The following is a 141,197-nucleotide window of genomic DNA, read 5'->3' as shown; positions in this document are numbered from 1 at the left end:
TCCTGGAGATGGGGTTCCCACTCCTCTGACCCAGGAGCGGTCTTGGCGTGCCCAGAGTCCAGAGTTTACAGAAGTCGTGAGTCTTCCATCTGAGCTTTTTTTGTTTGTTTGTTTGTTTGTTTTCAGTTTTTGGGTCACACCAGCAGTGCCCAGGGGTTACTCCTTGCTCTACGCTCAGAAATTGCTCCTGACAGGCTCAGGGGACCACATGGGATGCAAGGTTTCGAACCATCGTCCTTCTGCATGCAAAGCAAATGCCCTACCTCCATGCTATCTTTCCAGACTCTGAGCTCTTTTTGTTTTTGTTTTGTTTTTGGACCACACCCGGTGATGCTCAGGAGTTACTCCTGGCTATGCACTCAGAAATCGCTCCTGGCTTGAGGGACCATATGGGATGCTGGGAATTGAATCGAGGTCCTTCCTGGATCAGCTGTGTACAAGGCAAATGCCCTACCACCGTGCTATCGCTCCTGTGCTTGATTTTTGGTGTTTGGGTTACATCCGGTGGCACTCAAAAATCGCCCTTGGCAGGCTCAAGGGACCTTATGGGATGCTGGGAATCGAACCACTGTCAGTCCTGGGACGGCTGCATGCAAGGCAAATGCCCTACCGCTGTACTCTCTGGCCCAGCCCCTCCATCTGAGCTCTTCTCAGGACCTGGAATAGGGTCAGACAAGGGGTCATAGAGTCAGACAGTCTGGGGGTGCTACCGGTCACTCAGGCATAGCCTGCTGCCTGTCTGGGTCTGTGGCCTCCATTCCCCCAAACTAAGTGGGAAGTGTCTGGGGCCAGAGTCTGAGCCACTTCTATTTTCATGGTGTAGGGTGGGAGGGCAGCACATCCAGTGGTGCCTGGGAAATCTTGTGGTGCTGGGGATCAAACTGGGGACAACCATATGCAAGGCAGGCACCACTCCCTCATCCCCCTGCACTCTCCTCTGATCCTTGCATCTCCATTTCCCAAATGCAGCTCTCACACACGCACGTGGAGAGGCCCTACCCAGGGATTTCATCCTGGAGCACCAAGGATGGGCATGGATTGAGGCCTCCCCACTCTCCCCAAAGGAACATATTCTTTAGGGTCCTGAAGAACTAACAATGAAGAGCCAGCAGCAGGGGGAGGAGTGACGGGAGACACTCACCCTTCTGGCCATCTGCATAGAAACCCGTCATCCCATCATTGCTGCCAGCTTGTGCTCAAGAAAGGCCATTTACGGAGTTGCTTGATCCTAGCTCCAGGCACAGTGTTCCCTACCCCAGAGTCACGCAGGCCCTCAGCTTTCAGCAGTGGCTTGGGTGGGACCATAATAGGAAAAAGCTGAGTTGGGAAGGGAGTGGCAGGGGCCACAGAGATAGCACAGTGGTAAGGCGTTTGCCTTAGATGCAGGTTGGTGATTCGAATCCCAGCATCCTATATGGTCCCCCGTGCCTGCCAGGAGCGATTTCTGAGCGTAGAGCCAGAAGTAACCTCTGAGCGCTGCTGGGTGTGACCCAAAAACCAAAAACCAAAAAAAAAAAAAAAAAAAAAAAAGACAAATAAAAAGGGAAGGGAGTGGCACAGATCTCGGGGGCAGCCATTGCCGTCATGGTCAAAGACTTGACTGGGGGATGTGGAGGGGACTGCCTGCCACGAAGGCTCATCACAATCACTTCAGGACAGGCTGTAAAGCCAGCAGTGTTACTTGGTCCGTGCCCTGGGGAGTGGGCTGTCTGTTCTGCCTGCCCAGAAGGGAACTCTGGCAGGTCCACTCTCACCCCTCCAGCAGGGTTTGGGGCGGATTGTCATGTCAGGCTCAGGATGGGAATGTGGGAGGGAGGTGCTGGACTGGGTTGGGGGAGTCCCATCAGCTCTGCTCTGCCCACAGAGATCCGAGAGGCCTTCAAAGTCTTTGACCGTGACGGCAATGGCTTCATCTCTAAGCAGGAGCTGGGCACGGCCATGCGCTCCCTCGGCTACATGCCCAATGAGGTGGAGCTCGAGGTGATCATCCAGAGGCTGGACATGGACGGTGAGAGGCACCCCTCCCTCCATTTCCTCACCCCTTGCCTGGGGCTGAGCACCCCCCTCCCTGGGGTGGCCTGCAGCCAGGTCTGGGCCGTCGGGACTAAGGTCAGAAAGAGATGACCCTGGGCCCGGAGAGATAGCACAGCGGCGTTTGCCTTGCAAGCAGCCGATCCAGGACCAAAGGTGGTTGGTTCGAATCCCCGGTGTCCCATATGGTCCCTCGTGCCTGCCAGGAGGTATTTCTGAGCAGACAGCCAGGAGTAACCCCTGAGCACCGCCGGGTGTGGCCCAAAAAAAAAAAAAAAAAAAAAAAAAGAGATGACCTGTCACGTCAGAGCTGGGACACTGTCCCCTCTCGCTTTGAATTCCGAGAATTTTTTAATGTACAGGAAAGTATCTAGGCTAGACTGAACATCCCAACGCACATCATTCAATGAAAACCCATCAATTTAGTTGGCTTTGCCAGCTGGCATTTTATTAATGTAAAATTCATGGGCAGGACAGTAACACCAAGCATCCTCTCCCCACCCCCAGATATTTTCTTCTCTCCACTTAAGAGGGCTATGGGTCCCCCTCCTGAGTTTTGTTTGGGGTGCCCAAACTTGGCAGAGCTCAGGGGATCATACGGGATCAAACCCAGATCAGCTGTGTGCAAAATAAACACCCCACCAGCTATAGCTCCAGACCCACCCACCCTGAACTTTTGTTTTTCGGTTCATGCAGTGTGGGAGGGTGCTGAGAAGCCATGGGAGGTTCTGGATGCAATAAGCCCCCTGCTAACCAGTCTGTCGGTTCTAGGTGATGGCCAAGTGGATTTTGAGGAGTTTGTCACCCTCCTGGGACCTAAGCTGTCCACATCAGGGATCCCAGAGAAGTTCCATGGTACAGACTTCGACACCGTCTTTTGGAAGGTATGCCCGGGTCGGCTGGCACATGGCCTGCATGCTGTGGAGAGCTGTGCTGGGCTCACTTTCTGGCCATCTGGTCTTCCAAGGGTGGCCAGCCAGGGTTGGAATTCTAGAAGTCAGGACCAAAGGCTCCTAGCCTGTATTGCTGGGCTTCCGTGGCTGCAGTGTGGGGCCCTTGGTAGCGTCAGTAGTCATAGCATTGTGCTCCCCGCCCCCAAGTGTGACATGCAGAAGCTGACCGTGGATGAGCTGAAGCGTCTGCTCTATGACACCTTCTGTGAGCACCTGTCCATGAAGGACATCGAGAACATCATCATGACGGAGGAGGAGAGTCACCTGGGCACGGCAGAGGAGTGCCCCGTGGATGTGGAGAGTGAGTGCTCATCCTGTCCCAGGTTCCCTGTGGGCAAACCCCATGAGCTGGGGGAAGAACCTGAGTCTCAAAATAAAAAAAAAAAAAGCTTTTTGTCCCCTGGCACCCCCTGTGGGACAGCAGGGTTGGGTTCAGGTGTCGGAGGGTACCTGCCTCATTTCACCCCTTTGCGGGCCCCAGCCTGCTCCAACCAGCAGATCCGCCAGACATGCGTGCGAAAGAGCCTGATCTGCGCCTTCGCCATCGCCTTCATCATCAGCGTCATGCTCATCGCGGCCAACCAGGTGCTGCGCAGCGGCATGAAGTAGGCGCCGCCTGAATGCCGTCCGCACGGGGTGCATGGGAGCCTGCACACCCACCGCCTGCTGTCCTCCATCCTCGGCTCCCGGGCCCCTGCCCCATGTACTTTGGGGCCTGGATGTCCGGACACCCGCCCCCCAAATCCCCCCCAGGCCTTGCATGGAGCTGGGGCCGCCTGTGGGGGACCAGGGGGTGGCTCTGAGGATGGCCCCAGCCCTGCCTGCACCCTATCTGCCCTGTTCACCCCCCAGGCCTGTATGTAGCACTAACTTCCCACTGTCAGGGGCTCCTGGGAAATGGAGGAGAGTGAGCAGGAAGACCTGGGGTGCAGCCAGTCTTACTCTGGCCCGATATCCTCCCGAGCAGAGGCTGGGGTAGAGGAGGGAGCAGAAAGCTCCTGGACTGAGGGAGACTTGAGGCTGACATTACTAGGCCCCACCCTGGCATGGCCTGAGAAGGTCCCAGCCCTTATCTTCCATTCCCTAAGGGCCCAGCAACCCATCTTCTTGAGTTCAAGGTTCAGTGGACCCCCAGGTTTGGCCTCAGTTTCTCCCATCTCTGGGAGGTGTGTTTCAAGGACAGAAGCTCAGCCTCCAGTTCCCCTCACTGAGGCCCTATGGCTGGAAGGCCCCTACCCTCCCTGACCGCAGCAACTCAGACTCTAGTATGGAGGTGGTTGGGGAGGGGAATTGAACCTGGATGGGAGGCTCTGGACAAATCGCCTGACCAGCCTGTGGGCCTGCCTCCTGGGCAAGGAGCTTCTATGCCACCCTTGTTGGGCACTGTGAATGCCAGGAGGCTCAGCCAGGCTATTGTTCCAAGCCTTAGGCCAGTCCTGTGGGCCCCTCACTTTTCTCTATCCTCTAGGCCAGAAAGCCAATGGGGTCCCTGCCTAGCTGGGCCAAATCATACCTGGCATCAGCTCACAGGGGTCAGGGCAGGCAGAGGCCTTGAGGTCCTCCCCCGGGGTTGGAGCCTTCTCTCACCAGGGTGATGGCTCCAGACACATTGGTCCCCCCCTCTGCTTAGCTGTGCTGGGCCACCACAGGCCCCTCTGGGAGAAAGGATGGGGTGCTAGTCACCCCAGAGGACCTCATCCTATCCTGCCCCCCAAGACCTCTGAGGGAGGAGCCGAGCATAGGTCTAAGGGCGCTGGGCTGGACAAGACAGCCAGACCACTCTGGAAACAGACTTTCTTTATAGGTTTTCCCAAAGAAGTGCTCCCCAATCTTTTCAGGCTGTCCCAAGAGTAAAGCTACCAGGAGCAAGATGGCGGCTTCCTGAGCCTTTGATGAGGTGATGGGGCACAAAAGGAGGCTGGCTCCTCACGTAGAGCCCTGAGCTGTAGTGACTCAACAGTGGGTGCCAGGTGGGATCCAGGGCCTTAGCCCCACTGGACGTTGGGCTGTGGGAGCCACCCTCCTGGTGGGGGTGCCCGCAGGGATGGTGGCAGCTCCTGGACAGGTGGCCAGCCCACAGGGTACTGGAAAACAGTGGCTCTGATGGGTTCCACCCTATGGAGAAAGAGAGAGGCAGGGGATCAGAGAGGCCCCACCCTCAGCCTGGTCTACCCTCCCCAACACCCTGGCTAGAGACAGGGCTACTCCTGAAAGATTGTTCTAGAACGCCGCACCTCCAACGCCCACAGACCCTTTGAGCCAGCAAACTCACTGATAGGAACTGACACCGGAGAAATAGTGGGGTGGGGGACAGGGACTGTGCTACAGGAAGTGATGAGGCGGGGTATCCCTCGATGGGCCTGACTCAGAACTCTGGCACATCCCTGGGAGATAGAGTTCTGCAGCATGCAGAAGGGGTGGGGACTGACGGATGATGCTGACAAGGGGAGTTGACATGATGTTCACTGTGCGGAGGGAGGAAAAGCAGCTTATAAAATAATGTATATAGCATGATACTATTTTTGTTTAAAGATATATAACATATATAAATGCATACAAAACCGAAAGACAGCCCGTCAAAACTGCTTCTGTGTTTCAGTGGTGTTACTAGGGATGATCTCCGACTTTTCGAGGCTTCCTATACATTTGGGGGGAGGGGGTTTAGCCACACAAAACAATGTTTTACTTCCAACTCTCCTCTGGGGTTGCTCCCAGTGGGGTTCTGGGAGACCATGTGGTGCTGAGAATAAAACTTGGGTCAGCTCAGCAAGGCAAGCTCCTTACACCCTGATTCTCAATCTGATTCCACTTTTGGTCAAGTTTTATAAGCACACAAGTCTCTGAAGTTTATAAGCATGCAAGTCTCTGAAATTAGAAGAAAAGCTCTTTTTTTTTTTGGTTTTTGGGCCACACCCGGTAACGCTCAGGGGTTACTCCTGGCTATGTGCTCAGAAGTTGCTCCTGGCTTGGGGGACCATATGGGACACCGGGGGATCGAACCTCGGTCCGTCCAAGGCTAGCGCAGGCAAGGCAGGCACCTTACCTTTAGCGCCACCGCCCGGCCCCGAAGAAAAGCTCTTAAGAAAATTTTTTTCTTGTTTTGCTCAGGGCTTACTTCTAGCTCTATTATACTCAGGGATTGCTCCTGGCAGGGTTTAGGGGACCCTCTGGGGTGCTGGGGATTGAATTTGAGTCATCTGTATGCAAGGCAATACCCAGTGCATAAGCCCCAGCCCCAAGGCAAGTACCTTGGTCTGTTCCTCTCTCCTGTTCATTGCATACCATCCCCTCAATTTTTTTTGGCTTTTGGCCACACCTAGCAGTATTCAGAGGTTACTCTTGGTTCTGCACTCAGGGCTTATTCCTGATGGTACTATGGGATGCCAGAGATTGAACTCAGGTCAGCTGTGTGCAAGGCAAAGACCCTACTTTACCCTACTGTGCTCAGGCCTATTTTTGTTTGTTTGTGGGTCACACCTGGTAGCACTCAGGGCTTATTCCTGGCTCTACACTCAGAAATCCCTCCCGGCAGGCTCGGAGGACCACATGGGATGCTGGGATTCAAATCACCATCCGTTCTGGGTTGGTTGCGTGCAAGGCAAATGCCTTATCACTGTGCTCTCTCTCTGGCTCCATGGACCCAAATTGTTTTTTTTTGGTTTTTGGGCCACACCCGTTTGACGCTCAGGGGTTACTCCTGGCTAAGCACTCAGAAATCGCCCCTGGCTTGGGGGGACCATATGGGACGCCGGGGGATCGAACCGCGGTCCTGATCCTTGGCTAGCGCTTGCAAGGCAGACACCTTACCTCTAGCGCCACCTCGCCGGCCCCAAATAAAGCTTTTTTTTTTTTTTTTTTTCTTTTTTGGTTTTTGGGCCACACCTGGTAATGCTCAGGGGTTACTCCTGGCTATGCGCTCAGAAGTCGCTCCTGGCTTGGGGGACCAGATGGGACGCCGGGGGATCGAACTGTGGTTCGTCCTAGGCTAGCGCTGGCAAGGCAGACACTTTACCTCTAGCGCCACCATGCCAGCCCCCGGACCCAAATTGTTAAGGCTTCATTTCTCATACCACTCATGCTCCAGCCCCTATAGGCCTTTTCTCAAAAGGTCCACTAAGACCAGCTTCCCCCACATCGCTACAGCCTCAACTCTTAACCCTCCTGGACAAGGCCACTGCTTACACTGGCTGCTGCTCTGGGCGGTGTGTGCCTTTCAGGCTGCAGAGCCTGGGAGTTCTTTGAAGTTTATTTCTCCTCCATTACAGGAACTCTCAAGAGGGTTCACTCCAAGGGTGAGGGTGGGTCACATATCACCCCCCCCCCAGTGTTCACAACTGTCCCCCAACATTTGTGAAATTTCAAGCAGCCATGCTGAGCAATTCCTCAGAGGATGCAGGGGATGTGGGGACCGAGGGCCTGGCTTTACCACACCTGCCTCTTTGGGGGCCTGGCCCATTGTCCAGAGTGGAGATCTTAGAGCAACCCTGGGCACAACTTCTGGGCTGCTGGTTGCAGGAAGATGGGTATGGAAACCTACTCATTTCAGGAGCCTGCCGCAGGTGCAGAGGTACTCAGCCTGACTCAGTCCCATGAAGCTTTTTTTGGTTGGTTTGTTTGGTTTGTTTTTGTTTTTGATGTTTGGGTCACCTCGGCAGTGCTCAGGGGTTACTCATGGCTCTGTGCTCAGAAATCACTCCTAGGCCGGGCGGTGGCGCTAAAGGTAAGGTGCCTGCCTTGCCTGTGCTAGCCTTGGATGGACCTCGGTTCGATCCCCCGGTGTCCCATATGGTCCCCCAAGCCAGGAGCAACTTCTGAGCACATAGCCAGGAGTAACCCCTGAGCGTTACCGGGTGTGGGCCCCCCCCCCCAAAAAAAAAAAAAAAAAAAAGAAATCACTCCTGGCAGGCTTGGGAGACCATATGGGATGCTGGGATTCCAACCAGGGTCTGTCCTGTGTTGGCCGTGTGCAAGGCAAAAGCCTTACCACTGTGCTATTGCTCCGGCCTCATCCTTTATTTTTGTTTTTTTGGGCCACACTCAGCAGTGTTCAGGGGTTACACCTGGCTCTGTGCTCAGAAATCGTTCCTGGCAGGCTCAGGTAACTGTATGGGATGCCCAGGTCTGTTTCGGGTTGGCTGCGTGCAAGGCAAAAGCCCTATGTCTGTACTATGTCTCTGGCCCATCCCCAGGGAGCTTTCTTTCATCAGGGCTGCCTGCTGCACGGAGGCTGGAAGGAAGAGTCCTGGCTTCTGGTCAAGCAGGGTTAGTGTGACCCAGCTTTTTCCTGGGAGCCTCAGCTTCATTCTAGGGCCAGCTCCATCAGTTCCAGCCCCCCTGCCAGGAGGACTCCATAAACACCAACACACCAGGATGACTCCAGGAACAGGGGTGGCTGAGTGTGGAGAGCAGACTGGGGACAAACCCTGCTCAAATCTTCTGATTATCTGCCCAGGGCCCAAGGACAGAGGAGCTTTTGCCAGTGCCCTGGAAAGAAAGAGTTTCCGGGCATGCTCGGCGGGAAAGACGGCTGGCTCAGAGACGGGTGAGGAGGGATTAAGGGGATCAAGTGACAAGCTGAAGAGCCAACAATAGAAGATTGGGACAGGCACTGGCTCCCAATGAGCCTATGCTCCCCCCTTCTGTTCCTGGCAGTCAGTTACTAAGGGGAATGGCACAGAGTATCAGGCTGGAGTGTTGTGGGGGTTTCTAGACTCTCTTATAAGCAGGGAAAGCAGAAGGGAAGGAGGGTGGGGCTGTGTTCAGCGCTCAGCTGTCTGTGACCCCAAGTGAGTCAGTAGCCACATGTACTGGGAAGGAAACATGCACCCAGAAACAAGAGCGGATACCCCACGTGTGCAGATGGGGCCCAAGACCCTAATTCCCAGGAAAACGTTCTAGCAGGGCCCTGTTCCCAGACGACAGAGAGTTGGGGGCTGCGGGGAAGGTACCTGCTGCTTGGAGCTGAGCTCAGCTGCTTAGTTCTCTTCTCCAGCCAGTCCTCAAGACTGCCGTTGAGGGGCTCAGCAACATCCAGAGGCCACTCCCTGGCCCGCCTTTCCTCTGTGAGGACAGGACAGAGGCCAGTGAGAGGCAGGTTCCCCAGCCTGAACCCATTCTTCCCACAAAGCAGCAGGAATCTGGGGTGCAGTTTGTCCTCACCACACGGCCACTCTCCCAGGACCTTTCTCTACTTCTTCTGGAAGTAGTCCTATAATCCTGGCTGACCACCCCAAAACTTTTTTGGTTTGTTTGGGGGTCTATATCTGGCAGTGCTCAGGGCTTACTTCTGGTCCAGTGCTCAGGGACCATTTCCAGTAGGGCTATGAGGACCATGTTGGGTGCGGGGGATAGAATCTAGATTGACTGCATGCAAGGCAAGTGCCCTCACCACTGTCTGATTTCTCTGACCCACGCTCCACGTGGTTCTGGGAATCAGTCAGTGTGGGCTGCACAGAACAGAACAGGTGGAGCAGTGTTTCAATCTCGCCTCTGCCACAAGCCAGCTCCCTGCTTCAGACCAAGTAAGGAGCTGAGCCTCCCTACTTTGTCCCCACCTGAGCAAATACATCTTTGCTCAGAACCTGGAAACTGGAGTTCCAGGGGTTTGAAAGTGAGAGGTTCAGTCTTGGATCAGAGCCTGAGGCCAGAGGCAGTTAGACCAAGGCTTCCCAGACCTATGGATGATTGATCACCAGACCCAGCTTCCGCTTTCCCAGTGGGCATGGCTGGCAGGTCGAAATGCTGCCTCCATAAGGCTAAGCCATGTGCCAAGGTCAAAGGGGATGTGGCAGAACCAGGACTGTCTCAACACCTCTGGAGGTCCAGCCCTGCTCTCTCCTGCCCCATCTCAGTCTCAGTCTCCAGCTCCAGGCCCCTGCCCACCAGAGAGCAAGAAGGAATCCTGCTGTTGGCTTGGCCCAGGGTTGCACTGCTGCCCAGGGAGCTCCAAGATAGAAACTCTGGGCTGAGCCAGGGTGGAGGGCTGGCACCACCTGCTCCCAGATGGCATGTGGCCCATGGGGTCTGACTGCTCAGAGGGACACGAGGTCAATCTGCCCCAGACAAGGGCAAAGGCCAGGTTTCCCCAGACACTCACTGGCTGCCTGGAGACCATGGAGGGAAGGGGAAGGACTGGCTCCCCATTAATCCAGTCAGCTTCTAACTCTTGGGTAAGCATGGTCAGGGCCTTCTGAAAAATGCTAGCCTCAGTTTCTCCATGTCTGAATGAGTGAGATTGCAAAGGTCATCTAAGTGAAAGTGTTTCCCAAAGGTCAGGGAGCTGGCTGTGTCCTCCCTGCAATCCTGACAGGATCCTGAGTTTGGGGGTGGGGGAAGGCCTCCTTCTTCCCTTGACGTGAGAGTGGAGAAGCCCAGGATGGCTTGACAAGACAGTGCTGGTGGAGAGAGAGGTGCCAGGCTAAAAGCAGGGCCAGGCAGGGCAGAGGTGCACTCCCCATGTTCAGGCAGGAACCCACATGACATTAATTTCTACGCTTTTTTTTAATAGATATATATCAGAACTTTCTTTTTTCCTTTTGTTTTGTTTTTGGTCCACATCCAGTGGCCACATTTCTTGGCTCTGTGCTTAGAAATTACTCCTAGAGGGGCCAGAGAGATGGTGCAGCGGTAGGGTGTTTGCCTTGCACGCAGCTGACCCAGGACAGACTGAGGTTCTATCCTCTGGGGTCCCATATGGTTCCCCCAAGCCAGGAATGATTTCTGAGTGCATAGCCAGGAATAAAGGCTTGGTGTCACTGGGTATGGCCCCAAAACAAAACCAAAACCAATTTTCTAGAAAGCATGAAGGACCACATGGGATACTGGAGATCGAATCCAGGTCGGGCCACATACAAAGCAAATGCCCTATCGCTGATCTGCTGTGCTATCGCCCCAGCTTCTATTTCTTTTTTTTTTTTTTTTTGATTTTTGGGTCACACCCGGCAGCGCTCAGGGGTTCCTCCTGGCTTTATGCTCAGAAGTGGCTCCTGACAGGCTCGGGGGACCATATGGGATGCAGGGATTTGAACCACTGTCCTTCTGCATGAAAGGCAAACACCCTACCTCCATGCTATCTCTCCAGCCCCTCCATCCCTATTTCTATGCTTATCTGCTGTGCTGGGGAGGAATCCCAGGGCCTCCACATCTCCAGCCGGAGAGATAGCACTGCAGTAAGATAGCACATGTCACTTTTTGTGGACACAGGTGGGAAGAGCTTCCCCTTTCCACTGCACACACACCAGGGGCAGTTTGAGGGACAGGTCCTGCCATGTGCCCTTCTCCCCATCACTGTGGGTGTCTGAGTGTCTACAAAAGGGTCTGTGTATACATATAGATGTATATGTGTGTATACAAGTATATGTGTTTTGTGTACAGAAAACTTATGCATGTGCATGTACATGTGTGAAGCCCAGAGCTCTCCACCTCAGATCCCACTGTTTCCCAGGTACTCTGAAGACCACGCCCACTTTCTGGAAGCCCCTCCAGGCCCTACCTCCTTCCCAGCAGCACTCCCCCTTTGCCCACAGGTTCAGGCCTCACCCTCCACCTGCATGCTTAGCTCCTGCAGGTCCCACTCAGACAGGTGTGAAAATCTACAGTTGGAGCCAAAGTCGCACTGGCCTGGAAGAGAACATAGGGTTAAGGGCTGAAGTGTTTTGGCCGCAGTCTGAGGGGCCTGATGAGGTTTCTCAGGAGTTTTAGGGGCACATCTTTTTTTTCTTTTTTGGTTTTTCGGGCCACACCTGTTTGATGCTCAGGGGTTACTCTCCTGGCTAAGCGCTCAGAAATTGCCCCTGGCTTGGGGGGACCATATGGGATGCTGGGGGATCAAACGTGGTCCTTCCTTGGCTAGTGCTTGCAAGGCAGACACCTTACCTCTAGCGCCACCTCGCCAGCCCCCTAAGGGGCACATCTTTTATCTCCTGCAGAATGGCAATCCCTGGAGCTGGAGCAATAATACTGCAGACAGGGCATTTGCCTTGCAGGTGGCCTTCCTGGGTTCCATCCCCAATATCCCAAGCACTACTTGGAGTGATTACTGAGTGCAGAGCCAGAAGTAAGGGCTAAGCATTGCTGGGTGTGACCCAAAACAAAATCCCAGCTCTGGGAAAAAGTAACTTATGTTCTGGCTTTGACCACACAGGTAGCCAGAGCAACCTGGGGAGTGGGCCGCTACAGCCCTCACCCTCACAGCTGCTTCCATCTTTCCCGTGCTGGGGGGTTGAAGCCCACTGATGCCGGTCGGGACAGGGTTGCTCAGGTCTCTATAGGATGAAGTCTCTAACTGGAATTTTTGTTTGGGTCACACCCAGCGGGAGCTCAGAGGTGCTAGAAGCTATTTCTGAGCATTAGAGCCAGGAGTAACCCCTGAGCACTGCACGGTGTGATCCAAAAACAAACAAACAAAAAAATCATGCCCTAGGTGCAAACAGATGAGGACCAGGTCCTGGGAGTTCCCAAACTACAGCTCCTTGAGTCAATGGACTGGTTGACTCATAGTTTTTCTTTTTTTTTATTTTATTGTGTGGGAAGTGGAGGCCCAGTGGGAAGGAGGAGGAAAGGAGAATGATGGAATCTGAGAGACTGAGGAAAATGCTTCAAGAGGCGCGAGACTCGAGAGGAAGGATGGAAGAAAGGATGGAGGAAAAGAAAGGAAAGGAAAGGAAAGGAAAGGAAAGGAAAGGAAAGGAAAGGAAAGGAAAGGAAAGGAAAGGAAAGGAAAGGAAAGGAAAGGAAAGGAAAGGAAAGGAAAGGAGAAAGGAGAAAGGAGAAAGGAGAAAGGGAGAAAGGAGGAGATGAGAAAGGAGAAAGGAGAAAGGAAAGGAAAGGAAAGGAAAGGAAAGGAAAGGAAAGGAAAGGAAAGGAAAGGAAAGGAAAGGAAAAAGGAAAGGAAAGGAAAGGAGAAAGGAAAGGAAAGGAAAGGAAAGGAGAAAGGAAATGAAAGGAAAAAGGAAAGGAGAAAGAAAAGGAAAGGAAAGGAAAAAGGAAAGGAAAGGAAAGGATAGGAAAAAGGAAAGGAGAAAGGAAAGGAAAGGAAAGGAAAGGAAAGGAAAAAGGAAAGGAAAGGAAAGGAAAAAGGAAAGGAAAGGAGAAAGGAAAGCAAAGGAAAGGAGAAAGAAAATGAAAGGAAAAAGGAAAGGAAAGGAAAAAGGAAAGGAAAAAGAGAAGGGAAGGGAAGGGGTAGTTTTTCAACCTTTATTCCAATCGTGACCAACTTCCAACCTTGTCTTCTCTTTGTGGCTCCTGTAGTTGGTCCCCTATTTTCAGGCTGTGACACCTCCACTCAGGTGATTTTCCCTGTGGCTCCCTTGGAATATCCTGGGGGCCCTCTGGTCCTCAATGAGGATGCTCGACTAATGCATATAGGCTACAAAGCAGGCTTGGGTGGGTGAAGCCAAGTGTGCCAGGGAGAGACCCTGCTGAGATCTGAGCTGTCTGTTCCCGGGACACAGGAGTGAAGGGAAGTGTCTTACCCATCTGCAAAAACTTCCTGCAGGGCCGCTTGTTCTGCTCGTCCAGCAAGATGGCAGCAGTGTCTGCAAGAGACAGAGATAGGAAGAGGCTTCAGACATGAGCTTTGTGCAGGCACCTCCTACCATGAGATCTGGAAGGAGAGAAAAGTGCTCCCCTCCAAGAACTAAGTCAAAGGTTTGCAATGATGGGGCCTGATAACATGGGTCACAGCTGCTACCTTGCATTCTGCCAACCCTGCGCAAATCCCCAGCACTGCATATAGTCTCCTGAGCACCAAGTGAGGAACAGACTCTGAGCACTGCTAGGTGTGACCCAAAACTACTCCCATGGGGGCCGGCGAGGTGGCGCTAGAGGTAAAGTGTCTGCCTTGCAAGCGCTAGCCAAGGAAAGACCATGGTTCGATCCCCCAGCGTCCCATATGGTCCCCCCAAGCCAGGGGCAATTTCTGAGCGCTTAGCCAGGAGTAACCCCTGAGCGTCAAACGGGTGTGGCCTGGAAAAAACAAAACAAAAAACAAAACAACAAAAAAAAAACACTCCCATAAAGAGTTCTCAGGAACTTTTATTTTGGGGTGCCACACTCAGTGGTGTTAAGTTGAAGCACATGGGACCAAATGGTATCAGGGTAATTCAGGGCTGTAGAAGGCACAGCTGTGCCCCAGCATTCTGACTTATCTCTCTCACCCACCCCTCCTGACTGCACAAGGAATCATCTGATTGGTGCTCAGAGGCCTCGGGACCACATCTTGGGGTAAGGGTGGGGAGATAATGCAGCTCCAGGGATCCAACCCAGAGGCTGATGCTCTACCACTTGTACCAATTTCCAGATCCTGAAGAAATTTATTTTTGTTTTTGTTTGTTTTGGGGCCATACCAGTTGGTGCTCCTGGTTTTGCTCTCAGAAATTACTCCTGGCAGGCTGGGGGACTAGATGGGATGCCACGGTTTGAACCCAGGTTGGCTGTATGTAACACAAATGTCCTACCCGCTGTGCTATCTCTCTGAAGAATTTTAAACAAAACGAACTCCTGATACCAACAGGCTTCCCTACACTGTCTTATTAACTTCCTGTGGATCACTAATTGTTTCAAAATAAAAAGCTAAGGAAAAGAAAAAAGTGAATGCATGGAGGTAAGGTGTTTGCCTTGCATGCAGAAGGTCAGTGATTCAAATCCCGGCATCCCATATGGCCCCCTGAACCTGCCAGGAACGATTTCTGAGCATAGAGCCAGGAGTAACACCTGAGCGCTGCTGGGTGTGACCCGAAAACCAAAAATAAATAAATAAATAAACTAAACCCGCCCTGGGGCCCGGAGATGCCGCACAATGGTAAAGCACAAGCACAATATGTGCAAGGCCTTGAGTTTGATCCCTAGCACTTGCACAGCCCCTTGAGCGCTACTGGCTCAGCTCTGGTGGCCTCTGAGCATTACCGGATGTAGCCCCCAGCCCATCCGAAGTTAGTTAAAAACAGAAACAACGGGGGCTGGGAAGATGGCGCTAGAGGTAAGGTGTCTGCCTTGCAAGCGCTAGCGTAGGACAGACCTCGGTTCGATCCCCCGGCGTCCCATATGGTCCCCCCAAGCCAGGAGCGACTTCTGAGCACATAGCCAGGAGTAACCCCTGAGCATCAAACGGGTGTGGCCCAAAAACCAAAAAAAAAAAAAAATAGAAACAATGACAGGTCTTTGGAGCGATAATGCAGTCAGTGGGCACTTGCCTTGCACATGGCCAACCTGGGTTTAATCCCCAGAACCCCATCTGGTCTCCTCAGCACAAAGCCAAAAAAAGAAGAAAGGTAACTGTCAAAATGCATTTATTTGTTTGGGGCTGCAGAGATAGCTCAAAGATTTAGAGACACAATAGGCATTATAGACGCCAGCACTGCATGGAAGCCCTCAAATACAAAGTGCCAAACAGAGAACTGAGTATAAGCATCACACAGTCCCCCAGCACTGCCCAGACAACACCTGAGCAATACAGCGATGGCTCAAAAACAAAGAGATCACCTGAACACTTGACCCAGGTGGCCTGGATGAATGTGGGTGGAATGGGCAGGTGAGGAGGAATCTTTGCCAGCCCACTAGGGTGGTGCCAGAGGGGCAGACAGCAGAAGTTGGCAAGAGTCCTAGATCAGGGTCTCTAGTGGGGTACGGGAGACTTTCAAGCTCCTCGGCATCTGGTCAGTCAGTGGTGCGTGAGCCTAGGCACATGTCAACAGGACCCAGCAGATTTTTGTTGTTGCTTTGCTTTGCTTTGTAGACCACACCTGATGAAGCTCAGAAATTACTCTTGGTCTATGCTCCTGCAGACCTCAGGGGACCATGAGGAATGTTGGGGGATCTAACCTGAGTGCGCTGCGTGCAAGCCGCGTGCAAGGCAAGAGCCTTACTCACTGACCTATCTCGCCAGCCAGTAGATTTACTTTATTCTATTTTTTCTAGTGCCCGAGCTTATCCTTTACAGATCTGTTTCAGTTCAGCTGAGCAGGAAGGCAGGAGAGCTCTACAAAACTCCACAAAGCCCCCCAAAGCCTACCAGACGCCCTAGGACTTGGAGGCCTCAGCCTGGGACCCTGCTCCCGCTGCCTATACTCCTCTAACCGGCTATCATGGCTCCTTGTGAGGTGACCCTCGGGTCCTTTCCACATCATCTCCCTCATCATCAGCTGCCCTGGTCTGTTTGCTCATTCATTTGGACAATCACCCAACAAACATTTACCGAACACGTCCTGGGTGCCAGGCACCTCGCCAGGATGAGGATTTAGTGGAGTACAAGTGAGACCTGGTCCTGCCTTTCGGTCCAACAGTCATACTAATCCATGTGGAGCTAAGTGGGGTAAACAGTCCTCATGCGGCCAAAGGACCTGGCCCAGTCCAGGGGTCAGGGAGGACATCCAGGATTTGCTGTGGAGTTGAGTTTGACAGAGAAGGACAGGGCAGCAGTGAGGGGGAGATGGAAAGGGCACAGTCACTGAGGGTGCCAGTACCTACAGCCTCAGAGGCAGAGACAGGCAGGGCCTGAGGCCTGCGCAAGACAAGGGTCCTTCCTCTTTAAGGCTTCAGAGCCTGCCTGGGAGCTGAGTGTTAGTGCAAGCTTATTTTTTTTTTGGTGGGGGGGGGCACACCCAGCGGTGCTCAGGGGTTACTCCTGGCTGTCTGCTCAGAAATAGCTCCTGGCAGGCACGGGGGACCATATGGGACACCAGGATTTGAACCAACTACCTTTGGTCCTGGATTGACTGCTTACAAGGCAAACACTGCTGTGCTATCTCTCTGGCCCTCCCCCCCTTTTTTTGGTTTTTGGATCACACCCGGTAGCGCTCAGGGGTTATTCCTGGTCCTATGCTCAGAAATTGCTCCTGGCAGGCTCAGGGGACCATATGGGATGCTGGGATTCGAACCAACGTCCTTCTGCATGCAAGGCAAATGCCCTACCTCCATGCTATCTCTCTGGCCCCATCAATGCTAGCTTTGTATGGGCTAAAATGAACAAGCTTGAGTTTGAGAGCCCAAGGCCAACCTTTTCATGGATGGACATGTAGGCATTTTCCTTTGCTATAGAGTCATTTAAAAATGACTCGAGCCCCCATCCCATCCCTGGGGACTGGGTACTGTGGCTATGGCTAGTAGCACAATAAAACTGGGTCACTACTATTCTCATGCCCAGGACCCAATGGCCAGATAGCCTCGCTTCCTGCTTGTCCTGATCAAGGCAGAGAGATTAGCCACCTTCTGAGGGCCATGGCCTCACCCCAGGTCACAGAGCTGGAAGCAGAATGGGTGCAGCAGCCTAACCCAGGTGGGGGTGCCCTGTGCTTGTTCCAAGTCAAGGCTGAGTAGAGAAAGTGGGAGGTCTGGAGCAGACTTTGAAGGAAGCAGAAAGAGCCCATAGGGACTGTAGGCAAGGCAAGCCACTGCTCTGGTTCCCTTTAAGCGAGGACCCCTGCCCACTCTGTCCCACTGCCTTGCTTATTGAGCTATATTTGTGAGGGAGGTCACACCTGGCGGTGCTCAGGGCTCTGCGCTCAGAAATCGCTCCTGGCTGGCATGGGGGACCATATGGGACGCTGGGATTCGAACCACCGTCTATCCTGGATGGGCTGTGTGCAAAGCAAATGCCCCACCGCTGTGTTATCTCTCCAGCCCCTTGTTGGGTTATATTTTTTGTTTGCTTGGTCTGGTTTTGTGCCACACCAAGTGATGATGCTAAGAGCATCAAGGTGCCCAAGGCCAGATAGGAAGCTGGTCCTCAGCACGGCCCACTCTTTTTCCCAGTGGGACTATCTCATACCTGGGAATTCTTTCCCTACTCCTCCCTTCTTGGCTGCTGACAGATCTCTCCCTCCATCTTTTTTTTTTTTTTTTTTTTTTTTTTTTTGCGGGGGTGGGAGAGACACATGGCTCTGTACTCTGGAGTCATGCCTGGTAGTGCTGGGGATCTGTGTGTGTGTGAACACGACTATGTCATGCTGAGGACGAAAGCTGGGCCTCTTGCTTGCAAAGTCTGAGCTCCAGCCTTCCCTGCCTGCCTCTTTCCTTCCTTTCCTTCCCTTTCTTCCCCTAGGATTCCGGGCATTATCACCAAGTCCAGATCTTCATGGAGCAATGGGCCTGCTGGATGCTCTCCCCAGTGCATCCCTGTCTGTGCAGCTCCGCATGTATCTAATGAAACCATCAGGTCCCCTCTACTGGTTGCCTCAGGGTGCCAGGTGACCTCAGCTCCTTCGCTCAGAGCAGCTTTTCCTGGAAATATCCTCCCTGGAGCAGCACAGTTATTCAGAGTCTGTCAGTCATTCACAGCCATTTACAGTGCCCCCAGGCTCACAGGGCAGTCAGTCATTACTGTCACACTCTGCTGCTGCTGCTGTCACTGCTGCCACTGAAACCTCTTCCTTGGCTCCTGGGCCCGTGGGATAACTGATCCCCAAACTATCCCCAACAGGCTGCTGTACGACCTGCCCCACCCCACCTGGGAGCGGCCTCACCCTCTTCCATTCTCTTCTCCTGCCAGGCCCACCCGAGCCTCCCCATCTGCTCCTGTGTGGCTGGCATCTGTGTGCCCACTGCCCAGGGTGGTGGCTGGCTTTTTCTCATCCTTAGGATGCTGGCTCAAATGTTGCCTCGGACAGGTCACAGATTCCCCAAACCTGGCACATCCCCTGGAGAACAGTACCCAGATTAAAACTGCTGGGAGCCAGAGCCAGAGGGCAGGAGGTAAGGCGCTTGCACTGCACATGACCAACCTGGGTTCAATCTCTGGCACCTCATATGTTTTCCTGAGTTCTGCCAGGAGAGATCGCGGAGTACAGAGCCAGGAGTAAGCCCTGAACATAGCCAAGTGTGACACAAACCTCATCCCTCCATAAGTAGTTACTTAGGGAGGATGGAGCACGTGCCTTTCAAGCAGAGCTCCAGGTTTTATTCTTGGCATCATATGAACACCTGAGCACTGTGCCAGGAGTATCCCTTGAGTACCACTGAGTGTGACCAAAAAAACAAACCAAAAGAGAGGTAGGTGGGTAAGATGGTTCGAGGCTGGAGCACATGCTTTGCATGCTAGAGTCTTAATTTGATCTCTGGCACCACAAGGATTCCCAGAATGACCCGAGTGACTCCTGAGCACTGAGCACGAGAAGCATCACCCTGGGAATAGCACCCCAATAGCACTGGTTGAGCCCCTAAGATAAAAAACACGGTTGGGGAAAGGAACCTGCCTATCAAAAGGGCCCGTCTGCCCTCAAAGGGCTTTCCTCCCCCATAGTACAGCTGGGACTGCTGGTCGGTAAGGCAGAAGGGAGCACCCCCCAGCAGGCACCCACCTCGAAACATGTCATACCAGACCTTCTTGGCCTTGAGGTGCTGCAGCCCGTTCAAGTGCTTCTTGCGGTTGTGGAGGGTGTCCTGGAAGGAGCGGTTGCAGTAGTCACAGAAGTAACGCTTCCCCATGGCACCTGCCTGGGAACACACAGCACTGGATCAGGGGATGGAGGAGACAAAAGGTGGGTTCTAGACACCAGAGAGATAGCACGGCATAGAGCGTTTGCCTTGCATGCAGTCGATCCAGGACAGAGAGTGGTTTCAAATTCCAGCATCCCATATGATCCCCAGCATATGGTCCCCTATACCACCAGGACTAAGCCCTGAGCACCACAGGGTGTGACCTAAACTTCTTCCAAAATAAAGTTTCCCAGGGAGGGGCCAAGAAGATGCTCAAAGAGCTTGAGCAAGGGGTTGGAGAGATAGCATGGAAGTAAGGTGTTTGCCTTGCATGCAGAAGGACGGTGGTTTGAATCCCGGCATCCCATAAGGTCCCCCGAGCCTGCCAGGAGAGATTTCTGAGCACAGAGCCAAGAATAACCCCTGAGTGCCGCTGAGTGTGGCCCAAAAAACCCAAAATAAATAAATAAATCAGGGGTCTCAAACTCACGGCCCTTTGGGCCGTTTGCAGCCCTCCGTACAACATTTTGTGGCCCTGCCCTAGAGGAATCTTTTTTTGTTTTGTTTTGTTTTAGTTGTTTGGGTCACACCCCTCAATGTTCAAGGCTTACTACTGACTTTGCATTCAAGGATCACCCCGACTTTGCCTTCTGCGGCTGCAGGAGGTAAATTGAGTTTGAGACCCCTGAAATAAATAAATGGGAATGGAGGGTGCTGGAGCAGGCAGGGTGTTTGCCTAATATGCGACTGACCTGGGTTCAATCCTGGCAACTCATATAGTCCAGAGTCCCACCAGCATTGATCCCTGATTACAGAGCCAGAATTAAGCCCTGAGCACTTCCAGTTATGACCCAAAACAAAACAAAAGTGGGTGAGGGGGAGGGTGTGGAAAGAGAGGAAACAAGTAGGAAAGATTCCCAGTGTTGAACCTGAGACCTGCAGGATATTATAGGAACAGAAGGAAGGAAGTTACGCTGAAGCTGATATTCAAGATGACTCTAACTTTGTCTGTGTGACAGTCCATTCATTCTTATTCACATAGAAAAAAGTCTTTTCTCTAATTTTTCCTTGCCTATTTCCTCTGTTCTTAGATACTCTTCTATCAATAGGATAAGCAATAAGTAAAGCACTTACCTTGCATGCAGTGGACCCCAGGTTGATCCTTGGTACCACCTAAAATTTCCCACTCCCAACTTGCTAACACCCTTAAAGGTCACTCTTGAGTCTAAAACCAGGACCAGTCCCTGAACTTTCCTATACATTTTTTTTTTTTTTTGGTTTTTGGGTCACACCCACCAGTGCTCAGGGGTTACTCCTAGCTCTGCACTCAGAAATCACTCCTGGTAGGTTCGCGGGACCATTTGGGATGCTGAGAATTGAACCAGTGTCATTCCTGTGTTGGCTGTATGCAAGGCAAACGCCTTACAACTGTGCTATTGCTCTGGCCCACTGCTATACTAAAATTTTATATACAATATTTCAGGATGTAGTGAGGAGCTAGCCCAGTTTCTTGGGTTAATGGTTTCTAGCAGATTGCTGTAGCCCAGAGGAAGAAAGATTTCCTCAGGTCCTAGAGGTAGCAGCCAGGCAGGCTGGAATGAAGCGAAGCCCCGGTCTCTCAGGGCAAAGCACATAAAGATCAAGTAGGTGAGTGGGAGATGCATCCTGGAAAGAAATAAAGGGGAGAGCAAGTTCCTGGCCCATGCAGGCAGCCACACAGGTTGCTGAGAAACTGCCCCGGTGGCGACAGGCACGAATGTCGTTAAGTGAAGGGCTGTAACAGGAGCATGAACAGTCATACGCAATGAAACACATAAAACTGCTCTTCTCCCATTACTGCAGAGAAGCTGCAGCCCAGACACACGGACTTGATAAATTAAATTTGGCAGCTCTAATACACCCCGTCTTGCCAACAAACTTATAGGAATTGGATTGAAATTGTAAGAGATGAACGTTTAACGGCAAGCGCTTAACCAAGCCATCACGAGGCTGGCAGCTCTGGAGAGGAAGGAGGGAGGGGCAGGCGGAAGGAGGGGTGTCCCTCTAGGAGATTGAAATGAAGTGGGGGGGGGTCTTCTATGGTAGCCTGAGCTGGACAAACCCACAGGGGCCACTGGGCAGACACTATGTATCCTTGGGCAAGTCAGTTACCCTCCTAAGGCCACTGGACTCACTGGAGGCCACAGATGGGGACGATGAGTTGCCTGACAGCTTGAGGGATGGAACCCATAAGTTTGTTGCTTTAAATGCATCATCATCATCATCATCATCATCATCATCATCACCACCACCACCATCAGCAGCAGCAATTTTACCTTTTAGGCCACACTGGCAAGTGCCTGGAGCTTACTCCTGGCACTGAGCCCAGGGGTCACATTTGGTGGGGTTTTTGGGGACCATTTATGGTGCCAGGAATCATACAAGGCAAGTGCCTTACTTCTACTATAGCTTCAGCTCCCATTATCATTATTAATTAGTTTGGAATTTTTTTTTGCCACACCCAGAGTTGCTCAGGGCTTACTCCTTCTTCTGCACTCAAGGATCACTTCTGGCGGGCTCTGGAACCATCTGGGAATGCTGGGGATTGAATCTGGGCTGACCCTATGCAAGGTAAGCATCTTACCTCCCCTACTATCTCTCCACCCCTCAAGTGATCAATGAAATAGTAACAGCAACACAAGTAGCTTCAATAAATGTCTAGCGTGAAGCAAATACTAAAATGTTATCTATTAGTCCATTTAGTGGCACCTACAACAATAGGGAGGCACAGAGAGGTGGTTCAGTCTCTGCCTTTCAGATACTGATCTGAGTTTGATCCCCAGCAGCATCCATATGCAGACTACTTCCCTTCAGCAAGGCTCTTTGGGATCCCCAGTGTACCACAAACAGGTGAGGGGGGCACAAGTGCCACAACCAAGTGCCCCTTCACCATAGTCATCACAGCAACAACAAAAGGACCAGGGGAAAGGGAAAGGGCTGCAGTAGACTAAAAGCTTTCTCCTCAGAACTGGTGAAGATTGTGGGACCTATCACTCCTTTAACAAGAATAAAGTTTCATAGGGCAGAGTCCTCAAGTCTCATGGCTGTGCCCCAATACTTGAATCAAACCTCACATCCATCTCTGCAACCAATTCACCTTCTTCTCTTTGAGCTTGGATGTGGATGTCATAGAGCTGAAGAGAGCAGATGCATCACTTAACTCCTGCATCTAAGCTGGCTGGCAGAGGCCAGGGAGCAAGGAGCTTGCCTTGAATGCAGTTGGTTCAAATTTGATCCCTGGCACCACAGACGGTCTCTGGAGCACTGCCAAGAGTGATCCTTAAGCAGAGGCAGGGGTAAGGCCTGAGCACTGCTGGTGTGGCCCCAACCCCTAGCCCAGGACAAAAACAAAACCAAGAACAAACCTAATAAGTTGAGTTCTGCTAGACCTGGGCTTCACTGAAACTCAGCTCTGGGGTTCAATCCCCAGAACTGGCCCAGCCTCTCCCTTCCTGGAGCGAACACACAAGATGCAGCCTGCTGCTCAGTTCTGAGAACTGCCTGGGATGGGTGCAGATTAGTTTACATTACACCTCATGCCGTTCCCGAGATTGGTTCAAAATATTTGATATAACTTTCCCGGAAATAAGACTATTTTATAGAACTACCACTCACTCACTTCCTGGAACTGGCTAATCTGTTGAAAGCAGAAAATTTCCTGCCTAAACAGTCTAGAAACACACACACACACACACACAAAAAGCCTCTACAGAAGGTGGGGCACTTGCCTTCCATGCAGCAAACCGGGTTTGATCCCCAGCATCCCCTTTCTCTCACTTCAGTGCTCCACCTGTGGATGGCCAGGGCTGTCTTCATGCCCTGGCTCCTTTTTAGCAGCTCAGAAAGAGCAGACTTTGGCATGGTGCTAAAATAAGCCAGTTGCTTGGCAGCCAGGGGCCGTGAGGCACATTGTAATTACCCAAGCCTTGTGCCCACCACACGCTGCTCTCCAACTCACTGTCATTTCTTCTCATTCTGGCCCAACCAAACCCAAGTCAACAGCAAAGGGCCATCAGGGGGCACTTCCTAGCACATCAGCTAGGGGCATAGCCATATCCCTGAGCCACTGCCCTCTGGGGCGGCCCACAAACCACATGCCCCAGACCCAACTCCAACAGAAGTGGAAAGATTCAGATGACTGGGGCTGCAAAGACAACTCAGGGGTTAAGGCACCTGCCTTGCAATGCAGCCCACTGCAGTTCAATCCCCAGTTTCCAGTTCTCCTAGACTCTGAGCACAGTAGTCCTTATGCTCTAATGGAAGTGGCCCAAAATACTCCCAGTTTCTCTCTCTTTTTTTTTTGGCCACACCTATTTGATGCTCAGGGGTTACTTCTGGCTAAGCGCTCAGAAATTGCCCCTGGCTTGGGGGGACCAGATGGGACGCCAGGGGATGGAACCAAGGTCCTTCCTTGGCTAGCGCTTGCAAGGCAGACACCTTACCTCTAGCGCCACCTCACTGGCCAGTTTCTCTTAAATACCCCAGTCCCCCCAATATTCATTTGTGGCTGCAGAGATAGTAGAGGGGTTAAATCCTGGTTGAAATATATGCATCTCTTGGTCCCACGAGCACTGCTGTGTGTAGTACAAAACCTTGTAGTACAAGTCCCCGCAACCCAAACAAGAAGATCCATATGCCCTCCCTGATAGGAACCTGATGTCAGCTGTCCCAGAGACTTGGCCCCACCCACGTTCCCATCCTGGCCTCGCTGGTAAGTGCTTATCAGACTGCTAGCATAGAGGCTGTAGAGGCCATCCACAGCCTTCCCACTTGGTAGTCTGGGATCTAAGGTAGATCACACTGAGGCAGATGCTAAGGAACAAGCCCCACGATAACCCTTTGCCCTCGAGAAATGCTGGTCTAAGCAGTACATGAAGATGGAAAACCAGAGGCGAGAACCTGTCCAAAGACATCAGAAAAGTCGAGCCAACGCTTACCCCAACTGCTCAGCCCTGCTCTGAGTCCTAAGCCTGCCACATTTGGATTGTGCGATTTGCAGGAAACTTTGCTCTGATCAGCAGGAAAGCTCCAAGGGCTGAGTAATTCTGAGCAAGGAGTAACCCCTGAATGCTGCTGAGTGTGCCCCCCTCCCCAAAAAAATAAGACAGCCTCACGACTGGAGAGAGAGAACTGGAGATATGGCACCTGCCTAGCACAGTTTGATCCCTAACACTAAATATGGTCCCTGCTAGCACCACCAGAAATGAGCCCTGAGCACATATTCTGGAATATTGAATAGCTCCAGCATCGCTTCTATACTGGTGCCTTCCATTCTCTGACTCTGACCTTTTGTAGTGGGGAAGCCAACTGCCCTATTGTGTGCACCTGTGGCGAGAAACTGGAGCCTTTCTGCTGACAGCCATGAGCAGACTTAAGAGGACACCTCCAGCCCCAGTAAACGTACAGAAAGTGCAACTTTAGTCAATCCCTTTCTTTCTTCCTTTTTTTTTTTTTTTTTTTTTGGTTTTGGGTCACACCCGGCAGCACTCAGGGCTTACTCCTGGCTCTACGCTCAGAAATCGATCCTGGCAGGCTTGAGGGACCATATGGGATGCCGGGATTCGAACCACACGCAAGGCAAACATCCTACCTCCATGTTATTTCTCCAGCCCCTCAGCCCCTTTCCTGTCTATTTAGCTTTAAGGTCAACAGTGCTCAGTGTTACTCCCAGCTCAGTGCTCAAATGGACCCTGTGATACTGGAGCTCGAACCCTAGATTCCATCCTGCCAAACACACGCTCAGGTCCTGAGTCAACTCCCTGGTCCCTAGCTGAAACCCTGACTGCAACCTCACAAGCTACTGAGCCTGAACCCCAGAGAAGACTTGAGATAATCAATGACTGCTGGTAAGTCACTGAAACTGACATCTCAATTTATCTGGGGCCACACTAGGCAGTACTAAAGTGCCCTACTCCTAGCTCAGGTTCTTGGGGGGCTGCTCCTATGCCCAATGCACCACCTTGGCAGAGCTCATAGGTCCACATGGTGCCAAAGGATGCAAACACTCAGAGTGTATTCAGCCCTTTAAGCCTCCTCACAGCCCTGGAATCTGAATGTCTTTTTTTTTTTTTTTTTTTTTTTTTGGAGGTACTGGATAAGTTAGTGCTCAGGGCTTACTCCGGGCTCTCCCCACTCAGAGATCACTCTTGGGTGGTACTTGACCGGATGAGGTGCCCAAGATCAAACCCAAGTCACCCACAAGCAAGGCAACCACCTTCCTCGCTATACTACTTTTTATTTTGTTTTTGGGCCACGCTCAGTGGCGCTTAGGGATTACTTGTAGCTCTGAGCTCAGAAATTACTCCTGGCAGGCTCAGGGGACCATATAGGATGCCAATGATCAAACCCAAACTGCCCATCATGGACTGGTTGGTAGATATAGAACATAGGCTGGTCTGCAAATATTAAAAGGTTAAAGAATAGGGCCAAAGAGATAGCACAGCGGCGTTTGCCTTGCAAGCAGCAAGGACCTACGGTGGTTGATTCGAATCCCGGCATCCCATATGGTCCCCCATGCCTGCCAGGAGCTATTTCTGAGCAGATAGCCAGGAGTAACCCCTGAGCACCGCCGGGTGTGGCCCAAAAACCAAAAAAAATAAAAAGATTGAAGAACACTGATCTATGGGATTTGTGCATATGCATATGTGAATTTCTACAATTTGCATGTTTTTGTTTTAAAACTGGAGGAAAAGGGCCAGAGTGACAGTACAACGGTAGGGCATTTGCCTTGCATGCGGCTGACTCAAGACAGACCGGGGTTCAATTCCCGCATCCCATATGGTTCCCTGAGCCTGCCAGGAGCAATTTCTGAGTACTGAGCCAGGAGTACACCCTAAGCACTGCTGGGCGTGGTACATAAACAAAAAAGCAAACAGAACTAGAAGGAAAATTCCTTTTAAAAAGGTAGGGAGGGAGCCAGAGAGATAGCATGGAGGTAGGGTGTTTGCCTTGCATGCAGGATAGAATGACGGTAGTTCAAATCTCGGCATTCCATATAGTCCCTTGAGCCTGCCAGGAGCTATTTCTGAGCGTAGAGCCAGGAGTAACCCCTGAGCGCTCTGGGTGTGAACCAAAACCCCAAAATAAATTAATTAATTAATCAATCAATTAATTAAATGAAATAAAAAGGTAGGGAGATGAGTCCATTATGGAGGGGTCCACTGGTGGTGGGGAGGGCTCTGACTTACTGTATACTTAAAATTCAACTATGAAGCACCTTAGATCACAATTGTCTCAATAAAATAAAATTTAAAAAATAGAAAAATAAAAAGGAAGGGAGAGGAGTGAATTCAAGGAGATGAATACTTGTGATGTAAGAGCTTGGATTCAATCCTGGCCCCAGGGCTTGGAGGAAGGCAACAGCAGATAAGATGCTGGTCTTGGGCCCGGAGAGATAGCACAGCGGTGTTTGCCTTGCAAACAGCCGATCCAGGACCAAAGGTAGTTGGGTTGAATCCCCGGTGTCCCATATGGTCCCCGTGCCTGCCGGGAGCTATGTCTGAGCAGACAGCTAGGAGTAACCCCTGAGCCCGCTGGTGTGGCCCAAAAACAAAAACAAAAAAAGATGCTGGTCTTGCATGGGGCTGATCCCTTTTCGATCCTGAAGAGCAGATTGTGATCCCGAGCACTGCCAGGTTTGACGCCTGAGCAGAGTCAGGAGTAAGCTCAGAGCACAGCCAGTTGTGACCTGGCCCCCCACTGCTAAATTAAATTCACAAATGGTTCCTCACCCACCACCACCACCAAGCACAGAGCTGGGAACAGCCCCAGAGCACTGCTGAGTGTAGTCCAAAAGCCACAAACAAGAGAACGGTAAATTCTACTTTTTCTCCTTTGAGAGACTGCCAAGGAAGGATGGTTCCAATGACCTGGTTCAAGGGATGACCCAGTTTGGGGGGGGCATTAGAGCAGACATTTCCTTCAGTCCTTGACTGCAGGCTAAGCGGGCATGCCCTGATTCCAAGGAGACCTGGTCCACTGTGGATAGCTGAAACTGAATCTGGGCGCCAGAGAGCTGCAGGCGGGAGACAGTTTCTTATCAGGCAGTTATAGGTCCCCAAGGCCAGAGTTTCCAAATAGGAAACATAAAATTAGTCAGAGAGAGACTCCCGAACCAGTTACTCACCCCACCACCTTCATCTCTTCCTCCTCAGCCGGGCCTGAGCTGAACAGACACCTTTACTGCTACCCAGTCAATATCCCTCACCCCAGGACCCAGCTCCTCAGTTCACCCAGCCCAAGCAGGGTTGGAGAGGCACAGGGGTGATGGTGCTTGCTGTGCTCACGGTCCAGCCCAGTGAGAGCCTCAGCACCTTATATGGTCCACTGAGCATCACTATGCGAGATCAAGGCATAAACAATGAGCACTGCTGGTGTTGTTTCCCAAACCAACAAAAAAAATCTTCATCCCACCCAGAACAACATCTGATAAATTCCTGGAGAGGTTGGAGAGACAGCACAGCGGTGTTTGCCTTGCAAGTAGCCGATCCAGGACCTAAGGTGGCTGGTTTGAATCCCAGTATCCCATATGGTCCCATGTGCCTGCCAGGAGCTATTTCTGAGCAGATAACCAGGAGTAACCCCTGAACACTGCCAGGTGTGCCCCCCCCCCCCAAAAAAAAGAGAGATTCCTGAAGAGGGGCCAAGTGATAGTAAAACAGGGTCTTGTACATAGCTGGTCAGGGTTCAATCCCTAGCATCTCTGTGGTCCCCTAAGAATAACCAGGAATGATTTTTTTTTGTTTTATTTATTTATTTGTTTGTTTAAGTTTGGGGACCACACCCAGTGGCATTAAGGGGCTACCCCTGGCTCTGCATACAGAAATCGCTCTTGGTAGGTTTGGGAGACCGTATGGAATGCCGAGGATTGAACCCAGGTCCAGGAATCAAACCTGGGTCTGTCCCATGTAAGCTGCAAGCAAGGCAAATGCCCTACCTTCAGTGCTATTGTTTCAGCTTCCCTGGAATGATTTCTTTTTTTGTTTTGTTTTTGGGCCACACTTGGCTATGCGCTCAGAAATAATGCCTGGCTTGAGGACCATATGGGACGCCAGGGGATAGAATCGTGGTCCGTCCTAGGCTAGCACAGGCAAGGCAGCCGCCTTACTGTTTGCACCACTGCTCCAGCCCCCCCGGAATGATTTCGGAGTACAGTCAGGATCACCCCATATCACGCTGGGTGTGGTCCAAAAACTAACAAAGAGTCCTGGTGAGGCTCCAGAGCTGTAGAGGCTCTGGTTCAATCCCCAGAACAATATGGCCCCTAAGACTGGAAGTGATTCGCAACCACTGAGCCAGAAGTGGTCCTTGAGCACTGCTGGATGTGGGTCCTCTTCCCACTCCCCGGCCCAAAATAAAACATATTTGTAAAAAAAAAAACCCTTGCTCACTGAACCAATAGAAAAAAGCAGTTGCTTTGCAAGTATGGAGCCCTGGTTCGTTTCTAGCACTGCATAGGCTCCTCCATCACCACCCTGTACTACTTGATTCCCAAAACACCACCAGAGGTGCTGGAGCGATAGCACAGTGGTAGGGCATTTGCATTGCATATGGCCAACCCCAGACAGACCCTGGTTTAATTCCTTCTCATCCCACATGGTCCCTCAGGGCCTGCCAGGGTGATTTCTAAGAACAGAGCCAGAAGTTACCCCTGAGGGCTGCCTGGTTTGACACCACTGGGTATGACCCAACACCCCCCCCCCAATAAACAGACATGACTTCTAAGCACAGAGGGGTGGCTCCAACTCCACCCGACAAAATAAGAGAAGTCGTCCAGCTCTTCATTATTGCTGACTCAGCACACCTGAGCTCTAAACCTTCACATTAACCTGGAAACATTAACCCATTTAGTACTTCCCAGGAAATAAGAAACAAAAGCCAAGGCTGGAGAGTTAAGGTGCTTGCCTTACTCAAGGTGGACCCCCAACCCAAATCCTAACACTACACAGAATCTCTGAGCAAAGTGACCCCTAAACACAGTAGTAAGCCCTGAGCAGCACCAGGTGTGGCCCAAACAACACTCCTCCAAAAAATAAAATAACAACAAAATAACCCCCAACATTTTGAAAGGTTAAATACATGACAGAAAAGCATAGCAATTCCAATGTAAAATATAAATGTAAACATATAGTTAGAGACCAGAGTGACAGCACAAAGAGTAAGGTGTCATTACATGGCTGACCCAGGTTTGATCCCCAGCATCCCATCCTCAAACCTACTAGGATTAATTTTATTTTTTGGTTTGTTTGTTTTTGGATCACATCCTGTGGTTACTCCTGGCTCTGTGCTCAGAAATCGCTCCTGGCTTGGAGGATCATATGGAATGCTGGAAATCAAACCACCATCCATCCTGGATCAGCTGCATGCAAGGCAAATGCCCTACCGCTGAGCTACTGCTCCAGCCCCTAGTAATTGGCTTTTATTTTGTAATGAGAAGTAAGGACTAGAAAGACTAGCTACATAATAAAATCACAGAGGTAAAAGCAGCTAAAGTTATCTACCATATTTTTCTTTTCTTTCTTTTTTAATTTCAAAAGAATTTTATTTATTTTTGTTTTGGGCTATACTCAGCAGTGCTCAGAATTACTCCCGGTGATGCTCAGGGGACCATATGAGATGTCAGGGATAGAACCCAAGGTTGGCTGTGTACAATGCAAGTACCCTACCCTCTGTACTATTATTCTGGTTCCTGCTTTAGTTTTAAATTTATTTTTAAATTATTTTATTTATAGAACCATAATTTACAAAGTTATCAATAATTGAGTTTTAGACATATAGTATTTCTTTTCTTTTCTTTTTTTTTTTTTTTTTTGGTTTTTGGGTCACACCCGGCGGTGCTCAGGGGTTACTCCTGGCTGTCTGCTCAGAAATAGCTCCTGGCAGGCACGGGGGACCATATGGGACACCGGGATTCGAACCAACCACCTTTGGTCCTGGATCGGCTGCTTGCAAGGCAAACGCTGCTGTGCTATCTCTCTGGGCCCAGACATATAGTATTTCAACCCCACCACCAGTGTCAACTCCTATCACCAGTGTCCCCATACTACATAATCTCTTATCTTTACCCCCATCCCCACCTACCATATTATTCTACTGCTTGGTTTTTGGTTCACAGCTGATGACCAAATTCTAGGTGTTTAAAAGCCTAGGTTAGGGGACCGGAGAGATAGCATGGAGGTAAGGCGTTTGCCTTCCATGTAGAAGGACGGTGGTTTGAATCCCGGCACCCCATATGGTTCCCTGAGCCTGCCAGGAGCAATTTCTGAGTGTAGAGCCAAGAGTGACCCCTGAGCGCTGCCGGGTGTGACCCAAAACAAAAAAGGCTAGGTTAGGGTTAAAAGTCTAGTTTAAGGGGCCCGGAGAGATAGCACAGTGGCATTTGCCTTGTGAGCAGCCAATCCAGGACCAAAGGTGGTTGGTTCGAATCCCGGTGTCCCATATGGTCCCCCCGTGCCTGCCAGGAGCTATTTCTGAGCAGACAGCCAGGAGTAACCCCTGAGCACCGCCGGGTGTGACCCAAAAACCAAAAAAAAAAAAAAAAAAAAAGTCTAGTTTAAGGGTTGGAGTGAGGGCCAGAGATATAGCACAGCAATAGGACGTTTGCCTTACACATGGGCAACTCAAGACAGATAGTTTGATTCTGGGCATGGTCCAGGAGTAACCCCTTAGTGCCAATGGGTGTGACCCCAAAACAAAAAAAAAAAAAAGAGGGGGTGGAGTGGCAGTACAGTGGGTAGGGCATTTGCTTTGCATGAGGCCAACCCAGGTTCAATCACTGACACCCTATATAATCCCTGATTACCTCCAAGAGTGATCCTTGAGCCCACAGCCAGGAGTGAGCTCTGAGCACTGCCAGTGTGGTCCAAAAATAATAAAAGTCTAGGGTTAGGGGCCAAAGAGATAGTATAGTAGGTAGGGTATTTGCCTTGCACATGGATGACTGGGTTCAATCCCCAGTACTCTATATGGTCCTCAGCCTCTCCAGGGGTGTTCCTGGAGTATAGAGCCAGGAATATGCCCTAAGTACCACCAGGAGTGGCCAAAATTATTTTTTAATTCTTTTTTAAATCTAACTCAATGGATTTTCTAGTAACTGTCAAGTATTCTAGGGAAAATGTACTTCTTAGCTTACATATCTGAAGTAACTAAGAAGAAAATCAAATATATTAAATTTACAAGTAGAGTTCAAGATGTAAGAGAATGTAATTAAACTGGAAATGGTGCGCAATGTTTAAAGAAATTGAGTTGTCCAATGTGAATTCAAACATTAAATAAAGAAAAATTAAGGTCATTCTTCTTATTTTTCTAGACATGTCCAGAATAATAACTTCTAAATGAAAACCAATTACTACAAAATGCCAACTTTGGGGACCTGGGGAGAGAGTACAGGGGTCACGGCTCTTGTTTGCAAGCTGCCGAACCCAGTTTGATCCACAGAACCGCATATGGTCCCAAGTCCCATCAGAAGTGATATATAGGGCCCAGAGAGATAGCACAGCAGCGTTTGATTTGCAAGCAGCCGATCCAGGACCAAAGGTGGTTGGTTCGAATCTCGGTGCCTGCCAGGAGCTATTTCTGAGCAGACAGCCAGGAGTAACCCCTGAGCACCGCCAGGTGTGGCCCAAAAACCAAAAACCAAAAACCAAAAAAAAAAAAACAAAAAAAAACGTGATCTATAGGACAAGTTTCCAAATGCACACGCGCGCGCGCGCGCGCGCGCACGCACACACACACACACACACACACACACACACACACACACACATTTTATTTTTGTTGTTTTTTGTTTATTTGTTAGCTTGAGGCCACAGCTGGTGGAGCTCAGGGTATACTCCTGATTCTGCACTCAGGGATCATTCCTGGTGGAATTCAAGGAACCATGGACCACATGGCAGGCTGAGGATTGAACGGAGCCATGTGCAAAGCAAGCATCCTACTCACAATATTATGGCCCTGCCACCCCCGCCAGCTGATAATTTAAGACAATAACTTAAAAAAGCTGAAGAGATAGCACAGGGGTGAAGGCACGCATCTTGCAGATAGCCAACCCTAATTTGATCCCTAGCACATCTGGTCCTCTGAACTGCCAGGAGTGACCTCTGAATAGGGTTAGAGTGGCCCATGCCCGCTGCCACTGCCACCCTACCTACTCCTGAGCACTGCCCATGTGACCCAACCCCCCAAAAAAATAGAGTGTATACTTTGGATGCAGGAGGTGCAAGTTCCATATCTAACACCTCATACCTATACCAGGACCACTAGGTGTGACCCCAGAATTAACAGAAACCATTTGTGGGATAGGTGAGGCATTGAGAACCAGTAACTGGTTTCCAATTCTACCTGAGGCTGATAAAAAGCAACAGTAATTAATGCATGGGGTGGGAGTGAGCAAGGTGGTTGCCTTTTATGCAGCCAACCTAGGTCCGGTCTTCAGCATCCCATATGGTCACCCCCAGCACTTCCAGGATTCGAACCACCGTCCGTCCTGGGTCAGCTGCATGCAAGGCAAATGCCCTACTGCACTCTAGTTTACTGAATTCTCTGGCCTATCTCGTCAGAGCCAGAGTGATTGTATAGCAGGTAGGGCATTTATCTTGCATACAGCTGACCCAAGTTTGGTCACTGGCATCCCAGAAGGTTCCCTGAGATGGCCAGGAGTGATTGCTGAGCACATAGCCTGGAGTAAAAAAAAAATTCTTTTTGGTTTTTGGGCCACATCCAGTGACACTCAGGGATTACTTCTGGCTATGTGCTCAGAAATAGCTCCTGGCTAGGGGGACCGTATGGGACACCAGGGATCAAACCCAGGTTCATCCTGGGTCAGCAGCATGCAAGACAAACGCCCTACCGCTGCGCCACTGCTCTGGCCCCAAATTTTTTTCTTAAAAAAGAAAAAAAAAAAATGACCAAAACACAAAGGTGTTTTGTATCTGGCTTAGACATCACAATTCCAAACCCTAATGGCCATTTGCTTTGGAATAAGACTACTTACTTAATGTCTAAAGAGCAGCGTAATTTATGTCTTGTTTTGGAGTTACACCAAGCAGTGCTCAAGAGGTATGCCTGGCTCTGTGGTCAGAAATCACTCCTGGGGCTGGAGAGATAGCATGGAGGTAAAGCATTTGCCTTGCATGCAGAAGGACGGTGGTTCGAATCCCAGCATCCCATATGGTCCCCCGAGCATGCCAGGAGTAACCTTGAGTACAGCCAGGTGTGACCCAAAAACCAAAAGAAAAAAAAAAAGGGAATGCCAGGAATTCACTGTGTTATTGCTCTGGCCCTAGCAGTGTAATTTAACATAATCAAATAGAATTTAAGATCATCATTAGGACTTGGGGTGTGGCTCAGAAGTACTGCATATGTGAGGCCCTGGATCCATATTTGACAAAAAAAATAATCAGCCTGTGCAGACTTAAAACTTTTTTTTGTCTTGGCTCACAACCAATGGCGATTAGGGGTTACTCCTGGCTTTGCGCTCCGAAGTCGCTCCTGGCAGGCTTGATGGACTATGGGAGGTGCCGGGATTCGAACCAGGGACTGTCCTGTGTTGGCCGTGTACAAAGCAAACACCTTACCACTGTGCTATTGCTCCGGCCCCTGCAGACTTAATACTATCTTTACTTCAGAAAAATTAATAAAAATTATATCAATCATCTAGAACCAAAGATATAGTACAGTGGTTACTTGTATGTGGTTGGCTCTAGCAGCATATATGGTCCCCCAATACTACTAGAAAGTGATCCCTGATCACAGAACTAATAGCCCTGAGTACCTGTGTGGCTCAGAAACAAAAATACATATGAAGGCCAGAGAGATAGCATGGAGGTAGGGTGTTTGCCTTGCATGAAGAAGGACAGTGGTTTGAAGCCCAGCATCCCATATGGTCGCCCAAGCCTGCCAGGAGTGATTTCTTTTTTTTTTTTTTTTTGGTTTTTGGGCCACACCCGTTTGATGCTCAGGGGTTACTCCTGGCTATGTGCTCAGAAATCGCCCCTGGCTTGGGGGGACCATATGGGACGCCGGGGGATCGAACCGCGGTCCTTCCTTGGCTAGCGCTTGCAAGGCAGACACCTTACCTCCAGCGCCACCTACCCGGCCCCCAGGAGTGATTTCTGAGCGTAGAGCCAGGAGTAACCCCTGAGTTACTGCCGAGTGTGATCCAAAAACCAAAAAACAAAAAAACAAAAACCAAAAAACAAAAAACATATGTACAATCATCTTGGGTGCTAGAACAACAGTACAGCAGGTAGGGCGCTTGCCTTACATGTACCAATCCTGGTTCGATCCCTGGCATCCCCTATGGTTCCCTGAGCCCATCAGGAGTGATTGCTGAGTACAGAAAAAGAAGTAACACCCAGGCAATGCTGAGTGTGGCCCCCCAAAAAATATACACTGTCTAGACAAAACTTAAATCAAATTAGTTGAGATTTCCTACTAATTGCATTCATGAAACACTTCAGTGATCGTTTTTATTGATTTGTTGAATCTGTTTAATAAACTCACTGAGAGGGTCCTGCAGGCAGAGTGCACCCAAGTTCAATGCACAGAGCCAGGAAGCCTCTTAGCACTCAAACCAAAACATTAGAACAAACTTAAATGCCAGGACAAGGGCCAGAGAGATAGCATGGAGGTAAGGCGTTTGCTTTCTATGCAGAAGGATGGTGGTTTGAATCCCGGCATCCCATATGGTCCTCTGTGCCTGCCAGGGGGGATTTCTGAGCACAGAGCCAGGAGTAACCCCTGAGCGCTGCTGGGTGTGACACAAAAAACCAAAACCAAAAAAAAAAAAAAAGCTAGGACAAGAGATGGAGCTTAGCAGTGAAGAACTTGCCTTGCATGTTGTACGGCCCTACCTGATTTGTATCCCCAGCACTGGGAATGAGAGACGAGAGACAGGAACCAGAAAAGAGACTTAGATGTCGGGGCCGGGCGGTGTCGCTAGAGGTAAGGTGCCTGCCTTGCCTGCGCTAGCCTTGGATGGACCGCGATTCAATCCCCAGGCGTCCCATATGGTCCCCCAAGCCAGGAGCAACTTCTGAGCGCATAGCCAGGAGTAACCCCTGAGCGTTACCGGGTATGCCCCCCCCCCCAAAAAAAAGAGACTTAGATGTCACCTTAAGTTCCTCTTTACTGTATAAATGTCATATATCTGTCAGACACATGACTTTTCCTCCCTCAAATACATCCTAAAATCTGATCACTGCTTTAATCCACATCTTTATTTTTAGTTTCAGTTTTTGTTTTGAGTCACACCCAGCTATAGTCCAAAGTTACTTCTAGCCCGCAGTAAAGAATTATACCTGGGGCCCGGAGAGATAGCACAGCAGCATTTGCCTTGCAAGCAGCCGATCCAGGACCAAAGGTGGTTGGTTCAAATCCTGGTATCCCATATGGTCCCCCGTGCCTGCCAGGAGCTATTTCTGAGCAGACAGCCAGGAGAAACCCCTGAGCACCACTGGGTATGGCCCAAAAAACAAAAAACAAAAAAAAATTATATCTGGCAGTTCTCCGGAACCATATAGAATTCTGGGGATAGAGCTTGGGTCGGCCATGTGCAAGGCAAACTATCTTACCTGCTGTACTTTCTTTCTTTTTTTTTTTCCCCCCACGGTCCTTCCTTGGCTAGCGCTTGCAAGGCAGACACCTTACCTCTAGCGCCACCTCGCCAGCCCCTGCTGTACTATTTTTCCGTTCCATGTTTTTGTTTTGGGGCTATATCTGGTAATACTTATTCTTGGCTCTGTGTTCAGAGATCATTCTGGCTGGACTTGGGGAATCATATGGGGTGGTGGGGATTGCGCCTACTGTACTATCTCTTGACCTTCTAAACCACATTTTTTTTGGTTTGATACTCAGGGGTTACTCCTGGCTAAGTGCTCAGAAATTGTCGCTGGCTTGGGGGGACCACATGGGATGCCAGGGGATCGAACCGCGGTCCTTCCTTGGCTAGCGCTTGCAAGGCAGACTCCTTACCTCTAGCGCCACCTCGTCGACCCCTCTAATCCACATTTTAATCTAAGGAACTATTCTGTCTTTTCTGTTTATTTTCCAGGGAACAGCCAGAATATTAGAATATGAATGATATACCTTCTTAAAACCCTATTACAATTAAGCAAAAAAAGAAGTCACCTAACCTCAGGCTTTAAAGTCAGACAGGTGGGACAGTGTAATAGCACAGCAGTAGGGCATTTGTCTTGCACGCTGCCAACAAGGGACAAACCCGAGTTTGATTCCCGGCGTCCCATATGGCCCCCTGAGCCTGCCAGGAGCCTTCCGGGTGCAACCCAAACCTCTCCCCTCAAAAAAGAATAATAATAGAAAAATTAAATCAGAAAAGAGCTGACTTGAGCTCATATCTCCATACTTTCCTTTCTATCAAACACTCCCAGACTGCAGTCTTGAGGCCTTTGTGCCAATATTGTCCAGTCTAATCCACTCATTCATGCAGGTCTCTGGTTAAGGGTCACCCTGGGCATCCTGGGGAACAGCTAACGCAACACGCAATTGTCTCCCCATCAACCTTCTGCTCTTCCAGTGTCTATGCTGCACCTTCCCATTTGCACACATAATGGGGTTTCCAAGTCTCATTTCCCGCTGGCTACCCAGTACAAAAGCTCAGAAGAGGGGCTCAGAAAACATTTGCTGAAGAGCCCTGATGCTCCAGAATCCTTGCTTATTTTGCAGTGCCCAGAGTGACCCCGCGTGGTGCACGGGGAGTGGGGAATCACAGGTGTTGCCCCATCACACAGGACTCTGCCGCTCACAAGGTAAACCACCTTATTTCTACATCCTGCAGGGCCTCCACCCTGGTTTCCTACTCCCCCAAAGGCTCAAATGTCCTCTGATGGGCCTGAGCGAGAGATAGCACTGCGGTGAAGGCGTTTGCCTTGCATGCAGCTGACCCGGGAGGGACCCGGTTCGAATCCCTTCCGGCATCCCATATGATCCCCCAATTTCTGAATGCTGACCCAGGAGTAACCCCTGAGCACGGCTGCGTGTGCCCCAAAACCAATCAATGACTCGATAAAAAAAAAAAGTCCTTTGATCACCCAGGGAAATGAGCGCAACAGGCAGCGCGGGAAGAACCTCGAGTCCAGGCTGAGAGATCTTGCATCTTGCACCCCAAGACTCCACTTGGGCCACATGCACCACCAACTCTGGGCCTGGACCAGCAGAGACGTTAAGTGCGGCCCACCGCGCTTTAGCTAGAAAAGCCTCCGTGGAGGACGGGACATTCGACATTCGACACTCGACTACTCGACCCGAACTCGGGGCCCGGCCAAAGAAGGTACCTGGTTCCGACAGCCCGATCCGGCCCGGCCCGCTCCGAGCTCCTCCTCTTACGCGCGCTGCTTGCCGGGACTTGTAGTTCTGCCTGGTTGCCTCCCTTCCCAGAAGCCTTTGGGACGCAAAGGCCGGTGGTGGGAGGAGGAGAGTAAGGTCTTCTGGGAGTTGTAGTTCCAGGTTGTCGATCAGCCAGGCATGCTAGAGGCTCAACGTTGGTTAAAATGTCTTAGCTTATTTTTGGCTCCCTTTAGCTTTCTTGTATGCTATTATTTTCTACTTACATCGTAATCAGTTACTTCTGGGGTGCAAAACAATTCTTACTCCAGTGTTAGGAGAACTACAATTCCCATAATGCACCACACGGCTAGGTTCCCCGGGAGCGCAGGGTCGGCCCCGGTGCACGCCGGGAGGAGCGAGTCCTGCATTGGAGAATCATGGCGGGGTCGGCGATCACCGCGAAGCTGTACTCGGCGCTGTTCCGCAGGACCTCCACCTTCGCCCTCACCATCGCCGTGGGCGCCCTGTTCTTCGAACGCGCCTTCGATGAAGGCGCGGACGCGATCTACGAGCAGATCAACCAGGGGGTGAGAGCCCTGAGCTGCTTACTACCCCCTGACCTTGGGCAGGCCTAAGTGGTGACAGTGGCCGTGGCGACGGGTTAGGACTCTTGCACCCCTTTCCTTTGGAGGGGGTCAGCCCTGGGTCTCTCTCTCTCTCTCTCTCTCTCTCTCTCTCTCTCTCTCTCTCTCTCTCTCTCTCTCTCTCTCTCTCTCTCTCTCCCCCCCCCCCCCCGCCAACGTAGAGCGAACCCTAAAATGCGCTATGAAGGTAACGGACAGCACTTTGCAAGGTTTTGCAGCATTGCATTGGGGTCTCCCATCCGCATGCCCTGTGCATTTGCTGAAACTCAAGCTAAATTTAATGAAAGCAAAGAATTCGCTCATGCCAGGTGCCAGGGTTGGAACCAAGACCAGCCCCTTTCTGAGATTTTTCTTGTTTTGTTTTGGGGTGCTCAGGACTGACTCCTGGCGTGGCTCAGTGAACCGACCATATAGGGTACCAGGGGTGGAATTTAGATCAGGCACGAGCAAGGCAACCAAGCGCTTTACCCGTTTTTCTATCTCTCTAGCCCTCCTCTGAGGTTTTCAAGGGCAACTTTGAGAGAGTGATTGTCGTGATAAGCACATTTTTATGGCCTTGGTTCCTTTCTTTTCACAGAGCACTTCCGATTTTCTAGATGGGCTCCTAGCAGGGTGATAGGAGTGGGGACAATGAAAGCGAACAACCCTAATGACAGTACTGGGTCTTTGTCACCTTTTTGTTTGTTTCTCTTGGGGGGCCACACCTGGCATATCAAATACCTGTCTACCGTGAAGCTTCCTACACTCTTTACTATCTCTCTGGCTTCTGAGCTTTGTCACTTAATAATTGACATTAAGTTGGGCGAATTTCTTAGTGTCACTGTTTCCCTTTTATTTGTGAAAAACAAATAGTAATTAGTAACTACTTTGGACTTACTGTGAGTATTATATGAGACAAAGGCAAGGTGCCACAGTGTCCTGTAGGTTATAGAACTCAAAAAAATGACATTGGAGGCCAGAGAAATAGGATGGTGAGTATGGCACTTGTCTTGCACGTAGCCATCCATGGTTGGATCCTGGCACCCAGTACGGTTCCCTAAGCTCTACTAGGAATGCTCCCTGAACATAGAGCCAAATAAGCCCCTGAGCAAAAAAAAAAAAAAAAAAATGTTGCTTTTCTTTTGTAGGTGTTGGGATGTGGGCTACATCTAGCTGTGCTTAGGGCTTACTCTGGGTTCTGTGCCTCTGAGATCCCTCTAGGCAGGGGACCTTATGGGATGCTGCGGATTAAACCTAGGCCAGCAAAGTTTAAGGCAAGTGTCTTACAAAAATGAAAGGGCTAATTTTCCACACCATGTCTAACCTCTTAGTTGCATATCCTGGCAAGAAGTGGAACCGTGCAGGGAGGTAAATGCACCCTTGCACCCTTTAGGCTCATTGTGCAGGAGATGCCGGACTTGCTTTATAGATTTATTTATTTTGGTTGGCTACACCCCACTGTAGCGATATTGGAGACTATACAGTGACAGCAGTTTTGAATTTGGCCTTCTGCATGCAAAATGTTCTCTAGGGGCCGTAGTGATCACACAGTGGGTAGGGCATTTGCCTTGCATGAGACTGACACATGTGGCCCTCCAAGCCTGCCAGGAGCGATTTCTGAGCTGCAGAGCCAGGAGTAACCCCTGAGCACTGCAAGGTATGGCCCAGAAAACAAAACAAAACAACATTCTCTAGCCCATTGAACTATGTGTGTCTCCCTTCCCTCCCATTCCTTTTGTTTGTTTGTTTTGATCTACACTTGGGAGCCCTCTTCAAACAACCTCCCAGCTGTGCTCCTTCTAGCCCTCTCATCCACCTTCTAGCTCTCAATTTTGCTCCTACTGAGGAAGATCTTGTACTGATAATCCTGGTCCACATGCATTTATTTGTTTTTTAGTTTGTTTTTGGGTGACACCTGGCATACTTTGTGCTCACTCCTATTTCTGTGCTCAAAGGGATTATTCCTCACAGGGCGTCAAGCACCATATGTGGTACTGGGGATTGATCTGGTGCTCTGGTGCTCATTTTTATCTTATTTATTTGTTTGTTTATTTTGTTTTTTGGGGATCACACCAAGCAAGCCCTCAGGGATTACTCCTGGATCTACACTCAGTAATCACTTCTGGCAGGCTTTGAGGGACCATATGGGATGCCAGGCATCAAACCCAGTTTGTTTGAGTGTAAGACAAAGCCCACAGGGGTCCTCAAACTTTTTAAACGGGGCCAGTTCACTGTCCTTCAGACTGTTGGAGGGCCAGATTATAGTAAAAACAAAAATTATGAACAATTTCTATGCACACTGCATATATCTTATTTAGAAGTGAAGAAACAAAATGGGAATAAATACAATATGTGGCCCGCGGGCCGTAGTTTGAAGACCCCTGCCAAGATGTGCTATGGCTAAGGCCTCCAGGTGCTTGTTTTTAACACCAACTTGTCAGGTTCTGTTTAATGTTCTGTGGCCAGGGCAACTTGGCCTTATAAAGGTTCCAGTAGCCGTTTTCAATGTTTGTGAAGGTCTCTAGAAACTAGCATCAACCACCCATTCCCTGAGCTTTTAGGAATTAGAATCCAGCTTGTTTCCACCCAAAGATCAGACATCTGTGGGGGAAAAAAATTTTTTTTTTTGGTTTTTGAGTCACACCCGGCAGCACTCAGGGGTTACTCCTGGCTCTATGCTTAGAAATCGCTCCTGACAGGCTCGGGGACCATATGGGATGCTGGGATTTGAACCGCCGTCCTTCTACATGCAAGGCAAACGCTCTACCTCCATGCTATCTCTCCGGTCTCCCCCCCCCCCCCAAAATTTTTTTTTGATAAAAGGGCTCAGGATTGGAGTGATATAGTGCAGTGAGTGGGTATGGCATTTTCCTTGTGCACAGACAACTGGGGGTTTAATCCCCAGCATCCCATATTCCTGAGGAGTGATCCTTGAGCTTGTAAATACAGGAATAAGCCCTGAGCATCACCATTCGTGGACCTAACACAAACAAACAGAAAAGACTCCATGTGAAGCTTAACTGGAGATTGTGCACTTGGAATTCAGGGATAATACCTGAATGATAAAGAATCAGGCATCTGCCAGGCTCAGCTCCTTATTAATCTTATGCTTTATTTTATGGCAGTGCTGTGACTCAGCAGTGGAGCACATGCCTTACATATGTGTTGGGTATGATTCCCAGCACTGAGAGGCAGAGGGAAAAGCCTGCTTTGGGGGGTTTCTCTCAGTCTACCTCCATTTCCTTTAAAAGTATGATCAGGGGTCTGGAGCAATAGCGCAGCAGTAGGGCATTTGCCTTGCATGCAGCTGACCTGGAATGAACCCTGGTTCAAATCCCAGCATCTCATATTGTCCCCCACGCCTGCCAGGAGTGATTTCTGAGTACAGAGCCAGGAGTAACCCTTGAATGCTGCCAGGTGTGGCCCAAAAACCAAAAATAAAAAAGTATGGTCATTCCCAGGGCCGGAAAGATATCTCAAAAGGCTGGGGCACATGCTTTGCATATAGGCACCCTGGATTTGATGACCATTGTTAGATGGTCTCCAGGTATGGCAGCTCCCTAATCCAAGTCATCCCTTCCCACTCATTTCACAGGGTGCTTGATCTTGCCCAGGCATCTTGTAGCTGTTAGTAGGTATGTATGTGCCATTCCACTTTGCTCATTACAACTGTCAGGATGTGGTCTGTATTTATCTCATACTTGTTTTAAAGACCAGGGCAGTAGGAGTAGTTGTAAAATGTGAGAGGAGAAACAAAGTTAAATTCTTGTCTTTAAAATGCAGAAACTTTGGAAGCACATCAAGCACAAGTATGATAACTAGTGATTTCCTGAGACCTCCATCCAGAGTGGAGTGGAAGGACCAAGCTCACCCACCAGCTGTTTTCCTAGAGATGGGAATCAACTTGAAGATGATGCTTGAGTTACTTCTTATGGACCATCTCTAACTGCTGGAAAGAATTGGCTTCACCAACTTTCGAATTGCTGCTGTGTTTGCAATATGTGTGGTTTGAGTCATCAGCCAATAAATGTAAATTCTTAACCTTAGTCCTGCTTCTGTCAGGTACTTGATTTAATTCTCCGTGGTCTTCAATAGTCCATTGTTTGGTCGATTTTTATTTTGTGTGTGTGTGTGTGTGTCTGTGTGTCTGAGAGTGATGTAAGGGACTGATGAGTGGGAGGTGTGTGTGTGCGACTGTGTGAGTGTGTGAGTGATGTAAGGGACTGATGAATGGGAGGTGTGGAGTTTGGTCTGAGAGAGAGGAGAGAAGAGAGAGAGAGTGTAAGTAGTTTGGTCTACACCCTGAAGTGGGCAGGCCTGGTGTGGGAACTGAAAGACCTTTGCAGAGTTCTCTGCAAACATTTGTAAGGTAAATTTTATTATATTTTTTCCCACTAAGTTTCAAATGATTGATATATAAAATAAACAAATGAGATGGTACCTTCAATTTTGGTTTCTACACTGATCTTTTTTGTTTTTTGGCCATACCTAGTGGTGCTCAAGGGACCATATGGGGTTATAGGAATCGAACTTTGGCTAACTGTAAGCAAAGCAAAAACCCATCCACTGTTACCAGCACTCCAGTCTTCATTTTTTGATGATGTTTAAGCTGGAGGCAAACCTTGGAGGCCCAGGCCAAGCTTCCTTTCAATTTCCACTCCCTAATAGTTTGGTTTGTCATAGAATTGGTTTCATGACTTTTTTTAGGGCTTCTTCCTGTCTCTGGTCAGGCATCATTCTGTCGATACTTGGAGTATCGACATGGGGTGCTGGAGATTGAACCAAGGTTAGCTATATACAAGGCAAGCACCCTATCCTCCCCATCCCTCTGGTTTCATGACTTTGGGCCCTCCTATCAGTTTTGGCTGTGTGAGCCAAAGATGAGGTACCAATCTTGGTGAGCTTCAGTTTCCAGGTCTGTACAATGAGGATAATGAAGTACCTTCTGCATGAGATTTTGGTGACTAAAGGAATTATAACTGCACTTAACACAGTCACAGATTCTGACCCATGGATTCAACTGATAGGAACCCAAAGGACCAGAAGGTTTTGTCAGAAGCCTATAGAGAGGAATTCAGGGAACATAATCTAGTTATTCAATAAATGTTACAGTGGTCATTGTGAGGCCAGTGAGATAAAACAGCAGGTAAGGTGCTTGCATACAGGCTGACCCGGGTTTGATCTCCAATGTCCCACATGGTTTTCTGAGTGCAGATCCAGGAACATTGCTGGGTGAGACTCAAACATCCCCCCTACCCCGATAAATAAGATAATATTGGGGCCAAAGCATTTGCCTTGCTTTGCAACTATTCCAGTTAAATTCTTGGCATCATAGATGTTCCTCTCAGCACCACCAGAGATCTCTCCTAAGCACTGCTAGGTATGGTCCCCAAACAAAAAAATGGTACATAAAAAACCGAGTAAAGAATAATACCCGAGGGGCCGGAGAGATAGCATGGAGGTAAAGCGTTTGCCTTTCATGCAGGAGGTCATCGGTTCGAATCCCGGTGTCCCATATGGTCCCCCGTGCCTGCCAGGAGCAATTTCTGAGCCTGGAGCCAGGAATAACCCCTGAGCACTGCCTGGTGTGACCCAAAAACCAAAAAAAAAAAAAAAAGAATAATACCCGAGCCCAGAGAGAGAGCACAGTGGCGTTTGCCTTGCAAGCAGCCGATCCAGGACCAAAGGTGGTTGGTTCGAATCCCGGTGTCCCATATGGTCCCCCCCGTGTAACTCCACCCTGGATTTAGGTGTAGCTACCTGAGACCCACCCATTTCTGGGAGGGGTCTTGGGAACCAGATATTATGTGTGACCTTACCTGCAAGACCCTGCCCATTCCTGGGAGGGGTCTTGGAAAAGGTAGATAAGCCTTTGAGCCAGGGGATTAAGGTGCTGCCCTGCGGGGCTCTCTGGCATTTGGGTTTTTGCTTCTTTTGGTCTTTGACCAGGATGGAGGTCAAAGGAAGATGGCTGAAAGGTCAAAGAATGGCTGAATGCTTGAAAGGTTATGAGATAGGCCACACACATGTGGTGGATAGGGATGAATAAAGCTGATGCTTCCTGATGCCTGTCTCTGGATGAGTCTGATTCCGCCGTTCACCTGGGCCTGGGACCAGCCGGCTGAATGGGGCTTGCAGAGCCACGTGGCCTGGGATGGCAGAGAGAAATCCTTCACCATCCATTTCCATCCATAGCCATCCACCACCATCTTTAATTATTTGATACAACACCCCGTGCCTGCCAGGAGCTATTTCTGAGCAGACAGCCAGGAGTAACCCCTGAGCACCGCCAGGTGTGGCCCCCCAAAAAAGCAACAAAAATAAAAATAAAAATACCCAAAGACAATTGAAATGAGGGCTAGGAGGACTGGTAGGAAACTTCCCACAAAGGAGGAGGCGAAGAATGCAATTAGAGAAAGGACCACTATGACAATGATAGTTGGAAATAATTATTTCTGAATGAAACTGAAACTTGCCAAGAACTGAGTGCTTGAGTGATAGCACAGCAGGAGGGCGTTTGCATGCAACTGACCTGGGAACAACCTGAGTTCCATGCCCATCATCCCATATGGCCCCCAAGCATGCCAAGAGTGATTTCTTTATTTTTCCCTTTGGTTTTTGGGCCACACCCGGTAGGTAACACTCGGGTTACTCCTGGCTATATGCTCAGAAATCACTTCTGGCTTGGAGGATACTGGACACATATGGGACACTGGAGGTGGGGGATTGAACAGTGGCCCATCCTAGGTTAGCACGTGGAAGGCAAATGCCCTACCGATTGTGCCACCGCTCCAGCCTCCAAGAGTGATTTCTTTCTTTCTTTTTTTTTTTTTTTTTGGTTTTTGGGCCACACTTGGCGGTGCTCAGGGGTTACTCCTGGCTGTCTGCTCAGAAATAGCTCCTGGCAGGCACGGGGGACCATATGGGACACCGGGATTCAAACCAACCATCTTAGGTCCTGGATCGGCTGCTTGCAAGGCAAACACCGCTGTGCTATCTCTCCAGGCCCAAGAGTGATTTCTGAGTGCAGAGCCAGGAGTAACTCCTGAGCACTGCTGTGTATAGCCCAACCCCTTCCCAAATAAAGAACTGGTTGCTGAAAAGGTAAAGTGTTATGCATGATACCCCTTCAGTAATAGTATTGCAAACCACAGTGCCTAAAAAGGATATTAAAAAAGAAGAAAAACAGTGCCTGTCATGTGAGGGGGTACGGGGGGAGTGGGGACATTGGTGGTTGGAAATATACACTGGTGAAGGGCTGGTACCAGAAAGTGTTTAACTGAAACTCAACATCAACAAAATAATGGTGCCACAGTGTGAGTCATTGCTTGGTACATGGTAGGTAGTAAACAACGTGGGGCATGAACTATAGGATTTAATTATTGTTTGGGGCCGGAGAGATAGCACAACAGTAGGGCGTTTGCCTTAGATGCAGAAGGACGGTGGTTCAAATCCCAGAATCCCATATGGTCCCCCGAGCCTGCCAGGAGCGATTTCTGAGCGTAGAGCCAGGAGTAACCCCTGAGCGCTGCTAGGTGTGACCCCCCCAAAAAAAATTAGTTATTGTAAGTAGCATTTTATAAAAGACACATAGACTGGCCCAGTGCAAGGAGAATAAATGGTTGTGCAAAGTCTGTAAAAGGTTATTGGCAGCTGGAGTTTGAAGGTATTTAAAGATCAACTACCAGAGTCAGAGTGATAATACAGCAGGTCCAGGGCACATTTGTCAACTCAGAATTTTTTTTTTTGTTTTGTTATTTTGGGGTGGCACACCTATCGGTGTTCAGGGATTACTCCTAGCTCTGCACTTAGAAGTCTCTCTTGGCAGTTTCTGAAAGACCATATGGGATGCTGGGGATTGAACCCAGGTCAGCCACATGCAAGGCAAATGCCCTACCCGTTGTGCTATCACTCCAACCTCTCAACCCAGGTTTGGTCCCCAGAATCCCCAGGTTTGGTCCCTGTGCACTGCTGGGTGTGGCCCCAAAACATAAACAAAAGATGAGCCATTGTTGAATGTTGTAGGTAAAGCAGAGGAAGTCGGTTTGAAAGCATAGTCAGTGGGCAAATGTAAGGCTAGCTTTGATCCTCCATATTGCTCTACCCCCCCAAAAAAAGAATAGCGCTAAATGAAGAAAATTTGATGTATTTGAGCAAACAAAAGGCCTGAATAGGAGCTGGGGAAATAGTACTGGGGGTAGGGCACTTGCCTTGTACACAGCCAACCTAGGTTGGATCCCCAACACCACATATGGTCTCCTGAGCAGCATCAGAAGTAATATCTGAACTCAAAGCCAGGCCTTCCTTAGCCTGTGTAAGCCTTGATGCACAAGCAAAAAGACCTGAATATGGGGCCAGAGCTATAGCACTGCAGGTAGGTCGTTTGACTCCTAGCATCCCATATGGTTCCTTCCAGGAGTGATTTCTGAGTTCAGAGCCAGGAGCAACCTCTGAGCACCACCAGATGTGCCCCCCCACCCCCAAAAAAAAAGTCTTGAAAGGCTGAGAGGGACCAAGTTATTTGGAATGTGGTGGGTAACAATAAATAATATAGATTTTTACCAGAATCATAATCGCTACAGAAAAGTCGAGAAAAAAAGAAGCTTATAAATCATGACACTAAACTATGAAGCAGTTCCATTAGATTAGAGACAGGCAGGAGGGAAAGCAGAGAGAATAGCTTGGAGGGGCCTGGGTTAGAGCTCAAAGACCTGGAGCACATGCTTTGCATACCAGAGCCCTTTGTTCAATCCTCAACCCAGCAGGATCCCCCAGCACTGCCAGGAGCAACCCCCAAGCACTGAACTAGAAGTAAATATCTAAGGACCATCAGATGTGGCCCAGAGACAAACAAAAAATATAGCTTGCTGAGTTCCTGGAGCTGAGGGAAGAATGGGACACAGCTAGACAAGGGGCAGCAGAAGTCAGCAGGGAAGCATAGAGCAGCCTGAGAAGTAAGTTAAGTGACTCATATATTAGTACTTTCTTCTACACCTGACCTTATGATTCAGCCAGAGCTAGGTCACCTACTACCAACTGATGGGGACGAGGCATTAGGAAACCCACCTGGAGGTGGGAGAGACAGACAAAGTGCTGGATGTGGTTCCCCTCCACCACCACCACCCACCCAGCCAGAGCTTCCTGAAATCAGGACCCAGAGAAAAGATAATCCCAGAAATGGTGAGCTTGGAGGTCCACACTGAGTGTGAAATCAAGACCTGAAACAAAGAGAGACAAGTTTAACTAAAGGACTTTCTTTCTTTAGAAGCTAGAGTGATAGTACAATGGGTAGAGCCCTTGCCTTGGTTTTTGGGTCACAGCCAGTGGCCCTCAGGGATAACTCCTGGCTCTGCACTCAGAAATCGCTCCTGGCAGGCTTGGGGGACTGTATGAGAGATACTGGGAATCGAACCACCATCTGTCCTGGATTGGCTGCATGCAAGGCAAATGCCCTACTGCTGTGCTATCTCTCCGGCCCCAAAAGACCTTGCATTTGATTCCCAGCACTCCAGATGGCCCTGCAAATACAGACAGGAGTGATCTCTGACCACACAGCTAGAAGCCCTGATCACCGCTGGATATGGGGGTCCTCCAAAATGAAGTGTGGTGTGTGTGTGTGTGTGTGTGTGTGTGTGTGTGTGTGTGTGTGTGTGTGTGTGTGACACCCAGTACTGCTCAGGGCTTATGTCTCTGAGCCCAGTGATCACTCCTGGTGATACTTGGGGGATAGTAGACAGGCCAGCGATTGAACCTGGATCATTCAAGGTGAGTGTCCTAGCTGCTTGAACTATGGCTCTGACCCTGAAACAAACAAAATTCTTTGGTTTGGTTTGGTTTTGGTTTTGGTTTCTGGACCACACTCGGTGGCGTTCAGGGGTTACTTCTGCTCTATGCTCAGAAATCGCTCCTGGCAGGCACGGGAGACCATATGGGATACGGGGATTTGAACCAACATTGGTCCTGGGTCAGCCACTTGTAAGGCAAACGCCCTATTGCTGTGTTATCTCTCTGGTCCTTGTTTTGTTTTTGTTTGGGGGCAACCCCCAGCAGGGATTACTCTGGGCAGGCTCAGGGCACCATATGGGATGCCAGGGATTGAATCCTGGTTCAACATGTGTGCAAGGCAAACGCCCAACCACTATACTTTTACTCTGGTTCCTCTGACCAAACGTTTTTTAAAAAGAAAGACTTAGGGGCCAGAGGGATGGCACAGTGGTAAGGCATTTGCCTTGCATGCGGCCAACACAGGAAGAACCTTGGTTCAAATCCTGGCATCCCATATGGTCCCCAAGCCAGGAGCAACTTCGGAGCACAGAGCCAGGAATAACCCCTGAGTGTCGTGTGACCCAAAAAAGCCAAAAAAAAAAAAAAAAAAAAAAAAAAAAAAAAGAAGAAGAAACAAAAAGAAAAGAAAGACTTAGTGGCCAGAGAGATAATATAGTGGATAAGGGGCTTACCTTGCACATAGCAAACCTGGGTTCGATTCTCAACCCCATATGATTGCCTGAACACCTTAGCTCAAGAGTCAAGTGTAAGCCCTTAGCACTTCTGATTGTGACCCTCACCCAAAATGCCCAAAATGTGTGTGTGTGCCTTACTTAGTAGTATTTAGAGCTTCCTTCTGACTCTACTGAGAGATTACTTTTACTTTTTCTTTTTCTTTTTTTTTTTTTTTTGGGGGGGGGGCACATCCAGTGGAGCTCAGAACTTATTCCTGGCTCTGCATTCACTCCTGAAGGTGCTCAGTGTCTCTATGGAGTTCCAGGGGTCGATTCTGGGTCAGCAACATGCAAGGCAAGTCCTACTCTATATACTATTGTTCTAACCCAGGTGTCACTTCCAATGGTCCTCAGGGGACCAAAGCAGGTGACAGAGATCAAACATCCCATTATTTGTCAGCATTTCTGGGCCATCTATGTATGTTTTAATAAGAGCTGAGAATGGAGACATTAGAGCCATGTTTCATCTGTGGTATGGGATTGAAGACTCTCCTTTCTCCAATTTATGTCGTCAGGCACCTCAGAACATGACCTTACTGGGATAGAAGGTCTTCATAGAGAAAATTAGTTACCGTATTTTGTTTTGTTTCCCCCCTCCCCAGTTATCATATTTTTTTTGTAACACAAGACTCACTCCTCCCCCACAAAGATGCATCTTATGGAGCAAATGCCACCTGGAGTGCAGGGGGAAAAGAGAATCTAAGAAATATGTGCATCTTATGGTTAGGTATGTCTTTTTTTTTTTGGGGGGGGTCACACCCGGCAGTGCTCAGGGGTTATTCCTGGCTCCAGGCTCAGAAATTGCTCCTGGCAGGCACGGGGGACCATATGGGACGCTGGGATTCGAACAGATGACCTCCTGCATGAAAGGCAAACACCTTACCTCCATGCTATCTCTCCGGCCCCCAGGTATGTCTTATAGAGTGAAAAATATGGTAAATAGGAGGTGGAGCCATACTATAGCAGGTAGGTATAGCCTTGCACCTGACTGACCTGGGTTCAATCCCTGGTGTCCCATATGGTCCCCTGAGCCTATCGGAAGTGATCCCTGAGTGCAGAGCCTGTAGTAAGCTGAGCTCTGCCTGGCATGGCCTAAAAACAAACAAGCAAAAAAAATTAATTATATTAAATTGGTCATTCTTTTTTTTTTTTTTTTGGTTTTTGGGCCACACCCGGTAACGCTCAGGGGTTACTCCTGGCTATGCGCACAGAAGTCGCTCCTGGCTTGGGGGACCATATGGGACACCGGGGGATCGAACCTCGGTCGGTCCATCCAAGGCTAGCGCAGGCAAGGCAGGCACCTTACCTCTTGCGCCACCTCCCGGCCCCAAATTGGTCATTCTTGGTGCTGGGAGATGCACCTGCCGTGGGATCAATTCCTGGTACCACATGGACCCACAAGTAATTCTGCATGCAGCTCTGGGGGTCCCTAGCTCTGCTAGGAATGACCCCAGAGGACCCAGAACTTCAGGATGGTCCAGTAAAGCCTAGCACTGCAGGGTCTGAGGCAATTCTTGGGCCTGGTTAGTTGAGAATCTTTGATGGGCATTTGAGCCTTCTGAGCACTGCCTGGAGGGTACCATGACCCCCAAAATGAATCCATCCCATAGTTTTGTATACATTTCTTTGGGGAGCCCAGAGGGTACCACAGGCAACTTTTGCCCAGATGTGATGGTGCTCATGACATAGGTGCTAGGATTACTTGAACCAATCTCCCACCCTCAGTACCTGGGGCCTCCATGACCACACCTGGGGTTGAACCAAAAAGCAAATATCTTCATCCCTGTCCCATCTCTCCAGTCTTGGAATTGATGTACTTTTTTTTTTTTTTTTTTTTTTTTTTTTTTTGCTACAAATGGTGATGTTCAGGGCTTACTCCTTGCTCTGTGCTCAAGAATCACTCCTAGTGGTGGTCAGAGATGTGGGATGCTGGAGATCGAACCCAAATCAGCCCCATGCAAGGCGAATGCCCTCCCTATTCTCCTATCACTCGAGCTTCCAAGAACTGAACTGGTATACTTTGTTTTGTTTTGTTTTGTTTTGTTTTGGGCCACACCCGGTGATACTCAGGGGTTACTCCTGTCTATGTGCTCAGAAATTGCTCCTGTCTTGGGAGACTATATGGGATGCCAGGGGATCAAACCATGGTTCGTCCTAGGCTAGCTCGGGCAAGGCAGATGCCTTACCGCTGCGCTACAGCTTTTAAGAAGGCCAAGAGAGGGTTCTGGGCATTTGACTTAGTACTAGAGCACCTGCCTTGCAAGTGTGGGACCCCAAGTTCAATGTCTGGCACGGCCCTGCATGATCCCAACCTAGTGTGCACCCTCTGGCACAACCCAACCAAGTGGAAAACCTGCACACCAACACCATCCAAAGGAAAAGAAGGTGGTGTGAAAACACAGGGAGGAAGGCCATAGGAAGATAGACAGAGACTAGAATTTTCTTGTCACAGGCCCAGAAAACCTCAGAAACAAGCAAAACGACTTGCTAAACCTTGATTTTCAAGTTTCTTCTCCAGATCACTGAGAAAGAATAGATTTCTGTTTCGTTTAGAGCCACTGAACTGTGACCATCAGTTTGCAGTAATGTTATGGCAGTCCCAGAAAATGAATATATTTATCAAATCACACAAGCTAAATATTACAAGGCCAGAGAGTGCTTAATGGGCAGGCCTTGCAGGTTGGAGGCTTGGGTTCGATTCCTGGTAACAAATGGTCCCTTGAGCATTGCCAGGAACAACCCCCAAGGAACACTACCCAGTGTGATCCTAAAACAAAACAAGAGGAACTGGAACCATAGCAGGTAGGATACTTGCTTTTCATATGGCTAACTTGGGTTCAATCTCTGGTACCCCAGACAGTCCCCCAAACCTGCCTGGAGTGATTCCTGAGTGCAGAGGCAGGAGTAACACCTGAATATCACTGAGTATGCCTCCTCAAAAAAAGAGATCCTAGGAGACAGTGTTGCAGTATTGTATTTGATGCCCAATAACTCATGATCCTTAGAGCATTGCTGGGTGCAGGGTATAGGCCTGGACAGACACACACACACACACACACACACACACACACACACACACACACACACACACACACACACACACACCGGGAGTGACTCAGGTAGTCCCCAGCACAGCTTAAGCAGCACTATATACTGGGACCCTTGCACTGACCACAAATCACCAGTAGGGCCTTGGGGGTACCAGGGACTCTTGAGCACTTCTGGAGAGACCCCAAATTAGATACAAAAGAAAAAATGATATCACTTAAACTTTTTGCTTGTTTTTTTGAGCCACACCCAGTGGTGTTCAAGGATTACTCTTGGCTCTGCATTCAGAAATCGCTCCTGGCAGGCTCAGAGGGACCATATGGGATGCAGGGAATAGAACCTAGGTCCATCCCAGGTTGGCCACGTGCAAAACAAAACCCTACTGCTGTGCTATTGCTTAGGCCCCATTACCTAAGTCTATTTTTTGTTTGTTTGGTTTTTGGTTTTTGGGCCACACCTGGTGATGCTTAGGGGTTGGTTACTCCTGGCTATGAGCTCAGAAATTGCTCCTATCTTGGGGGACCATATGGGATGCAGGGGGATTGAACTATGGTCCGTCCTAGGCCAGCTACATGCAAAGCAAATGCCCTGCTGCTGTGCCGACACCCCAGATCCATTACCTTAGGTTTTTTTGGGCGGAGGCACACCTGTCATTGTTCAGGGGTTACTACTGGCTCTGCGCTCAGAAGTCGCTCCTAGCAGGCTCGGGAGACCATATGGGATGCCGGGATTCGAACTGGGGCCTGTCCTGTGTTGGCCACGTACAAGACAAACGCCTTACCGCTGTGCTATCGCTCCGGCCCATTACCTAAGATTTTTAAGTTCATAAGAAACAGCATCCTTGGGGCTGGAGAGATAGCATGGAGGTAAGGCGTTTGCCTTTCATGCAGAAGGTCATCAGTTCGAATCCCGGCATCCCATATGGTCCCCCGTGCCTGCCAGGAGCAATTTTTGAGCAAGGATCCAGGAGTATCCCCTGAGCACTGCCGGCTGTGGCCCAAAAACCACACACACACACACACACACACACACACACACACACACACACACAAACCAGCATCCATGTCCTATGGCAAGAGAATGTAAAGTGACACCATCTTCCTATTGGGTTTCTCAGTTTAACAGACCTGACACTACCAGGGATTGGAACCATAGTTTTGGATGAAAGTCTTGCAATATCTATTAAATATATGTTGATTGTTTTTTGGGGGGTAGGGTGGGGCACACCTAGCAGTGTTCAGGATTTACTCCTTGTTTTGTGCTCAGGAATCACTGAATATGACATGGGATTGCAGGGATTGTACCCTACCAGCTGTACTATTTCTCATGCCCCAGAGATGTTGTCATCTTGGAGGAGGATCAGGAGAAGGGAGGATTAGGGCCTCCCGCAGCTGACATGATTACTCTAGCCAGGGGCTATCTTGGAAGCCCCAGCACTCCAGGGTTACCTGCCAAGACTGAAAACAACTCAAGTTCTGGGATAAAGCCCAAATCTGTTCTGGCAGCTCAAAAAAATAAAGTTGCAGCCCTTGGAATATTCTAGACTTATACTAGCAAATGCAGTGGCGCTGCTGCTGCCTATCACCAACCCATTTCCCAGGAAGCTGATTCTGGACTGATTCTGGATTCTGGGTGGGTGTGCAGGTTTAGTAAGGAGAGTGCTTGGGGTCAAGAGATAGCACAGTGGTTGGGCATTTGCCTTGCACATGGCCAACCCAGGACTGATGGTTGTTTGGTTTCTGGCATCCCAGATGGTCCCCCGAGCCAGGAGAGATTTCTGAGTGCAGAGCCAGGAGTAACCCCTGAGCATTGCTGGGTGTGCCCCCAAAAAAATGACTATTAAAAAAAATCTACTTTTAAAACAAAATCTGGGGCCTGAGTGATAGCACAGCAGTAGGGTATTTGCCTTGCACACTGCTGACCAAGGACAGACCCATGTTCGATTCCCGGCATCCTATATGGTCCCCCGAGTCTGCCAGGAGCGATTTCTGAGCGTAGAGCCAGGAATAATCCCTGAGTGCTGCTGGGTGTGGCCCCTCAAAAACAAAACAAAACAAAACATAATACCTGGGGCTGAAGGAGAACAGTAGGTAGGGCACTTGCCTTGCAAAAAGTGCCATCCCTGGTACCCCAAATGGTCCCACAAGCCCACTAGGAGTGACCCTAGTACGAAGGCAGAAGTAAAGCCTGAGCATTACAGGTGTGGCCCAAAAGCAGGAAAAAAAAAATATGTGGACTGGCATTTTGTCAAGAGGCTGCTCAACACTGTTTAATAGCAAATAATGAAAAGCAAACTAAAAAAAAAAAAAAGAAAAAGAAAAAGAAAAAGAAGAAAAGCAAACTAAACAGACAGCTATGAGGAATTGGCTGAAGATTGGTATAATCAAGTACTATTTTTTTTTTTTTTTTTTGTGGTTTTTGGGTCACACCCAGCAGTGCTCAAGGGTTTTTCCTGGCTCCAGGCTCAGAAATTGCTCCTGGCATGCACGGGGGACCATATGGGATGCCGGGATTCGAACCGATGACCTTCTGCATGAAAGGTAAATGCCTTACCTCCATGCTATCTCTCCGGCCCCATAATCAAGTACTATTAAGCACTTTAAGAAATACACAGGTGGGGGCTGGAGAGATAGAATGGAGGTAAGGCATTTGCCTTACATGCAGAAGGTCATTGGTTCAAATCCCAGCACCCCATATGGTCCCCGGAGCCTGCCAGGAGCAATTTCTGAGCGTGGAGCCAGGAGTAACCCCTGAGCACTGCCGGGTGTGACCCCCCCAAAAAAAGAAATACACAGGGGGGGTCATGGAGGTATAGCATGGAGGGATAGCATGGAGGTAGGGTGTTTGCCTTTCAGCAAAAGGTTGGTGGTTCGAATCCCAGCATCCCATATGGTCCCCCATGCCTGCCAGGGGCGATTTCTGAGCATAGAGCCAGGAATAACCCCTGAGCACTGCCAGGTGTGACTCAAAAACCAACCCCCCCCCCAAAAAAAATACACAGGATGACCAGAGCAATAGTGCAGTGGTAGAGCACTTGCCTTGCATGTGGCCAAGTATCATTCAGTCCCTGGCAACCTATATGGTCCCCTTGGCTCCACCAAGAGTAACCCCTAAGCATCACCAGGTGTGGTCCAAAATCCTAAACAAACAAACAAACAAACAAATACTAAAATAAAATATGTCGGAGGGCCAGAGATCTAGTTCAGTGAACTGAGCACTTATTTTTGCAAGTAGGAGGCCCAGGTTTAAGCCCCAGCATTGTGTGCCTTCCTCAAGCACTTCTGGAAGTGGCCCCTGAGCACAGCCAAGAGCAGTCCCTGAGTACTCTGATATGTGGCACCCAGACCAAAATAAATCAACAAAATATAATGCACTAATTCTGGAAGGACAGGAATGAAAATCCTAAAGATGGTTCTTTCAGATGAGTCATAAAAAGAATTTTCTTCTCCTTGCTTCTTGTGTAACCCACACTGAGCTTGTTACTACTTTTGTGATATGGGGCATGAGGGGAAACGATGTAAGCTCCTAAACAGAAATAGATTTCATCCCTAACCCTGCCGCTCTTTCCAATAACAGGGAACAACAACTCCTACAAATGAGTTTGAAGTCTTCGGAGAAAAGGACAGAAATCAATGAATTTCAAGTGTCTGAGCAGCATGCTTAGCTGAAGGGAATACAAATTCTTCCTGTGAGAGGCAGCCTGCCAAGAGTTGGTGTGACTGGCGAGGGACAGATAGACCATCCAGGGTGGGCAACCCCGGCTAACACAGGAAATCCCACCCATGCCAAACAAGTGGCCTGCTCTAATTAGCTATCATTAGTGACTGGTTCAGATGAGTAAGTGGGCCTGGTCACCTGCTAGTCACATGCTGGTGCTTCCTGGGGTGGGTCCTGGGCTCTGGCCCATTGTTCAGGTGAAAAAGGAGGCTTGGAGAGGTTAAGAGTTTTGCTCAGGGCCCGGAGAGATAGCACAGCTGCGTTTGCCTTGCAAGCAGCCGATCCAGGACCAAAGGTGATTGGTTCGAATTCTGGTGTCCCACATGGTCCCCTGTGCCTGCCAGGAGCTATTTCTGAGCAGACAGTCAGGAGTAACCCCTGAGCAGCGTTGGGTGTGACTCAAAAACCAAAAAAAAAAAAAAAAAAAAAGAGTTTTGCTCAGGGCAACACAGCTAGTGAGAATGGAGGGAGGGTCCACATTCAGGACACTTTGTTCCAGAGATGACACTCCTCTCTACAGCTCCATGTCATGTAGAAATCAGTTTCTTCTTCTTTTTTTTTTTTTTTTTTTTTTTTTTGGTTTTTGGGCCACACCCGGTAACGCTCAGGGGTTACTCCTGGCTATGCGCTCAGAAGTTGCTCGTGGGTTGGGGGACCATATGGGACACCGGGGGATCGAACCGCGGTCCGTCCAAGGCTAGCGCAGGCAAGGCAGGTGCACCTTACCTTTAGCGCCACCGCCGGGCCCCAGTTTCTTCTTTTTTTAAAAAAAATTTTTATTTTATTGAGGGGCTGGAGCGGTGGCGCAAGCTGTAGGACGTTTGCCTTGCATGCGTTAACCTAGGACAAACTGCAGTTCGATCCCCAGCATCCATATGGTCCTCCCAAGCCAGGAGCGATTTCTGAGTGCATAGCCAGAAGGAACCCCTGAGCGTCATTGGATGTGACACAAAAACCAATAAAAAAAGTAAAAAGAAAAAAAATAAAAAGGAGATACAGAAAAAAAGAGAGAGAAACAAAAAAGGAGATAGAAAACAGCAAAGCTGTGCTCAGAGAGATAGCACAGTGGCGTTTGCCTTGCAAGCAGCCGATCCAGGACCAAAGGTGGTTGGTTCGAATCCCGGTGTCCCATATGGTCCCCCGTGCCTGCCAGGAGCTATTTCTGAGCAGGCAGCCAGGAGTAACCCCTGAGCACCGCAGGGTGTGGCCCAAAAACAAACAAACAAACAAACAAACAAAAAGAAAACAGCAAAGCCCAACTAAAAGTTTGATTTAAAACCACCTGCATTGGGGCCGGCGAGGTGGTGCTAGAGGTAAGGTGTCTGCCTTGCCAGCGCTAGCCAAGGAAGGACCACTGTTCGATCCCCATTGCCCCATATGGTCCCCCCAAGCCAGGGGCAATTTCTGAGCACTTAGCCAGGGATAACCCCTGAGCATCAAACGGGTGTGGCCCGAAAAACAAAAACAAACAAAAAAAACCCACCTGCATTAACTTCGTTTTCTTGCTGATTTAAATATGCTTTATAGTTTTCCATAATTAATGTTTCCAGTTAGATGATTTTATTGTGTGCTTTTTTTTTTTTTTTTGGTTTTTGGGCCACACTCGTTTGATGCTCAGGGGTCACCCCTGGCTATGCGCTCAGAAATCGCTCCTGGTTTGTGGGGACCATATGGGACGCTGGGGGATGGAACCGTGGTCGCAATCTTTCCTTGGCTAGCGCTTGCAAGGCAGACACCTTACCTCTAGCGCCACCTTCCCGGCCCCTATTGTGTGCTTTAATATAGTAGCCTGTTTTCAAAATATATGTTTTGTATAAATGTTCGTGTAATTTTGCTTAGAGAAAGGTTAATATATAGGAACAGGAAGTTCCAGGAAAAAAATGCTTGGTTAAATAGCATTAAGTAAGAAAGGTTAAATAATATGGGGCCAGGAAGGTGGCGCTAGAGGTAAGGTGTCTGCCTTGCAAGCGCTAGCATAGGACGGACAGCAGTTCAATCCCCCGGTGTCCCATATGGTCCCCCCAAGCCAGGGGCGATTTCTGAGCGCATAGCCAGGAGTAACCCCTGAGCATTAAATGGGTGTGGCCCAAAAAACAAACAAACAAACAAAAAGAAACAAGGACTTCTAGGAAACAAGCATTAAGAGAATTTTAAGCTATAACTTAAAAGAAAAGTTATATTTTTGGAAAAGGCTGATACCTTAATTTCTCACTTTAAACTTTGTTGCTATGAGAATATTAAGGTTCCACCCAAAGACGGAAGCCAGGAAAACAAAGGATAACCTATGCTCTTTTTTTTTAAAGAAAGTGGCAGATGTTACTTCCCTCCCCAACTTCCTGTTTTGCTCACCTTTAGAGGCAAACCTGCCCACATCTGGGAGGGGTCTTTGGCTTCCTGTTTTGCTCACCAGGAGAATAGATTGAGGGAGATTCAGAGAGAGAATGAAGAGAGGATTCAGCAAGAGAGGTGGCTGGTACAAATTTGAATACAGGGCTACTTATGGAGCAGGCTTAAAAGGTTTAAAAAGCTTGGAGCCACATATAGTGGCAAGGGCCTTAATAAAGATGTTGTCTCCTGAAACCAGACTGCCTGTGGATCATTTCCTCGTGGCTCTCCTCAACCCTCAGACACGCCAGCTGGAGGACGCAGCTGGAGGGAGTTGCAGTCGTGTGGCCTGGGCCAGCAGAGAAAGGCCTCTCTCCATTTCTGCATCTCACCATCATCCATCATCATCCAGGACTTTATATTTAATATTTATTTCAACACTTCCCACCACCAGTATCAACTTCCCTCCACCAAAGGCCCCAGAGTGCATCCTATCCACCACCCTTTGCCCCCTGGCCTGCCAGTGTAACAGGCCCCTTTAAGTTTAGATCGTTAAAGTTTAGGTCCCTTGATTCTATTATCATTGAATTTGGCTTGGATATTTAGTTCTGTCCTTGTTTATTTCCCTGCCAATAGCTGGCCCCCAGCATTTCTTTATTCCTTTTTTCTTAGTTTTATAGAAAAATGTGGTAAAATAAAGAAATCAGTTCCTTCCTGGCAGTGGGGCTTGGCCTGCCGAGCTTGGGGGTATACACAGACTGAATGCCAAGGACAGACTCCAGCAGGCCTCAAGGACAAGAGGAGGATAGAATGTATCAGTTTATGTTATGTTATGTTATGTTATGTTATGTTATGTTATGTTATGTTATGTTATGTTATCAGTGTAGGGTACTGCTGCCTTCCTTCTGCTTCTGAATTTCATTTCTCTCTAAAAACCCTGCACAGAGCCGGCGTGATAGCACAGTGGGGAAGACATTTGCCTTGCCCAGGTTCAACCCAGGTTCGATCCCCAGCATCAATCTAGTTCCCTGAGTCTGTCAGGAGTGGTTTCTGGGGGCCGGAGAGATAGCACAGCAGTAGGGCAGCTGACCTGGTAACAGACCCAGGTTTGATCCCTGACATACCATATGGACCCCTGAGCCTGCCAGGAGTGATTTCTGAACGAAGGAAGTACCACCAGATGTGGCCCCAAAACAAACAAACAAAACCAAAATCAAAAAAACAAAGGAGTGATTTCTGAGTGCAGAGCAGGAGTAACCTTTGAGCACCACCAGGTGTGGCCCCAAAACGAAAACAAAACAAACAAAAAAACCCTGCACACAGCCTTCCTCGACTGTTCCAAAACCTCCCTGAGCCCAGTCAGATAAGTGCCCCTGCACAAGCACTGTCCAAGGCTCTCCCCTACACGAGAGACTGAGTTCAAATGCTTGGGCCTCACACAGAAACCTAGGCCAGTGGTTTCACCTTTCTTGGGGCTGAGGAGAGGCTATCCCATATGGCCATTGCTCCGGAATTGCTTCTGCCAGTGTTTGGGACCAAGTGGTGCCTGGGATTGAACCCTGGTCTCCAGCATGTCAAGTATATGCGAAGCTCTGAGTTCTCTATGCTCAGCTCTTTGAGTTCTCTCTCCTGCTCGTTTTTTTTTTTTGTTTGTTTGTTTGTTTTTGGGCCACACCCAGTGTGTGATGCTCGGGTTACTACTGGCTATGTGCTCAGAAATCTCTCCTGGCTTGGGGGACGCCGGGGGATTAAACTGAGGTCTGTCCTGGGTCAGTTTTGTGCAAGGCAAACTCTCTACCGCTGCACCATCGCTCCGGCCCCTCTCATTTTTTCTTTAACCTTTCTGCCTGTGTGCAGTCCAGGAGTTAGTGGCCTCTGGGGTGGACCAGTGGATTTCAACCTCCCCCCCTGAAGATAAGCACTATCTATCAGACCAGCCACTGGAAAACCCCCCCCCCCCCCATCTAGGCTGCCTCAAACATCCTTTCACAAATCTTCCAATAGTGATGGTTGTTGTGGGTCCCTCTGCTTTCTCACCTGGCTAAAGCATGAATTAGGGAAACAACTCATGTTTACGTTTGAAACCTACACTTCTAGTTCCCATCAGGTTTTGCGGGGGACCCTAGGTGGGGGAGGGTTGCCTTCCACTGAGTCTTAAGTTCCTCCTGTGGAAAAGAGGACAATGAAAAAGGACCTGGCAGAGTGATTAGAAAAACAGGTGAGCTTGTGCTGGGGAGGTGCTTTGGGCAGGCCTATGAGGGGGCTTTGCTTTCTCTTGCAACAGTGAATAAATTTGTGGGGTTCCCTGCACAGCTTTCAGGGATCAGCAGCGCCCAATGAGCACATTCATTCCACAAAATGCCTGAGAATCTTGGGTGTGACACAGTTGAACCCTCTCAGCTACCCCACCGCCAGCTGTCACACCTGCGTTTTAACTCTGTTCCTGACTTTTTTGTTGTTGTTGTTTTGTTTTGTTTTTGGGTCACATCCGGCAGCACTCAGGGGTTACTCGTGGCTCTATTCTCAAAAATCGCTCCCGTCAGGCTCGATTTGAACCACCGTCCTTCTGCATGAAAGGCAAATGCCTGACCTCCATGCTATCTCTCCGGCCCCTGTTCCTGACTTTCTTTCCCTCCTTCTGAGGCCTGATCACTTTCTTGTGTCCTGGACAATCTCTTTGTGTCCCTGGATGGTCTCATTTCTGGCGTCGCTACCACAGTTTTAAGACCCAGCACTTGTGTCTTTCTCAAGCAGCCCTTATCACTTCTCCACACCTTTTCCCTTGCCGGGTCCTCACCACGTCCTTCCATCTTCCTCCCATCTTCCTTCCTCATATCTGAGCAGCCTTCTGTCTCCCAGTCAACAGGGAGGTCAGTTCCCACTGCGGGGTTTCCATTTTGTTTGATGTCTTATCTTGCCGTAAGCTTTTGCCAGCAAGCTGAATCCTCCAAGAGGTAGCCCTTCCTTCCATTGGCAGACAGGGAAAACTATGATGAAATTGGAATTGGGCAACTCTGTCCAGCCTGACTTCCTACTTTCCTCTCCCCTCTCTTGTTCCTTTCCTACAGAATGGTGACTGTTGGTGTGACTCCACCCTGGATTTAGGTATAACTACCTGCAAGACCCGCCCATTTCTGAGAGGTGTCTTGGGCGGATATTATGTGCATCTTTTCCTGTAAGACCCCGCCCATTTCTGGGAGGGGTCTTGGGAAGGTTAGATAAGGCCTTTGACCCAAGGGATTGGGGTCTTGGCCAGGATGGAGAGGTAAGAGGAAGAGACATGGCTGAAAGAAGTTAAGACGCAGGGCAAGCTAAGGATAGCATGCGTAAATGGTTGAGTTTGACCACACATGTGGTGGATAGGGTATGAATAAAGCTGATATGCCCTGAAGCCTGTCTGAGTGAGTCTGATTCCCACCTCGACCACCTGAAGATGATGACCTGCGGGTTAATGGGGGATGGAGCCACGTGGCCGGGGACCTAAGGACAAAGGCCTCCATCTCCATCCAAGCCCATCCTAAGGGCTTAATGCAACATTCGGTTATATCAACAGAGGTGTGGTGTAGTGTTTAAAATAAAGGAGGTAATAGGTTCTCTTATACTTGCTGAATCACAGGAAAAGTCTTGCAGCTTTTGGTCAAATGCCAAGTGATAGGGAAACAGAAAACCATCAAAGCATGGCCTTTAGAAGTTGACACATCTGGGTTTGAATCCTGTCATCAGCTAAACTCTAAATGAGGCATGTCTTCATACTTCAGGCCTAGTTTTTTTTTTCCAAGCTGTGGGGAGGGCATTTTCAGTCACCTGGGCATTCTGGGGATCCCTGATATCCTTACTGGGCTGATCTCATTGTCTTTTTTTTCCAGCCAGGCCTGTTGGTTAGGGCTTCCCTATGTCTTTTTTTCTAGCCAGGCCTGTTGGTTAGGGCTTCCCTAACCAACCCTAACCAGAGGGTTCCGGGAGGAGGGCCCTGGGGAGAAGGCTGGAGAGTGGGTGGGAGTACGTAATGTCTTCAACCTGGGTCCCTTAGAGTGGATCAGAAGTGTTCACAAACCTGCCCCATCTGGACTTGGATGTACATATCTCCTCCTCACCCCCAGTTCACAGACAGCTGTACCTACAGAGGTGAGGCCACCCACTCTGAGGGACAAAGTCAGAGAACTTTGAAGCCAACAAGGCCCTGACTCAAGCCCAGTCTTTGCAAAGCCAAAGGTCACTGGTCGTTTGGTGGCCCCTTAGTCCCCTGGAAAAGCAGTGCTGGTCTTTGAGTTAGTGCCAGGGAGGGGAGCCAGTGCCTGCCCTGAACATAGCTTAATGTGATGTGCCCTTAAAACCAAAAAAAGGGCAATAAATATTCCAGATGAAGATGAGGATATCTCTAGGGGCTGGAGTGATAGCACATTGGGGAGGGTTTTTTAAAAAAAGGAGAGACGGGGGCCGGAGAGATAGCATGGAGGTAAGGCGTTTGCCTTTCATGCAGGAGGTCATCGGTTCAAATCCCGGTGTCCCATATAGTCCCCCGTGCCTGCCAGGAGCAATTTCTGAGCCTGGAGCCAGGAATAACCCCTGAGCACTGCCGGGTGTGACCCAAAAACCAAAAAAAAAAAAAAAAAAAGGAGAGACATTATTGTAATAATCCCAGAGACAATAGAGTTAAGGGCCGGAGGGACTGGCTCACAATATGAAGCTCACCACAAAGAGTGGTGAATGCTGTTAAGGAAATAACTACACTAACAACTAGCATGACGATCTTAATGAGTGAGAGAAGTAGAATGCCTGTCTCAAATACAGGAAGGGGTGGGGAGACATTGTTGTTGGAAAGGTGGTGGATAGTGCTTAAATAAAGATTTTATTAAAAAAAAAAAAGAAAAAGTAAAAACGGGGCCGGAGAGCAGTAGGGTGTTTGCCTTGCAAGCAGCCAACCCAGGACCCAAATCCTGGCATCCTATATGGTCCCCCGAGTCTGCCAGGAGTGATTTCTGAGCAGAGAGCAAGGAGTAACCCTGAGTGCCGCCAGGTGTGCCCCCCCCAAAAAACAAAAACAAAAACAAAAAACATGTTCAAAGTCCTAATGTCTGAATTGGGTAAACTAGAATTAAGCACCATTGCTTTTATAACTCCAACACAGCAAGTAAAGATATGGGCTGCCTAAATCCCATTCTGCAATTAGACTGGTTTGAAGGTTTAAAATAGATGGAAAAACACTGTACAGGGCATTACAGTGGGTAGGGCAATTGCTTTGCACATGCCTGATCCAGGTTTGATCTGCAGCATCTCATATGGTACCCTGAGCACCGCCAGGAATAATTCTGAGTACAGAGTCAGGAATCAGCCCTGAGCATCGCCAATTGTAGCCTCCCCTCCCCCCTCGAAAAAAAATGATAAAAAGAAAAATTCTATACAAAATAGGGGCCGGAGAGATAGCATGGAGGTAAGGCGTTTGCCTTTCATGCAGGAGGTCATTGGTTTGAATCCTGGCGTCCCATATGGTCCCCCGTGCCTGCCAGGAGCAATTTCTGAGCCTGGAGCCGGGAATAACCCCTGAGCACTGTCGGGTGTGACCCAAAAACCACGAAAAAAAAAAAAAGAAAAGAAAAGAAAAGAAAAATTCTATATAAAATAAATGCCCTTTAAAGTTTTCTGGGTTTTGTCAGTTGGTGTGAAACTGTTGATTATTGATCCCTGGAGGAGAATATCTAGTAAGATTTGAGGTTGAATTTTAGTGCATCTGAAGATTCTCTAATGCCTTCAAGGTTTTAGAGGGCTGAAAATGGTCCTTTATTTAAAAACATTTTTTCCCCCTGTGGCCGGAGTATAGAGGTAGGGAGTTTGCCTTGCACATGGCCAACCCGAATTCGATCCCCAGCATCATATATGGCCCCCTGAACACCATCAGGAGTAATTCCTGAGCACAGAGCTAGATAGAATTAACTTCTAAGTTCCTCCTGTGTGGTCCAAAAGTTAAAAAAAGTTTTTTTGGTTACAACCATCAGGGTTTGGGATCTATTCCCAACTCTGTGCTCAGGGGTTACTCCTAATGGTGTTGGGGCAATCATGAGGTGTTGGGGATAGAACCAGAGTTGGCAGGATGGAATTGTTCATCCTTATTTTGCACTTTTTTGGGTGATGGGGGCTTGGAGGTCACAGCTGTCCGTGCTGTGTTTACAGTTCTGTGCTCAGGGATCACTCCTGAAGGGGCTGGGGGACCACGTGTAATGCCAGGGATAGAAACTGAGTTGGCTGTATAAGTGCCTTACCCACTGTACTATTTCTCCAGCCCCTTATCTTGGTCTTTGATTTCAATTTTTGTATCTGGGGTTTTGGGGCAAGCCCAGCAGTGCTGACTTTATGGTGTGGAAGACTGAATCAGGGTTGGCTACATACAAAGCAAGCATTTTAACTTTTTGTTTTTGTTTTTGGGTCACACCTGGCAACGCTCAGGGGTTACTCCTGGCTCTATACTCAGAAATCGCCCCTGCCAGGCACAGGGGACCATATGGGATGCCGGGATTCGAACCACCATTCTTCTGCATGCAAGGCAAACACCTTACCTCCATGCTATCTCGCCAGCTCCGCATTTTAACTTTTGTATTATCTTTTTTTTTTTTTGGTTTTTGGGCCACACCCAACAGTGCTCAGGGGTTACTTCTTGTCTGCTCAGAAATAGCTCCTGGCAGGCACGGGGGACCATATTGGACACCGGGATTCGAACCAACCACCTTTGGTCCTGGATTGGCTGCTTGCAAGGCAAACACCGCTGTGCTATCTCTCCGGGCCCCTGCTTTTGTATTATCTTTCCAGCTGCACTTTTTTCCTTTTGGGGGGGTCTCTACAGCAGTGCTCCAAGAGCACCATGAGGTCTTCCCTGGTGATATTCAGACTGACTGTGCAGTGTTCAGACCATCTAGAAATGTTGGGAATCAAACCTGGTATCTCGTGTGGGCCAAGTGTGTGTCCACCCCTACAAGCTATCTCTTGGAGGCTTTATGTCCTTCTTTTGTTTATTTGTTTGTTTTTGATTTTTGGATCACACCCAGCATCGCTCAGGAGTTACTCCTGACTGCACTCAGAAATCGATTCTGGGGCCAGAGGGATAGTACAGCGGTAAGGTGTTTGCCTTGCACACAGCCAACACAGGACAAACCTCGGTTCAAATTCTGGCAACTCAGATGGTTCCCCGAGCCTGTCAGGAGTGACTTCTGAGCACAGAGCCAGAAGTGACCCCTGAGTGCTGCCAAGTTTGATGCAAAATCAATTAAAAAGAAAATAAAATAAAAAGAGAGAAATCGATCCTGGCAGGCTCTGAGGACCCTATGGGATGCTTGGGATCTAACTCGGGGTGGCTGCCTGCTGTGCTATTATTGCTCGAGCTTCTTTATTTCCTTCTTTGTAAGAACAGGAACCAGGATCCAGGCATGTGGGAAATGAGGACTAAAGGTAAGTGGGTCACTATGGATTGCATGTGGACTTTGGGGAATGGAGAGATAGCACTGAAGTTAAGGCACACACGTCGCACAGTCAACCCTGTTTTTTTCCCCATATTCCCATGCATCACAGGGAATGACCCTCAAATACAGAGCCAGGTGCTACCTTCCCCACTCCCCTACCCCCTAAAAAATATGTATGAGCTGTAGAGACTGGGATATGGCCCAGCAGTTCAGCCTTACATGAGTGAGGCCCTGGATTCTGTTCCTGGCACTGGAAAAAAAAATAAATAAAAGCATGGGCTTTAAGAGACAATTCTGGGACTTCTTGTTTTGGAGTCACACATGTGACCTAGGGGTAACTCCAGGCCTATGCTCAGGCCACCATGCAGTGCTGGGGTTCAAATCTAGGTTTCCCATGCATGATAGTCGTGTGTACTCCAGCATACTGAGCTTGCTTTAACCCCAATCAATCTTCAGACCCTGAATCCCCGCCTTGAGCAGCTGCTCAATCACTTGATCACTTTGCCTTCTCTGACTCAGTTTCCTCATATGGACCCACTTCGTGAGGATGCAACAAGCAAGGAATGAGCCCAGCACAAATCTGGCCATGGTCAAGAGCTCAGTAACTGCATTTATTGTTACAGATCATCATAGTCTCAAGACAAAGACTTTCATCACCATTTTCATTGATGCACATTCTCTTCCAGATTTGGTCAGGATGCAAAACAAAAAAACAAAACAAAAAAACAAAAACAAAAAACCAAACCCAACAACCTTGAACACTTTCATACTTCAAGTACATTATCAAACATCCTTCTTTCAATATGTGTGTGTGTGTGTAATCTTTCCTGCCTCTAATTCATGTACAAATTAAAAAAAAGTACTGAGTAGTCTCAAGTTGCTACTAAAGAGTTCAAGGATACCATGTAATTTTTTTTGGGGGGGGGTCACTCTGGAGAATGCTCAGGGGTTTTCCCTGGCTCTGCACTCAGGAATCACTCCTAGCAGCTCGGGGGACCCTAGAGGGTACTGGGGATTGAACCTAGGTCAGTTGCATGTAAGCCAAGTACCCTACCTACTGTGCTATCACTCCGGCCCCATTTTTGACATTTGAAAGGGTTACACATTCCTAGTGGATTTTTAGTGTTTGGTTGGGTTCCCTCCCTTTATCATGTACCCTGGTTTCCTAAAGCAGCTGGGGCCATCTCTTCCGTACATTTCCAGCCCACCTCTTGATGGTTAAAGGGGTCCCTCAGAAAGGATCTGCAGAGCCAGGGCTTTGAGCAAGTCCCTCACCAAGCTGGACTCCTGGACCGCCTTTAAAACCATGACAAGCTGCCCCATTTACTTGCCCCAAGCTCAGCACCATTCATATGGCGGTCGGCCCCATCCCTGCCACTAGGGTCCTGAAGTCTGCAGTCCTCTCTGGAGCAGATCTTAAAGTTTCCTGGGAAACGCCCAGAGTCCCATTCTCTGCCAGGGTACAAAGAAGGCACTTAGGATTTCCTGCTTAGGAGCAATGGTGGGGCCCACTGATCTAGCAGGCAGGGCACAGGCTCCTTAACTCAGAACGCCTCACATTGAACATGTGAGCAGTTGGTTGCCTACTTGCCTCGGCACTGAGTGGAAACCATTCATCTACCCATTCTATAGAAGGGAAAGCTGAGGTGCCTGGAGAGAAGGGGTGAGCCTACCAACATTGTTCTGGACGACCCCTGAACTGCCCATACAAAGCATCTCTCACAGGATGTCCTCCAGCTCAGAAATGAGAAGGTCCATAGTTTCTTAAGGGACTAAGTTTGACCTGGCGTTGCAGTCTGGAAAGTCTGAAAAATCACCTCTTTTCTCACATCCTGTAAACAAGGATGTTCCTCAGAGGCTGGAACACCACCCCAGGTAGCCCGGAGGTCCAGGTAGCCAAGCCAAGGTGAGCTGACTGTGTGGGCCATAGCAGGTAAAGAGGGGGTAAAGCCAGAAGCGACCCCCATGCTTTCCACCCCCAACATCATACTAGGGTCAAGAGATTAAGGAGGTAACCTGCCCTGAGCTGGGTTCCCTGCACATGCCTCTGAGAGGAGACGCTTGGGGGTGCTGTGCGGACACTGCCTTATGTCTGCTCTGGGTCTCTCACCAAGAGCTGGCGGGACAGAAGAACTGTTATTGATTTTCACTTGTGCCAGCTGACCTAACAGGACTAATTCGTCAAGCGCCTGTCTGCCGAGCTGCTCCAGACGCTCATCCCGGCCCCGTGCAAACAGATGACACCAGTGTCTAGGGGGACCTGTCAAGGCCAAGCCAGCTGGGGACTCAGCTGCCTCAGATGGGCTCTGGTACTCTCGTCCTTGATCAGCAGCGTTCTGGGGCGGCTCAGCGATTGGATGTCTGGCAGCTACTGTGCCAGGAGTCAGCAGGCTGTGCCTCAGAGAGTTGGAGGATGAAGCCGGGCACCCTGGCTTCAACAGCACTCGGCAGTGACAGCCTCCTTTGCTCCATTTGGGCCCTGAGCCCATGATTTTGGAGGAGTTTTTAGATTGCACACCTCCAGAAGGCACAGAGTTCTGTTCCTGGCTCTGCTCTGGTGAACGTTCTTGAGTCGAGGGCACTAGGAGATAGAGATAACATCCCATATCTGTGCAGGCCCCGGATCCTCCTGCTCTGCCTCCTGACTAGGGGTTGGGTCCTTTGTCTGCATTCTGAGCCGCACCTTGATAGGGGCTAGGGCTACTGGGCACTGACCCCTTGGATGGTAGACATGAGAGCTGAGTAATGGGACAGGCGTGCAGGGTGTCAAGCCCCTTCAGCCCATCTTTCCACAAGCAAAACCAGAGGCCCAGCAAAGGAGGTGATCTGCTCAGGGTCCCACACCAAGGGGCTACCATGAGAGGCTGAGTCTGCAGGGAGCGGAGAGCCCAGTGACTATGTGGGCCTCTTCTCCAGAAGAAGATATCACTGCAGTATGGGGAATAGGAAACGGGCTGGGTGCAATGATCAGGGATCATTGCTCAAAAGAGTAAAAACTTTATTTGCAGGCCTGGTTGGTTTGTTTGGTTTTGAATATTACAGGTTTCCTGCCATCCAGAGGAAAGAAAAAGGAACGTGGCCTCTCGCTGCTCAAGGTTTGAGTGGCTCGCCTTGGGGCTCTGTCCCTGTCCCTTTTGCCTACTTGCCGGCCCCGCTGGTCCCTCTGCCGTGGAATAAGGCACTGTGTGTTCTGCAGGAAGGCGCTCACGGCTGGCTGGTGGACGACAAGGTGGCCTTCTCAGGGGCTGCAAAGCTGAGGTGGTCGAGGGGTGGTGCTGACATGGAGTGGGGGGCCCAGGCTCTGGCCCTGCCGCCTCACGAGGGGATCATGCCTTTGCTGCGTTTTCGGTCTGCCATGGTCCTCCGGTTGTGGTTGGCACGTGTTGCCTTGCTGGCTTCTTTCTTTCTGCGCTCCTGGGTTGTCTCCCGGTTCTGCCCATGGCCCCTAGAGTTGCCAGCCACTGCCGTGGAGTTGTCATGCCGGTGCCTGAGGGGGAAGAGCCCACCCCCCCCAGGAGAAACCACCGTCAGATGAGATCCCATCCACTGCAGGGTCCTGGGGAAAGGACACGTGAGCTGGGCCCAATGCCCATATCCCTACTCTGGGGAAGAGGGGAGACATAGTCTGGTGTGGTCAGTATTTGGGGCAGCTGCCAGTTCTTCCCTAAGCCTGGCCTCCAGAGGTTCATCTACTGTTGGGAGGAATAGCCAGAAAGAGAGGAGGGGGGCATAGGGATGGGCTCCCAAGTCCTCCTGGGTTGAATGAGAATAATAAATAATAGTAGTAACTACTGCATAGGACTGTAGTGGTGAGAGCTAAATTAATTTACATAATTTTCATAAAGCCCCAAGGGTGCCCAGGGGTGAGTCCTCTTCCACCAGCTCCAAGAAAAACAACCACTTTGATGCTCACCCCTTCCTGGCCAGGAAGGCCAGGCGCCTAGCTTCTGCTTTCTCTCGCAGCACGGCGGGGTCCTGCACAAAATGGTCAGGCTGTGGAGAGGAAAGAGAGAAAGGCATGTCCTTCAGCTGGACTGAAACTGGTGGATGGAGGTCTAGTGTGGGAGTTGCTGGAATGCCACTGTGGGGCAGGGCGACACCCTCAAACAGGCTCCTGCTATGTTCACAGTTGACAGTCACCCTGGAGAGGGAGGCTTGAAGCTTTCTGAATAAGCAGCTAGCAAGGCAGGGCAGAGAATGACTGTCAAAGACAATGCACATTGTCAGAGGGCAGGTGGCTCGAGAAAGGGCAGCCATGGTGGCAAGGCCAGCATAAAGGGCAACATAGGGCCAAGAAAGCTAATTCCCCCTCATTCTGGTGCCATAGGCAGAGGAACATTATTATTATTTTGTTTGTTTTAGGTTTTGGGGTCATACCCAGTAGTGCTCAGGCTTACTCCAGGCTCTGCACTCAGGAATTAAGTGCCCTCCCTATCTATTGTGCTATTGCTTAAGCCCCTCAGAAAAACATTCTTTTTTTTTGGGGGGGGGCACACTGTTGACACTCAGGGGTTACTCTTGGCTATGAGTTCAGAAATCGCTCCTGGAGTGGGCCGGGGATTGAACTGCGGTCCATCCTAGACTAGCGCTTGCAAGGCAGATGCCTTACCTCTAGTGACACCGCTTTCGTCCCAGAGGAACATTCCTTTTTTTTTTTTTTTTTTTGGTTTTTGGGTCACACCCGGCAGTGTTCAGGGGTTACTCCTGGCTCTATGCTCAGAAATCGCTCCTGGCAGGCATGGGGGACTGTATAGGATTCGAACCAATGACCTTCTGCATGAAAGGCAAATGCCTTACCTCCATGCTATCTCTCCGGCCCCAAGAGGAACATTCTTAAGAAAGAATACTCTCCGCTGGGTTCAGGTCTTATTCCTGGCTCTGTGCTTATGGATCTCACCTGGCGGTGCTGGGGATCAAATCCAAGCTGGCTGTGTGCAAGGCAAACACCTTAACCTCAGTGCTATCTCTCTTTTTGGTTTGTTTTTGGGCCACACCTTGCGGCTTTCGGGGATTTCTATGGGCTCTGTGCTCAGAAATAGCTCCTGGCAGGCTTGGGGGACCATACGGGATGCCAGGGATGGAAACTGGATCTGTTCTGGGTCAGCTGCATGCAAGGCAAATGTCGTACTGTTGTACTATCACTCTACCCCCCCCCCCAGTACTATCTTTCTTTTTATGGGGGGGGGTTGTTTTGGGGTCACACCCAGTGGCACTAGAGGTTACTCCTGACTCTGAGCTCAGAAATTGCTCCTGGCAGGCTTGGGGGACCATATGGGATGCCAGGATTAGAACCACCATTCGTCCTGGGTCTGTTGTGTGAAAGGCAAATGCCCTACTGCTGTGTTATCTCTCCAGGGCTATTTTCATACCAACAGGAGAAAGAAGCTGGCCTGGGAGGAGGAAAACTGTGACCGCAAGAGCACAAACAGGTCCTGGTGATCTGTGCTGTTTATAGACACATGCAAAACAAGTGTGTCTAGCAACATTTGAAAACTGGAAAATTTTACAGAAGGGTCGAGTTCAGTTGGCCCCCGCGGGTGCTGCTCGGCCTCCCAGGTCCTACTTTTCTGCTTTGGTGGCCTGATTTGGGACACTTCTCAACTTGTCATCCTGGTGGGAGGATATGAGGGGCTATGGGAACCCCAGCCTGCCACCCCCATTCCATTCATGTTGCTCTGCTCTGGTCTGTTTTATATGCTGACGTTTCCACCTCATGTTTCAGTCGAAGAAAAAGCTGAGATGCTACAAAGAGAAGCTTTACAAAGCCACGAGCCCAGCTGACCTCCAGGGCCCCTTGGCTCTCAGTCCTCTTTCATCTGAGGAATTACCATCCTGGGCACGGCTGCAGATGCTCCTCTCCAGCCTCAGGCCCAGCTGCTGCTCACAGACCATTCTCTTATCTGTCCCCAGGCCTCACTAAGCAACAAAAAATGGGGGAGGTGTGAGCTTCAAGCATTCCAAGCAGACAGATTCCCTCTGCTTGAGGATCAGTGATGTTGGGGCTACCTTGAGACCAATGAAGGAAAATGGGGGTATGCAATGCTCCCAACTCTTGCTTGCTTAACGACTGACCTTCTGAATAATCTCCCCACTCCCATCCCTATTGTGTGTCACCGAAAATACCTTGGAAGTCTCGTCCCCTGCCTCCTCTTCTTCTTCCTCCTCCTCTTCCTCTGGCCCTTCCCTGGGCACTTTGGTTCTCAGCACCTGAGGGATCGTGAAGGGCCTGAGGGTTGAGAGAGAAAGCACATCAAAGATGAGAGGCAGGCTCAGGAGGCAAGGAAGAAGCAAAGTGCTTTTTACAAACCAGCTTTGCTCCAGTGCCCAGATGTACTGGAGAGTCAGGTCTGATGTGGAGTGGGGGGAGGGCTTAGCAGGGGCGGTGTGTGTGTGTGTGTGTGTGTGTGTGTGTGTGTGTGTGTGTTGTCTTCCAGTGTGTCACAGCAGGACAACTCTGCTTTGATCTGTATCAGAGAATCTCCATAAGGTTCCACTGGGGCAAGTTTTCTGCAATTAAGAGGAAAAAGGTGGGGCCGGGAAGGTGGCGCTAGAGATAAGGTGTCTGCCTTGTAAGTGCTACCAAGGAACGGACCGCGGTTCGATCCCCCGGCGTCCCATATGGTCCCCCCAAGCCAGGGGCGATTTCTGAGCACATAGCCAGGAGTAACCCCTGAGCATCAAACGGGTGTGGCCCAAAAACCAAAAAAAAAAAAAAAAAAAAAAAAAAAAAAAAAAAGAGGAAAAAGGCAAAACTACTGCAGTGGAGACCAGAGAAATGGTTCAAAGGCCTATCTGGGAGCCCCGGTTTGGTCTCTGAGCAACCCCAGCACAGTCCTCTGGGTGTAGCCCCGATTCTAAAACAAAACCCCCCAAATTATTACATGAGGCCAAATGAATGCTGTTCCACGTGGAAGGGCCTGGCTGAGCAGCCACAGGAGCCCTGGGTTTGAGATCTTGTTCATGTGATTAGGGACTTGACTTTACCATCGGCTCAAACACGAGGCTATGGGGGAGCCCTGTAGGACCCCAACCCCTTTCCACTCACCTGCGGCTGATGAGCTCATCATCCGAGTCAGCATCGTTGGCGCCCACCTGGTTGCCATCGTACGTGTCATCGTACTCATCCTCGTAGTCATCGCCCCGGTAGGGCAGGGCCTCACCTGGCTGAATGGGCACCTGTAAGCAGCAGAAGCAGAAGTTGAATTGAAGGGTGCTGGGCACAGGCAGTCCCCCAGGGCCCTGTTGTGGGCCGGGCTGCCTACCTCCTCCACCACCACACTGTAATGCTCGTAGCGCTGCCGCTGGGCCAAAATCTCCCGTTTATCATTCACCAGGTTCCGCGCTGTCTCCTCCTTCCTGGTGAGAAGAGAGGAAGGACCATCAGGCTCTGTGGCTGGAGGGTGCAGGGTCTGAACACCAAGGGTCCCTTTTTTCCCCCATTAACACAAAAGCCAGTGACACTTGGCACTGGATAGCAGAAGGGAAGCTAGGTGGTGCTGGGCCCATGGAAGCATAGAGGATATTTCAGGAGCAGTTAAAAGAATGGAAAATGACAGGCAGGAGAGGTGGTATAGGCACTTGTTTTGCATGTGGCCAACCCTGATTCAATCCCCACAATACTGCTATGAGTGATCCTTGAGTAGAGCCAGGAGTAAGCCCTGAGCACTAAACCCCTTCCCATACCCCCACCCCAACAACAACACCAAAAGAAAAAAAAAAAAAAGAAAATAGGAGCCAAGGAGATAGCTCAGGTCAGAGGCATCTCTAGGTCAGAGTTTGATCTCCAACACACCATTGTCTCCCTCATTCCTATTCCCTAGCCACACTGGCCTGGACAGCAGCACCATGTCAAGTCAGAGCATGTAAGAGCATCATCGAGAGTATCCTGCACACCTGAGCACTATTAGGAGCCCTGCAAACCCCCCACCCCGAAAAAGTAGAGGTAGGGATGTAGCTCAGTGGTAGAGAAGCATTCCCTTTGTGTGTGTGTCTCTTGATTCAAACCCAGGCATCGCATCACACACACACACACACACACACACACACACACACACACACACACACACACACACAAATGTGTCTATCTTTGGACCTGGAAAAACGATGGAGGGTACTCAGGGGTTATTCCTGGAAGTGCACAGAGAATCATATAAAATGCTGAAGATTGGACTTGAATTTAGTCAGCAAGACAAACTCCTGCTTTACTACTGCTCTGGTCTCTGGAATTATTTTATTTGTTTGTTTTCAGGTCACACCAGGTGGTACTTGAGTTGCTTCTATGGTGTTCAGGGTACTAACACAAGCCAGGGAGTGAACCCTGACTTCCTGCATGCCAAGTATCCCTCAGCCTGTTGAGCTACCTCTACGGATCCAGAAAGTTCCCTTTTGAGGTATCTACCCAAAAGAACTGCTATTAAGAGCAGAAAGAGATTTTCATTCATAAAAATCCTCGAGGATTTTCATTTTTGGGGGGCTTGTGGAGGGTTTGGGTTACATGCAGAGGTGCTAGGAACTACTCCTGATCCATTGTTCGAAAGGATTTAGGATTCATTCCAGGGGGATTTGAGGGACTGTGTGATGTTGGAGATCAAACTCAGACTTGGCGCTGGGTACTGAACCCAGGGCCTCACATTTACAAAGCTTTTTGCTGCTGAGCCCCAGCCCCTGGCAGGGGATTTTCCTTTTTGCACTGTTTATCACAGAAAGAAATGGGAAGCAATTTGTGATGTCAGGTCTCTTACAAATGAGACGGCCAAATGAGCCGTGCTACATCTGTATGACAGAATATGGTGGCAGTTCTCAAGAAAGACATTAATCTATTTGTGCTGACAGAGAAAGAATTCTGAGACTTATTCCCAAGGGGGGGGGGTGGTGGTGGAGGAAGCAAGCTACAGGAAAGGCACACAGCACGAGCCCATCTGTGCAAAAAGGAGAAAGCAAGCTAGATAACTTTTCTCACACCGCCTTGCACATAAATGCAGAGAGGGAACTGGTCAGCCAAAAGGCAGTGGAGGAGTCAGAGGTTATTCAAATTTTTTTTTTTTTTTTTTTGGTTTTTGGTTTTTGGGCCACACCTAGCGGTGCTCAGGGGTTACTCCTGGCTGTCTGCTCAGAAATAGCTCCTGGCAGGCACGGGGGACCATATGGGACACCGGGATTCGAACCAACCACCTTTGGTCCTGGGTCAGCTGCTTGCAAGGCAAACGCAGCTGTGCTATCGCAGCTGTGCTATCTCTCAGGCCCCTATTTAAATCTTTTAAAACAAACCCTTAGGGGCTGGAAAGATAGCAGCAGCAGTAGGGCATTTGCCTTGCATGCGGCCAACCAGGGAAGGACACTTTTGGATTCCCGGTATCTCATATGGTCCCTTGGCATGACAGGGCAATTTCTTTTTTTTTTTTTTTTTTGGTTTTTGGGCCACACCCATTTTTGACGCTCAGGGGCTACTCCTGGCTATGCGCTCAGAAATCGCCCCTGGCTTGGGGGGACCATATGGGACACTGGGGGATCGAACCGCGGTCCGTCCTGCGCTAGCGCTTGCAAGGCAGACACCTTACCTATAGCGCCACCTTCTCGGCCCCGACAGGGCAATTTCTGAGTGCAGAGCCAGGAGTAAGTCCTGAGTGCCACCACCAGGTGTGTTCCAAAACCAAACAATCAATAAAGTTTAAAAAAAATAAAATATGGGGCCGGGCGGTGGCGCTGGAGGTAAGGTGCCTGCCTTGCCTGCGCTAGCCTAGGACGGACCGCGGTTCGATCCCCCGGCTCCCATATGGTCCCCCAAGAAGCCAGGAGCAACTTCTGAGCGCATAGCCAGGAGTAACCCCTGAGCGTCACAGGGTGTGGCCCAAAAACCCAAAAAAAAAATAAATAAATAAATAAAATAAAATAAAATAAAACAAGCCTTAAAGGGGCTGGAAAGATGGCACAGGAGTTAAGACTCATGCTTTGCACATGACTGACCTAGATGTGATTCCCAGCACCACATGGTCCCCAAAACACTATGAGAACAAAACCTGAGCATCAATGGGGCTGGAATGGTAGGACAGTGGGTAGGGCATTTGCTTTGCATGAAGCTCAGGTTTGGTCTCCGGCATCCCAAATGGTCCCCCAAGCACTGCCAGGAGAGATCTTTGAGTGCAGAGCTAGAATTAAACCCTGAGCACCACCAGGGAGGCAAAATGAAGAAGGCACAAGGCTTCTCCTTCACATGGGGTAGAAAACATAGATAAGGCTCCAGGGGCCGGAGAGATAGCATGGAGGTAAGGCGTTCGCCTTGCATGCAGAAGGTCGGTGGTTCGAATCTCGGCATCCCATGTGGTCCCCCGAGCCTGCCAGGAGCAAAAAAAAAAAAAAAAAAAAAGAGAGACTCAAGCAGCGGGGCTGAAGTGATAGCATGATAACACAGTGGTAGGGTGTTTGCCTTGCATGTGGCCAACCAGGGATGGACCAGGTTCAATCCTCAGCATCCCACATGGTCCTCCGAGCCTGCTAGGAGTGATTTCTGAACGCAGAGCCAGAAGTAACCCCTGAGCGCCGCCAAGTGTGGCCCAAAAATCTAAATAAACAAATAAATATATAAAAAAGACTCCAGCAGTAATCAGTAAGACCAAACAAACAAACAAAAACAAACTTGAGCACAGAGCTGGGGTAGCCTACGTGTGGCCATACATAACCTTCCTTTAAAAAAAATGAGTAGAATACAAAACAAAAAAAATTTAAGAAAGGCACCCAGAAGATAGTTCAAAGGGCTGGAAAACATAATTTGCATGTGGGAGTCCTAAATCAACCCTTCAACCTGCAGGGTCCCATGGTAGTGTGGGGATGGTTCGGAGAAAGACCCCTAAGCACCACTGTGTTTGCAGAAAGAGCAGGGGTCCTGTTCTCCCCCTTACTCCTGCTTCAGCACAGTGGTCTGCTCCTGCATATCCATCTTCCAGGATTCTGGTGAGGGCAGCACTGTCACTTTGGAACCTTAGCCTGGCTTAGGGTTTTGCAAACCCAAAGAAAAACTTGGCCTGTCAGTCACACAATCAGGCCAGAGGAATAGAGTTTGAAGTCCTGCAGGGAAAAATCAATAGGAGAGGACTGGGCAAGAAAATCCAGCTTAGCTGTAAAATCAGGTCTCTGGAATGTATCTGAGGTAAAGGGAGAAAGGGAAAATAAGGAAAAAACAACAACAACAACAACAACAACAACAACAAAACCACCCACAAAACTCTACACAGCTTCCACAAAACCCCATACAAGGAAGGGCTTTTGGTGCAACAAAAGGCAAGAAGGCAGGCGTGGTCGGTCAGGATTTCTGCCTGGAGCTGCCATGGGGGTTTGGCTTCCTCCAGCATCTCTCTATGAAGGGCTCCCGATGGAGCAGCCAGGGAGCTGGATGGAGTTGGGGAGAGACTCAGAAGTGTAATGTCCCCTGGATGTCCCCTGATGGAATTCAGTTTTGTGGATATGACTGCTAGGCCCCAGCAGCCATCAGGCCAGGCAGGGGCATGTGGAATGGAAAAACAGGTAAGAGGAAAAATGAGTTGGGCGGGGGAGACTAGAACATGGGGAATGACAAGTTTTTTTTTTTTTTTTTTTTGGTGGCGGTGGCGAGGAATAGCACTGATCTGGACTAGGAAAAGTTTTTCATGCCACAGGCCCCTTCACATTGCATGGGAAAGGAGGTATCACTTTTGCCTTTCTCTGGCTTTTCCTGTTAAGTTGGAGGCTGAGGAGACAGTGAAAGACGCTAGTGCCACTGGTTGGAGCACAAACATTCATTTGAAGTATTTCCTGAGGGCCTGTAAAATGCCAGAATCGGGGCTGGGCCGGGGGATTAGGGACAAAGGAGACACTTGTCGCACTGTCCCACATTCCTGATCTATCCCATCCCCAGCTCTGGGCAATAAGGTAGTTCTTTTGGGAGGAGAGATAGTTCTTGAGGGGGTTGGGTTTTGGGTTATATGTGATGTTGCTCAGGATAGTGCTGGGGGACCATATGTGGTGGTAGGAATTGACCTGGGTTCAGCAATACTCAAGGCACAGAGCTTTACCCCTGTTCTATCTCTCCAGCCCCAAGGGACAGAGTTCTTTAAGCCTGGTGGCTCTTGGTTCTGTGGCTCGTTGGCTGAGCCAGCCAGAAAAGCCTGGTGAAGTGCCCATCTGAACCAGGAACAGCTGAGCCTGGAGCACTGAGCAGCTTCTCTAGGAAAGTACAGCTTGGGTTCCTCAATGCCATGTGGAATCAGGAAGAAAAAGAAAACTGCAGCAAAACTACTGGTAAACAAAGGTGTACCAGAGAACCTGGAGTTCAGGCAGGGATGGAAAGGTGGTGAGCACAGGCTCTGGAGACAGGCTGTGGGCAGGCGGTCTCTTTCTACAGGATGGCAGCGAGCCCAGGGAGCACATGGGCTCCCCTGCAGGCCAGTTCCCCTTCCTTCCTCATGTCCTCTGGCCTGTCCTTCCAGGCCAACTTCACCGGCCCCTCTGAACTTCCACAGGGCTCGCAGAGGCCACGAAAGCCTCCTATTCCGGGTATAGAATTGGGGATCCCAGCCGCCAGGCTCACACCCCCATGATCACATAGCATCTCACTGCTGGGCAGGTCTGACATCAGAGCACAAACTGCACAGCCCCTTCGTGAGCTGGTGGGCGCCTGGCTGGGCCCTTCTCATCGCTGAGACTCATTTTTGCCCTCCAAGCGGATGTGAGCAGTGAGCAGAAGCAGAGCTGGCCCCCTCTCAGTGGATCATATTCCTTTTCATGGGTCCCTTCAGGCTGTGACCGTGGGTGCCAGGCAGTTCAGGCCACAGGACCTTTCAGAGAGGAATACTCTCTTCCCCAGCAGTTTGGGGACCCCTCCTTCGACACATTGGTCCCTGCTTGACTTTGTTATATCCCACAGCAATACGTGTGCTTGGAGTCTGTCCCCAACACCCTCTGCCTCATCCCCTTCGCTAATAGACTCTCGGTTTGCTACATCTTTCCGCCTTCCCCTCTTGTCTTATGGGTTCTGGCTCTGAGACCCTATTCTCCCAAGGGGCTGCACAGGGAGTCTGGAATCTGCTGGAAAGTTTCCTGATCCCCTGTGGGAGAAGCAGAAGGCTTGGGGGCAATGGCCTCTTGACACTGTAATTTTGGGGATCTCCGCTGACAGAGTGGTAGCCATCCAGTGACCTCAAGGGAATTGGCACCGAGGGAGGGCAAAGCTGCTTCCAACATGGAAGCCTGCCCTGCCCTGGACAATTGCCCCCTCCAATGTTCCCTCTGTCATTGCTCATTACTGCTGTGAGTCTTACCTACGGTCTCTGCCCCATGTGAGGAAGAGGCCCAGTTCCTTGCTCACTTTGCCTCCCTGTGTCTTGCGTAGGATCTGGCACTGGTAATTCACTTAATAAATATTTGCTGAATGAATGAATAAATAACAAATGCATGAACAGAGGCTTTGCCTCTTTGTGAGCCCAGCCCCTTCGCTCCCCTGCATAATAAGACGGGTAAACATCTGTCACCCAGGCTCTGCCTGGCAGCTCCGGGGTCTTATCAACAAGAACAGAGTTCCCCGCCTGCCCACTCTTTAGTGAAGAAAGATCTAAGGGGGCCAGTCCTGGGAACATGTCTGCTGATGCAGGCAGGGTAACGTCTCCAACCTGTGATATGGGGATGTTACAATGGGGGTAACTAAGCACTCTGTTCAGCCCACCAGATGGCTTTAAATGCCCTGAGCCTGGGGAAACCTTGTGGCGCCTCACAGCATGGGCAGGGGCCCTCCCCTCTATACCTTACTTCCCCGGCAGTTCCCGTTTCTCTGGATGTCATGAGCCAACCAAGGGCCTGGAGGGAAAGTTTATGTTACTGGCATATGTGGGTGGCCTCTTATTTTGTCATTCTCTGCTCTGCCACACTCAACACCATGAGGGCAGGCTCTCAGCTCCTCTCCTAGGAGTCATCTCTGAAGAGCCAAAGTGATCTTCCAGAGCTGAGGGGGCTTTGTAGAAAGTAAAAACTTATCAGGGGCTGGAGTAATAGCACAGTGGTGAGGCGTGCCTTGCAAGCAGCCAACATAGGAGGAACCCTGGTTCGAATCCCAGCATCCCATATGGTCCCTCGAGCCTTCCAGGAGCGACTTCTGAGCACAGAGCCAGGAGTACTCCCCTAAGGGCCGCTGGGTGTGACTCCAAAAAAAAAAAAAAGCTTATCAGCTCCAGGTCCCTCACCATGCTCCATGTTCCTGGGGCTCCCATGGCTCATTCTTCCTCGCAGAATCCAAGGCCTTCCCTGGCAGACCAGACCTTCCCTGACCTTCCAAGCTCAGTGCCATGCCCCTGTAGCAAATGCCCCCCAGAGCTGTGGAAGCTGGCATGCAGTCCCCTCCTTGGAAGTGCCTGTTAGACTTGCGTGCAAACCTCACACAGGCAGGGGTGGTATGGAGTGAGTCCTCGCAAGATCCCAGCACTGGATAAATAAAATACTTAGGATACATTCAGAACCCAGAAAATATCAGTCACATGAATTAATAAATTAGAATATTTCCCCCCCCCAAAAAATTAGGAACGGGTCCAGAAAATAAGCACAGCAGCAGGTAGGGCATTTGCCTTGCACGTGGTCTATCCAGATTTGATTCCCAACATTCCATATTGCCCCCAAATCTGCCAGGAGTAATTTCTATTTCTATTTCTACTTATATTTATGTAAAATACATTTATATATTTATATATATAAATAAAAATTATTTGGTTTTTGAGCCACACTTGGTGGTACTCAAGGGTTACTCCTGGTGTTGTGCTAAGAAATCACTCCTGGGAGGCTCAAAAGACCATATGGGATGCCAGGGATTGAACCCAGGTCGGCAACATTCAAGGCAAATGCCCTACCCACTGTGCTATTGCCCCAGCTCCACCAGGAGTAATTTATGAGCATAGAGCTAGGAGTAATCCCTAAGCACTGCTGGGTGTGGCCCAAAAGCCAAACCAAACCAAATCAAAACAAAACCCAACAACAAGAGTCTTCACTTTCTGAAAAGCTCACTCAGTACTGGTCCTTAGTTGGTTTATTCTGTTTGTTTGGGTTTTGGGCTATCCCTGGCAGTGTTCAGGGCTTACTAATGGCTCTATGCTCTGGGATCACTCCTGTGTAGTTTAGCTCAGGATCAAACCTATGTGTGCAAGGTATTGTGTGTGTAAGGCAATCACCCTACCCATCTCTCTAGCCTTCATTGACTCACTCTGGAAAAGCACTAGGAAGCATTGCAGATTTAATAATTAGTCATGAAAAGATAGTAGAGAAGAGGGGGAGGTTTTAGCCTCTCTGGCCTGTGCACCAACAAATGATCCCTAAGTCCTCTACCAGAGAGGCAGAGCTTAAGCTTCATAATCAGAAAACCTACCTTCCCCTTGCATAAACACACAGATTGCCATGGACATCCTGAACTAGAACCCAGACCAGCTCTGTAAAGATGGGAGTTCTAGGCTTCCTTTGCTTTTTTGTTTTTTCTTGGGGGGGTCACACCCGTTGATGCTCAGGGGTTATTCCTGGCTAAGCGCTCAGAAATTGCCCCTGGCTTGGGCGGACCATATGGGATGCCGGGGGATCGAACGGTGGTCCTTCCTTGGCTAGCGCTTGCAAGGCAGATACCTTACCTCTAGCGCCACCTCACCGGCCCTGTAGGCTTCCTTTGCATTCTCTCAGCACTGGTTGAGCTGGAGTGCCTGCCTGCCCCACTCCTCCCGACTCACCTTCTGCCCTTGTGCACCCGGCTTAGGTCCACCGAGTCCCGGCTGAACACATCGAACTCATCATTCTGGAAGACGTTGTGGCGAGATGTCACCAGGGGCGTGGGGTCTGGCTTCACCTGTCTGGGGGATGGCAGGGTGATCAGGAGGAGGGGGTCTTGGGGCTGACAACTACCTGTGAGCCCCTTCTCCTATGGACACAGCCTCGAAGACTCCACTGCCTGGTGGGTGGCAGCCACACCTGAGACACAATCTAAGACACGGAGTACTGGGCCCTGCCTGGGCACCTGGCCACACTTGCAAGTGCCCTGGGTACATGTGTCAGGCACACAGGGCTTCTCTCTGCTTCTTCAGAACTCTTTTTTTTTTTTTGGTTTGTTTGGTTTTTGGGGTCACACCCAGCAGCGCTCAGGGGTTACTCCTAGCTCTACGCTCAGAAATTGCTCCTGGCAGGGGCTCGGAATTCGAACCACCATCCTTCTGCATGCAAGGCAAATGCCTTACCTCCATGTTATCTCTCCGGCTTCTTCTTCAGAACTCTTGCTGTTATTTATTTTTCATTTAAAAAAATGTTCTGGTTTGGGTCCTGAGAGATAGCATGGTGGTAGGGTGTTTGCCTTGCATGCAGAAAGATGGTGGTTCGAATCCCAGCATCCCATATGGTCCCCAAGCCTGCCAGGAGTGATTTCTGAGTGTAGAGCCAAGAGTAACCCCTGAGTGTTGCTGGGTGTGACCCAAAAACCAAAAAAAAAAAGTTCTGGCTTTTGAGTCACACTCAGCTGTGTGGATCTGCACTCGGGGCTTATTCCTGACTCTGTGCTCAGTTCAAGAAACTATTTGGGGGTGGGGGTTAGGGAGCAGAGTAGGTAGGGCATCTGTCTTGTGTGTAGAGGACACGGGATGGACCCAGGTTTGAAACCCGGCATCCCATCTGGTCCCTTGAGCCTGCCAGGAGTAATTTTTGAGTGCAGAGCCAGGAGTAACACCTGAGCGGCTCTGGGTCTGGCCCAAAAACCAAAAAAATAAAAACAAAAACAAACTATAGGGGTTCTGGGGATTGAACTCTGGTCTGCTGTATACAAGGCAAAAGGCCTTCCCACTGTACTATCACTCTGGCTCCCCTGCTCCTTTTGGAGGCTGGCAACAGAAGTAGAGGCTAAGCAGTCCTGGGTCACTCAACCTCTTGGTGCCCCAGTACCCTCACCTGTAAAATGGGCACAAAGGGATCGAGGCACTTGTCCAAAGACACAGAGCCAACACCATTCACTTTTCAAGAAATCACACCTACTCCTGGAAGTGACACCCACTCCCTCACTTGTGCCTGGAGGAAACCCAGGAAGCTGGAGGGAGGAGAGGCTCCAGCCTGCCTCCCTTGTGCGGTCCTGGGAGAGAGGGTGGCAGTGACTCCAGGGCATGAAAGGGCTCTTGACACCTCTCCCTTGCCTCTGCGTGATGAGCTGCCACAGGCCTGTCCAGCTGGGCACTCTGCCCTGTAGGGGGCATGCGAGAACCTTCTGAGCAATCAAGCTTTCTCCATGTACAGGGCTGGGAAATGTGATGTGGGAAGAGGGAACAGTGAGTCTGGGACACAAGGGAGAGTGGGAGGCAGGGGCATGAACAAGGGCCCGAGAATGCCCAGGATGGGGCCCCGAAGCAGGCTGGGCGCCAGACGCCTCCAACCTGTCTCTCCCACCTGTCTAGGCTGCGGTCCAGCTGGCTGAGGGCGGGGGCCAGCCGCTCCTCCAGGATGTTGTTGATCACCTGCTCCGTGTCATAGCAGTAGTGCTCCAGGCAGGCCAGGATGAAGCCCTCTCCGAGGTCGGGCAGCAGGTCCTTCACTTGCGAGATAAGTGAGTCCAGCTCCACACCGCTCACAGAGGGGGGCAGGGCAGCTGCGGCCCCCAGGCACTGTGGGCAAAGCCAGTGTGAGCTGAAAGGTCCCAACCAGTGGGGACAGCAACCTGCTCCCAAGAGCACTGGACATAGAGTCCAGGACCTGGTATGGGTCTCAGCCCTACCCAGTCCTTACATGGGACCTTGGCCGAGTGACTCAAGTTTCTCTGCGCCTCCTTTTCCTCCCCTATAAAAACGGGGGCTCTATGACTAACTGGCTGAGCTACATCTGGCTGTGTGCCTTGGGGCAGGGCACTTCCCCTCTCTGAACCTCAGTTTCCTCTGTAATAAAAAGGGCCCATGACACCCATCTCAGGGTGCCATGTTTCCAATGGTTCAAAGCGATAACACACATCAAGTGCTGGCACTGACCAGGCGCACCATAAACATGCGTCTTGGGTTCTTTCCCAGTTCTAGCTGGTTGGTGGAGGAAAACAGCACTGCCTGATCCAGACATGGTGGAAATGCTCCCCTTGAATTTTACAGAACCATGTGCTCTACTGCTGGGTTATCTCTCTAGTACTTTTTGTTTCTTTTTATTCTTTTTCCCTGACACTCTGAATTCTATTCTTTTTCATAAGGGTGGTTTGGTTTACATAGGGCTGATAGTGGCTTCATCTTTGTTAGGCTTTTCCTTTAAGGAAATTCACAAATCCAAACAATGATAACAAAAAACTCACCATGACTCAGAAGGAGCCAAATGGGGAAGAGGCAAGGAGAAGGCGGAGAAGGCGGAGGGGCTGTTACTCTCCACAGCCCTGAGACAGCCAGGGAGGAGCAGCAGGATCTGCTAATGGTGCCTCTGGGTCAGGACAGCCAGGCTAGCAGCAAGCCCATGGCTGCTCAGAGATCCCAGGTCCTGCCACTAGGCAAGGAAGGAGGCAAGGTACTGTGACCCAGGTGGCAGGTGGCACCAGGCCCCTGAGTTGCTCAGCCCCAGAGATGGAATATTAATTCTAGGTGAGGCTAAGTCCCTATTCAGGGGGAGAGTCCTGGGGCCAATCAGCCCAGCTGCAGAATTGGTGACTTTTGCACAAGTCTAAATGGAAAAACACTGAACCAGAGGTTTTCAACTTGCTCAGGCTCAGGGAAGGGCTTCCAGGGTGCCAGGGCAACCAAGGCTGCAACACTGTCATTTGTGCAGAGGGCAGGGCCAAGGGTGTTCCTGTCTGGAAACATCACTGAGGCCAAGGAAAGAGCTGAAGGGGCTAGCACAGGCTTTATGCAAGAGCCTTCTGACTCGACCCCAAGCACCATGTGGTCCCTGAGCACTGTTGAGAGAAGACCTTGCCAATGAGTAGGGAACAGCCTGAGCACCGCCATGGTGTGGCCCCCAAACAGAAAACCAAACCAAAAATATGACTGCCTCATTGTACAGAGGGAAACTGAGGCTCTCCTGCTCAGAATGATTTGCTCTCTCATTTTGCCTTGTTCTGTACCCCAGGAGGAAGCTACTGACTTTCCTCATCTTTCCATGAGGGTGAAAGTGGGGGTAAGAAGCAGGAGAAAGCGGGGCTCTAGACACGCACCTCTTCTTCCACTGATGTCCCTGCCTGTGCCGAGGACGTGCTCTCATCAGCCCTGCAAGGATCCTCAATTGCTGGGGGTCCCTTAGCGTCGGTGGCTTTCCGTCGGTCCACTCCTTCCCACGCACTCTCTACTGCCTGCAGGATATAGGCTGCCCGTGTCTCGTCTCTAAGACAATGTGTCAAGGCAAGCTTGCCTGCTGGTGCCTTGGCTCCCTCTGCTCTAGGGAGATCATATGTGTTCCCTGCATCATTTCTCCCTCCCTGGTTCATGCTGGGACTGTCTGGGCTGCACCAGGTATGTAGGAGGCCCCAAGTCAGACCATGGTCACAAACCTAGAAATCTTTTTTTTGTTTGTTTTTGGGCCACACCCGGGGATGCTCAGGGGTTACTCCTGGCTATGCGCTCAGAAGTCGCTCCTGGCTTGGGGGACCATATGGGACGCCGGGGGATCGAACCGAGGTCCATCCAAGGCTAGCGCAGGTAAGGCAGGCACCTTACCTCTAGCGCCACCGCCCGGCCCCAAGCCTAGAAATCTTATAAAACAGCTCTGAGTAAAGACCAGGACAGGAACTGAGACATAGCGTGTGGACAGCCCAAGCAAGACCTCTTCCTTTGCAGAGACCATCAGGAAGAAGGTCGGGGGGAGAAGCACAGCCACTGGGTTTTGTCCCATTGCTGAAGGCCTTTCTGCAAAGGCTGGTAACTGCCAGGTATCCCTAAAGGGGGACTGAGTACCTGAACCCACAGGGCGTGCTTCTCCCCACCTCTCTTCCCTCCAAATCACCCTGGGCATGCCAAGTCAGAGCTCTAGGACTGCCTCCTTCCATATCTGATCCAGTCTCACTGCTCACTGCCCACTGGGTGCTGGCAACAGCTCAGGGGTGATTTCCTGGGATCCATTTAGGTCCCAGGGCAACCTGCTTCCATGGGCCCAAGGAACAAAGGGCAAACCAACTACCCACCCCCGCTACAGCCTGACATGGCTCTCCAGGGCTTTCATGTCAAAGTCCAGACTTCTCCATGGAGGACATTTAGGGTCATTCGGTCTGCCTGACCGAACTGCCTGATTCCCAGCTGTCACATCCTACTACCTCCTCCCACCCCCACAGCCGCCAGGCCCTATGATCTAAACACCACATTGGTAGGCCTGAGATGGACCATGTTCTCCCTCTATGGGGAATGATCAGTGTGTAACTGTGCTTAGCTCATCCAGGGTCTCGCTCAGACAACCCCAGCCCAGGCTCTGCTAGCTGAGATGCGACTGCTGCATTCTCACTTTGTCCCATGTAAACCCGTAAAGGCTGACTGATCTGCCCATGGAGTGGGCTCTGGTCCACCTGGTCACAGGCCCAGACCCTCAGTGAGCACCATGAAAGTAGGGCTGTCTCCCCTACCCTAAGGATGAACCATCCCTCATCCATGCCAGGCACAGGGGTTGGGGGCTGGGTGGCTCCAGGGAAAGCTAGCCAAACCCCGTCCTGGGCTTACCAGCCCTTGCTTCATTCCTCTAGGTCCCAGTCAAGCCGCCCACCTCCGACCTGCCAGGTCAGAGCTACTGTCAAAGGATACAAGAGTGAGGAGGCCTGCTGGAGCAAGCTGATGTCATCTGCCACAGGGAAGAGCCCGTCGTAGTCCCGGAGGAACCTGCCAGGCGAGAGTGGATGGGAGAGACAGAGCTGGGCAGGGTGGGTGAGGAGACTCACTTTGAGCATAGAATGGTTTCTTTGGGCTTCTTGGTGAGCCCTGAAGTCTCCTCCCCTGTGCCCCTGGCTCAGCTGCACTCACCTCTTCTCCTGTAGCAAGGAGGAGAAGATCTGCAGGAACTCTTCGATAAAACTCTGAATAGTGTCACAGCTGCAACAGGACAGGAGAGAGACCCATGAACTGCAGCCCCCTTCTATGCCAGCCCAGCCCTTCGTGTGGCTTTGGGCCAGTGGCAGGAAAGAAGACATTTGTGTGGCTCCCCACCTCTGCCCAGCAAGGAAGGGAGTGGAGGCAGCAGGGAAATCTCCCTGAGGAGTTGGGGCAATGGCTCCCAGGGGCGCACCTGCTTTCAAGAATCGGGAGAAGGCAGATCTGGCTCATGAGGATGTGAAAAATCTCCAACAACTTCTTCCTGGAATGGGAGAGCCTCTGCCACAGATCACTGAGCAGCCTTCAAAGGTGGGGAAATAGAGATTAGGGATCCAGTAAGAGACTGGGAGACGAGCACTGCTGGGCACTCTACCCTCTAACCAGTCCAAACACACACACACACACACACACACCAGGACTGAGGCTTTGCAGATCACTGCTGCCTACAGCTGGCAAAAAAAATTGCCAGTCTTTTTTTTTTTTTGTGGTTTTTGGGTCACTCCTGGCAGTGCTCAGGGGTCACTCCTGACTTCATGCTCAGAAATTGCTCCTAGCAGGCACGGGAACCATATGGGATGCCGGGATTCGAACCGATGACCTTCTGCATGAAAGGCAAACGCCTTACCTCCTTGCTATCTCTCCGGCCCCCAAAATTGCCAGTCTTAAGTGCCACTGGGTTGGGTTGGCCTCAGTTTAAACAGGGGCTATAAGAGACAGGGGGCCGGGTGACAAGAGCAGAAGGAAGAGATGAAGGAGAATAGTTCAGCTGTTTGTGTCAAGAGGCTGGCAAGAAAGGAAGGGTGCCAAAAACTTCCCAGCTCATCCCCCCCACCCTAAAGGCCTAAAGATGGGGGATGCTGCAGCTTGGAAAAGGCAGGGCTGATGCTCGGGTCTCACTCCCCATGAACCAACCCCAACCGTAACTCTTCACGTTCCGTCCCCCTCCTCACTTGGGATCTTCAAGTCTCCTCTTCTTAATCGCAGACTCCAGCTCGGGAACTGCTAGTTCATAAAAGGAAGCGAGTCTGAGGAGGCACACACAGTGAGTGGCTGGGTTAGCTCACAGACAACTTTATTAGAAAACCAAAACCCAACGTAAAACCACAGGGCCAGGGAAGCCCCATTTCCTTTTTCTTTTCTGCAGTGCTGGGGCTCTCAGGAAAGCACGGCATGTACTTCATTAATGAGCCACATGGCCGCCCTGGTGGTCATCCAGCTTCCCCCTGGGTCCATTCTTACTCTTTTCCAATTCACCCTGGACTGACCCACCCACCCCATTCCCCAAGCTGGTCCCAGGAAGAGTTTCAAGGGAGATGATGTCAAACTAGGTCTCTCCTGAAGTAAAACCAAGGTTCAAAAAGGCTCATTAAACCAAGCAATGGTGGGGACAGAGTGGTAGCATAGTGGTAGGGCATTTGCCTTGCATGCACTGACCCAGGATGGAAGCAGTTTCAATTCCCGGCATCCCATATGGTCTTCTGAGCCAGGGGCAATTTCTGAGCGCAGAGCCACTGAGCGCCTGAGCGCCACTGGGTGTACCCCCCAAAAACACCCCTAAAAAATCAAGCAACGAAGAGACACCCATGACTAAGGCCTGAAACAAAATCCAGGGCCTTTGGTTCTGAAAAGCCAGCCAGCAGTTCCCTATCTCCTACACCACCAAACTCTTAATACCTCTCTGGGAGAGTGGAAATTAGCTTCCATCTCATCTCAGCAACCTCACACCCGTCCCGTGGTGCAGCTCAAACTTCAACTCTCTACCCCAGCAATGTGCCTATTGATCACTTCTCCAGTGGGACTGGCTCCTCCCACAATTCACAAGGGCCCCTCGATGCCCACGGCTCTGAGTGAAGCAGTCCCAGCAACCTACAATGCAAATGCCTCCCTTCGGTGATGAAATCCTTCTGCACAGCCTAAGCGTGCCTAAGCTTCAAAGGACAGTGCTGAATTTGCAGGAGGACTGAGTCTGAACAATGCTCTGTCAATTGGCTGGCATCTGGCGACTCTGATCCTTGTAGCTAGTGGAGTGCTGAGACAGTGGAAGTAACTAGGGCAAAGGAGGCCTCAATGCAGGTCTGGGGTATAATGTCCAGAAGAATACCAGCAAGGGCACTGTGGCCCAGATAAATGCAGGTGTTGCCAAGATGGAGTGGGAGGGGAAAAGCGAAATGGTGGGCTATTTGGGGAGTTGTAGAAATTAAAAATGCATATGCCATCTGCTCCTGAAATTCTACTTCTAGGAATTTAGCCCTTAGACAAACTTGCAAAGGTGCAGAATAATGTGGGTATAAAGTCAATCTTTTCTTTTTTGGGGAGTGGGGAAGTGGGGAGAGTTGGAACACACTCAGTGGCGCTCAAGGGCTGATCCTGGAGCAATGTTTTGAAACTTCTTCCAGAAGTGCTGGTGGCAATGACAAAAACCAAACTCTGTATGCAAAGCACGAGCTCATCCTTCTGAGTCATCATCCAGGTCCTGCAAAGTTAAGCTTTATAGCACTTGGATGTGTGTGTGTGTGTGGGGGGGATGGGGGTGTCTCTCAAACAGTGCTCAGGGGGATTTGGCCAATCAGGCCAGATGGTTCAATGCTCAGGTCCCGACAATACATGCTGCTGGGGATGGGGACCCCCAGTGCCAGTAGTGCTGGGGGTGAGGCAGGTGCAGTGTGAGAGGTAGAACTTGGGCCTCTCACACACAAAGCACGAGCTATGGTCCTTTATAAGCATTTTGTTGTTTTTATTGTTCTTGGGCTACACCCAGTGGTGCTGAGGGCTCAAACCCTCATATGAGGTACCAGGGTTCAAACCAGGGTTGGTTGTTTACAAGGCAACCTTTTGTACTGTCTCTCCAGTACCAAAGAAGCCATTTTACAATGTAAACAGCTACAGCCCCAAATGAGCCCTTTCTGTTGAGAGAGGTGCTTTGGGGAACTTACTCTACCATCTTCCAAAAGGGTGATCAATTCTCGTCTGCAATCAGGAGTTACAGACCAGTGACTGGGACAGGAGTGGGTGGGTCAGAGCACCAGCTGCCATCTCAGGCAAGAAAAGGAGCAGAGGGGCCGGAGAGCTAGCATGGAGGTAAGGTGTTTGCCTTTCATGCAGAAGGTCATTGGTTCGAACCCCGGCATTCCATATGGTCCCCTGAGCCTGCCAGGAGCGATTTCTGAGCGTGGAGCCAGGAGGAACCCTTGAGCGCTGCCGGGTGTGATCTCAAAACCAAAAAAAAAAAAAAAAAAAAAAGGAAAGGAGCAGAGACTGGCTGGTGGGAGTGGGGGATATAGTCAGAACTGGCCAACTCCCAGGAAGGTCCTGCAAAGGGTAATGAGAGGCAACTGACAAATACAGCAGCTGGAGGTCACTGAGAACAGAACTGCCCAGCTATAGCCAGGCAATGTACAGTTTCTTATATCCTCCCTCCTATTGCACTGGCACTCAGTGGGCAGAGGGTCTCTTTCCTGCCTCATACCCTCCTTTTCTTTTTTGATCCCAGAGGCATGTTTCCAAGACTCCTTCAGATGAATTCTCAGTGGCTTCCTACTGTCTACAGAATAAAGGCCTGGCCCCTGCCAGAACCTCATAATCTGACCTCTGACCTCTCTAAACTCACTTCTTGTAATAGGTTCCTTTTCCTGCTGCCCTGGAATGAATGTTCAGCCCCTTCCTCAGGTTTCCCAGAATACATGCTGGGCTGAATGACATACTTCAGTCACGTATGTCATGCCTTGACTTGCTGGAATGCCCTTCCTGTCTCATGACCTCTCGGTCAGCTTCTCTGGCTGTGTAATACCTATTCATCCTTCAAGACCTCCCATCAAACCTCCTCTAACTCTGTTAGAACTGTGCCAGTCTCTTGTGTCCCCAGAGCACTGCACACGTGGCCACAACAGCTGACCCCACCTGGCAGCACATCTGCTGGCTCTTTGCACACACTTGCCCTGGACTAGATATTATACTTTTCAGATCCACTCCTTTTTTTGGGGGGTGGGAGGCACACTTGATGACGCTTAGGGGTTACTCCTGGCTCTGCGCTCAGAAACTGCTCCTGGCAGGCTCAGGGACCATATGGGATGTTGGAGGATCAAACTGTGGTCCGTTCTAGGTTAGTGCATGCAAGGCAAATGCCCTACTGCTTGTGCCACCACTTCAGCCCCCTCATTTCCATTTAAAAAATTTTTTGTTTTGTTTTCTTTTTTTTGGGTCACACCTGGCAGCACTCAAGGGTCACTCCTGGCTCTACGCTCAGAAATCACTTCTGGCAGGCTTGGGGGACCATATGGGATGCCGAGATTCGAATCACCATCCTTCTGCATGCAAGGCAAACGGCTTATGTCCATGCTATCTCTCTGGCTCCAAAACAAAATTTTGTTTTTGGTTTTTGGACCATAACCAGTAGTGCTTTGGGGTTACTCTTGACTCTGCACTCATGGCTCAGGGCTCACTCTGGTGAGCAAAGGGGACTATATGGGGTATTGAACCCAGGTTGGCCACATACAAGGTAAATGCCCTACCCTTTTTCCAACCCTTCAGGAATCTCTCTTGGTGGGTTTGGGGGACCTTATGATGTGGCAGGGATCGAAGCCTACTTGATCATTTGCAAAGCAAACAAATACCCTACTACTGTACTATCACTATAGTCACTTTCTCCTTTCTCTTTGTTTTTTCTTTCTTTTTTTTGGAGGGGGCACACCCAGCAGCATTCAGGACTTTTTCCAAGATCTGTGCTTAGGGATCACTTCTCACTAAACATTGGGTGTCAGAGATCAAACCCAGGTTGGCTACATGTCAAGCAAGTGCCCTGCCTGTTGAACTATCATCTCCCTGGTCCTTTTCTCTTACTTCACTGTGCCTGCTCATGAGAGTAGCTTGGGAACAAAACAGAACTGGATTGAAACTGCCCTTTCTGGATGACTTTTTTTTTTCTTTCCCTCTACACCATCCTTAACCCCATCTGAGAACACAACTAAAATGCGGGTCCAGTGAAAGCAGGAAACTCACCTGCCTCACTGCCATATCCCCAGGCTGGAAGACAGCCTGGTACATTCTAATCACCTCATAAATGTCTACTGAATGAGTATGTGAACTAGAACCATAACTACCAATATACCTGCAACAGAAGTCGTGCTTCTGGAATGTCTGGCAGGCCAATGGGAAGATATCCAGAAAGGCCCATAGTGTAGTGCAGGTATCACAAAGGTAGAGAACAACGTCCTTTAATTCCTGTTGCCAGAAGAAAACACTGCATTACTCTCTTTGGCCCATCTACAGAGGATCAGAGACAGGATGAACACAGCAGGGAGAAGGAACATTGGAGGGCCCGAGCAAACCCTGCCTGGGCCTTCTCCAGGGTCAGTGAGCCTCCCAAAAGCCTGCTGGCCCTTACTACCACTGCTCCACAGGGCACAGATCCAGCAATCTTGAAGCTTATTTCTAGCTTAAATTTCTTCACAGTGGAAGAGAATCAACCCTCAGTCTAAAGACAAACTCCCTGGCCCTTCACAGAAAGTATATCCCAGTGAGGACAAGTCAGCCAAGCCCATATTCTTTTCTTTTTTTTTTTTTTTTTTTGGTATTTGGGCCACACCCGGTGTTGCTCAGGGGTTACTCCTGGCTGTCTGCTCAGAAATAGCTCCTGGCAGGCACGGGGGACCATATGGGACACTGGGATTCGAACCAACCACCTTTGGTCCTGGATCGGCTGCTTGCAAGGCAAACGCCGCTGTGCTATCTCTCCAGGCCCATGCCCATATTCTTATTATTGGTCTTATGTTTTGAAGAGGACGAACAGAACTTTCTCAGACACTTGCCTATTTCTATCTTTTTATTTATTTTTATTTATTTTGGGAGGGTTGGCCACACTCAAAGGAGTTATTCTTGGCTCTGCACTCAAAAATCGCTCCTGGCAGGCTCAGGGGTCCATATGGTATGCTGGGGATTGAACCTGGTTCCATCACAGATCATCTGTTTGCAAGGCCCTACAGCTATGTTACTAGTCTGGCCCCATTCTCTCTTTTTTTTTTAATTTTAACTTTTGGGCCACATCTGGCAGTGCTCAGAGCTACTCTTGACGGAGCTCAAGGAACATTCTTCAGGGCTTGGGGGACCATGGGGGTGCTGGAGATCAACTGTATAAATTTATAATGCAAGCACCTTACTGTATTATTGCTCTGGCCTATTATTTCTTTATTTTTGGCTTTTGGGCCACACTCAGTGACGCTCAGGGCTTACTCCTGGCTCTACACTCAGGGATCACTTCTGAAGAGGTCCGGGCTCAGGGGATCGTTATGGGGTGCCAGGGATCAATCTCAGGTCAGCAGTGTACAAGGCAAACTCCCTCCCTATAGTTCTATTGCTCCGGTCACTTGCTTATTTCTCCTGCCAGTTCTAAAATATCAGCTGGGCCGGTGTTAAGATGCGCAATTGATAGCTAGGGAAGTAGAGGAGCAGGGGTGAAACAGCTCGCTCCCCCGCTTTTTGGCACGCAGTTTTCAAAAGCATCTGCTGAGTGTACATTTCCCCAGGAGACCACAAGCTCCAGGTGGGCAGCTCCCAGTTGCCTTGTTCCCACATTATCACCAGTGCTTAGCATAAGGACTGCCATGTGTACGCACATCCTTAAGTTGGTACAGGAACTGTAGTTTGTGTTATTAAAACACACTAAAGTCTGAGCCACTGGTAGTATTCACTGGACTCAATGAATTAAATACCAATACTTATCTTCGGCCTGCCAGTACTAGTTCCATGAAAGCAAATGCTGGGTCTACACTCGCTTACAACTCTGACCCCAAGGCCCAGCATACTGGCTTGGCACATGTGAATAATACATGAGTACACCTACTGTGCTGAATAAAGTGATAAATTAAAAAGTCCACCCCTACCTCTCTAGAATTCAAGTTCCCTGTTCTTCCCACTAAGGCTGTAAGCAAAGCACAAGAGACCCAAAGGTCTGGCTAAAATGCCTAACCCAAGGGCTAGATAGTCTACTGAGGACAGTGCTTGCCTTGCATATGATCCCTAGCACCACTTATAGTCCCCTGAGCATCACCTGGAGTGACTCCCGAGTGCAGAGTCAGAGGTAACCCGTGAGCATCACCAGTTGTGGCCCCCAAAACAAAATAAATAAATTAGAAAACTAAAAACAAAATAAAATGTTTGCTCATCTGGGAGAACAGCTGCTTACTGAACTGGGAAAGGAAAGTGAGATGAGGAAGGAGGTTGTGGGGGGCTGAGCAGGCAGAAAGCAGCTGGGCCAGAGGGTAGCCTTACCAAGAGAGGCATGTTGTGGGGGGTCAACTGGCGTCTCTCCTCAAGCTTCTGGGGTGTGGAACTAGCCCCATCCCCTTGCAAGCCACAGTGCTGGAGGATATTGCTGAAGACCTGCAGAACACAAGAGGAGATTCTCAGCCTATTGAAGCCGTGGCACGAACCCGTTCTGCAGCCAGAAGGTCTGAGCTGAACACTGTCCAGTGTCTTTGGCTAATAGGTGCTCTAGTTCGTAGGGTGCCAGCTATAGTAATGACCTCTACAGAAGGCATGACCTTCACAGAGGGCAGACTCAACTGTGGTGGAAATATCAGGGACCTCCATTTTACAAGGGTTGTAATGAGGAAGATGACAAGGCCCCTTGAATTCTGCAGACAACAATAGAGAGCATGTTTTGGGACCTCTGGAGAAGACAGTTTATGGACATTGGGAACTCTATTGAAAAAAATGCTAATCAAGAGTGTGGGGGGGGGGCGGAGTGATAGCACAGTGGTAGCGCATTTGCCTTACAACGCAAACCTGGGACAGACCCAGGTTCAATCCCTGCTATCCCAGATGGTCCCCTGAGAATGACTGGAGTGATTTCTGAGCACAGATCTAGGAGTAACCCCTGAGCACCATTGGGTGTGGCCCCCAAAACTCCCCCCCACAAGAGTGTGGGAGGGGCCGGAGCAATAACAGTGAGTAGGGTTTTTGCCGGGTATCCGGCCAACCTCGTTTGATCCCCAGCACCCCATATGGTCCCCTGAGCCTGCCAGCAGAAATTTCTGAGTGCAGAACCAGGAGTAACACCTGGCACCACCCAGTGTGCCCCCAAAATAAAAAATAAACATACAAAAAAAGATTGTGGGGGAATAGAGTCATGGCAAAATCATGAAAATTTTTTAACTATCATTTATGAGTGTACTAAGGATGTAATTAGCCTAAAGCTTACAAGGACATGGACTAGAAAGATAGCACAGAAAGCAGGGTATTTGCCAAACATGCAGCTGACCCGTGTTTGATTCTCCAGACCACATACGGTATCCCAAACAATACAAAAATTGCCCTGAAACAACCAGAAGTAATCCCAAAACAAGTAAAAATTTACCATGGATACCTCCTGCTAGTGGAATAACAGAAAAATATTAATTTTCTTCTTTTTGTCTCCACCTGTTTTTGGGGTGGAGGGGCTGGGGGTATTGGGCCACATCTAGCAGTACTCAGGGATCACTCCTGGCAATGCTAAGGAGACCAGGGTTGGCCACATGCAAGGCAAGCACATGCACCCCTGTACTAATCTCCCTGGCTGGCCCTCTTTTTGTTTTCTGGTGCTTCCTAAAGTTTGTATCCAGAGGGCGGAGAGATAGCATGGAGGTAAGGCATTTGCCTTTCATGCAGAAGGACGGTGGTTCAAATCCGGCATCCCATATGGTCTCCTGTGCCTGCCAGGGGTGATTTCTGTTTTTTTTTTTTTTTTTTTTTTTGGTTTTTGGGCCACACCCGGTGGTGCTCAGGGGATACTCCTGGCTGTCTGCTCAGAAATAGCTCCTGGCAGGCACGGGGGACCATATGGGACACCGGGATTCGAACCAACCACCTTTGGTCCTGGATCGGCTGCTTGCAAGGCAAACGCCACTGTGCTATCTCTCCGGGCCCCCAGGGGTGATTTCTGAGCATAGAACCAAGAGTAACCCCTGAGTGCTGCCGGGTGTGACCCATGAACCAAAAAAAAAAATTTTTTTTTTTGTATCTCAGAATATAACTCTTCAATAAGACTTTTTTTTTTTTTTTTTTACAAAACTTTCAATTACTAAGTAAAGAAACATAGGTCTTTTAGAGGACTATTATTGGAGGAATAAGGGAACTTAGATCCTCTGGAAATGGGTCTAAGTAGTCTGAAGAGGGCTAGGGAATAAACATTTCCAGATTTTTCCAGAAAGTCAAGGAACACCATGAGATTAGGGAGAAGCCTGCCCTCAGCTGGTGATACCTGAAGGATGGTGGGCAGGGTTTCATCCAGGTCGTTGTAGTAATTTGGCTGTTGGACAAAGATGTTTCCTGAAGAGAGAAGAGAAAGGGATAATTGGGAAATGCAGGGAGGTGGAGGGGACGACTGACGAATGCTGCCAGCACAGTGTGACCTTTCTCCTTTCTGAAGTCCGCCTGTACTATAGCAATCCTGGCTGCAGGCCCTGCTGGCAAAGAGCTTTGGCCCAGCCTAGAAACTTCCCCAGGGTGAGGGAGGTCCCTTTCTCAGTACAATCTAACCTTTTACGGACATCTACCTCGTGAATTATGTAAAAGATCTGTCCTGGTCCAACCAGCTCGCCTTCGTGTCCCTGCAGAGTGATCACACTTGGGCACCGTGCCTAGTGTGAGGGCACCGGAGTAAGAGCCAGTCACACAGGAAGACCAGGAGATAGGATCTCGCAGACCTACATGCTGGAAGTTTCAGGCTCTGGCCAGGTCATTCTGGAAACTCTCTGGGCCTTGGTGCAGAGTCAATTCTCCTCCAAGAAGCTCAAGAGGACTTGAGGCAAGACTGGCTGCTAAGGAGCGGCTGTTCATATCACCGCAGTTCCTCTCTGCTTGTTTACTGGCCTCCCAGGGCGCTGCTGTGAGGGCATAGGTTACAGCATATGGTGATGGGAACAGAAACCAAGTGTTCCTGTGGCCCAAATGCTGATGGAGGGAGGGAGCCTCGCCGCCAGCTGGGGGACACGATGACATTAAATGCCAACACACTGCCAAGGCTGGCTTCTTCCCACTATAATCCGAGTATCACAGACTGGCTGATGGTCAGGACGTTCCAAATGCTTGCCAGCCTCTGTCTCTGTCTCTGCCTGGCCTTGATTTCCTTTACTGAATCCCTGCAGCCTTCTTCCCCTTCCCAAAGATCTGAAAAGGAATGAGATGGAGGCCAGATGGGGCTCTGTGAGTAAGCAAGTTACTAAATGGCTGGGCTTCCTGTAAGGATGTTTTCTGAGTCCGTGAGCTGCGTCTCTCCTGCAGGGGCTTTCAAAATGTCTCTCATTTCCAGATGGGTGCTGCCCCCTCAGACCATGGAAGTACTCTGGCCATCTGTGCCCCACTCCCTCATCCTGATACCAAGTGTACTCTTTTCTACCCACCTCTGCTCTTCCTCATAAAGCCTCCCTATGGGCACCCGCAAGGTCAAATACAAAGTTCATTTTTGTTTTTGGCCACACCTGCAATGCTTATAGGTTATTCCCAGCTCTCTGCTCAGGAGTCACTCCTGGCAGATCTTGGGGACCGTACGGGGTGCCAGGGATTGAACCCGGGTCAGCTATGTGCTAGGCAAGTGCCATACCTGCGGTACTGACTCCAGCCCCAAGTACAATCTTTGGACTATGACACAAAAGACTCTGAACTGTGGCTCTTGCCAGCCCCTGCCAGGGCCCTTGACCCTGGTCACCCCTTCTCATTTTCCACAATGCATTCCTCCTCTACACTACTACTGACCTCCCAGAGCAAACCCAGCCACCTCCCTCTGCCTGGAATCTCTATCATCCCCCAGCCCCCCAAAGTCTCCAATAAGATGAGTGACATCCTCTCTGAGCAGCACCTGCCCAGCCATCAGCGGCCATTACCCCAGGACCATTAAGACTCTCCCCCAATCTGCCCCGATTGGTGCCATGGTAAGAGAAATACTCTCTCCCAGTCTTTTGGATGTTGAAGCTTAAGGAACAGCATGCTGTTTGAGCAAGCATTCAGAGATTCTATCGCCTCTCACCATCTCCCTGGGACCTCTCAGCCCTTTACTTCAACAACACTGGCCTGTCTGACTTTTGTTTTATGTTCCTTCCTTCCTTCCTTCCTTCCTTCCTTCCTTCCTTCCTTCCTTCCTTCCTTCCTTCCTTCCTTCCTTCCTTCCTTCCTTCCTCCTTCCTCCCTTCCTTCCTTCCTTCCTTCCTTCCTCCTTCCTTCCTTCCTTCCTTCCTCCTTCCTTCCTTCCTCCCTCCCTCCCTCCCTCCCTCCCTCCCTCCCTCCCTCCTTCTTTCCTTCCTTCCTTCCTTCCTTCCTTCCTTCCTTCCTTCCTTCCTTCCTTCCTTCCTTCCTTCCTTCCTTCCTTCCTTCCTTCCTTCCTTTCTACTTGTTTTGTGCTTAGGCATCACTCCTGACTCTATACCCAGAAATCACTCTTGGCAGCTTCAGAGGACCCCATATGAGATGCTGGGGGTTGAACTGGGTTGGCTGCATACAAGGCAAAAGCCCTGCTCTGCTCGCTGTACTATCCCTCTGGCCCCTGTTTAGTTTTTAATTTTTTTTACTTTATTAAAATGCCACAATTTACAAAGTTATTCATAGTTGGGTTATTTTTTCGGGGGTGGAGGGTGGGCTAAACCCAATGGCGCTCAGGTGTTATTCCTGGCTCTGTACTCAGAAATTGCTCCTGGCAAGCTCAGGGGACCATATGGGGTGCTGGGAATTGAACCCGGGTCAGTGCGAGGTCGGCCATGTGCAAGGCTAACGCCATACCACTGAGCTATCACTCTGGCCCCTCATAGTTGGGTTTGAAAATACAATGTTCCCAACACAATCTCACCACCAATGTCAACTTCCTTCTACCAATGTTCCCAGGTTCCCTCCCTAACTCCTCAGTCCAGTCTATCAATCTAACAAGCACATATTTAAATTTGGTTGGTAAAGTTGAAATTTGGGTCTTGTGGGGCTTGAGCAGTGGCGCAGTGGTAAGGTGTTTGCCTTGCACACGGCTGACCCTGGACAGACCTCAGTTCAATCCCCTGGTCTCCCATATGGTCCCCCAAGCCAGGAGTGATTTCTGAGCATATAGCCAGGTGTAACCCCTGAGCATTACCAACTGTGGCCTAAAAACAAACAAAAAAAAGTTTGGGTCTCATGATTTCAATGTTGCTGGCTCTGTGGTTGAATATTTAGCTCTGTTGCTCCTTAACACAACACCTGAACCTGAAGCTCCTTGACCTCTGTCCCCTGTTGCTTCTCATTCTTCTCTTCTCTCCCCTGCCACTGGATTTCTTTCCTCCCCTTCCCTATACTCTGGGGCCAAGGGTGATCTAGTATCTTCCCTTTAAACCATTGTATTTCCTCATGCAGTTTTCCTAAAACACCACATATAAGTGATATTATCCTGTGTGAAGCCTTCTTCTGACTTACTTCATTGTCTTTGAGACTTTTCTTTAAAAAAAACATTCTTTCAGGGAGATATAGAGTTAGAAAGTTGCTCATGATTGAGTTTCAGTCATATAATGTCCAGAACTTTTTACCAGTGCACATTTCCTGCTACCAATGTCCCCACTTTCCCTCCTGTCCTCCTTGTTCCCCTGCCTGCTTCTATGGCAGACATTCTCTCTCTCTCTCTCTCTTTTTTTTTTTTTGGTTTTTGGGCCACACCCTGTGACGCTCAGGGGTTACTCCTGGCTATGCGCTCAGAAGTTGCTCCTGGCTTCTTGGGGGACCATATGGAACGCCGGGGGATCGAACCTCGGTCCGTCCTAGGCTAGCGCAGGCAAGGCAGGCACCTTACCTCCAGCGCCACCGCCCGGCCCCCATCTCTCTCTCTCTCTCTCTCTCTCTCTCTCTCTCTCTCTCTCTCTCTCTCTCTCTCTCTCCTCTCTCTCTCCTCTCTCTCTCTCTCTCCTCTCTCTTCTCTCTCTCTCTCTCTCTCTCTCTCTCTCTCTCTCTCTCTCTCTCTCAAGGCAGGCACCTTACCTCCAGCGCCACCGCCCGCCCCCCCCCCTCTCTCTCTCTCTCTTCCCTTTAGACACTAAAAGAAAATGTTTTGCAATATTGTTACTGAAGGCATATCCTGCATATTTCTTTATCTCCCCTTCTTCTTTTTTTTTTTTTTTTTTTGGTTTTTGGGCCACACCCGGTGACGCTCAGGGGTTACTCCTGGCTATGCGCTCAGAAGTCGCTCCTGGCTTGGGGGACCATATGGGACGAACCGCGGTCCGTCTCCTAGGCTAGCGCAAGTAAGGCAGGCACCTTACCTCGAGCGCCACCGCCCGGCCCCTCCTCTCCCCTTCTTCTTGGTGGGAGCAACATCTGGTGATGCTCGGCGATTACTCCTGAGAGACCATTCCTCTGACTTTTCTTTTCTTTTTGTCTTTTTTTTTTTTTCATTCCTCTGACTTTTGATCTCTTAAGTAATTAAGGCTGAAGAGATAGTTCAAAGGTTGGAGCACATGCTTTACAGGTGGGAGATGCAGGCTTGACCCTTGGCACTAAATGGTTCCTGAGCACTGCTGGCTATGCCTCCTACTTTGCCCCCACCACCCCAGAATAAAGGTAAAGGGAACCTATGAAATAGTTTAAAATGACCCTTTCAAGACAAAACAATTCAGAACCCAAAATGAAAGGAAGGTATGGTCAAAAACCATTGCAGTTCCTAGTAAGTCAAGGCCCAGTGCATTTCTGCTTTGGTATTATAGTTCCCTACTTCCAAAATTTTACTGCTTGAAAAGAGATAGTACAGGGGTGAAGGTGCTTGCAATGCAATGAATGAATGATCTTCATTCAATTCCCAGCAACATATATGATCCTAAAGCAACACCAGGATCCCTGAGCACAAGCCCAGGAATAAGCCCTAAGCATTGCAGGATATGGCCCCAAAGTCAGAAAAAAAAAATAAAATGAAAATTTCTACTGGCAGAGGGTCAGAGAGATAACTTAGTGGGCAGAGCAGATGCTCTATACACAGGCATGAGGGAGGTCCAGGATTGATCCTCACACCACATAGATCCCTGAACAATGTTAAGAGCAAACCCCTGAATACTTAGCTAGGAGTAGCCTAAGATTTTGGATCCTGCTGATCCAAAATAGCCCCATTCTGGTTTAAAAGCAGTGGGGAAGGTGGGGTATGGAGTAGCTTCTGCCCAGAAGACAATGGGCCAATTCTCTTGCTTGCTTCTTTTCCCTAACAAACTTCTTATAGCTGATCTGATTTGCTCAAACTCTAATGGAGAGAAAACGGAGCTCTCTTTCTTTGCCTTCTGCTTAAAGGTTTGAGAGGAGTGTGGGAGTATGTGTGTGTGTTTGTGTGTGACACCCCCCCTCAAAAAATAAAGAATTAGACCTGTTGAACTGGAAACTGGGACATTCTGAAACACCATTCATCTGAAGATAAGCTTTCATCTGACTCAAGAATCAGTGAAGCAGGGCCCCGAAAGTACAGGAGTTAAGGGCCTGCTTTACATGCAGCCGACTTGGCATCAATCCTCAGCACCAAATGTAGTGTCCTGAAACCAGCCAGGAATAATCCCTGAGAGCAGAGTTAGGGGTAAACCCTGAGCTTGGTGAACCCCAAAAGAGTAAGAAACCCCAAAACATGAGGGGCACTGGCATTCTTCCCTCACTGCCTGTCTAGAATTGGAGCCAGATGTCACCAGCCGCTCCTGAAGGCTTTTTTGCTGCAGAAGATGCTAGCTTTGCCAGGACTGCGGATGTCTCCCTCCAGATGACCTTGTAAGCGCTGACTGAAGCTGCCGAATAATGTCCTTTCCTTCCAGCAGTGCAACTGGGCTGATGGGTTCATACCCACACCTCCATGGTCTCTTGTTTCCATACTCCCAACCACATGTTGCAGTCTAACTTGCTACCAAATGGCTCCTTACCCTGCTCCTAGCTTCAAGAGGCTCCTGTGATCTGATCACAGCAAGAGCTTATACTTCCAAGGGCTGTCACATGCCAGACACTTGTCATCTCATTTTGTAGTCAATCAATTGCTGCAATGATCCTATGAAGCAGGGTTATAATTTGTTTTCCCATCCTTTGGATGAAGCTTGGAGTAAGTGACTTGGTCCAAAAGGTTGAGCCAGGAATAAGGTTGTAATGTGAATAAGACAATTCAATTCTGGAGTATATGTTTGTTTGTGGTGATGGGGTGGTTTATTTATTTATTGGCTTCTTGGGTCATACCTAGAGGTGCTCAGAGCTTACTTCAAGCTCTATACTCAGGGATCACTCCTGGTAATGCTCAAAGGACCATATATGTGAGGTCAGAGGTCAAGTTCAGTCCAGCCATATGCAAGGCAAATGCCCTATTCAATGTACTGTTTCTCTGGCTTTGGGGAGGAGGGTTTTTTTTTTTTTTTTTTTGGCCACACCCGGAGGTGCTCAGAGGTTACTCCAGGTTATCTGCTCAGAAATAGTGTCTAGACCTTTAGAAGACTGTGTCCTATATACTCAAGTGAAAAGAGGGGGCCAGAGAGATAGCATGGAGGTAAGGTGTTTGCCTTGCATGCAGAAGGATGGTGGTTCAAATCCTGACATCCCATATGGCCCCCTGAGCCTGCCAGGGGCGGTTTCTGAGCGTAGAGCCAGGAGTAACCCCTGAGTGCTGCCGGGTGTGACCCAAAAACCAAAAAAAAAAAAAGAGTGAAAAGAGATGACAATAGCTGACAGTCCTAGTTGAGTACCTCTTTGGGCCTTATGCTACTAGTGGGGATTCAAAGAAAAACCTTTTGGGGGTTATTGCCTCTGTAACATCCCCACAAAGCTTCCTCTGGACCCAGTGACTCCTCTGTGGTTTCTGCATGCCTTCCGTAGTCAGAGTCCTCTCTGAACTCCACTCCCACAAATTCTCAGCAAATATGCAAACATAACCTTTGTGAGGCATCAGGGAGGGGCAGAGGAAGAGCCTGATAGTCAGGCTGAGGTGATGGACAGCGTGGCCTTGCAGGTAAGCCTTTGGTTCTTTACCTGTGATGGGGATCATGACAGCCCTCTGTCACTGGACTGTCATGGAGCTCAAGGGAGATAATGTATGAGGGAGCTCAGCAGAGTGAGCTAGCTCTAACAGACTGAGTTAGCTCTCGCCACTGTCCTGCTCTGAGGTTGGAAACAAACTTCCCCACACCTTTAATTGATTGGCTTCTGGCTCCATGGTAATACTTCCAGAGTCTCGAGGAGACACATGGTTCCATTTTTGTCTTCCCTCTCTTAGTGCCAACTACTCACTTCTTCAGAGTTGATACTAATATAGTTATTAAATTCTTTTTTAATTTGGGCTGGGGGGAGGTTAATACCTGGTTACAGGCCAGATCCACAGAACACACCAAGGGGAACATTCAGTGCATGGAATCAGACCAAGGGCACCACATATACAAGGCAAGTGCTCTACTACTAAATCACAACCCTGACCTACTTTTGTGGTTTCTGGGCCACACCCAAAGGTGCTCAGGGGCTATTCTTGCCTTGCTTGGGAGTTACTACTTGTCATGCTTGGGGGAACCACAAGGTCCTGGGGATTAAATTTGGGCCTCCTGAATGCAAAATCTGTGCTCCAGCCTTTAAAGCTACCATTTCTACTTCTCTTAAGTCCATTTCTAGCCACAATTCTTTTTCCCTTGTGCCTCAGAATACTTGCCTTTAGAGCCTCTGTTTTGGACTATGGAAGGTGACCTCTGTGCATGCCCCCTCCCAGGCCCCAGGGCCCATGTGTCTCCATACCTATCATCTTCTGGAGGAGTGGTGAGTTGCCTTTTCCAAAGAGTACACAGAGGTCCAGGATCTTTGGGATGTCGAACAGGAAGTTATTATAGAGAATTTCTCCAAATGCAGAGGGCGAAAAGAAATGATCCTAAGGAAGAGTGAGAGGCAGGAGGCAGGACGTCAGAGACCTGAAAGCACAGGCCATGTGAAATCACAGAAAAACTCACAAGAAATAGTATTTAAGCCCATCAACAAGGGTACTGTCTACTACTCAGTGCAGGTGTGGACTGGATATGCCTGGGCCTCCAAAACTGACCTGGAGCAATAGTCACTCTTCATTATAATATAAGAGGAAGCAAAAGCACACTCTGATTGAAGATTCATTCTAAAGCATTTATAGGTAAAGGATTCTAATGTATAGAATAATTTAAAAATACTCTGGGGCTGGAGAGATAGCACAGCGGTAAGGCGTTTGCCTTGTACACAGACAACCCAAGACTGATGGCGGTTCGAATCCCGGCACCCCATATGGTCCCCTGAGTCGGCCAGGAGCGATTTCTGAGCACAGAGCCAGGAGTAATCCCTGAACACTGCCAGGTGTGACCCAAAAACCAAAAACCAAAACTCCAGAAGGATGGGCTGGAGTAATAGCACAGCTATAGGGTATTTGCCTTGCACATGGCTAACTCGAGATGGACCCGGGTTTGATCCCCAGCATCCCAGATGGTCCTCTGAGTCTGCCAGGAGCGATTTCTGAGAGCAGAGCAGGAGTAAGCCTAGCACCACCAGGTGTGGCCCCAAAATAAAACAAAACAAATAAACAAACAAAAAAACAAACCTCTAGAAAAAAACAGGGATATGGCTCAGTAGGGCTCAGAAGTAGAATTGGTTGAGGCCTTGGATGAGATTCATGCATAGTAAAAAGGCAAAAAGAATCCTGGGGATGGGGCTGGAGCAGTGGCGCAACAGGTAGGGTGTCTGCCTTGTATGCACTAACCTAGGATGGACCTTGGTTCGATCCCCTGGTGCCCCATATGGTCCCCCAAGCCATGAGCGATTTCTGAGCACATAGCCAGGAGTAACCCCTGAGCGTCACCAGGTGTGGCCCAAAAACCAAAAAACCATTGGGAGTCTATGTCTCCCAAAAGACATGGGAGTCTATGTCTCAGGACTAAAAAGAAACAAAGACTAGAAAACTCTTGGTTCAAATTGGCTGAAAGGTATATAAGATTTATAATACTTTTTTTTTTTTTTTGGTTTTTGGGCCACACCCTGTGACGCTCAGGGGTTACTCCTGGCTATGCGCTCAGAAGTTGCTCCTGGCTTCTTGGGGGACCATATGGGACGCCGGGGGATCGAACCGCGGTCCGTCCTAGGCTAGCGCAGGCAAGGCAGGAACCTTACCTCCAGCGCCACCACCCGGCCCCTTATAATACTTTTGAGTATATTTATTTTAGTGAAGCACGGTAGTTTTTTAAAAGTTGAATCTTAGAAAAAATGTGAGGAGAAAAAGAAGAGAGATGTGTCCAAAAGCAGCAAAGAAACACAGAGAGAGAAGAAGGCATGATAAAGTGTCAAGGGAGAACAAAGGCTCGAAGAGCAAGCCATGTTTGAGTATATTTAAAAGGTTTTTGTATATGTTGAAAAGCCAAAAAATGGGCCAGGAGAGATAGCACAGCAGTGTTTGCCTTGCAAACAGCCTATCCAGGACCTAAAGTGGTTGGTTCAAATCCCGGTGTCCCATGTGGTCCCCTGTGCCTGCCAGGAGCTATTTCTGAGCAGACAGCCAGGAGTAACCCCTGAGCACCGCTGGGTGTGCCCCCCCCCCCAAAAAAAAAAAGGAAAAGAAAAAGAAAAGCCAAAAAATGAGAAGCTGCTATTTTGCTTTTTTCAAATAAATACACACATTTTGATTTGGGGGCCATACTTGGCTGTACTTGGGGCTTCTTTCTGGCTTTGCACTCAGGGATCATTTTTGGTGGGGCTCAGATGAGGCTCACCTCAAGAGAACGTATGAGGTTCTGGGACTGAACCTGGGACAGTGACATCTAAGGCACAGCCTCAGTGTACCACCTCTCCAGTTCCCACATACACTTTTTTTTTTTTTTTTTTTTTTTTGGTTTTTGGGCCACACCCAGCGTTGCTCAGGGGTTACTCCTGGCTGTCTGCTCAGAAATAGCTCCTGGCAGGCACGGGGGACCATATGGGACACCGGGATTCGAACCAACCACCTTAGGTCCTGGATCTGCTGCTTGCAAGGCAAACACCACTGTGCTATATCTCCGGGCCCCCCACATACACATTTTTAAAGAAAAACAAATTTCCCTGAAAAACAGGCATCATAACAGTAGTTATTTGGATAGGGGAAGAACAAACTTTGTAGTTATCTTAAATATTTCTCTAGGGGCCAGAGAGAGGATATTGGGTACTACGCTTGCCTTATATGTGCTGACTCAGGTTTGATACCCAGCACTGCACATGGTTTCCCAAACCACCAGGAGACAAACCAAAGCACAGAATCAAGAGCACAGCAGGCGAGGCCCCAAAGCAAAACATTACTGTAAAATACAAAAAACAAAAAACATTTCTGTAGGGGTTGGTACAATGGGTAGGGCATTTGCCTTGCTGATGCAGGTTCAATCTCCAGAATCCCATATGGGCCTCCATACTCCACTAGGAGTAAGCTTTGAGCACCACTAGGTATGACCTAAACCACAAAAACAACAACAAAAATATTTCTGTGGGGCCGGAAAGATAGCATGGAGGTAAGGCCTTCCATGCAGAAGGATGGTGGTTCGAATTCCGGCATCCCATATGGTCCCCCGAGCCTGCCAGGAGTGACTTCTGAGCCTAAAGCCAGGAGTAACCCGAGTGCTGCCGGGTGTGACCCAAAAACCAAAAAAAAAAAAAAAATTTTTTTTTCTGTAATGTTTGCATTGTTTAGAGATAGCCTTGTTTTTCAAGTGGGGGTGGGGAAACCAGTCAAGATTTTGAAAGGCACCTACAATTATTTTTTTCAAATAAGAATCAATGTTTTCACCCTCTGACGCACAAGAAAAGACCCGGTCACGCGTCACTTGGCAAAGAGCCCTCGGCTCCCATTGATGAAAACCTCCGGGTGTAACACAGACGGGACTGGTGAATTGGAGGATAAGGGAGGTGGCACAGATTTCTGCCCCAGTGGTGGGAATAAAGGCAGAGGGGAGACAAAGAGGAAACATTATACTTCCAGAACCTTCCTTCCCAGGGGCCTGGGAGTCCAGCAAGAGGGACAGGGTATCGGGTGGTGACCTGACACAGGACCCAGGGCTTACTTTGGATTCTTTGTGCGTGGACATGCGGAGGAAGGTGAGAAAAACACTCCGATGGAGGCGCTTTTGCATGTCCACAACCTCAGGAGCTGGGGCCACCCATTCATCGAACTTTCGGGGAACATAGTGTAGGTAAGAGTCCAGGCACTTCTGCAGCGTCTCGTCAAAGATAACCTGAACCAGGTGAAAGAGGAGACAGAGTGTTAATCAACAAGGCCCAGGGCTTGTGAGGGGACTTGCTAGGGACTGGGGTGGGGTGGGGGGGGCCTCATGGTTCATCAGCCCTAGCCTACAGCAAACGCTCTAACCCCGAAAGACTATGAAGGTATGAATGGGCCAAGGGCGAAAAACATGGGTTTTAAAAACGACACGTTGGAAGGCATTGCGTAAACATCATTAAGATTGTGATGTAAGAAAGACAGAGCAATTCAAACCACAATTTGCTGTTAAGGATCCAGAGTAAGAAGTAGAGAAAAAAGCACCTCCTATGGGAAAAAAAACAACAACAGCAACCAACCAATGGCATGTCATGTGCTTCGTCTTAGTGTTAATTTTGATAGAATGTTACCTGGCACCAGAATTTATCGTGAGGCAAGGCCAGGAGCCAGTCGAGGTCATTGGCTACGAAGGTGGCGCGTTCCAGGTACTCCTCCACTAGGGCGGGAATGTTGTCTTTAGGGGGCGGTTTGTATAACACAAAATACCGGTCTGCCTTCTGCTCGGGGTGCTACGGATCCAAAAACCACGTGTTAACGTGGCAGAGGTTAGTCAGCGAGGGCCCATTTGCCAACCCACAGCAATGACAACACTTGGCTGTTCCAACTGGTGACCCTCCAAGGAGCTTTAAAGCATAAAGAACCAAGTGTATCTAACAAAGGGGGCTTGGTTGCATCCAGAGTACACTAGGCGGGCATTAAAACCTTGTTTTGGGGAACATATTTAGCGACACGGGGAAAGGTTAAGAGAAACGAAAGAAGGATTCACACTTCTCTATTTAACAGAACCAGGTTGTGTGTGCATGTTTTTTTAAGTATAAATCTTTAACACATTCACACATGGGTAGAGGTTTAAAAAAAAATAGGAATGGAGGTCCAGAGAGATAGCACAGTGGTAGGGCGTTTGCCTTGCACGCAGCCAATCCAGGATGGACGGTGGTTCGAATCCCGGCATCCCATATGGTCCCTTGTGCCTGCCTGGAGCAATTTCTGAGCGCAGAGCCAGGAGTAACCCCTGAGCGCTGCCAGGTGTGACACCCCCCCAAAAAAATAGGAATGGGGTCAGAGAGATAATACAGGGATTAAGGAGCTTGCCTTGCATACAGTTCAATCCCTAGCACTGTATATGATCCCCTGAGCACCAACAGGAGTGATTCCTGAGCCCAGAGCCAGGAGCAAGTCCTGAGCACAACTGGGTGTGGCACCAAAACAAAACATAAAAGGGAGCAGAACATAAAACATAAAAACATAAAAGGGGCTATGATAGGAGTTAATAATGGTTTTCTCTGGTTTGGAGTAGAGAATTATAACTTTGAATATATTTAAAAATAACAACAGGAGCAGGAGAGATAACACAGCGGTGGGGCTTTTCCTTGCATGCAGCTGACCTGGGAGGGACCTGGTTCAACTCCTGGCATCTCATGGTCCCCCAGCCTGTCAGGAGTGATTTCAGAGTGCAGAACCAGGAATGACCCCTGAGTGCCTGTGGGTGTAGCCCCAAAACCAGTCAATCAATCAATCAATCAATTAATCAATATAACTTAAAAAAAATATTCCACCACCAATTGGGGATTCTGGGAAATTGGTGGTGGGAATGTTGCACTGGCGAAGGGGGGTGTTCTATACATGACTGTAATCATACAACTATAATCATGTTTGTAATCATGGTGTTTAAATAAAGATAATTATAAAAAAAAATAGACCTTGTGTAGATGGGCATGGGAGGGTGGAAGAGAACCTGGGGCCATTGTGGGGGGTAAGAGGGAGATGCCACAAGTGCTGACATTCGTGTTGGGTTATGCCCTATTGGCATCTTTGTAAACCATCATGCATAATTTACAAAAATGGTAAAATTAAAAAAAAAAAAAAGCTAAACTTAAAAAAAAACAAAAAAAAAAAAAACAGGGCCCAGAGAGATAGCACAGCGGCATTTGCCTTGCAAGCAGTCGATCCAGGACCTAAGGTGGTTGGTTCGAATCCCGGCGTCCCATATGGTCCCCCGTGCCTGCCAGGAGCTATTTCTGAGCAGACAGCCAGGAGTAACACTTGAGCACCACAGGGTGTAACCCAAAAACCAAAAAATAAAATAAAATAAAAATAACAACAACAAAAAAGTAAACATACGGCTGGAGAGGTAATACAGCAGGTAGGGTGCTTGCCTTGAAGCAGTAGACCCAGGTTTGATCCCTGTCATGCCATATGGTCCCTAAGCATGCCAGGAATGATCCCTGCCCCCCCTCAATAAATAAAATAAAAACCATAACAAAGGCTGGATAGTAGCGGGGTTACTGGCTCTGGTTTGAATCCCCAATATGGCAAAAGACTGCTATCAGGGGTCACTCCTGAGTGCAGAGCTAGGAAAAAGCCCTCAGTTCTGCCCATATGGCCCCCAAACTAAGGGAGGCAAAATAAACATGTATCACTTTTTAAGCCATTTAAAATCTTTTTTCCAATTGCAACCACAGTACTTTTTCTTTCAGAAAATGGCAATACTCCAGAGAAGAAGAGGGGTCACCAGGGCACAGCCCCAGAGATCATCATCTGCTCATCATCCCATGAATTCCACTGGTCCTCACAGACCAGTCCCAGGCATTCCCCTGAACAAGTATCCAGAGGAAGGCATCTATGCTTCTTTTTGTGATATCCTTTTTATAATCAGAAAAAAAGTTTTGTTATTATTTTTTTTTAAAAAAAGGACAGATGCCAATCAAATCATTGCAGGAGGCAGTTTAGAATCGGTTTAGAGTCATTTCCAAGCCTTACCTTGCCGGGAACAAGCCTCATTGTGTTCGCCATCATGGGGAGCCGAGGAGATCAGTTTTCTCCTCTGATGACCTAAGGGCGTCTTTCTCCAAGGGAAGTGGCCATGACAGAAGGTGATGCCCATGTCCCAGTGGTTATCAACAGCAGCACCCCCCACTTCCACGCCTGACTGTCATGAGTGGGGTGGTGGTGGGGGCAGAGGGAATCCATGACTGATAGGTCAGTCTCCCTGAGAAGCAACCGGGGTTCCCTACTGCCTCCTGCAAACTTCCAAACCATGGAGTCCTCAGGGCCCACTTACCAGGTGGTCTTTAAGACCAACCACTTTTGTTTAAATCCAAATTTCTATCACAGGGTATCAAATACAAATCTCTAGAAAAAAGAATCCTGGTGACTGAAACTAATGCCTAAATTCTCTGTAGGGTTTTTAAATATTCTTCCTGCCTCCCCAGCATCTGTTGACATCTCTTCTCCTAGGTCACATTTCCCCTCACTCTGTCTCAACAAGCACGCACCCAGACAGACACACAAATACAGACAGACAGACACCCTGCTGGAAGTCTCTGTCCCAGCAATCTGACTGGGCCAGAAACAATGAGGCATGTGAAGAAAAGCATTGGAATGCTCAGAGCACCTCTCGGCCACAAAGGGAGCACAGAGGAGCAACAATGCCAGCCTGGGGAAAAGGGGGTGGTACAGGATGGGGATGGTGCAGGAGGGAATTAAATCAACCTGGAGAAGGGGAACCCCTGGAACAGACAGTCTCTGAGCTGGACTTGGGAGGAGAGATGGGAAAGCTTTTCAGGCAGCAAAACCAATTAGTTTTAGAGACCTTAGAGGGGGAAAAAATTCAAACACCAAAGAAGGGGCACAGATTGCCCTGGACTGTGGAAAAAATTCAAACACCAAAGAAGGGGCACAGATTGCCCTGGACTGTGGAAAATGGCTTTGGAGGGAGGCACTGCTGAGATGAGGATAATAAAAGCTGCTGTGTATTGGGCACCTGCAGGGCACAGCTGCCAGGAGGCATGCCCCATGTCTTTTTCTTTTTTAACTGTGACTATAAAGAAGGGAGACAGCATTGAAAGAGACACAGCCTGGGCACCACAGGGGCCTACTAAGCACCACCAGGGGTAGTTGTGGTGCTCCTAGCACAGCTGGGGAGACCAAAGGAGCTAGTGTTCTCCCTATTTTACAGAGGAGAAAACAAAGATGGGACCTGGCTCCTTAACTGCCAAGGTCACAGGGTTAAGGAGGAAGCAACAGAACAGGAGTGAAGGCACTACAAGCTCTGCAGTGGCTTCTCAGACCCACCTGGTCTCACTGCTTGTTCCTCTGAATGCAGCTTTTTTTTTTTTTTTTTTTTTTTCCTAAACCGAGCTTTGACCCCATCCATGCTAAGAAATCTCCTGACTCTGGTCCTTGACTGGATGGACCAGTGCTCCCCTTCCCAGTACCCTCACTTTGCTTCCCCCGAATGCAGTGGCTTGTTGAACTATCTCCCTCACAAGTGCTCAGAATAGTGGTTGCTCTGGAAGAGGAGGGGACGGGCTGGATTAGAGAAAAACCCACGAAAACTGTGCTGGGAAGAGGGAATGCTTATTATCTTGCTAATGGGGATGGTTTTATGGGCACATTCCAAAACTAAACAGATTGGACTTCTTTGTTTGGTTTGTTTATTTGTTTGTTTTTTGGGGGCCTTACCTAGCAGTTCTCAGGGCCTACTTCTGGCTCTGCATGCAGGAATCACTCTTGGCAGTGCTGGGGGGATGCCAGGGATCGAACAGGAAAGCGCCCTACCTGCTATACTATTGCTCCACTTTAGACTATATACTTTAATCAAAAGAGGTTTAGCATCCTCAGAGATTCCCCCAAAGATTCATATAAGAATGGATGGGGCCAGAGAGATAGCACAACGGTAAGGTGTTTGCCTTGCACGCAGCTGACCCGGGGCGACCTGGGTTCGATTCCCAGCATCCCAAATGGTTCCCAAGCCTGCCAGGAGCAATTTCTGAGTGCAGAGTCAGGAGAGTAACCCCTGAGCACCACCGGGTGTGACCCGAAAAACAAACAAAAATAGAATGAAGGGCCAACATTGGTGGCAGACAATGTGCACTGTGAGGGCAGGTGAAGGTTCTTGTACATTGTATGACTATAATTCAATCATGAACAATTTTATCTGTGTGGGAAAACAAAAATAAACTATTATGAACAACCTTGTAACCTTGGTATTTAAATAAAAATTTTTTTAAAATAAATCAATGGGGCTGAAGTGATAGCATAGTGGATAGGGAAAAAAAAAAGAATGGAAGGCCATTCTTTTATTTATTTATTTATTTATTTATTTATTTATTTATTTATTTATTTATTTTTGGGCCACACCCAGTGACCCTCAGGGGTTACTCCTGGCTATGTGCTCAAAAATAGCTCCTAGCTTGGGGAACCATATTTGCTGTGGACCAAGGAAAGAATGAAGATAAGTGGGTAAACTGCTAGATACTGCCATGGTCTTTGAAGAACCTTAAATGCCAAATTCCAGGGTGAGGACTTTATTCTCTAAGGCCTGGGGATCATGGAAGATTTCTGGGCAGCAGCAGATTCAGGTGATATCCACTCTTCAAACCTGGCTTAAACCATGAACATTATGTGAAGTTTTGAATATTCTCTCCCTACTGATTGTCTGTTCTATTTATCTTAATAAGAAGCCATTTTTGCTTCCATCCCCAGCACTACCTAAATCTAATCTAATCAAAAAGTATAAAACCAGGGAGGGGGAAAAATAAAGTATAAATTTATTTTGCATAGTTCTCCAAATGCTCCATTTAAAAGAAGTCTAATCTTCCTCAATGGCTCATTCACTCATTCTGGCCCAAGACCATATTTCTTTTGGCTCTTCAATAGCAAACATTAATACAGATCAGCTCCACCCAAGACCATGCAAAGGGGGGGCGGGGCTCGGTGGCTGTCCCATGGGTCCCAATCTGGGAGGACAAAGACTAAAGTAGGGCAGGTAGACCTCTCAAAATATTTTCAGAAGCTTCTAATGGTTAAAAGTAACACTCCAGCACCAAAACCAGTCCTCTAGGCGGAAGAGTGCAACAGGCCCAATGTACGTTCTATAATCAGGAAGCCTACTTTGGTATCACATGGCCTTCCTGAGCACAGCCCCTGAGTACCATTGGGTGTGGCCCTCAAATTCAAACCAAAAAAACCCCACTCCTTGGTCAGGCAGCTGCTTCATTAGCTCACCCCTCTTCTCACGCCACTCCCCATTTAATGTTTCTGTCTCTGTCCTATGGTTGTGACTCTCATGCTCACAACCACTCCACAAAGCTGCGTCTATTATTAATCTTTGGAACCCCTAAGTCTTAGATGTTAAGTAACTTACCCAAACTATCACAAAAATGGGGCTACTTATTTTGGAGGCCATATGTGGTGATGCTCAAGGATCTGAACCAGAGTCAGCCAGGTGCAAGGCAAATCCCTAAACCACTGTACTATCTCTTCGGCCCTCAAAGTATAAGATTTAACATACAGCCTAAGCTCCTAAACTCTGATATTGCTTCAAATCTGAGTAACTGGTAGGAGGTCATAGAGTCAGATATTCTCAAAACTCCAAAGTGCAGCTTGGGAACTAGCTCTAAGGACTAGGTTTGCATGCAAGTGGCCCAAGTTTGGTCGCTGGAACCACATGGTTAACTAAGTTTTGCAGAGGCAATTTTGGCCCTATATCCACATATCCTCATCCCCACTCCTAACTAGTACTAGGCCCTATGCATTTCTGGGTGTGACCCAAAGAACAAAGCCAGAGCAACACCAGGTGTCCTATCATTCCTCCTGCAGGCTCCACTCTCTCCAGTGCTTTGTGGAGCTAGTACTCTTCCTTTAGCCTACAGGTTAGGGTTCCTCTCCTCCAGGAAGCTCCCTGGCTCTCCCACCTACCGCAGCACTGCACATCAGTGGTCCTGGGCTCTATTCTCATGCGACCACCTTCTATCATGATCCTGATCGCTGTATAGAAAAGTTACTGACTAGTTAGACCATGGGCCCCTCAAGGGCAGGAACATTGTCTTTCTTTTTTGTGGCTTGGGTTCTGCACAAAACTGGAGTTGTTTGATTCTTCTACTGGATGTTTCCTGAGAGCCTGTTAATATACTGGCCCTAGGAAATCAGAGAAAGGGAAAGGGACTGGAACTCTCCACACTTACTGAGCCCACAGACAAGAAACCCAAGTGCTCAGTACCTGAGGAAAAAATGTGGTAGAAAAATCACTCTCATCAACTATGCCATTAGCCAACAGAACTTTTGACAACAGAACTGCTCTTCTGTGCTGGCTAATTCAAGTGCACCAAGGCACCAGGATTAGTTAAAAAAACTATTTTTGTTTACGGTGCCACACCTGGCAGTGCCTATCTCCTTGCTCAGGAATCATTTCTGGAGGTGTCTGGAGGACCATTTGTGATGATGGGGATTAAATCCAGGTCAGTTGCATGCCTTACCTGCTGTACTAGCTCACTGGCTTTTTTGTTTTTGGGACATACCTGGCAATGCTCAGGGATTACTCCTGGCAATAGATGCTCAGAAATAATTCCTGGTAGACTCAGGGCACCTTATGGGATGCTAGGGATTGAACATAGGTTGACTATGTGCAAGGCAAGCACCTGATTCTCTGTACTATGTCTCTGGCTCCTTTTTCTTTGTTTTTCCCAGTGGTGTTCAAGGACCACTCCTAGTGGTGCTTATGGAATTATAAAGCAGTACCAAGGATAGAACTGGGTTCAGGGGTCAGTGTGATAGCACATAGGGTAGGAAATTTGCTTTGCCCATGGCTGACCCAGGTTTGATTACCAACATCGATATGGTCTCCTGAGCACCACCCTAAAATCAAACCAAATAACCTGAAAAGCAACAATGACTTCCTATACAGTCCTATACAGTCCCCAAGTGCCATCAGGAGTAATTCCTGAGTACAGAACCAGGAGTACCCCTAAGTATCTCCAGCTGTGGCCTAAAAACAAAGAACTGGGGTCATCCTTAACTGGGGTCAGCATCTTAACACCTGTAATAATATCTCTCCAGCCTAGTTATTTAATTCAATTTCACCTAAAAATAATCCAATTTTTCAACTGTATCACTCACATTTCAAGTGCTCAATTCTACCATGGTAAATGGCTACCACTGGATGACTAGTGTATATTTAATTATTGGTAATCTGTAATTATCCTTCATACATAAAAAGGCTACAAAAACTAAAGAGGTTTTAGAGCAAACCTAAAGCTTAGGTTTGGGGTACACATTCTAGGATCAACCTTGAGCAGGTTCCCATCCTAGTACCCAGCACACTTCTTAATTCTGTCCCCTTGAATTTTCACATTCCCTCATTTGTAAAATGGGAACAACCAAAAACCCCACTCAGGGCTGTGCTAAGGTTTACATGTAATAATCTGGATGCAGTGATTTGAAAAAGTTGGCCCAGACAAGCGCTCTATAAAATGTTAGGCACTATTATTAGGAAGGAAGTAATAGGAAGCCATCAGAAAGCAGGAAATTAAACACCAAGCTCTCGTTTCCCACGACTATACTCAAGCCCCCAGAAAACACTTCCTACCACCTTATTCAAGAAAGCTCATACTCTTGGGAAAACAGCAAGTGGGTTCCAGGGACTCCAATCCTCTCGCCTTCATCAGCAGCCTGACACCTCTTGGTGGCTCTGATCTCTCCCTGCAGCTGACACCCAGAGTGTTCTCCAGCTCCTTATTTATCAACCTCCCCAGCCCTGCTGAGTCTGGATGTGGCCCTTCTTGCCAGCTGAGATAAAAGATGGGCTGACCTCTGAAATCAGTGTTCCCTTAGCAGTGTGGATCGCACCTTAGATAGTGCTGAAAAAGGCCTGCTTGAAACCTGAACCAACTTCCACAGGGTCAAATCCCCAAACCCTGCTTCAGCTTGGATCCCATTTCGAGGCCAGCTCAGGCTGAGTCAGAACCGCCATCAGACTGTGATTCCAAATGAGACGCCCGGTTCGGGTGGGAGGGAAGGTGTGGGGCAGTGACATGGAAACAACTCCTCAGAGTCAAGCCGCTGCACCAGACCTAGAAAGAAACTTCCACACCCCAACAAGTGGCCCTCAGGGTCACGCTTAAAACAGATAAAGAAGGAATTTACTTTGGCTTCTGAAATTTCAAGAACTACCAAGACTGTAAGTATCAGGTTGAACGGCCTCAAGGCACCGGCTCACCAGTGCTGGTGAAGTCCTCAGCTTTCCTGTCTTCAGGTCCTTTCGGGTGATCTGGAGTTGATCCAGGGGCAGAGCTGGCATTGTGCTGCGTGACCCTCCTGAAAGGAATATGGATGGGAAGAAGAGAGCAGACATAGAGGCTCCTGAGGAGAGGGTGCAGGGGGGTTGGGGGAGTGTAGCTCCTAGGCCAGGAGAGAAACTTTGACTTCTGGCCTCTGGGGACTCCAGTGTGAGCCTAGAAGGCTCATGCATTGATTAATTCAAGCAGAAGTAACTTTCACCAGAAAAAGTTTTCCACTGAAGAGAGACATATTCCGCAGGAGCCTCTAGAAGAATCCTCATCTGCTTTGTGAAATACTGGCTAAAAGCACCTCAGTTATCTATATGGCGCCAGCACTTGGTCCACTTTGACAACTGAGCTGAACACACAGCACCCGGATTTTGCTTCTCCTCTTGCTAACTCTCCTGTAACGTATACAGGCTTCTTTATCAGATGAAGGATGAGCCTGTCTGCACATGAAGACACTCCTTCTAACTTTAACCAGATTGAAGTGTGAAGCCATAGGTGGTTCCTTACTTCAGATGCTATTAATATTTCGTAGCCTCATTTTGCATCACCTAGACTTCAGGGAAAGATCTGGATGAACAAATGGGCCAGGGAGGAAGCTAGAATTTGCTGAGAACTGCCAATTGAAAGTTCCTTTTTTTACAGAGGCCCAAACCAATGTCCATACCCTTGGTCTCCTGTATTGTCCTCTGATACACTTCACAATACCACTTAAGTCTGAGCTACTGAGCGAGCCAATGTGTGAAACCTGTAAATCAGGTCCCTTAAAAGAGCATGCAGGGGGGAGGAGGAGGCCAGAGTGACAACACAGTGGATAAGGCATTTGCCTTGCATGCAGTGACTCAGGTTCAATCCCTGGCATCACATATGATCCCCTGAACCTGCCAGAAAATGTCACCCCCAAACAAAACAAAACAAATCTAGCTTGCTATCCATGACATCAAGAAGACATACAAAGGCCCAAATGAGGAAACTCGGGGCCGGCGAGGTGGCACTTGAGGTAAGGTATCTGCCTTGCAAGCGCTAGCCAAGGGAAAGATCTCGACCGCGGTTCGATCCCCTGGCGTCCCATATGGTCCCCCCAAGCCAGGGGCAATTTCTGAGCCCTTAGCCAGGAGTAACCCCTGAGCATCAGATGGGTGTGGCCCGAAAAACCAAAAAAAAAACAACAAAAAAACCAAAAAACAAATGAGGAAACTCCCCCTTCCTGACCCCTCACAGTAACCCTCAGTTATCTGTGGTTTGGTCAGCACAAGGGGCATGGTCAGCAATGAGTTGCATATGGAAATGTGGGCATCCAGATAACAGGGAAAAGAAGTGATAAGAAGACTAGATGATAAGGCAGGACCTCTGCCCTGGGAGAAATAGTAATAGCAATCCCAATAGCAGTAACAGCACCATGCTGATCATGTGCTGATGTTCTGGAAGGTGCTTTTCTCAGCTTGTTCACTTTACATTTGTTCTTTTCTTGGTTGGGGTGGGAGGCTCCCTAGTGGTGTTCAGGGGGCCATTCCCGGGGTAGTTAGCCAAACAGGCCAGCAGTTTAGTTCTAAGGCCTGAGGATGTGGTGCTGATTAAGCCCTAGGATGCTTTGAGCCACCAGGGCCACCCAGTAGATTATCAGGGATTCCCAGAAATGCTTTATACTGAATTATATGCTCAGATGTCATGTAGTGGCAGGAATGGAAACCAGGTCAGCACATGCAACCCAAACCCCATAGCTCCCCAGTTCTACCCTACCCTATTAACTATTGTATTATTTTTTTTTTTATTTTTGCTTTGGGGCCACACTTGGTAGTACTCAAGGTACTAGCTCTGCATTCAAAAATCACTTCTGTGGGCTGGTGGGCTTGGGCAGGGGCATATAGAAAGTGCCAGAGATCCAATCTGGGTCTGCTGTGTATGCAAGACAAGTGCCCTACCCTCTGTACTACCTCTGCAGCCCCTCTCTTAATTCATCTTATACGTGTTAATGCTCATAATAGTGCTAAGGTTGGTTTTATCATCTTCTTTATATGAGAAAACAGGCTCAGAAAAGATAAGGATCCTGTACCAGGTTCTGTTAGCAGTTGCTGAAGCAGACTGGTTCTTAACCATTTGACAATTCTAAGTCTAATGTAGTGGAAACTGAGGAGGATGTGTCAGGAAAGCATTTCTTAGAAGCAAGCCAGAAAGATTTGGAGAGCCAGATTTGAGTCCTGAGAGTAGAGGCTGGCCAGGAAAGAAGCCCAGGTGGAGAAAATAGCAGGGAAAATGGGGAGGAAGTAGGAAGCAGGTTGGTAAGAAAGGCACCTTGGCTCAGGGTGAGTTTGAAAGATTGTGAGGTTCCATCCTAGAGGGAGATGAAGTGAGAAAGAACTGGTCTGACCAGTCTTGTTACTACTCTAGAATCTCAGTGGACCAGATGCAAGGGCCCCCCCACACAAGGTGTCCTGGAAAATATCACAAAGTAAAGTAATGAAGGAACTGAGGGTGAGTTTTGAATCTTTCAATTTTTCCAAAGGTAGATAATATTCTCCACTGCGTATATGTTAATTCTAATCAAATGATATCTTAAAAGGCTTACCAAACAATCCAGTTAAGGATGACAAGAATATCATGCTCAGATGTCCAGAGGGCCCTGATTTGTTTAAGGCAAATACATTAGTAGCCAACTGGAAACTGAAGCCCAGCTCTTCTGTCTGGCACCCAAGGCTCTTGGGCTAAACATGCTAAAAATACTTCACTCCAACCCCCCCTCCCCCTCAGCAATGCTGGTGGCTGGAAACATCAGAGGTCTGAATGGAGCCCAAGTTGGAATGACTCATAGGCCTAGTTCTTTCCATGCTCACCTTCCAAAGGCAGTAAAAGAGTGGGATAGAGGGATCTAGTCTGGGAAAGTCAGAAGAAAGAAATGGCAAAGAGATAATGCAATGGGTTGGAGGGCAGGGACTGCATATTGGTGTCCTATGTTCAATCTCCAGCACCACAGCATCCCCAAGTACTGCCAGGAGTGACCTCTCAGCACTAATGGGTACATGCCAAAATCCGAAAAGATAAAAGAATGAGGAGGTGATTCTCCACCCTTTAAATCCTAGGCCCCAGACAATAGGCCTTGACAGGTAGAGACAGAATCTGTTTTTCAGAAGAAATCTACTCTGGCAAGCCAGTACCTGCAAGGGAATTTAGACCCATGCTAACGTGTGGTTGAAGACTCGACAATTCACAGCCTGGGTTCAAATCCTGACTTAATCTTTCCTTTCCCATATTGAGAATATGAGAAAGGACCTTGGCCTAAATCTTGATTTTTTTATCTGCATAATCAGAATGATAACAGTACATAATTCATCAGGGCTGCTGTAAGAAATAGACTCAATGCTCATCCATTTCTTGGCACGTCATAAGAATTCAATAAAGTTTACCTGTTGTTAATATTCAAGTCCCAATCATAGGCAGAACACCATGGGCTTCATTACTTACTCAACAAACACTGGCTGAATATAAGCTTGGCATGTAAACTGAGTATCATTTGGTTTAGTTAGAACTGTACCAAGAAGTTTCCAAAACTGGAGCAGAGTGGAGAGAAAATGTCACTGTGAGGATGACCTATAATAACCTCAGTGTTAGAGGATATAAAGGGCATTTTAAGCAAAGAGAGAGCCTGTGGTTTTGAGGAAGAGGAAGATATTTGGTATCATTAAGAACATAAAGTTGGGGCTAGAGAGATAATACAAAAGTTAATATGTGTGAATGGCATGTGACCAATGCAGTTAGATCCCTGCTGCCATGCAGAGTCCCTGAGTATGATCAAGGGTGACCCCTGGGCACAGTCAGGAGTAGCTCCTTAGCACTGTTGAATGTGATCCAAATATTAGTCTCTCAATCCTCCTCCCCGCAAAAAATCACAAGGTTCAGAGAGATGCCAGAGTGCAGAAAGAATAGGTTGGAGAGGAAAGTTGGAGACAGATTAAAGAGTCTTGAAGCTAGGGATGTGGCCTATGGTACAGCACATGTCTGATCTTGAGTTTGATCCCTGGTACCCTTCGAAACAATATCTATGAGGACTAGGGTTAGTACAGGAATTAAGATAGTTGCCTTGCATGCAGTAAACTCCAGTTCAATCCCCTGCACAACATATAGTCCCTCAAGCACCACCAGGAGTGAGCCCTAAACTCAAAGCTGGTAAGATACTATAGTGGGCAGGGTGCTTGCTTTGAGGGCAGCCCAAATGCAGCCTGGATTCAGTTCTCTGGCATCTCATGGTCCCCAAACACTGCCAGGAATAATTCCTAGTGCAGAGCCTGGAGTAATTCCCGAGCATTGTGGAATTTGCCTCCCCCTCAAAAAAAACAAAAAACAAAAAACAAAAAAAAAACCCTGAGCAAAGAGATAATAAGGCACTTGTCTTGCATGTGGCCTAATTCTGGGTTCAATTCCCCCATCAAACATGGACCCCTCGGCACCACCAGGAGTAATCCCTGAGCTCAACGGCAGAAATAAACCCTGAAAACGACTGGGTATTGTCCTGCCCAAATATATATATTTAGCCTTGAATGCTATGTTAAAGATTTTGGCCTTTGGTCTTTCATTAGAAGGCAGTGAGGAGTCATTTAAGTAAGGGAGAGATATAATTAGAGAAGGACTAATCTGAAAGTAGAAACAACCTCCTATGAATCACTGGAAAGCAGAGACTGCTAATCTTCTCATTCCTCCATTTAAAACATTTTTTAAATGATTGAGAGTTTGTGATTTACAATACTGTTAATAATGGTTTTTCTTGTATATAATTCCAATACCACACCCATCACTAGTGTCATTTAAAACATTGGGGGAGGAGGAGACTGGTGCTCAGGGCTTACTCCTGGCTCAGTGCTCACTCCTGCTAGGCTTGGGGGACCATATGGGTATTAGGATTTAAACCTCGGTCAGCAACTTGCAAAGCAAGCACTCTACCTGCTGTATACTCTCACTTTGGTTCCATCATTTAAGACATTTTGAAGATCTACATTTTAGTGGTCCTCAAACTATGGCCCGCGGGCCACATATTGTATTTGTATTTGTTTTGTTTCTTCATTGCAAAATAAGATATATGCAGTGTGCATAAGAATTTGTTCATGGGCCCGGAGAGATAGCACAGCGGTGTTTGCCTTGCAAGCAGCAGATCCAGGACCAAAGGTGGTTGGTTCGAATCCCGGTGTCCCATATGGTCCCCCGTGCCTGCCAGGAGCTATTTCTGAGCAGACAGCCAGGAGTAACCCCTGAGCACCGCCAAGTGTGGCCCAAAAACAAAAAGAAAAAAAAAATTTGTTCATAAGTTTTGTTTTTACTATAGTCAGACCCTCCAATGGTCTGAGGGACAGTGAACTGGCCCCCTGTTTAAAAAGTTTGAGGACCCCTGAAACAAAACCGGCACCAAAGTCTAAAGAATTCTGAGAAAAGAAAGAGAAAAAGAAAAGAAAAAAAAGAATTCTAAGGACAAATAAAAGATGTGGTCCTGTCCTACCTTTATAAAAAAAGCAGCGGCCAGAGAAATAGCACAACAGTAGGGCATTTGCCTTGCATGTGGCCAACCCGGGAGAGACCTGGCTCAATTCCAGCCATCCCATATGGGTCCTCAGAGGTGATTTCTGAGTGCAGATTCAGAAGTAACCCCTGAGCGCTGCTAGGTGTGGCCCAGAAACCAATCAATTAACAAAGTTTAAAAAAGGGGGGGGTGGGCCCGGAGAGATAGCACAGCGGCATTTGCCTTGCAAGCAGCCGATCCAGGACCAAAGGTGGTTGGTTCGAATCCCGGTGTCCCATATGGTTCCCTGTGCCTGCCAGGAGCTATTTCTGAGCAGACAGCCAGGAGTAACCCCTGAGCATCGCCAGGTGTGGCCCAAAAACCAAAAAAAAAAAAAAAAAAAAAGGGGTGGGGAGTGGAGAGATAGCACAGTGGTAGGGCATTTGCCTTGTATGCAGCCTGATCCAGGATAGATGGCGGTTCGAATCCTGGCATCCCATATGGTCCCCTGTGCCTGCCAGGAGTGGTTTCTGAGTGCAGAGCCAGGAGTAACTCCTGAGCAGCACCACTGCCGGGTGTGACCCCAAAATCAAGATAATTAAAAATTAAAAAAAAAAAGGCATAGAGGGGCCGGAGCGGTGGCGCTAGAGGTAAGGTGTCTACCTTGCAAGCACTAGCCTAGGACGAACCTTGGTTCAATTCCCCAGCGAACCATATGATCCCCCCAAGTCAGGAGCAATTTCTGAGTCTATAGGCAGGAGTACCCCTGAGTGTCAATGGGTGTGGTCCAAAAATAAAAACAAAACAAAAGGCATAGAAAGAACTATAAAAACAAGTAAAACAGGGGCCCGAGAGATAGCATGGAGGGAGGGTGTTTGCCTTTCATGCAGAAGGTCATTGGTTTGAATCCCGGCGTCCCATATGGTCACCTGAGCTAGCCAGGAGCGATTTCTGAGCATGGAGCCAGGAGCAACCCCTGAGCACTGCTGGGTGTGACCCAAAACAAACAAACAAACAAAAAAACTGGGACCGGAGTAGTGGAGTAGTGGCGCTAGAGGTAAGGTGTCTGCCTTGCAAGCACTATGAGGTAAGGTGTCTGCCTTGCAAGCACTATCCTAGGATGGACCGTGGTTCAATTCCCCAGTGAACCATATGGTTCCCCCAAGTCAGGAGTGATTTCTGAGCCTATAGGCAGGAGTAACCCCTAGCGTCAATAGGTGTGGCCCCAAACAAAAACAAAACAAAACAAAAGGTATAGAAAGAAAGAACTATAAAAACAAGTAAAACAGAGGCTGGAGAGATAGCATAAAGGTAGGGCATTTGCCTTGTATGCAGAAAGATGTTAGTTCGAATCCCAGCATCCCTTATGGTCCCCCAAGCCTGCCAGGAGCGATTTCCTGAGCATAGAGCCAGGAGTAACCTCTGAGCACTGCTGGGTATGACCCCCACCAAAAAAAAAAATTGTGGGGCCGGAGAGATAGCATGGAGGTAAGGCATTTGCCTTTCATGCAGGAGGTCATCGGTTCGAATCCCGGCGCCCCATATGGTCCCCTGTGCCTGCCAGGAGCAATTTCTTTTTTTTTTTTTTTTTTTTTTTTTTTTTTTGTTTTTTGGGCACACCCGTTTGACGCTCAGGGGTTACTCCTGGCTATATGCTCAGAAATCGCCCCTGGCTTGGGTGGACCATATGGGACGGGGGATCGAACCGAGGTCCTTCCTTGGCTAGCGCAAGGCAAGCCAGCGGCCAGGAGCAATTTCTGAGCCTGGAGCCAGGAATAACCCCTGAGCACTGCCAGGTGTGACCCAAAAAACAAAAAAAAACAAAAAAAAAAATTGTAAAACAGGGGCTGGGGAGATAGAATGGAGGTAGGACATTTGCCTTGCATGCAGAAGGAAGGTGGTTTGAATCCCAGCATTCCTTATGATCCCCCGAGCCTGCCAGGAACGATTTCTGAGCCAGGAGTAGCCTTTGAGTGCTGCCCGGTGTGACCCAAAAACAAAACAAAACAAAACAAAAAAAAACAAGTAAAACAGGCCAGAGAGATACTATAAGCACATAAGGTACTTGCCTTGCATATGGCTCTGGTTCGATCCTCAGTGTACCATATGGTCCCCTGAATCACAGAAGTGATTCCTGAGTGCAGAAACATCAGTAATCCCTGATCATCACCAGATGTGGCCCAAATACAAATGAACAAGCAAAAACAAGCACAAATGTCATGATATAGCCAGGGAGATAGTTCAAGGGAATGATCATATACTTTGCATGCAAGAGACCCAGTTTTCCATCCCTGGCACCACATGGTTCCCTAAGCACAGAGTAGGTAGGAGCCCATGAACTAGGGTGTGACTCCCAAACCAAAAATAAAACAAATGTTACTATGTGTATTGAGTAGGCAAAGCCTATGGCAGATATGATGGCAGTGAACAAGAGAACTGGCGAGGGAAGAAGGATGACAAGGAAGAAAGGAGTTTTCTTAAAGTAAAAGTTCATGGGAAGACGTGAACTAAGCAAAGCCAGAAATCCAAAAAGATAAGGATGATGATGATGATGGTGGTGGTGGTGGTGGTGATGATGATGACCCTACACTACATTTCCAGTGCTAAGCTGGACAGCAAAATTTAAAATTAAGGACAAGGCTTTATTTCTCGTTTTTATTGACTTACTTTGCCGTTCAGGAGTGGAACCCAGAGCCTCACACATGCCAGATGACACTCATTGCTGACCCACCTGCCTCTCCTGCAAAAGGCCCTTGCATCCTTTCCAGGCAAGCCTGGGGGCACTCGCCCGCCACAGTAGCGGCCTGAGATTCTCTGGTGTCAGGCACCCTTCTGGTTTCCATTCAGCCTCATTCGCCTCAGAGGGAAGGAAGCCTATGGAAGACTCCTCTAGGTACTGAATTGTCTTTAACCATCTGGTGCATTTACTTTTCGTGGACCACCATCTCCTCCCACTAGCCTGAGGACCCCAAACAGGTCCTGAGTCCCCTTGGTCTTGCTCTGTGGAAATCCCCGATGCCTACTTCTGAGCCTGGCACGTAGGAGGCGCTAGCCAACGAATGAATGAACCATAAAAAAAAGAAAATAAAACACCCCCTGAAAGTGGGGGTGCAGAAACCGCGACCTGCCCACGGGCACTCGGGGTGGAGCCTCCAACCCCTCAGGCTCCCCGAGTCGGCGCCCGGGCCTTCGGGCAGAGATGCCAGGCGGCCTCTGCGCGGCGTAAGCTGCGATCGGTCCTGCCACCCAGGCGCAGGAACCCAGAGCCGCCTGAAAAAAGGTTGCGGCGCCTCCCATATCCGCGCCCCACATCTGGCAGGGCCCGGCCGCGCACTCACCTCGGCGGCTACGCTACCGGCGCGGTCCCGCCGCCTCGGTCCACGGTGACAGCTCGCCGAGCGCCAGCACTTCCGGGGTCAAACAGCGAGTGCGCGTGCGCAGACAGGAAGCCTGGCTGTGGCTCCGCTCCCGCGACAACGGCCTCGGAGGGGAGGTGGGCTGGGACACGCCCCCTTTCTTAAGACTCCGCCCCCACGGGAACCGCCCTGTCTGCGACCACGCCCCTTCCCCACCACCTCTCTGAAGATAGAGCTGAAGAGCCTGGGCAAGAGGTGACTCCACCTCTTGGAAAATGCAAAGATGATGCTAGGATTCTTTTTTTTTTTTTTTAAATAATTTTTTATTGTGATCAAAGTGAATTACAAATCTTTCACAGTCATATTTAAGGTACATAGTGACATTGAATCAGAGTCATTCTCACCACCAGTGTTGTCCTCCCTCCACCCCTGTTCCCAGCATGCATCCCATATCCTGCTGCTAGTATAAGTGGTCCACTCTGTGGCTAGCTTGTTGTAGATTGGGTATCAATTCTGTTACCATTGGCTTTGGATTTGGTGTTTAAGTGGATGTTAGGATTCTTAAAATTCCCGGCTTCCATCCTCTTCTTCACCTCTGTATATTTTTTTTATCAACTTAGGCCACTTAGAATAGTTTTAACAAGTCAAAAGCATAAATAATGGCATAGATGGAAAGAAAAAAAAAAAGGAAAGAAAGCCCTATGCACTGCAACTTACAGGAAATGCTAGAAAGTTAAGAAAGGGAGAAGGAATTAGAATAATGATTAGTCTGGAGCTGGTGGCAGGGTGGTGGGGGAGGCATTGTGAGGTTGAGATCTTATCTTCATCTTGGAGGGTAATACAGAGACGTTTTCAGTAGAAAAAATCAAAGTATACACCAATGAATACATAATGGGGGAATTTAAAAAATTAAAGGCATTTACTTGCCTTGCATGAATGGGCCCCGGGTTCAATCTCCAGCATTATGAGCATGTGTATACTCTCACACACGCACACCCCAAGAAAGCCGTATGTCTACCCACAGAATGTCTCAGGTGATAGAGAGAGTTAGTGTTCGCAAACCTACCTATACATTGTTTCATCACAGAAAGCTAGTTAAAAATATGCATCCTGGGATGATAGTATAGCAGGTGTTATGCTTTGCATGTGGAAAATCCAGGGTTCAATTCCTGGCATCCCATGTGGTCCCCAACCATTGTCAAAAGTAATTCCTAAGTGCGAAGCCAGGAGTAATCCCTGCACATGACTGGGTGTAGCCCAAATACCAAAAAAAAAAATTGCACATTTTTAAATGGAGAAATAGTACAGTGAATAAGGCATGGGCCCGGAGAGATAGCACAGCGGTGTTTGCCTTGCAAGCAGCCGATCCAGGACCAAAGGTGGTTGGTTCGAATCCCGGTGTCCCATATGGTCCCCCTTGCCTGCCAGGAGCTATTTCTGAGCAGACAGCCAGGAGTAACCCCTGAGCACCGCCGGGTGTGGCCCCAAAACCAAAAAAAAAAAAAATAAGGCATTTGCCTTACATGTGGCCAACCTAGGTTCAATCCCCAACACCCCATGTAGTCCTCCAAACCATTATCAGAGTGCTTTATGAGCACAGAGTTAGAAGCCCTGAGCACCACTGAGTGTGACCCAAACCCCTCCCCAAACAAACAAACAAAATATATATAAATATATCACACATCACTGGCTTCTCCTTAGAGCCTGGCACACAATAAGGACTTGAATGGATTGTGTTGTGTTTTTTGTTGTTGTTGTTGCTGTTTTTGTTTTTGGTCCATACCCAGCATTGTTCAGGGGTTACTTCTAGCTTTGCACTCAGGATTTAATCCTAATGGTGCTCAGGGGCCTATATAGGATGCCAGGGGTTGAACCTGGAATGGCTGTGTGCAAGGAAAACATCTTACTAGCTATACTATTGCTACAGCTCCTCAAAAGGATCATCATGGGGACTAAAGCAATAGCATAGCAGGTAGGTTGTTTTCCTTGCATATGGCTGATCCAGGTTCAATCCCCAGTACTATATATGGTCCCATTACTATATATGCTAGGCCCTGTCAAGAGTGAACCCTGAGCCCAGAGCCAGGAGTCATCCCTGAGCAAGGCCTAGCATGGTCTAAAAATAAAAACAAAAGTAGAGGATTATCATGAAAGCCCCGAATAGAGCCCATAACCCATTCCTGCAGATCATGAAGTAATATCCAACACCTTCCTAGTGCCATATGTTGGTGTCCATACTGCCACTACAAGGAATGACAAAAAAAACAAAGTGGAGTGGCAAGGAAACCAGTGATACTGAAGCAATATTATAAGTGTAAGATATTGAAACAATGCAGGAGAGGGGTTCTGGCTCAAATTTGGGGGGAGGTGTTCCCATGGAGAGATAATACAAGGTTTAAGACACTTGCTTTGAATCTTACAATCCCTGAAACCTTATGTGATCCCCTGAACACAGAGCCAAAAATAAGACCAGAGTACTGCTGGATGTGCCCCTGGACCCCCACCAAAATGAAAGGATATGAGGGCCAGAAAGATAGAACAGCAGGTAAATTGTTTGCCTTGCATGCTGCTGACCTAGGTTTGATCCCTGACATCCCATATGGTTCCCTGAGCCCACCAGAAGTTATTATTGAGGACAGAGCCAAGAGTAACTCCTGAGCAGTGCCAGGTATGGCCCCAAAGTAAACAAAATGATGTAATAGGAATTGGATATGGATTGCTACCTAGAACATTATCTTATAACATCACACATTAATTCATTCATGTTTTTATATGCTTCAGTAATAGAAATTTAGGTGGGATTCTCTGGGGAACCCAGAATCAGCCTGCTTTAGGTACTAAGAGGGCACACATAACCAGAGATACATAAGAGTAAAAACACAGCCAGGATAGCATGTTTTACATTTATCAAGTTTTATACCATGCAAGGCACTGTACTAAATAGCTTTGTGACTCACAGAAAAGTTATAAGGACTGAGGCATGGGGCTGGAGCAGTAAGGCGCGCCTCGCACGGGGCCAACACAGGTCGGATGGTGGTTTGAATCCCGGCATCCCATATGGTCCCCTGAGCCTGCCAGAAGCGACTTCAGAGTGCAGAGCCAGGAGTGACCCCTGAGCGTAGCCAGATGTGACCCAAAAACAAACAAACAGCCCCTCCCCAAAGGGCTGAGGCAATGGCTCCAAAGGCATAATTTACATGTGGGAGTCCTAGGTTCAATCTTTAGCACTATTTGGTTCCCTGAGCTCTATGATGAATGTGGACCCTCCCTCAGGCTTCCCTTACATGTTTGAAGCCGTGGGCTGAAAATCTGATACCACAAAAAGTAAAAGACAAGTAACTTCTCCAAACATGTCTCAGATTCCTCAACTGTTCAAAGGAGTCATTACACCCATTTTGTCATCCTTAGGACATCAAAAGACATAATACGGATAATGCCAAACACTTAGGAAATTTGGATGAAAGTCAAAGAGATAGCTCAATGGGCTGAGCACATGCTTTACATGCTGGAGTTCTTAGTTATCCCTGTTACCATGCAGAATCCATAGCCCTGAGCACTTCGGTGGTGGTCAAAAATAAAAATTGTGGGCTGGAGTGATAGCACAGCAGTAGGGCTGTTGCCTTGCATGTGGCTGACCTGGGACAGACCCAGGTTTGATCCCCGGCATCCCATATGTTCCTGGAGCCTGCCAGGAGCAATTTCTAAGTGCACAGCCAAGAGTAATCCCTGAATACCACCAGGTGTGGACCAAAAACAAAACAAAAATATGTGACCTAAAAAATAAAAGTGAAAAAATAAAGAGCAGAAGGAAAAGAACAAAGGAGCAAACAAGAAAGAGAACAAAAGAAAAGAAGGGAAAAGAAAGAAATTAAGGGGCCAGAGAGATAGCACAGCAGCAGTAGGGCATTTGCCTTGCACACAGCTGATCCAGGATGGACGCCAGTTTGAATCTTGGCATCCTATATGATCCACTGAGCCTGCCAGGAGCGACTTCTGAGCACAAAGCCAGGAGTGACTCCTGAGTGGCACTGGGTTGACAAAGAAAGGAAGGAAGGAAGGAAGGAAGGAAGGAAGGAAGGAAGGAAGGAAGGAAGGAAGGAAGGAAGGAAGGAAGGAAGGAAGGAAGGCAGGAAGGAAGGAAGGAAGGAAGGAAGGGAGGGAGGGAGGGAGGGAGGGAGGGAAGGAGGGAGAAAGAAAGAGAGAGAGAGAAAGAAAGAAAGAAAGAAAGAAAGAAAGAAAGAAAGAAAGAAAGAAAGAAAGAAAGAAAGAAAGAAAGGAAGGAAGGAAGGAAGGAAGAAGGAAGGAAGGAAGGAAGGAAGGAAGAAGGAAGGAAGGAAGAAGGGAGGAAGGAAGGAAGAAAGGAAGGAAGAAATAAGAAAGAAAAAAGAAAGAAAGGAAGGAAGAAAGAAAGAAAGAAATAAAGAAAGAAAAAGAAAAAGAAAGAAAGAAAGAAAGAAAGAAAGAAAGAAAGAAAGAAAGAAAGAAAGAAAGAAAGAAAGAAAGAAAGAAAGAAAGAAAGAAAATTAAGGTTGGGAAGAGGAATGAAAGAAGAAAAAAGAAAAGGAACACAAAAAGGGGAGAAATACAAAGTAGGCCAGGAGGGAGGAAGAGGAAAAGAGATTCCCTATAACTTTGAGTGTCTCCACTCCCCCATATCTCTACATTTGTTGTCTCTTCTACTGGAACAAATGAACAACAAATGAAATTTCCAAAGGAGGCAATTTTGTGTGAGCTAACATGTCCCAAATGAATTTAAATTGGAAAAAACAGAAAAAGCAAAAAACCAACAGTCTAGGGCTAAGAATTAAATACATGCTTTGCATGTAAAAGGTCTGGGTTCAACCTCAGGTACTGCATGATCTCATTAGCACCCTTGAGCACAACCTGGAGTAAACCCCAAGCACTATCAGGTGCGGCTCAAAAATCAAAACTACCAACCTTGGGGCCAGAGAGGTGGCGCTAGAGGTAAGGTATCAGCCTTGCAAGCACTAGCCAAGGAAGGACTGCGGTTCGGTTCGATCCCCCGGCGTCCCATATGGTCCCCCCAAACTAGGGGCAATTTCTGAGTGCTTAGCCAGGAGTAACCCCTGAGCATCAAATGGGTATGGCTCCCCCCCAAAAAAAAACAACTACCAACCTTGTCCAATGCCCCCCCCCAAAAAAAACCCCAAATAACAACAACAACAACAACAACAAAATCTAACTTTGGATTAGAGAACTAATTCAATTGACTGAAGTGTATGCTTAGCCAGAAGGCCTGGTTTTGATTTCTGGCACCACAAATTTTCCCAAGTACAGCCAAAAGAGACCATAGAGCACTGGGCCAGGAGTAGACTCTGAGCACCACTGGATGTGGTCCCCCCCCCCAAAAAAAAAAAAAAAAGAACAGCAAAAAATAAACATAGCTAATTTCTTTTAATAGCAAATATTTGGGTTGGCAGAGCTCAGTGCTTTTGGTGCTCAAAACAAATCAAGTCTAGAGATAACTTGGAAGAAAACCCATCAAGGTTGGGGTAAGCAATCAGCGTAGGAATATGTGGGCCTGAGTCCCACTTGGCCCAACCTCTCTGGGTGACTGAAAACGAATCAGTGACTTCTTTGTGTTTCAGTCTTCCAGTATGTGTTGGTGGAACATCCATTGTTGGGGTTTTGCTGCCCAATGTTTATTTCCTCTGTTTCCCCATCAACAGCAACATGATTACTCTTCAGGGACTCTCTTGGTTCAGAGTGCATGGAATAGGTCCGATTCCTTATCCAGAATTGAAGGGTGTGTGTGATTATTAGCAGTCTACAGCTGTGCCACAAATGATCTCAAAATATGGTGGCTTAAACTAATAATTGGATTATTTCACATGATTTTGGTGGTTTTGGAATTCCAAAGTTGTTTGGTGGAGCGGTTCTTACTGAGAGTGCATTCATCTGAAAGCTTGGGTAGAGCTGCCAGGGTACTTATTCATATAGTTGTCAAGTTGTTACTACTGCCTGTTGTCAAGAAGCCTCAGCTTTGTACAGAGCTGCTTGAGAGCCTGAGAGATAGTACAGAGAATAAGGCACTTGCCTTACACTCAGCTGACCAGAATTTAATCCAATGGTCCCCCATCCCTTCTGGAAGTGATTCCTGAGCACATAAACAGGAGTAAGCACTGCACACTTTTGGGTTGACCCAAAAAGCAAAAGGAAAAAAAATAGAATTGCATGAATTATTTCTCCAACATCATCCCAGTTTTCTTCAGAGGGAGCAAAAGAAATCAAAGCAGAATCAGCAATGTCTCTGGAACATTTGTTCCAGAAATGGGATCCCTATTCCATTATTTTAGCTATATTTTTTTATTAATAACACAGGCTAGCCTTGGCTCACTCTTGAAGGAGACCATAGAAGGACATGGCTATCAGGAAAAATGATTAGTGAGGACATTTGGGGACAAAATTGGAGCCACACCCTGCAGTACTTGGGAACCATTCCTGGTTCTGTACTCAGGAGTGCCCTGGTGGTGCCCAAGGGGCCATATGCAGTGCTGGGTATCAAATTGGGCTCAGCATTGCAAGGCAAGCACCTTACTCACTGTACCAGCTTTTCTATCTCGGGGCTGGGAGCTATTTTTAGATCTGGTTATTACACAAATCTAAAAAAAGCTGGCCAATTGGCTTGTTCCAAACCCTCACCTAGACTAAAGAAGAGATAAAGATCTGAATCTATCTGGTGATGCCTAATTTCACTGAGCTGAAAGAACAAAATTTTATTTATTTATTTTTATTTTTTTTATTTTTCCCCTTCCCCTATTTTTTATTTATTTTTTTTTGAGGCACATTTGGCAATGTTATAGGCTTATTCCTGACCCTGAGCTCAGGTATCACTCCTGGAATCTCTCAAGGAACCATATATGATACCAGAAATTGAACCTGAGTTTACTTCATGCAAGGCAAGTGATTTACCTGCTGGTCAGAAAGTTTTCTTTGGGCCTGGAGAGATAGCACAGCGGTGTTTGCCTTGCAGGCAGCCGATCCAGGACCAAAGGTGGTTGGTTCGAATCCCGGTGTCCCATATCCCCATGCTTGCCAGGAGCTATTTCTGAGCAGACAGCCAGGAGTAACCCCTGAGCACTGCCAGGTGTGGCCCAAAAACCAAAAAAAAAAAAAAAAAAAGAAAAGAAAAGAAAGTTTTCTTTCTGGGCAGATTTTTATCAATAAGAATAAATTAAGCTGGGGTCGGAGAGATAGCATGGAGGTAAGATGTTTGCCTTGCATGTAGAAGGACTGTGGTTTGAATCCCGGCCTCCCAAGAGCGATTTCTGAACATAGAGCCAGGAGTAACCCCTGAGCACTGCCGGGTGTGACCCAAAAACAAAAACAAAAGAAACAAAAAACAAGAACAAATTAAGTAATCTTGGAGATGGCTCAATGGCTAGTATCTGACTAACAAGTTGAGGCCATGAGTTTGGTAAAGGTGCTATAGTATATGCTGAATTGGAGCCGGCTGGTGTGCAGCCTGAGATCCAAGAGCTAGAAACAATGTCTAGCTACACTCTTAAGTGTGTGAGCACAATTAAAAAGTTCAACTTCCCATGAGTCCTTAAGCCAAAAAACCTGTGTAACCACTCTGGCCAAGCACATATGGTCCCCTGAGCTTACCAGGGCTCATTCCTAAGCACATGTGTGGCCAAGCAAGCATTAAAGCCAGAATGAATGTGAGTGACACAACTAATGAATGGAAACCCCAAGAGGTCCACAGACACGTGTGAGAGCACTGTAGCCAAAAGTATGTTTTAGTCCCAGTCAATACAATAACCACAACAGTAGCAACAACAAGAGAAAAGGTACAGGAATAAAGAAAGTAAGATAAGTCCAGGGAAATATGGATCAGAGGGCTGGGCTGGAGTGCAGCTTTGCATGCTAGAGTTTCTACTTCAATTCTCCTTTTTTGTTTTGTTTTTATTTTTGGGCCACACCTGGAGATTACTCCTGGCTCTGTACTCAGAAATTACTTCTGGTAGGCTCTGGGGACCATATGGGATTCTGGGGATGGAATTCAGGTGGGCCTTGTGGAAATCAAATGCCCTACTCACTGTGCTATTGTTCCAGCTTCAAAAGTAAGGAATCCAAGGGGGAAAAAAGTAAGGAATCCAATGCTTTTGTTTGTTTGCTTGTTTTATTTTGGGGTCACACTCAGTGGCGCACAGGGGTTACTCCTGGCTCTGCACTCAAGAATTCTTCCTATCAGGCTCTGGGGATTGAACCCAGGTAAGCTGCATGCAAGGGCAAATACCTTACCTGCTATTACTCCAGCACTTCCTGGTTCAATTTTTTTTTTCTCACCCCATCCCACGCCCCTGGTTCAATTCTTGATATTAAATGGTTCCTGAAGCATCCCTGACCACCAAATTGAGGTAGCCTCTGGGCACTGTCAGATGTGATTTTCAAAATAAAATAAAATAGTACTTGAGAAATAATAGAGGGAATAAGGCATTTTTGCCTTGCATGCAGTCAGCCCCAGTTTAAATCCCTGACACCACATATGGTCCTGAACACTACTACCAGGGATCACTCTTAAACACAAAGAAAAAAACAGAAGTAGCTCCAGAGCAAGACTGTGTGTCCCCCCAAAATAAATAAAATAAAACACTTTTTATGAGGGGGAGAAAAAAAACAAACTTTTTAAAAATAAATTCTAAGAATATATTGAGTTCATTTTTTCTGCTCCAGGTGGTATTCGCTAGGATTTTCACCTAGTTATATTCTGTTAGATATTCAATTAAGATTGGAACAGCCAGGCCCGGAGAGATAGCACAGCGGTGTTTGCCTTGCAAGCAGCTGATCCAGGACCAAAAGTAGTTGGTTCGAATCCCGGTGTCCCATATGTTCCCCCATGCCTGCCAGGAGATATTTCTGAGCAGACAGCCAGGAGTAACCCCTGAGCATAGCCGGGTGTGGCCCAAAAAAGCCAAAAAATAATAAAAAAGATTGGAACATCCAAGATAGCCTCTCTCTCTCTCTCTCTCTCTCTCTCTCTCTCTCTCTCTCTCTCTCTCTCTCTCTCTCTCTCTCTCTCTCTCTCTCTCTCTCTCTCTGTTTTGTTTTGGGGTCATACCCGGCAACACTCAGAGTTTACTCCTGGCTCTGTGCTCAGAAATCACTCCTGGCAGGCACGGGGGACCATATAAGATGCCGGGATTCGAACCACCTTCCGTTCTGGTTTGGCTGTGTGCAAGGCAGACATCCTATGCTGTACTATCTTTCTGGTCCCCAAGATATCTTCTCTTTAAGCCTGACTTCTTAAAAGAGGGCGTTTGCTGGCTGGATCCCTCTTATCTCATAGCCTCTCCTTCAGTAATATATTTCAGTGCTTCAAGAGTAAGATTTTTCTTCCACAGGGACACACAAGACAATACTTGGAGATGTTTTTTGTTGTTACAACAGGAACATTTAGTGTGTAGAGATAAAGAAAGTCTCAAAACATCTTACAATATACTAGATAGTTATCTATTACAAAGTGTGATTAGGCCCCATCTGTCAAGATTAAGAAACACCTACCTGGGGCCGGGCGGTGGCGCTGGAGGTAAGGTGCCTGCCTTACCTGCGCTAGCCTAGGAGACGGACCGCGGTTCGATTCCCCGGCGTCCCATATGGTCCCCCAAGCCAGGAGCGACTTCTGAGCGCATAGCCAGGAGTAACCCCTGAGCGTCACCGGGTGTGGCCCAAAAAAAAAAAAAAAAAAAGAAACACCTACCTATTCATAATAGCAGGATCCCAAAGAGGCAAGAAACATAGAAACTGTAGATATTTTCAGATCTAGACTCTAGAACACATACAACTCAAATTCCTTGACAATATATTGGTTAGAGAAAGTTGCAGAGAATACTAAGGGAAAAGGAATTCAAAGGGAGAATATTATTTCTCTCCCATCGCAGGCACATCAACTTACTTTCAGCTCTATAGATTGGGGGAAGGGATCAGCTATTCCCATTGGTTCTCAGGGGCCTGTGCTTGGTTCTTTTGTTTTGTGGCCACACTCGGCAGCACTCAAGGGTTACTCCTGGCTACACTCAGAAACTACCCTTGGCAGGCTCGGGAACCATATGGGATGCCGGATATTGAAACCTAGGTTGGCCACATGCAAGGCACATGCCCTACCCACTCCAGCCCATCCTGTGCTTGTTCTATGCTCAGGAGGTACCCCTGGCATTGCTCAGAGTCCAACCATATATGGTGTCAGAGATTTAAACTGGTGGGTCAAATGCAAGATATATTCTTTTGTTTTGTTTTGTTTTGTTTTTGTTTTTTGGGCCACACCCGGCGGTGCTCAGGGGTTACTCCTGGCTGTCTGCTCAGAAATAGCTCCTGGCAGGCACGGGGGACCATATGGGACACCGGGATTCGAAACAACCACCTTTGGTCCTGGATCGGCTGCTTGCAAGGCAAACGCTGCTGTGCTATCTCTCCGGGCCCAAGATATATTCTTTACCTCCTATATGATCTCTCCAAACCATTAGTTGGATTTTTTTTGGAAGGAGAGATAGTTGGGACCACACCCAATTATTAATACCAAAATCTATTATTGGGTCTGTTCCTAGTATTCACTCCTGGGGGTGGTGGTGCTGGGGACTGAACCCAGGTTAGCTACATACAAAGCTAATGTTTTAACTCCTGTATTATCTTTCTGGTTCCCAAATTCTAGATTATTGGTGCCGTTTCTATTCCCAGTTACCGAGATTACACAATGAGCAAGATTGATGCAGGAGTTATAGTGGTAAGAGCTCAGGCAGTGCCAACATATCCTCATGAGAAAATGAAATAATGGCAGTGGAATCTCTTCGCAAAGTGTTCCATAAATACAATAATTTCATAATCCACGCTCTTCCCAGCCAGGAATTGCTGGCCCTAGCAACTTTCTGCAAAGCCTGGCTCACTCAATAGGCTTCGGCAGCACAATATCTCTCCAATCCCCTTGCCCTCTGTCAAGCTCATCAAAGCTTCTGCTGACTTGAAAGAATCTAGAGGAAATCTCTGCAGTGAAAGTTTCATGTCATTCCCCAGTGTCCCTCATAACGAAACATCTGCTTGTCATTCTTCACTACCCCTCTGGGTTTGAGTGAGAAACAGCATTAAGTGATGATAATGAAGATCCACTAAAAAACTGCCTCCTGGCTTCTAAGTAGAAAGACTTAATTGGAAAGCAGCTAATTAACCACTCATTATAATTTACAAATAATGGCTGTCTTGCCTTCTGTCACTGGTCGGTGGAACAATAATTGGAAAGATGGGAAAAAAATTTTAATTAGAGGCTGAAGATGTGATTCAACAATAAAGCGTATATCTTGTATGCATGAGACCTGGTTTAATTGCAAGTATTAGACAAAATTTGTGTGAGTCTGTGTATTGTATGAAAGGAAAGAAAATATTTTTTTTTTGCCAAGGATGGGGCCTTGGCCTGCAACACATATAGTTAAAGTTGACCACATGGTCTCCTGTAGATGAACTATCATTTCTTTTTTTCTTTTTTTTGGTGGCAGGAGGGTGGCCAGTTCTGTATCTGGCAATGCTCAGAAGTTAGTTCTGGCTCTGCACTCAGAAATCACCACGGCTGGTGCTGCTCAGGGGACCATATGGAATCCTGGAGATCAAAACTAGGTAGGACACATGCTAAGCAAGTGCTATCTCTGTACTATTTCTCTGGTCCGAACCTATCACTGTTAATAAACTATTTCTATTGTATACAAACAAAAAAATTTCTTTTTGGTTTTTGGGCCACACTCGGTGACACTCAGGGGTACTCCTGGCTATGTGCTCAGAAATTGCTCTTGGCTTGGGGGCCATATGGGACGCTGGGGGATTGAACTGCAGTCCATTCTAGGTTAGCGTGGGCAAGACAGACAGACGCCTTGCTGCTTGCGCCATCGCTCTGGCCCACAAACAAAATTTTTTGATTAAATGCCCTAGTTAAGGCCCTCAAACACTGCTGAGAGAGCTCTGGTGGCCCATTGCACCACAAGGCCCAAGCAGTTCCCTATCCTGGGTCCCTAGCATTCAACTATCTACTTGTAGAATTTCTGGCCTCCTAAGTACCACCTGAACTATATATATTTGATTTTTGGGTCACATCCGGTGTTGCTCAGGGGTTACTCCTGGCTCTGCACGCAGAAATCACTCCTGGCAGACATGGGGGACCATATGGGATGCCGGGATTCGAACCACCATCTGTTCTGAATCAGCCGTGTGCAAGGCAAACTCCCTACCACTGTGCTAAATCTCCAACCCCTGAACAATATTTTTTGTTTTGTTTTGTTTTGGGGCCACACCTGGCAGTGCTCAGGGGTTACTCCTGACTGTCTGCTCAGAAATAGTTCCTGGCAGGCACGGGGGACCATATGGGACACCAGGATTCGAACCAACCACCTTAGGTCCTGGATCAGCTGCTTGCAAGGCAAACGCTGCTGTGCTATCTCTCTATCCCCGAACAATATATTTTTTAAAAGATTAGTTAATATCTCTTAGAAAACAGCCTAAGGTAGAGAATAGTACAAAAGGTTAGACACTTGCCTTTGCCTGTAATGAACCCTGGTTCAAGTTCCCCAAGAATTTCTACAGGGTCAATCCTGAGCAGAGTCAGCAGTATCTCCTGAGCACCATCATGTCTGGTGGGGGACAAAAAGGCAGAAACAAAACAAAACAGAGGTAGAATAAACCCCTATAATTCCCCAATTAAAAATTATAAACTTTTGTTTGTTTGTTTGAGGGTCCACACCTGGAGATGTTCAGAGGCACCTTTTGGCTTGGTGATTTGGTGGTCACTCTCAGTAGTGCTCAAGGGTCCATCTGATACTAGGTATAGAACCCAGGTCTCTAGCCTATAAAAGTACACATTCCATATTGTTGAACTTTCCCTCTGCCCCCCCCCCAATCTTATCAAACAAGTAGTGTTTTATGAATTAGGAGACTGAGGCCCAAAAAGGGAATGGAATTTCCCCAGAGTGACTCAGTAGCTAGTGGGTTTGGTTTTGGTTTGAGTGGACACTGGAAACACTGTCTTTGTACTCCAGCCCCCAAACCTTCAGGAGATGAAAGAGTAGCTCTTTGGGCCCCATACCACCTAGAGATGCCTTTTCTGTGCAATTGGCATGCAGAGGCCATTCTGTTATCATTGGTGTGTGATGATGGATACACACAACAGGAGGTAGAAAAATATTCATCAAGTTTGTAACATGGTTTAAACTGCAGAGGGGTCAAGGAAGGGAGATCTTACTCCAAGATTTACACTTTTAAAATACTTACTTGGGGGCCAAAGAGATATCACAGTGGTAGGGCATTTGCCTTGCAAGCGGCTGACCCAGGACAGACCCAAGTTTGATTTTCAGCATTCCATATGGTCCCCCGAGCCTGCCAGGAGCAATTTCTGAACTCAGAGCCAGGAGTAACCCCTGAGCACTACTGGGTGTGACCCAAAAACAAAATACTTATTTGTACTTGTGTTTTTCGTCTTGTTTTGTTTTGGAACCACATCCTTCTGTAGACTGTTCTGAACAGAGTCACTCCCAGTGGTGCTTAGAGACAGGTGGTACTGGGGATGGAGCCCAGACCTCCCACATGCAAAAAGTACACTCCAGCCATTTGAGTTCGCTCTCTGGTTAAGGCAAACTGTATTTTTCAGGAAGGTTTTTGGCTATCATGAGAAGAAGGAAGCCTAGCTTTCTCATGTTCCTGAGTGACTCAATCCCTAGAAGATCCCAAAATGTAGTCATTCCCATTTTCAAATTGCTTAGCTTTCTGAACCTCTCACTCTTCAGGTTCATGCTGCCGCTGACTGAAATGACCCCAACACAGTCCCAGGGTTACTTTATCAAGGGAAAGCCTCTCCTTGTCTCTTCTTGTCTCCTATGATAGTTATTCCTACAAAATGCACATTCCTAGCTAGTGCCGTGCACTAGGGAATCATCTAGTAGTGTCATCTTGTGTATTTTTTTCCCTTTTTGTAAATAGTATTATTTAAGAAATATGAGACAGGAGAGAGAATCCCATAAAGAAAAGAGAGAGAAATTACATGTCTGAACAGGGATGTGGGGTGACTTCCAAAATCAAATGTACCTCATCTTCTTTTTTTTTTTTTCCGGTTGTCTTTTTTGTTTGGTTTTGGTTTTGGTTTTTGGGTCACACCCAGCAGCACTCAGGGGTTACTCCTGGCTCTACATTCAGAAATCACTCCTGGCAGACTCAGGGGATATGGGATGCTGGAATTCGAACCACCATCCTTCTGCATGTAAGGCAAACGCCCTATCTCCATGCTATCTCTCTGGCCCCAGTTGTCGTTTTATTTGGGGGGAGGGCTACGTTGGAAGTACTCAGGTCTTACTCCTAGCTCTGCACTCAGGGATCACACCAGGAGGAGCTCAAAGGACCATTTTGAACCTGGGTTAATCACATGCAATGCAAGTACCCTACCTGCTATACTTCTCTCTGGTTCCCATCATCTTCTATTTAGTATGTGATTAATTAATGACTGCATCCATCATTGAACTATCCATTCTCACAAGGCAGAAATTGCCTCTGGTTTCCACCCACCCACTAAACTTGCCTCTGATCTTGGCTATGTACTTGACACAACTGGACACAATAAAATTTTTCTTTTTTTTTTTTTTGGTATTTTTTTGGTCACACCCGGCCGACACTCAGGGGTTCCTCCTAAATTTGTGCTCAGAAATCGCTCCTGGCAGGCTCAGGGTACTATATGGGATACCAAAATAGAATCAGGGTCTATTCTGGGTTGGCCGCATGCAAGGCAAATGCCCTACCACTGTGTTATTGCTTTGGCCCACAATAAACGTTTCCTAAGTGAATGACTGAGCCAAAATACCCAGATAGAGGCTGAGGAGATAGTATAACAGATAGAGCACTTGCCTTGCATACAATTAAATTGAATTTGATCTCTGGCACTCATCATGGTCTCCAAATCTTACCAAGAATGATCCTTGTATGTGTAGTCAGAAATAAGCCTCGAGAACCACTGTGTATGGCTCTAAATACACAAAGGAAAAAATTATAATATCAATACAATCTAAACCAGTATTTTTCCAAAGAAGATGAAATGATTCCCTGGGGGTGCTGGAGCTTTGGGGGTGTTAGTTGTAGTCTCAGGTACAATCAGGGTATGCTTTCTGTTTGTTTGGTTGAAGAAGGTGCATTTCCACAGGATGCTGAGCAATATTTTTTCCCACAAAGGGATAGTAGTTCAAATAAGTTTGGGAGTCACCAATCTAGTCTAATTCTTACAGTTCTTTTTTTTTTTTTTTTTTTTTTTTTTGGTTTTTGGGCCACACCCGGTAACGCTCAGGGGTTACTCCTGGCTATGTGCTCAGAAGTTGCTCCTGGCTTGGGGGAACCATATGGGACACCGGGGGATCGAACCGCGGTCCGTCCAAGGCTAGCTCAGGCAAGGCAGGCACCTTACCTTTAGCGCCACCGCCCGGCCCCTAATTCTTACAGTTCTAAGTAAAGAAAATGTGAAGCTGGAAGAGACTCAAAGGGTTGAATTCATGCTTTCTATGCTGGAGACTTAAGGTTGATCTACAATATTTCATGGGACCCCTGAGTACCAAGGGGAATGGCTCAACAGCCTCTCACCCCTGAAAGTGGCTTTGAGAGGGAAATAGTTTTCCCAAAGTCAAACAGCAGATATCTAATAGGTCAATGATAGTTTTGGTTTTGGACCATACCCGGCAGTGCTCAAGGGTTACCCCTGGCTCTGTACTCAGTAGACACTTCTGGCGGTGTTCAGGGGAGCATATGGGATGTTGGGAAGTGAAACCAATTAAGCTGTGTGCAAGACAAATGCCCTTCACACTGTACTGTTTCTCTGGATCCAGACAATTATTTATTTATTTTTTTGGGGGGGGCCACACCCAACGACACTCAGACATTACTCCTGGCTCTGTGCTCAGAAATAGCTCCTGTCAGGCTCACGGAACCATATGGGATGTCGGAATTGAACCAGGGTCCATCCTGTGTTGGCCGTGTGCAAGGCAAATGCCCTACCGCTATGCTATTGCTTTGGCCCTATTATTTACTTTCTTAAAATACCTTGGTTCCTGAGACATGGCTCCATTTCAAGAAAGCATAAAGTGTAAATTTTTGTTTGTTTGTTTTGGGCCACACTCAGTGATGCTCAGAGGTTACTCCTGGATATGGGCTCAGAGATCGCTCCTGGGATCAAAGAGATAGCACAGTGGTAAGGCGTTTGTCTTGCATGCGGAAGGACGGTGGTTTGAATCCCAGCATCCCATATGGTCCCCTGTGCCTGGCAGGGGCAATTTCTGAGCATAGAGCCAGGAGTAACCCCTGAGCACTGCCAGGTGTGACCCCCCCCAAAAAACAAACAAACAAAAAAAAAAAAAAGAAATCACTCCTGTCTTGGGAGATCATATGGGATGCTGGGGTATCGAACTGTGGTCCATCATAGGTCAGCGCGTGCAAGGCAAACACCTTACCGCTGTGCCACCACTCCGGTCTCAAGTGTAGATCATTTTATTGCAGATTATTTTGATGTCAATGAATTATTTTCTGGACAATTGGAGTCCCTCCCCTGAGCAGAAGATTCCCCCAGGGGCAGGAATTCCAAACCTGGGCTTGCAAAAAGTTTCCAGGATCACTGAACCCACTGAATTGTACACAGATGTGTTGGGGAGCATATTTCAATAGCCGGAATGCATTGTTTTCATTTGCTCCTGAGAAA

The 141,197-nt window shown here is 48.6% G+C and overlaps 4 protein-coding genes across 7 annotated transcripts in view; 2 read left to right on the top strand and 2 right to left on the bottom strand.

Annotated features, from left to right (window-relative positions):
* The window catches only part of CABP7 (calcium binding protein 7), a 26,414-nt gene extending 5,723 nt beyond the window's left edge, over window positions 1–20,691 (top strand). Inside the window, exons 2-6 of one of the 2 annotated variants that reach the window (XM_049788869.1) lie at window positions 1,865–2,008; window positions 2,803–2,915; window positions 3,132–3,285; window positions 3,466–3,635; window positions 20,681–20,691. In XM_049788869.1, the coding sequence (XP_049644826.1) occupies window positions 1,865–2,008; window positions 2,803–2,915; window positions 3,132–3,285; window positions 3,466–3,593 (539 nt within the window). In that variant the 3' untranslated portion in view covers window positions 3,594–3,635; window positions 20,681–20,691. Of the gene's footprint in view, window positions 1–1,864; window positions 2,009–2,802; window positions 2,916–3,131; window positions 3,286–3,465; window positions 5,567–20,680 lie in introns of those variants that run through there. The other variant, XM_049788868.1, reaches the window with a different exon arrangement.
* On the bottom strand, window positions 4,767–37,775 carry ZMAT5 (zinc finger matrin-type 5). Of its 3 annotated transcripts, none has more exons than XM_049788884.1 (6): window positions 37,724–37,775; window positions 19,277–19,412; window positions 13,457–13,519; window positions 11,523–11,603; window positions 8,933–9,044; window positions 4,767–5,099 (listed from the first exon to the last, which is right to left on the bottom strand). In XM_049788884.1, the coding sequence occupies exons 2-6, from the start codon at window positions 19,401–19,403 to the stop codon at window positions 4,970–4,972; spliced, it is 513 nt and encodes a 170-aa protein (XP_049644841.1). In that variant the 5' UTR covers window positions 19,404–19,412; window positions 37,724–37,775; the 3' UTR covers window positions 4,767–4,969. The 3 variants fall into 3 exon arrangements, with proteins under 3 accessions (XP_049644841.1, XP_049644839.1, XP_049644840.1); XM_049788882.1 differs by having other exon boundaries at window positions 19,277–19,408; window positions 37,724–37,763; XM_049788883.1 differs by lacking the exon at window positions 37,724–37,775 and adding an exon at window positions 20,147–20,240 and having other exon boundaries at window positions 19,277–19,408.
* A 153-nt stretch (window positions 37,776–37,928) lies between these two features.
* Window positions 37,929–42,382, top strand: LOC126030676 (cytochrome b-c1 complex subunit 9). The gene is made up of 2 exons (XM_049788890.1): window positions 37,929–38,302; window positions 42,122–42,382. The coding sequence occupies exons 1-2, from the start codon at window positions 38,153–38,155 to the stop codon at window positions 42,158–42,160; spliced, it is 189 nt and encodes a 62-aa protein (XP_049644847.1). The 5' UTR covers window positions 37,929–38,152; the 3' UTR covers window positions 42,161–42,382.
* Window positions 42,383–68,071: 25,689 nt separating this feature from the next.
* ASCC2 (activating signal cointegrator 1 complex subunit 2) lies at window positions 68,072–124,520 on the bottom strand. Its single transcript, XM_049788788.1, has 20 exons — window positions 124,463–124,520; window positions 115,576–115,673; window positions 106,928–107,086; window positions 106,363–106,533; window positions 103,067–103,196; window positions 95,604–95,671; window positions 93,635–93,745; window positions 91,476–91,588; window positions 87,322–87,396; window positions 86,565–86,672; window positions 86,303–86,371; window positions 86,087–86,161; window positions 84,517–84,682; window positions 82,788–83,002; window positions 81,098–81,217; window positions 72,638–72,731; window positions 72,421–72,551; window positions 71,499–71,601; window positions 69,289–69,368; window positions 68,072–68,862 (listed from the first exon to the last, which is right to left on the bottom strand). Exons 2-20 carry the CDS (start codon window positions 115,654–115,656, stop codon window positions 68,691–68,693), a joined length of 2,241 nt encoding a protein of 746 aa, XP_049644745.1. The 5' UTR covers window positions 115,657–115,673; window positions 124,463–124,520; the 3' UTR covers window positions 68,072–68,690.
* Between the last annotated feature and the right edge of the window lie 16,677 nt (window positions 124,521–141,197).

This window comes from Suncus etruscus, chromosome 15 (genome assembly GCF_024139225.1).
Source record: "Suncus etruscus isolate mSunEtr1 chromosome 15, mSunEtr1.pri.cur, whole genome shotgun sequence".
Lineage (NCBI taxonomy): Eukaryota > Metazoa > Chordata > Mammalia > Eulipotyphla > Soricidae > Suncus > Suncus etruscus.
The sequence above is the reverse complement of the archived record's forward strand: the minus strand, read 5'-3'. Positions and strand labels throughout refer to the sequence as shown.

Bases quoted from the DNA above. Each gene is read 5' to 3' on its own strand.
- ZMAT5 (XM_049788884.1), bottom strand. From the start codon at position 19,403: ATGGGGAAGCGTTACTTCTGTGACTACTGCAACCGCTCCTTCCAGGAC. The intron at 11,604-13,456 runs GTAAGACACTTC...GTTCTCTTCCAG, and splicing joins CAGGAAGTTTTTGCAGATGG to GCCAGTGCGACTTTGGCTCC. The intron at 9,045-11,522 runs GTGAGGCCTGAA...CTGTCCTCACAG, and splicing joins GCTAAGCATGCAGGTGGAGG to AGGAAAGGCGGGCCAGGGAG.
- LOC126030676 (XM_049788890.1), top strand. From the start codon at position 38,153: ATGGCGGGGTCGGCGATCACCGCGAAGCTGTACTCGGCGCTGTTCCGC. The intron at 38,303-42,121 runs GTGAGAGCCCTG...TTTAAAATGCAG, and splicing joins ACGAGCAGATCAACCAGGGG to AAACTTTGGAAGCACATCAA.
- ASCC2 (XM_049788788.1), bottom strand. From the start codon at position 115,656: ATGCCAGCTCTGCCCCTGGATCAACTCCAGATCACCCGAAAGGACCTG. The intron at 86,372-86,564 runs GTGCGCCCCTGG...GTCCTGTTGCAG, and splicing joins CTCCCGATTCTTGAAAGCAG to CTGTGACACTATTCAGAGTT. The intron at 72,552-72,637 runs GTAGGCAGCCCG...TGCTGCTTACAG, and splicing joins ACAGTGTGGTGGTGGAGGAG to GTGCCCATTCAGCCAGGTGA.